The sequence below is a fragment of the Poecilia mexicana genome, unplaced genomic scaffold (genome assembly GCF_051168715.1).
Source record: "Poecilia mexicana isolate PSO_F unplaced genomic scaffold, ASM5116871v1 scaffold_4, whole genome shotgun sequence".
In the NCBI taxonomy this organism is placed as follows: domain Eukaryota; kingdom Metazoa; phylum Chordata; class Actinopteri; order Cyprinodontiformes; family Poeciliidae; genus Poecilia; species Poecilia mexicana.
In genome coordinates, this window is record NW_028263373.1 from 26,460,509 (window position 1) to 26,604,687 (window position 144,179).

Sequence of the window (144,179 nt, forward strand, 5' to 3'; positions counted from 1 at the left end):
CAAAGATATATTTATATTTTAGATATAAACCAGATTGAAATATAGAGGCTTAAGAAAAGTTTTCCAATCATCATCAGCTCTGACTGGACTTACTAAAGGTCATGCTGCGGTCAGTGATCCCTGTTGTTCATCAAGGAGCTTTAGAGGATAAACATGCAATAAACAAGCCATCTGTATTCAAAGTGGCATCACAATGCCAGTCTTCTGGCTTAATGTGAATATCCTACCTCCAACAATTAGAATGTAAACTTCTTTTGAACAGCGAGAATTACAGATGTAAACACAAAATGAATAGAAATCTGCAGAGATCAGCTAAACATAGCAGCATCATTTAGAAGGTTAACTGAAGATTAGATCAACTAATTCCATTACATTTCAAAGTAATAATAACAACAGTAACACATTTTATTTGCATACCACTTTTATAAATACTCAGACATTAAAGCAGGGGTGTCCAAAGTCGGTCCTCCATGGCCGGCGTCCTGCACGTTTTAGTTCTCTCCCTGGTGGTAGTAACAACCTTTTCAGCTTGTCAATGTTCGTCTTAGGGCTTCTAATGAGACATTATTTGATCCAGGTGCGTTAAACCAGGGAGAGAACTAAAACATGCAGGATGCCGGCCCTCAAGGACCGACTTTGGGGACCCCTGCATTAAAGGGGTCAAGTAAGACTGAAAAAGAACATTGAGCACATCAAAAATAATTCAGAAAAAGACAACACTTAATAACATAAAAAAAGAGAAAAAAAAAAAACCTTAAAAAAAAGGTATATTATTATTAAATAAGTAGGAGATCACTTCCTGGGCATTTAGCTAACGTTTTTTTATTCTTCACCTGATGAATAAACTGCGGCATGTTTTCTATCTGCTGCAACCTGCATAAGAAACGTTGAATAAATTGAAGGTAGGTGGCCTTGACATCTAGTCAGCAACATAAACACTTGCCTCATTTTGCTGCTTTCGTTTAACATAATTTTGTGGACTTCAATTGAAATCAAATCAAAATACTTCTGTTAGATCATGGCTTTCCTTTCTCCTTTTCAAAGTCGCAGAAGTGGCATTTAATGAAAAGTAACTTCTGAACATATACATATTTCGATTACTCTTTCTTTTGTGTGGTTTTTTTTATTATTATTTAAAAGCAACATTTACCAAAGTAGCATTTGTTCAGCAACGTTTCAAACTGTGTTTAGCTGCATACAAATCCGGTTGATGAGTCGAGAAATCCTGTTAACTTCTCACCAACCAATGTCGTTGGCATGACAAAATCAAATCCTTTCTGCTGCCGACACACAGCACAGTCTCCCAGAAGTTTGAGAGACTCTCAGAATAACCCAACCTACTGATTTCAGTTCCTTTTTTTGCCATTTTTGTCAGGCATAAGGACATAAAACTACATTTAGGATTACAGTGTAACATAAAATGTAGATGGAAATAGTAACAGCTCGCTTCAATAGGGTGTATCTCACTGCTGGAGAACCATCAGTCACTCTGTGACTCGGAAGGATTAAGCAAGTGTAGAAAATGGATGAATAGATCATTTCCTGTCATTATGTTTGCATCGATAAAGTACGGTATCTCCATTCTTATTTGGTTATAATGTCATTCCCTCATCAAAAACATACCCGTGGCAACCATTCAGCTGGGAACAACTAAAGCTAATGATGTCGTGATGACTTACTGAAGGCCGAGTTTCAGAAAGAGCAGGAGTTTCTTAAAGCGACAGAGGCCCAATTTCAAGTTGTTAAATTACCAAGTCATTGGACTTGGTAATCTTTTAAGTCATATTTGGAAGGTAACATAGTTATTGGATTGTATTATAAAATGGCACCATGTGGCTGGGAAACACATGAAATTGCCCCTTTAAACAACTTTTTTGCAAGTTGCTTTAATGTTTACATTTTCCAAACGGTCACAATACAGATGAAAATCAAAAAAACAGGTTAAATCCTTTTTGAGCACATCTTAAAAGATTACATTTATTCCTATCGTTCCCTAACTAGTCTAACTTTTCTGTCCATAATGTTAAATAGCACAAAGTTTGATTTTGTGGTATTACTGGCTGCCGTCTTCAACCCTCACGCCTTAAAAAATATGCAGTTCCGGCTTTGTAGCAGGCAGTGTAATCCTTGAAAGTAAAGCTAATTATATTCCAAACACCAATTTGTAAGTGCCTGTGCAAGCTGGGGGTTGCATAGTATGGATACAGGAGATTTTGTTGGTAATCTCCATTCTCACTGCTCCCTGAAAGGCTCTTGGTGGCTTTAGTTCACAGTGGATCTGACACTGAAGGGAGGGGAAAAAAAATACTTTTATTTATCTGCCAGGCGCAGGGAGAAGCAGGTGTCAAGGTGTCACTGGCGCCGTGGTGCTCAAAGTGACTCATGACTTCCTGGCATTGCAGCTAAGATGAGTCACAAGTGTGATTAAATTGGACAAGTGGAGTAAAAGACCCTCTAATTTCTAAGTCACTGAAGTGTCTTGCAGTTTTCATGGGAAGATCATTTTCCATAAAATGTAAATCATGTCGGAACCACTAAGATAACCAACCCAGGAAGTCAAAGTTTTGTGGAATGTTTAGTGAACGTTGGATGCTAAGGTTTAACATGCTAAAAGAAAACTACCTATCTAACCCACATTTTAGCGAATGCTTGAATCTCTATAGATGTCACAAGATTTGGAGAGAGCTCCTATTAAGTCTATTGACTTGACCTAATCTGGTGTGCCTTCCAATGAACTACTAATCTCTGCTTGCTATTGAACTGGCAAAACATGCTGATACCGTGCCAAGGCAAAAAAAACTGATCCAGTAGTGATCCCTACCCTCTCTCAGAAGAGAGTGTGCACATTTGTAATGTGCACACTTGTGCTAAAGACCATAGAAAAAAAATGTGATTACAGAAGCGCCATCTGAAGCACTCAAGACCAAATCAATTCAAGAATGGATTCTAATGACTTAACATGCAGGCTTTAAGAACCAGCTGTCTTTCATCAAGAGCAAGTTTAGTCCAACGCTTCTCCGCATTCAGTTCAAGTTATTCTGGGGTCTCATCAGGTTTTCTGGTAATGACCCCTAAGAAAAGATCCCAAGGCAGAGTCAGGTCTAGCTGGAGGGACAGTATCGGTTCCAGTCTTGCCTAAGGGTGTCCAATTGATTCTGTTCGATTGGGGACCAAAACTGCAATATTTGCTACATTTTCAGTTGGTGCAGTTCACTTTCACAACGCACTCAGTCAAACCTACCAAACCCTTTGAAAAGCTTGTTCTCCTTCTCCCCTTGTGGTGGTGCTGCACCAAGAACCGCTGAAAACCAGTTCAGCATCATCATCCACTGCTTAAGACTCAAGTGTTGTGTCAACAGTCATGCTTTAGCTTGTGAGAGGAAGCCGGAGAACCTGGAGAAGACCCACCCATGTATTGGAAGACCAAGCAAACTCGGCGCAGAAAAAGATCTGGCTTGGATTTCAACCTTAAACCTTCTTGCTGCACAGCAATGATGCTAACTATTGTGCAGCCCATTAAAACAGGGATTAATGATCAATCTAATAACAATAGAAATAAAACAATGACTGGTATACATGAAAAGTTCTGTTTTTGGAGCTTATCTAATGAAGTTGCTGTTTAATTAATCAGGAGGTCCAGAGTTTGAGCCCAGCTGATTCTTCTTCTCCTTTCCTCGTCTTGTTAATGTCGGATCAAACAAGTCAACATTTAACAAATGTCTACAATCACAGCAAAAAAGGTTCACTTTCAGACCATGTCTATCCAGTTTTATGGATGATTTAGAGCTTGTTCAGATGTATTCAACAAACCATGGTCTCTGTGATGCTACCAAATTTCCCCATACAGGAAATTTGTATACAGGGATTATGTATTTATTGTTGTTGTATACAGGGATTATGTATTTATTAAGGTAAAGGGTATACATTTAGTAATTATATGCGTCAGGACATTTTACCTTTGCCATGAAGTCACTTTTTTCTTCATTGTTAATGATGCCTTGATCATGACAGTTCAGTCCTCCATACAGTCTATGAGTGTGTGCAAGTGGTCAAATAATTGTTAGCTGAACTGATTATAGAGTTGGTCAAACGGGGGCCCATTCTGAGGTAAACAGATTTTCATCAGTGCAGATAGAATATCTGCATAGTGTAGAATGAGCCATGTTATTACTGGGTCATTGTAAATGTAGTAGCAGCGACTCCTGTGTGCTGGGTGTGAAGTATTGCAGAGTTATGATCAAACATTATGTCACAATAGAAATACAACATTTAAGCTTTCGTCACTCACAGCGACTGGGTGAATTCCCTCCCACATCTGAGTGGTTCACATTTCTAAAAGCTGCTTTCACAAACACAATTTGAAATGGAATTCTGATCTAAGAACAGAAAACGGTCTTTCATTCCTTCTCTGTTACACATGTTGTTGTACAGCCCATAACATGGGATAGCATGGCCAGATTCTATCATTATATCAACAAAATCTCAGAGTCATTTGTTGACTTTTCTCAGCTGTAAATGCAGGAGGAACAGCAGAAGACCTTGATACTCATTGTCTGTCTAACACAGCAGCTTGAAGCCAATCAAACTGAACTGATGACTTCTGACCTTGATAAAGGAACGCCAAACCCCTACGGTCTCAAAAGCTTTGTGTTAATGGGTCAGAGCAAGCGTTTGCTTAGCATATAATTAATGCCTAATAACCCCTGGTTGTTTGTCAACACTTCTCCCACTGTCTTTTTTTTTTTTTTTCTCCACGCCTTATAATCTTCAGAGAACCTGCAGGCACTGCATTCTCTGATAGCATCTTAAGCCTCTTGTTCCAATACCCTGGCCTGGCAGTAACAACACTGGCCAGTCACTCATTTACAAGCAAAGATAAATGCACAGTCCTTAATCTGTCTCCAGTTAGGGCTGTAGTAACACAACGCAGGCCAGACCCACGCCTTCAGCTCCTCCTTAGGCTTAGCTGCTCCATCAGTCGTGCTGCTGCCACATAAAGCCGCCTCCACTTTCACCTCTATCACCTGCCACACAGGTACCTCCTGATAAGCACACACACAGCAGATGTTGTGTGTGTGTGCGTGTGTGTCTGTGTGTGAAAGAGAGAGAGAGAGAGAGAGAGAGAGACAGAGAGCGAGAGTACTTCTTCAGTAATTAGGATGAATTCGAAATTTAGCTCTTTTTCTAGATCTGTGCATTTTTAGTCCAGAAGGTAAAACACTTACGCTATTTAGCTAAATGGTAATTTAAGATAAATACTCATTTAGAAAAATATATTTTGGCTTCCATTCATAAACATTACTTGGATCTTGTTGGGTTTAGTTTCTATATATAGCTTGGAACAAAATTACTGTTTGAGATTTGATGTTCATTTCACCAAAAAGTTTTTGGTTTCTGATTGGGAATGGAACAGGTATCCTCCAAAAAACAAGAATGAAAATTATTTCACACAAGCTGCACTTCCATTACAAATGTGTACAACTCTGTAGATGTTCTGCTGATGTCAAAAACACACAATTTTGCAACTGTGGTGTGTCCGTTGATTAAGAAATTAAATCAAGATCACATGTGAACAAGCTTGTCCAGGCGATAAGTCATTAAAAATCATGGCAGCGACGGATGTAAACAGTTTGTGTTAGTACTCATCATCTATCGGCCATGAGAGGAGACGTCTGTGTCTTATTCAGGCAACAAGCCTCTTATACTTTGTGCAAGTGAAATATTGAGCCTGTACACATAGACGTGCAAATGCGGGGTAGTGACACAACAAGAAAGTTGAGAATTTGCCGTTGCTGCTGCTTCTATTCCCCATGTGTTGGGTCCCCCAGAGTGCCGTACGGTTCCCTTTTCGCCTCAGTCCGATGCTTCCCGTGTGTCGAGCCCACAACTGTCGATGTTTGACAATGGATTTGTTCTAACGACAACAGTTGTTTTTGCTCCTGGAACACTTATTTTTGGCTCCCGCAACTAAGTTGGATTTTTGTTTTCTTCGTTTTTGATTAGGATGGTCTTCGACAATGATTGGAAGATTATGGATTGCTTTTTGTTGCATTTAAAAATGCAACAAATGTGTCAGGACTTGGTGATGTAAGTCCATGACTTAGAAGTGACCTCCAGGAAAAAAAGTACATCTCAGTTTTCTCTCACTAATAATCTGAATTTAGTTTAATATCTTCATAGGCTGGAGGCCAACATTGTTCTAGCTAGAAAACAACCACTGCTACAAAACCTATATAACAGTGGTGAATGTCTGAGTTAAACCTGAAGCACCTCCTATTGCAAGAGATCTCTCTACACATATTTTGATGGTATCCTAAGGACATACAAATTTATTTAATTTCAGCATATATTTTTGATACCCATGAATATAAACACTTTTGTGTAGGTATGGAAAATCTAAAGCAGATTCAATTATCAAAGTGTTATTTCACATGTATACCCTGCAGTGGTCGCCACAAAAGTATGGCTGTTTTTCTCTCCTATCTGGATATATATATATATATATATATATATATATATATATATATATATATATATATATATATTTGTTCAAAAATCATTTCTGAGTCTTGATTGTTAATATTTCTATCACATACTCCTTTGCCCAAGCAAATCACACTGTTATGGAAGCACAACAAAAATCCCTCTCACTGCTGTCTAATTGCATGAGAAGCCAAAGAATTAAGTGAGTCTGTTACACAAGCTCATTAAAGTTCATGCTATCCACTCTATTTCCTTTTGGTCTGAATGAGACAAAGGAAGAACAATATCCCATTAAAGGCTGTTTCCTCGCCCTATTCATTCCTGCCGGTGGTGAAGTGTCGGTGTTTTTTTTCCCGTGGATTAAAGTCTGATAGCGCTCGCGGGAAGAATGACTCCTCCGTTTGAAGACTTGTGAGTACGCCAAGGAGAGAGGCAGAGGGAGAAGAGACGAAAAGCGAGGCAGAAACGAGTGCGAGACATAATGGAAGAGCTCGTCTTATGCACTGTCTTGCAGCGGGTGAATTAGGAGGCAAATAGCGTGATTATTGTGTGATGTGCTGGTGGTAGCGGCGGTGATGGCGGGATCTCGGCCAGCCCCGGGATGCAGATAGAAACCACCAGGGGTGCAGGAGAGGAGGCGAAGCGGCTGTGATTTATGGGTAGCAGCGGGGCAGATAAGGCGGCTCCCTTCATTTAAAGCCTTATCGGCCGCGTTAAAGAAAGGCCACAATTTGCAGCATTCTTAAAAGCCCCAGATGTAACTAATCTCTGCAACCTTCCAGATGATTTGTCTCAGGGAAAAACTATACATCACTCACCTGTCTTACTGATCCCAGACTCTCCTCCTTTTGGTGTACCAACTGAAACTGGTGAAGGAGAATGATTGTAGAAAATGGAAAGTTGGGACGATCCTGTACGCTTTTATTACAGGAGCAATTCCATTTCCTACACTGGAAATTGTTTTCACTCATAATTTCTGTAATTTTTTTTCAGTAAAAAAATCTACATGGCAGTTATCTGCCATGTAGATGGCATCTAGATGGCTGGCTGGCTGGCTGGTTGGATAGATGAATGGACATCTGTGATGCTGTAGAATTTTTTTCAGCCCTTTTTCAGACTGATCCCTTATTATTATTGTTATTGTTTCTCACATTTGTAAGCTGACTGCAAACTTTTGCTATAGCTTAAGGATGCATAAGCAAGGACTGCTAAATTTTATTTACAGCTAATGAAATTGATAATTGACAGCAGGTGTGTATTTAAGAAGACTGAATGCTGGACAACATTTAATGTTTTTGTTGTTTTTACATTTGCCTTTGTTTACATCACAATAACCTGGAGTTCTAATAGGGTTGTGTAGACATTTTACATTCAAAACTGGTTAGTATGCTAATAGTGAATAGTGTAGTGTAGTTAATATAACCTTTGACATAAGACAGGGACATGATGCAATTTCCTGACTTGATAAACTGGATGGAAATGGGTAGAAGAAAAAAAACACTTAGTTTGAATGGATTTAATGTTCAGCTTATCAAAGCCACATGTAAAAGGCACAGACTGAAATTAATTTGTGAACACACACATGGGCCCCATAACGCCCAACAGCCTTCAGAGGGTTAGAGAACATACCAGAGAAGGTTCTCAATAGAACAGCTTAGCAAACACAGTCAGGTGTCTCTGTACTGGTTTATCAATACACTGGGAACTTGACACAGCCACACCACACCACTGATCAATACTAATCACTGGAATAATTACTCACCAAAGCTTAGGTATGCTATTGATTTTATAGGCCAGTTGTTTGCATTACTGTCATATCTGATCGGAATAATCTTAAAGGGTTTTTTTTCTCTGTGTTGAAGTTTAGTCAAGTTCTATAAAATGTACGAATGTCACTGCAAGGTCTAATCAATGCTACTGAGCAGCTCCAGAGCCTTTCATGTTTCTCGGTTAGAGCTGTGCATGATAAGCAGCTCTGAACATTAATACATGAGTCTTGGGAAGAAACATTTAATTTCTAAAATATGGCACTAACTATTGGTCTGCTTAGGGGTCTTTAGAAGATTCATTGGATCTCCGTTTTTGCTGGTCTTAGTCATTTCACCCTGCTCAGGCCGAAAATGTTATCAAAGGAACAAAACATTATGTTACTGTACATTAAGTTTCTACACCTGTACAACAGACCGTTGTTAATTATGTTGCTGTTCTCTCAGCAGTACAGCTGCTGTGTTATTATAGTAAAGTTACCTCGGTGGACGGCAGCAGCTTTATCGGTCCGGCTGAGTGGAGCAAACTTGTGGATTTTGGTTCAGGCTGTCAGCTGTGGCGAGGCGTTAAAGGCGGTACGTTTCTGTGTTTTCCCAGATCTCACAGTTGTTTGAAAGTAATCCCTGCGGACATGAGATGAGCTGATCAATCAGGCGTATCGATGCAACCTGCAGTCCCAAGATGTGGAACTTTAGCCTAACTCAGGGAAACAGAGGAAAAACTCAACAATGGTGTCATGTGAAAGTGTAGACCTGTAATGTCACCTCATATGTTGTCAGTTCTGAGGATTTCTTCCCTTTTCTGCACACAGACTCTCATATAACATCCAGTACTACAGAGAAAAGGGACTGTTGCTGATAATAACTAAATGGGGCCTCACACACAAAATATGTCAGCTATTGTGAAATATTGAAATTCAAAATCGACTTTTTTGGGGGCAAAATGAATGTACGTAGCTGAAAATAGACACCAACATCGGTAGCCCACAAGGTACTTGTTAAGCTTAAGGTTCAGCTAACATTACCTGCATCCAACAGCTTTACTCAACTCGGTCGGTTAGTTTGGAGGGAAAAAACTGTGAAAGGTTCTTTGCGTTTTGCTGGTTTGCTGCCATGATTCTAACACAAACCTACGTAGCTCCGCACAGCAGCAGCAGGTCTCCTTCACAGGTGTAAACCCGAGCGTCGTAGCGCTCATGTTGCGTTTAAAGGCGGCTCGGAAAAACAGGTTACAACATGTTAACAACGGATTAAACAGTTTTAACTGCTGATAAAAGTGACAGAGGACACAAATATGGGAAGTGTGGAAGCCTCTACTGTATCAAATTGACATAGGAATAACAGAGAGTTGGCCATTCTAAGGTAAAAACCCAGCGCATACAGTGTTCATGTTTTGTTTTTTTTTTTCATCCAGACGGCTTCCCGCGCCCCCCCTGCAATGACACGGCGCCCCCCCTAGGGGGCGCGCCCCACAGTTTGGGAACCTCTGGTGTAAGCAATGTGAAATTATAGAATTATATGGTATTTTTTATTTAAGACGGGCCAATCCCCATTATATATTTCACCAATATGATACAAAAGCAGCTGCAGGAAGAAGTGCATTGTAATTTTTTGCATGTGTCTTTGCATCGCTCCTTTCCTGATCAAACTGTGACCTCACTCATTTTTCTGCTCTGTTCTGTTGATAGTTGGGTGGAAATATGTAAAAAGAAGAGCAGAAATGTTCATCTTCAGGTCAATCATCTGCAACGGGCCCCCCGTCTGGTAATCCCTCCTGCTCCGTCATTCACCTCTGTGGTTAGCATGAGTAGCTACAATCCTCCAAAGCTATTGCCATTTTTGAATTTTAAGCGTCTTTTTTTTTTCCTCTTTAAATTGAGCATATATATTCATTTTTATATGCTTTGCTGTGTTCTACAAGTGTAATTAGTCTGGGATACTCAGCAGTTGATATTTCACCCTCCCGCCCCGCTTCCATTCTTAAGTATTCATGAAAGCCAGTGATCTGACAAATGGAATTTTTCAGCACGGTAGCATCTTGCATCTCAGACCTCATTCCGAAGGATAATCCTGTTTAAATATCCCGGCCCAGTTTATGCAGCCCAGGTAGGGAAATCTTAGCATTTAAAATGCTTACACTTACATACCTTCATAAAGTGCATGGAGTGTAAACAATGGTGCATAGTGCACGGGCCAGGATAGGATATTTACATTGTTACAACGTAAAGCAAAAATAAGCGATGTGCCGATATGAAAATTTGGGCCAATATTAATTTTTATGTAAGAGATATATGACAATAATGTAAATTTTTAACTGGCGTTTCAAGGGGAAAAAAACAACAACCAGAAAGAGATGGATAAAAAGAATGGTTGTTCATATTGGTGTCATAGATTTTATACCAAAATGTAGAACCAAGATATGTAATGTGATCTAACTGCCTTATTTACAACACAAAAGCAACAATGTGCATGCTGTGTATCGCATTTATAAAAATATTAAGTAAACAATATCAACTACCATCACTATATTATGGCTATCAAACAATTTCACAAGAAAGCTTTACTCTAGCAACCTGCATGATGCTAAGGCTAAACGTGTTGGCTGGATCAATCTGTCTGATCAGTCATGACCTTCTAAAAGGCCAGCAAGAAAGGAATAAACTTTTAGATTTTGCAACAGCCTCACCTGTGCAACATGCGCCAAGCAGCGTGGTTTAAGGCAGATTGATGATCACCTGCCGTGGTGGACTGATGCACCAGGTACCACATGATGTCAACAGGGACGAGGCAGATGTCAGCTGAAAAAACAGTGACAAACTTAACAGTGTACTTGGAGACATGCAGTGAGCAATGTTTCTCACTGAACATTTTCTCTAAATCCTCTAACACATCCAGTGCTTTCAGGAGTTTTTTCACTTTCCTACAACTTTTGCTGCAATACAACATGTGCCTACTAATTTTAACTTCACAGAAAATCACTTCAAAACTCTGAACTAACCATTTGAGTAAATACCAAAAGTTCAAAATAACAATAAAATAACTGTTTCTCGGTGCAACGCCGGTAAAAACGTTGTTGAAGGGATAACAGAGGAGCCATGTTGTGGTGACTTCCTGAAGGCGGAGTTTCAGAAAGAGCAGGAGCTTCTTAAAGACACAGACATAAAATTTCAAGGCATTAAATATCTTTTATTGCCTTTATGTAAAGGTAACAGTTACTTGACTGCACTACAAAATGGCCCCATGCGCCATTTTAAAACACATAAAACTGCCCCTTCAATGCCTTAGTGTTGCTTAATACTAAATGATGAATATAAATATGTATAGCAAACTGTGTGATTCATTCTCTAAAGAGGAACAAACAGAATATCCCTCTAGTTTTTTTTTTCTTTTCTGTTGCGTTCAGGAAATCAGCCGACCTCCTCGCCCCTTTAATCTGCAACGTCCTCCCGGCTACCAGTATCTGCCTCAGGGCCGCTGCAGCCTTGACTTTGCTGCGCCGGCCTATTCTCAGTTCACCAGGCTAATTCATCACAAGCACTCCACTAACACCAAGGTCACCCACATAATGAGGAGAGGGTTATTGTGATAAAGGGGTAAAAGCTACGATTGGATCTGAGCCAAATGGCCAAAGACGATCGCTTTCCGGGTCTCTTGTTTATCCCGCAACCTCCGTGACTCAAGCGGTCCGCACACACAGCGGTGGCCGCTCCGATGCTGTGTTGGCAGTTTGCTTACTCTCCTCTCTCTTTTGTTGTCGTGGCCCACTGGGGAGCGTCCCTACAAGTCAACTGGCATTTGACGTGGTGTGGGAGGAGGCCAGGGTGTGTTGGGAGTCACCTATTTCCTAGGGAGGCAGGGCCTTTTTGGTCCGTTTGCCCACCACCGGGTGCACCCCATCCTCTCTGCCTCCCCACCAACCCTCCTCTGTCTCTGTCTCCCGTGCGTTCCCCTCACCGCTCCAGCCCGCCTGCACGCCTGACAGACAGACAGATGCTATCTACCGTGCATCTCCAGCTCTGGGCCTCTATCACTCTCCACAAACAGCCCCATTGCTCGCACACAGGCTGCAAATTTCGTCTGCCTCTCTCCCCCGCAGATAAGGGCCGATATCAGTGACAGAACATATTTTATGTATGAAATGTAGCTCACAACAAGCAGTCAAGCATTAGGTTTGTTTAAATAGACGATCCTTATCGCCGTTCTTTCAACGCCGACTTTCGACATTGTTCTCCGTTTATTTCCTCTTTGCCCAACAATTCTTCTCAAGCTATCTGGCCCCCCCATGCCCCCGACAATTGCCTTTTAAAGAGCCTCCTGTCCAGGGGCCGAATTCATTGCTATTTTAATTATAGCCGCCGCTGTGGTGCGAGCGGGACAGAGGAATATTTCCAGTCGCACACTGCCTCCCTCCCGAACCCATCCAGTCGACATTCCGGCGGATTATTTGCCGGGGATTTCTCATGTCAAAGAAGCAACACTTTCCACCCCCCAACCCCCAGCCCCCTACTGTTGGCTGTTGTTAGCATCAGATATTGGATGATTTCCATTTAGTGCTTAGGTTATGCTTGTCAGTTTGTGCCCAGCATTTTTGTAATGATAGAAATAAGATCTCACATATGCCAGGAGTCTGGCTGACATAATAGTTTGGCTTGTGCACGTGTCTGTGTGTGTTCGAGCAACTACAAAAAAATATGCCTTCTCTACTTTTTCAATACAGAAAGTTGCTAGAAATCACATTTTCAGGGATGCTTTTTAAAGGAAACAATGAACATGCTTTACATGTGTATTTGACAGGACGTCTTTTCAGAGTATTTCAAGAGTATTTCAACCCCTTGTTCTGACACAACAAGCCATGGCCTGGTACATTGTGTGTTGGTTGACCCCTCCTACTCTCCTCCACCCCCCCAAAAAGCAAGGCCTCACCCCCACGGCACACGCAGAATGGAGGCGGAGGCGGTGACGGGGGGATATGCAGGTCATTACCATAACAAGCTGGCGTGTTTCTGAAGATACACTTGTTCAAAACAGACAGGGGGCAAGAGTGGAAGGGGGTATGAGGGGGCTAGTCCGGGGTGGCAACGCCAGCCCAGTTTATTTCAATAACAACACCCAAACACATGGCCTATCTGGTGAGACTTTGAATGAAACACTTGGACCCCGATGGAGAGATAAGACACAGATGCTAAAAAGCGAGATGGCTGAACTGGCCTCTTGACCCTCTCTTTGCTTTTTTCATTTGTAGCCAATAAAGTCAATCAGAGTCAACATGGTTAAAGATGCAGGTTAGACTTGATTTTTTTGTTGTTGTTGAATGACTTTCATTAATATTACTTCAAAATATCAATATAACTTGAGGGGTTAAAAATAAAAAAGCAGGCTCTGCTCATATCCATTCACTCTTGTGTAAACCTGTATTGTTAATTAAAGCGCGATCGTTTTCACATGAATGGCTCCGTATTTACCACGGGGCGACTGATGTATCCCTTGGGAAGACGGTGTCAAGTGCTTTAAACATTACCAGATGTGTACTCAGTTGGCAGGAGCCTTTGCCAGTTATCAAACAACAGTATGGTTTTAAAAATTGCTTCGAAACAGCAGAAAGTTTGTACATTTTAAATATCTATTATTAGGACCTTAATATTAAATTAAGGATCAAATTAGCATCACTCATGACTCTTACTTAAGGTAACGCTGCTAACCAGCTTAATTATTAACTGCTGTCATTATCTTCACACAGTTATGCAGCAAACTGTTTCTAAATTTAGAAAGAGTTTGTATTTTTAAGTCTTTGCATGAAAATCAAAATAGCAGTAAATCCTATGGATAATTTTAATTCTCTCTTACAGAATTAACTACATACTAAGCTACAGTTATGAATAGGCATAGATAATGGTATAAAAGTATATAAGAGTTTAAAAAATCTAAAGTTCTTATTTTTATTTTCCATCCCACCATGCCTATGGTTTAAGCTACTGTAAGAAAAAAACGCCAAAAAAAGTGTCAGAGTGACCAGAGATTTTTATGTCTGTGTGAAGTACAGACTAAGACAGCATTGTCCCCCGTTACTGACAGTCAGCTGGCTGAAAGGAGGTTACCTCACTTTTCTTTTGCTTACTAAGAAGACAAATTCTGTTTGAAAGTATTTCTGATTTTCAAAAACACAGACAGTCATTGTGTGGCAACAAAAAGTACAATACTCATAATTGTTCATATAGGTAACAGTCTGAAGCTAAAGCCGATAACCTATCACTGGGATGTAATCATAAACAAAGCTAATAGAATAGAAAAGAAATATCCTTTATTGTCCCACAGAAGTGAAATGCAGGTGTAACAGCATGTAGAGTCACAAAAGGATAAAGTATTTAAAAAAGTATAAAAACCAAAAATACAAACTAGAACTTCAATTATCAACGGTTCCAAGTCCAACCCAGCAAGTCCGCCCCTAAGAATAGCAAACTGTACAGTAAGGACAAAATGACATAAAAATACCATGCAGTTATCAGAAATAGCCATTTGTTCATCATACAAAATTGATGCAAAATTAAGTCGGAAGTTATTCTGTAAGTTTTAGGTCTTTTTATAAAGTCAAATGATAAATATTATCTGTATTGACCTATACCTAATCATTCATTACTAAAGCTCGTTGTGTCAGTTAGTTTAATTGTTAATTTTCCAAAAAACAACTTGTCCAAAAATAGGCAACATGTAAGCTAACAGCTAATTGCTTAAATGATAGTAATTATAGCAAAATGCTATAATTATTCTCAGCTAGCTAGTTAGACCAGTGTTATTTTGTGTCACCAACTAGTTCCTCATAACCTCCGGAGATTTAAGGTGCTTTGCAAACACATAATAGTTGAGCTCCAACATATCAATCACACAGACATACAGATAGCTTGATGCTGTCCCGACCGCTTTAGCAGCAGCGCATATGCTGTGAGAATCTCCCACCAACAACAACACCACTTTTCATAAACACAGGTAATCCTCTGGGGTAAATTGGAGCTAAAAATAATTTTAAAAAAAACTCAGTGAAAAGCAAGCAGCCCTGCGCTTTAATATTTGCGCAGATATAGCACGGCGCTTAGATTCAGGAGGAGATGTCCTAAATCTCAGCTTGATTTACCAACGTTAACCTCGGCTTAGCCGCGGCTGAGGGGTGTCGCGTGCTGGAGAGCCTGTTGAGAGTTGGTGGAGTAGTTGTAAATATGTGGTAACACTTTCAGCGGTAATCCTCCAGCACAAAGAATTGCCAGAGATTATGGACCGGTTGTCTGACAGAGAGAATCCTCCGGCACAATCAAATTCCTATGGCTGCTGAGATTTGGAGAGGGCACAATACCGTACGGCTCGGCTCTCCCGGTAATGTGAGGGCGAGCCGTTCCCTCGATGAAGAGCTAAGAAGCAAATATAGCATGAAGTGCATATTAGGTAAACAGTGGTTTCCTTAGCATTATAGTAGGGAAAAAGTAGTCGTGTCTGGGTGTTTGGCTTTTTTTTTTTTTTTTTCTCCTTCTGTGCCTGTTGATACCGTTGATTCCACGCTGACCTGAGCCATGGAGACGTGAGAACCGGCACACACACACCCACCTCCCCCCGTCGCTCCTCCTCGGGGCACAACGCAGTCGCCCTCGCTGACACGTTTTGAGTGGGGTTTAAGGAAGTGATGTGAAGAGAGAGTGTGAGGGAGCGAGAAAGCCCACCGCAGCCCCGCAGCCCCGAGGATGAATAGAAGATAGAAGCCGTTTTCATTTCAAAAATCGGCCTCTGCACTTGGCTGAACCTACAATAAAAGTTGATAATTGAGAAGTGAAAGAGTGGGATCAATATGACTGTGGAGAGAAAGAGAGAGAGAGAGAGAGAGAGAGAGAGAGAGAGAGAGAGAGAGAAAACGAGGCTTGGGCTTATGTTTAATGCAGTTTAACTGATATTTAATATTTTCCGCTTTCTCTCTCTTCTTCTCCTTTTGTCCACGTTAAAATACTTCAAAAAGAATTCTAATAAAGTGGAAATTAAAAGGAGCGTAGATTGGGGTTGGAAAGAGAGGCCTCTAATCCTGCTATCTCTTAATAATTCAAAGTCTCTTTTATTTTCTGAATAAAAAGTGGAATTAATCTGGCACTGTGAAGCTGTCCTCTCTTCTCACTGTTTAAATAAATCCCCGTTCGTACATTAGACGAGAGGAGGCCGGCTCTGGCTCCTCGCCAAGCTCTGTGTCAATTCCCTCCTGCCTCCTTCCTTTCTCTCCCAGCCCCTCTTTATTCCCTTTCTTTTGCTTTCTGCCAGGGAGGGACCTGAGAGGGAAGCCGTGACACCAGAGAGCTGCTATCTCCAGAACCTGCTCGGCACACAGGCCTATCACAGGCAGCTAAGACCACTCAGCTCAGGCAGCCAAAAAGGCACCCTTATGAAACTTTACCCAGATATTAGGGGCACTGTGAAGCCAACTGATATGTTACAAAGACACTGTGTAGAGGGGGATGACCATTTCTAGTATTTATATGAAGCTTCACCAGCTGGAAGCATAAGTAGTGTTACTATTTTGGCCTTTAGCTGAAATGGAGCAGTAGGGCTTGGGGAGGTTTTATTCTTTTGCAGCGTTTTTGTTTTTTTTAAACATATGATGGCAAAAAGAAATATGTCACTATTGAAAGAGCAAAGCATGTGGAACCATTACTGTGATCATAAGGGACTGTTTTTGTGAAACACCTGATGTTTTATAAGCGCTGCATTTAGTCTCTGCATGTAGGTGTTATTTTTGGCCAGTTGGATAAACTGGAAGTGTCCTTTAAGGTGAAGTTCTTCAAATTAAACAAAAGTGGGGTCAAATGTCAGCGTTGGTTTTTGCCGCAAAATTCTTGCTTTGTGCCGCAATCATCCTAAAGACGTTAAGAAATGTATCCAGAGGTCATCAAAGGTCAGCCTGTCCACCCAGAATTACAAATCAAACGCATTTGGTGTCAATAAATTGTTAAAAAAAAAAGAAAAAAAAAAAGCTTCTCAAACATAGCACAAATTAATTTACATCAAAACCAACACAAACATACAGAGCTCGACTGGGGACATGAGAGAAAAAAATAATCGTGGTCACAACTTAATATTTCGTAGTAATAAGTAGTGATCATGAGGAAATAAGTCATGGCCACCTGTTATCTCATGACCACAACTCAATGACTCGCGGGAACGATTTGATTCTAACTAATGGTGGCCACAAGTTAAGTCGTGGCCATGAGTTGCTTTTTGTTTTCTCCTATGTCTCCAGACGGGCTCCAAACAAATGCAGTAAAGTCATTTGGCGCCAATTTCATGTAATTTGAAGGTTCGTACCTTTACTCAGGTACAAATGCGCTATAGATTTCAATGGCAGGTCAAGGAGCTGAAGCTCACGCTGATAATGGAAGAAGAGTTGAGAGAGAGAAAAAATGTGGATTAATGTGACAGTTCTTTTTTCTGATGTGCAGCCGCAGTGATGTTTCCACCAGCAAACATTTCAGTCAGTGTTCTTACACAATTTCTATAATTTGTGCACAAATGGATGGCATAAACTTTTATCTTTTTTTTTTTTTTTTACAGAACAAAAGGCAAATCTTTGAGACTGACACTATGAAATAAAAGGAGCTTAGGCTCTATGTGTAAATGCAGAGAACTGAGGTTTGGGGGAGGGGTTGGGGTGTAGGAAGAGGCCTGAGCACAAGCACAAGGGGGACTCCGGCTCCCTGATTAGCTCTGCCCTCTCTATCAGGGTCCATGAACTCCCCCTGCAGCTCTGCTGAAGGCTACAGGAAGCTGATACAGTCGGCACGCCACCGCTCCTCATGACAAATCAGCTGGTGATGAACGCCGAGCTTCTGACTAACTTTGTCCTTTATTCTACAGCCTCTCATCTGGTCAGATATTCCATTTTATGGGTGGGCATTTATCGTGTTTATCATGATACATTTCTTGTTATAAGAGTGTTTATTTATCGTTGTCACAATAAATAATTGAAGTGCAATTCCATTTTCAAACCTCCCTAAACAGTCCCTATTATCGGGATAGATAATGTTATTTCCTCCACTGTTTGTTCAGTGAAAGCATCAATACAGTTACTGTGTGCAATTTGGTGACACAAATCTCACATCTGACATTATTTGTGTTTGTGGGGCTGTAATTGCTGTAACACACAGGCACAGTCCTATTGTTACCTAAAAGAGATGTAATAAATAGTTCTTATTTTTATCGTTGTCGCAGTAGTACTATAAAATATTGTGATAGAACTTCAAGTCCACATCGCCAACCCCTATTCTGTTTCATTGATAAGGGTTTAATGTAATTTGAATTCATAGAAAACATGCTGAGAACTCACAGGGTTAAACATGCCACCTTCGCCTTCAATCGCCAACATACACATCTGATTTCACGTGTCAGGAACACCTTGATTTTTTTTCTGCTGGTGAAAATTACACGCTTGGTCCAGGTACCAGTCTTCCTTAAATCTGACACAGTTTTTTTTCCCCATTGTGATATTGCTCTGCACTGAAATCTTGACTTTATATGTTATCAGAGATAAAAATATATAAATATATCAAAGGAAGAAGGAAATAGGAGGAGGCCCTGAGGGGAACGGGGAGGGGAACTGCAAAAAAAAAAAAAAAGAAGAAAAAAAAGGTGTGTCTTTAAGTTGCCTGAAGGCAACAAAAAGTCATTTTCACTGAGGTGTGGTCTATTTTTATTTATATATCTCCTCCGCTCTGTTTCTTCATACATACTGTTTGTGGGGCTATCATTATACCAGAAGCAGAGGTGGGGGTAAAAACCATTTGCATTAGTATCACTGTCTGACTCCAGGCTCTAAGCAATGATACTTTATTCCATACCATTCAGAGTGCCATTATCACTTCACCCCCTCTGTCCCCTCTTCCAGCTGGAAGCTCACACACAGGCACACACACACACACAATTACACGACGCGCCGCTCGCGCTATTCCCATCCGCCGCGATCGGCAGATAGCATCTCGCGCAACACTGGCGCAGAGGTACAGGACGGGCGCGGAGGGGAAGCGGAGGGGAGGGGGACATTTCCGGAGGGGGGGTCCTGGCATGTAATTGTCCTGGTGAGCACTCAATAGCACCTTAAACCAAGCAGGCAATCTACAAAGCTGTGCGGTGAAGGAGGGAAAGGCCCCGTGGCTACGGGGACCCTAATAGGAACTTCTTTCTCACAGAGATAAATGGAGAAAGTTCCCTTTTATTTATCGGTAGCTGCTGTTTGGGACTGGGGCTATCAAAGCGCAGCGGTGCTATTTATCCCTTCCAAAAAGGATTCGTCCAACACAGGGCTGAGGGCGAAAGGAGGAAAGAGAAGGCTGATGGAGGAGGAGGAGGAGGGAGGAGGAAGAGGGGGGCGCTGGAAATTGGCAGAAACAGAAGGTCAAACTGTTTATCGTTTTTATTCCCATGTCTCTCCCTCTCCTTCATTCTTCCACAACTCTCACTTCACCTGTTGTGGTAAGAGACTGAGCGGCAGAGGGGAAAACTCTTTGGCTGGCTGTCACGGTCCAAATCAACAAGGTAACTTAAAAGTGTTGTAGAGGAAGTCAAACAAACAATTCTTCTACTTTTACTAATAAGCTTTATATGGAATGAAACGAATAGAAAGAGACATAGGGAGGAAAACGATTAATGGTTTTCAAGTCTTTACACCAATAAAAATTCTAATCTTGAAGCAGTTACATTTGGTAGTCTTTACTTGGATACTGCTAAATAAAACCAACTAAATAGTAAACAAATTAGTTATTTATGTAGATTAGCTATGTGTGTAATTTAAAGCTGTAGCCTTAGCGCTGTCAATCAATGCTCTTCAATGTGCTAATAGCAGGGAACAACTTGCAATTCCAGGAAAACCGTTTATCAGCCATCATCAAAGGCTATGCTAGCTTTAGAATTCATAGCAGGCTATATGTTGTGGTGAACCAGCTACTAAACTAAAAGGTGACAAAGAAACTAACACTGAAAAACCCAAAACTATTATTCCAACCTTGCAGAACATGGCAACCCAGGACTTTCTTTTCTGCAAGACAACAATCCTATCTACTGCAGCACCTGTTAGTAAAAAGAAAAAAAGGAAACACAAACTTTAACAAATATGTATTTCATACTTTTAATAGAACCTACAAAACAATCTGACATGTCAAGGAAGCGGTCCTTCTACAATTACGGCTCATTCAGCTTATTTTCAATTAATATAATGACCTCTCAGTTTCATCTGCAGCCGTTGCCGTGACAATGGGAGCCCGCTGGACGACTCTCTTTGAAGCCCGATGTGGTTTAGGAGGTGAAGGAGGGCTGAGCAAACCACACACTTGTGATGAATGACTTCGCTGATCCATTACTGTCTATTTCAGTCTGGTAATCCAAATGGGAATGCCCACATCAAAGCCTGGCTCCTTCCTTAGAGGAATTCCCCTCATACTTGGACATGCAAATGAGCAGTGCCTCCTCCAGGCCCCCACACCTGATTGAGGCGTGCAACGCCATTGCCAGCGATGCTCCATGGGAATTACATACCAAGGGATGGCATCCAATTGGACCAAACTTCCCCTAAGTAATTTGCTTTGGCATTATTCGCTGGCATAGTCGGGCGTTGGAAGCACTTCCCTTTATTTCACGGCCATGCCGCGAGATTTCTGGCCGGACCTCGCTTGGAAGCCACATTATGGCTGAGAATGGAGAGAAAGAGGGATTTGGTTTTTACAAAAGAATAGAACACGGATCTGTGTTGAGTGTCTGCGCTCATTCAGGTTTTGGAGGATGTTTTCACTTGTTGCCTGAGCTTATGACTAGATGTTCCCGATTCCTTGGCTCTTCCCGATTCCTGTTTTGAGTCAGACGATTGTCTCCACACCGCCAGACAAGTTTTCACATCCCAGCAACAAAAGACTGTTAATCTAAAGCTACAACTACAACACTAATTCATAGGCGTAATGCAGCGTTTGGAAAGACAAGAAGGAACGTATTAAATGTGCGTGTGTCCTTTGGTGTTGCTGTTTTTACGATGTCTTATGAAACGTTTATATGGAAAATGTCTGGACAAAATAGAAAGGGTATTGGGAAAATAGACAAATTTTATGCTTCCAGACAAAGACTAACTTCTTTTTTAAAAAAATCCATGTTCTCCCCTAGGGATCACAAGTGGAAGACAGGCAAGAGAATTTGTAAATTCAATAAGTATTCATAATTTTTTTTTTTACATTTTTCTAAAAATTCAGCTCAACCTATTGAGATGAAGGGACGAGGGGGCGTGGAAGAGATTAACATAGTTTAAGACTGAAAAGTGTGGTGTGAATTTATATTCACCCCTTCTTAAGTATAATACCCATAAATAAAAGTCAATGCAACTTTTGCTCTTACATAACAGTGGAACCAACCTTTTAAAGAGGGAGAGGGGAATTATGTAAAACCAACATTTGGGCCTTATATCATGTTATTGTTATTCCAAAGATGGAGGGCTGCATTGATTCTTTAATGCTCCCCTGCGTCTCCTCCGCTCAGCTGTGGTGGATCTGTGCATCTGCTGAGCCAATTATAGGAGATACAAAGTGAAACGTTGGTCAAAATGCTGTTAAAGAAATGTTGTGATGACTTCCTCAAGATGGAGTGTTGGAAAGAGCAGGAGCTTCTTAAAGAGACAGAGGCCCAAATTCAAGGCGTTAAATTATGAAGTCAATTGTTTTTAAAGTTATATTTGATTTATACTGCATTTTTATAATAGCTGAAAGTTACATAAATTACTTGCCTGTGCAATAAAATAGCATTATAAATATTTAAATACCGCCCCTTTACTATGTATCACTTTATTTAAACTGAGGTTTTACATCTTAGGCTCATAATCCAAAAGGTTTCCCCGTTTACAACAACATGGCAAGAGCAGTGTGGCAGAGCGCCGTTATGCGACTCCAACACCGCTGTGAGTTCATAGTTTAGCTGGGCCGAGTCCTCGCCTCCTCCACCCCCCACCATAATTAATTTGTCTTAATTGCCCTGCTGCTCTGGTCGCTGTCCCAACATTATTCCTGCGCTCTCGGCAGAGTTAACATTAAAAAAAAAAAATCTGTGGGATCAGTCAGCGGGGGCACCGGAGGAACAGCGAGCCTTTTGTGTCCCGAACAAAGTCGACAAAACAACCACAGCATGGGCCTTTGTGCTGCCATCACAGGAATAGTGTTTATTAGTTTTAGAGAAGAAAGGAGAGCACCATCCAATTAACAGAAAATCAGCGGAACATTTAATAAGTTCGGCTTTCTTTGTTGGTACTGCCATGACATTGCACAGAGAAATGTTGGATTTGTGCTTCACAACTATAAAAACCATACTGTCTCTTTAAAATGTTGATCATATAGCTGCTATATTTTATAATTATTCATTAAAAGAGACTAAAAACCATTTTTATATATTTTTAATCAAAGATAAATTAATGTCTTGTAAAGGTATTCGTAGCACTTGAACCACATTTTGCTCTGTTATAACCTCCAATATTGTGTTTTAATGTGATTTAATGTTGCATAAATGTGAAGTTGAATGAAAGGAGACATGGTACGGTGGACACCTGCATATTCACAGTTCAGTATTCACAAATTCACCTATTTGCTAGTTTTCCTGTGGCTCTTAACTGCAAAATATTCATGGAAAATGTTCTTGTTTGCAGATTTTTTTAATAGAGCATTTCTAAAATATTCAAACTAAAGTGCAAAGTGCAGCTTGGGAATCTGAAATACCCAATACAACGCTGCTTGACACGTTTCTGGTTGGCGCTTGCAAAATAACCAATCCAAGAGGGCCATTCATTTTCTTGTTAGCTTCTGTGGTAATGAGTTGTTGTTTTAGCGCTACATATATACATCATATATGACAAAATAAATTTTACTTTCTGTTGTAACACCTTACAACTGGGCTTCTGTCTCTTTAAAAACGCCTCCTCATTCTGAAACTGTGCCGCCAGGAAGTCATCACAACAACCTGCAGGAGGAGCTTCGTCCTCAGAGGCGGGGATAAGCCCACCCAGGCGTTTTCCACAGCCACATGAATGGTTGCCATGGAGACTCGAGGATTTCTCAAACATGCATGAAAATTCACAGCAACAGTCCCAATATGTTTTTGATGAAGGAATAACATTTTAACATGATGTAAGACATTTTAAATATCAAAAATAAATAAACAAAACAGAAACAACAAACAAAATGAATTATGAACAAAACTGTCCTAAAACACCAAGATGAAGACTTTAGTCCTCCAGTTTTTGGTGGAAAGTGAAAAAAGGAAAAAAAAAAAAAAACAAATTATGCAAATGGAAGTATTGAGTTTATTTTAATTTATCATGCGATTGATTGATTTATTGCTCACTGCGACAGTCCTAACTGCATATCGAGAGGACAAAAATTCCTTTTATAAATATGGTTTAATTAAAAAAAAACTTTTTTTCCCGTCCCATCTGAAGCCAACCTCCACACCTCTCTCAGCAGCAGAACGCCCTGCCTCTATCATCCGCTAGGCCTCAGAAAGCCCCGTTCGCTGGATTTGTGCCTTTCTTGTGTTCCTTTCATAGAGCAGAGAATGAAGCTGAAAGGCAGGGCAGACTTCCTCGCCGCCCCAGGACCGGTCCAAATTGTAATCCTATTCCTCTGTTTATCAAAAAAAGAGGGGGAGTGCAGAGAGAGGGAGGCATTGAGCTGACAGCTTGATTGTGATGCTCCTGTCTGATAACTCAGCTAACCTTATCCATCTATTTCACCTCAACCTTGCAGCCATGCTTCATCCTCTATCCTGAAACACACACAGCCATGCAGGCTTACCTCTCACACACACACTGTCTTTCTATCAATCCCGTAACACACACGCACACACACACGCACACACAAATAATCACTGCACACCTCTGACCCCTTTATCGAGTGTCGGTGTTAATCCTCATCTCCCCGCTCAATGCAGAGCACAATCACAGGGACCCGCAGGACCTGCAGTTAGCGCCGCGGTTAAGTAGCCCACGGTGAAGAAGTCTGTGATAAAGGTGGCACAAAGGGTCAGAAGGCGCCAGGAGCCCACGACCGGCCGCGGCCCAGAGTCGGGACAAGGAGGCGGGGTGAGGAGGAAGTCACGGGCAATGGAGGGACTGAAGAGGAAGTGGAGGACAAAGGAAAGAGCGTCTATAGCCGGGGTGAAGCTAACGCTGGGATAAGATAGGAGAGTGCATGAAAAGCGGCCTTCTGTCTCTCCAGTTATTTACTAACACTCTGAGTCTTTAATGGGTTCCTTATGAAGGAGGAAAAAAAGCGTTTTGAGCGATTATGTTCCGATGCTGGGCACATCAATAAGACTAAAGTAGCTGCGTTTCCACAAACCAGAAAATTGCGCAAACTGAAATTGCAAAAACACAATTCCTTAATGGAAACACAAAAATTAAATAAATAAATAAATAAATAAAACTCTGGTGTTCCAGTAAAACGTTTTTGAGCTAAGTTATGAGGTTTTTCAACTGTTTTGAAATAGGTGCACTTAAAAACTGCAACGGAAACACTTTTTGCGCATTACAGGAGTCATAGGATCAACAGTCGGGAGTTGCTACCGGCAAAAACCAACAAAAAAGTAGACATGAAGTGGTAGGAGGATGTTGATTTGTTTTAGTTTTTTTAGACAATGTGCACCTGGCTCCATCGGAGCTCTCACAGCATCACACAGGTCATAAAAAAGGGTCATGTCAATGTGCTGAATCCGTAACTCTTCTGTAAAATGGTCAACTACAATTTTCCAAAAACACAGCATACGTAGCCGCTACCAGGTATGGTAAAGCTAGCCAAGCTAAATGTACTAATCAGTGGTGAAATGCTAAAAACATAAAACACATAGCCTGATAAAAACTAGCCAATTGTCCTATGTTACTTACTGGAAGCCACAAGTTTATACTTGTTGAAAGTCCACAAAAGTCTGATCTTTGGATCTCCACACTCACACCATAATACATTGCTATTTTACACCAAGAGCAATGTTGCTACTGAAATACAGTAACATAGAGGAAGTTTACCTGAAGAAATATCAGTACGATGTCCAATGAGAGACTAGACTTATTTATCCTTTAGACTTATTTATACAGAAACAGACTCCGTTGAACTGAGCTCGAGTTTATTTTAAATTTCTAAATTTAATGTGACTATGCATCGAATCTGTGACTTGAGATTATTGCATTGAAAAATGGCTCCAATGAAACAATTCTGATGCTAATTGGAGCTCTTGTTTTGTAGGGACTCTTCCATATGAGCCAAGTGCTTCACCTTCTCCCTCCATTCATCATGTCAACAGGCCAGCCAAAAATCAACAGGCCAAGATGCATTAACCAACTTCCACCTCCCTCACTCATCACTTCCAGTCGTCCCTCATTACTGGATGCCTGCACATTAAAGCCCAGAGTCCTTTTTTAGTGAAGTGAAGTTGACCAAGCGCGTACATTACCCGGCCTGGCAGTCATCAGACGTCAGCTCAGCTGAGAAATATTTTGTAATTAATGTTGCCTAATTACTCAGTAATGAAAAATGACATATTTTTCCCATTAAAGCGCACTTCCACAAGATTTTACATAGATGCACTGCGGAGTGTTGATAAGTAACATATTCAAATTGGAGTCATTTGCAGGTTTTACGTTAACATCTGGCCACTGAGGAACAGAAAATCAATCAAGCACAGTGCAGGTAGCTTTAATGATACTGTTCTATGTTCGGAAAACATTCATCAGCTGGTTCTGGAACACATCCTGAGACACAGGAAGTGCTGTGACATGTACAGCGCCGGTCAGAAGCTCACATACACTAATCATTGGGATGGATGTTACGTTATTCTGAGGGGTTTTAATTATGCATTTTAACCATTTCTTTTGGGATTGGACAACAAACTTCAAGGGAGTTTTGGTGTACAAGTTTGAATTTGCTGTGGATTTTTTTTTAAATCAAATCCCAACCAAGGTTATTATAGTTAACTAAAAGTAACGAAATAGAAACTGAAATTGATAAAACTTTATAATTACCTGAAATAAATAAAAATGGTATTTAATGGGGAAAAGCTGCAACTGGAACTACACTGTGCATATACAACTAACTAAAGCATACTGAAATTATATAAATGTCAGTGACGTGCGGTCAGGGGAGGCAGGTGAGGAGCCTCACCTGTCATCATGGAAAAATAATATATAATATATAATAATAAAATCATTTATAAAGATATTTTCACCCTGTGGTTTGTACTATAAAGTACCTATTTTTCATTTAATTTAACCAAATCTGATGATTTTTTTCTTCAAAATCGCTGAATTTTCACATTTTCCCATTCAAATGCTTAGAAGCGAAGCTGGTGAGGCAGCAGGGAGTTGAGCCTCACCTGGGATTGCGCAACCTCTCGCTAACTGCACCGATTGCTATTCTATGAGAGCGTGCTCTTCCTGTCTGTGTGTCGCCAATAAAATAGTTAAAAACATTTAATGTATGAACTCATTTTCCATAATTCAGCTTATGTATTTAATGTACTGTGTTTTTATTGTCACCAACTGTGTGTGTAACGTGTTTCGTGTGCTGAGGAGCGATCAGAAACGGCAGAGAACAGATTCGAGGTGAGGCAGGCAGTTAGTTCTCTTGCCTCATCGCTGGTGGCGCTCATGAACCCAGACATTGTGACTCCACAACTGCAGAGTAAGAGACAGTAACGGCGAGCTAGCCATACAGTAGCTGCGCTGATACGGAGAGCAAAAAAGACATGGTTTTGAGTTGTACTTTAACGGTTTCTCCCTTTGCTGTTAAGCACAGCACGAAATTAATATCTACATGTCTAAGTTTGATTGAGATAATGGAGCTATTCTGCGGCGGCAGCGCGGCTAAACATCACATGTTAAAGAATAGTCTTTTTGCCCTCCAGCGTTGCACGCATGCGCGAAATTTCCTTATGTAAACAATAACATTCAGGGGTCTAGATTTGTAAATCCGATTATAATTAAGTCGGTGCCTCACCAGCTATGAACCTCACCGCACGTCACTGATATATGTATATATGATACTCTTTGTTTTCATGTTTCTGAATGTATTTATTAGAATTTCAAACTGAATTTGAATTTTCCCCCACTCATTTTTTAAAATGAAAACATTTTCAACTTTACCCGATTGATGTACATAATCACAAGACTTTGACCTTTTTGAATTCTGCACCTTAAAATGAACCAAAGTATGAAAAGGCTAAAACTACTACAATAACTAATAAAAACTAAACTAAAACTAAACAATATTTAACAAATAAGAACTAACAAAAGCTAGCAAACACAATCTAAACTATTGAAACTAAATTAATTAGACAAGCAAAAAGTCATAAAGGAATAAAACAACAAACTATAAACTTCCATGTGACCCTGATTCCAACAAAGAAAACATCAAACTATGTCCAAGTTCCAACCATCCAGTTACTGGGTTAAGGTAAAGTTAAACATGTAGGAGACGACCCTCCATACGTTTCTGTTTACCTTTCAAACAGTGTTGTTTTCCTGCAGACAGTGGCACTGATGTTCCAGCATCTTCACTCTGTGATTACCGAATTGCTTTTTGAACAGCCTAACAAAATCATTCATCTGGGCAGGACAGCATAAGTCAGAAGTGTGAAACTTTGAACATCTGAGTGTTCCAAAAGAACAATATCAAAACTTGTAGTCCGATATTAGGACTCTTAAATAAGCCCACATCTGGCTTATTATGTTTTTGGTGCAGCGCCACCACAGGTGAATTGGAGGAGGGCAGGTTTTTCAATGGCTTTGGTTCATCTGACACAGTACAGTGTGAAAACAAACTGCATTAGCTGAAAATGTAACAATTATTGCAATTTTGTTCTCTAATCAAACTGAGTCTACCGTTCACAACAGAATGATTCAAATGCATTAAAATCATTAAAATCCCAAAATAGATATGATTTTTATGCCCACACATACAAAACGCGTGTGTAAATTCACTCACACCCTCTGTCTCTCTCTCTAGACCGCATCCCTGTCAGATATAAATGACGCCTGACACTGTGGCCTGGAGGAGCGGGCTGACAGAGCAGCAGTGAGATGAAGATACTTCTCACAAAGCCAGTAGTGTCCCCGGAAGACCTGGACGCCAGCTTCTGCTGCTCCGGGGCCACGTGTCAGTCAACGCGTCCTCCAAACAGCCACTCTGAAAGCTGACAAACTTTATCACCCGCACACAAACTTGTAGATTGACAACTTAATGCCGGGACATCTTCAGTGTGTGTTCAAAAAAAAAAAAAAAAAAAGAAGAAGAAGAAAAAAATCTGGGATGCCTTTCAAAAACAAATCAGGAATTGTGCATCAATAGAGTCATCACCGCATGTCTCATGAATATTTCTTCGTTTCTAATTGCCAAGGCCGATGGTGGCTTTTGATTCTTCTTGTTGACGGGGACTAATGTGAGTTTCATGGCGACACGGAGGACTTTTGACGTGATGTCTGTCCTTTGTGCCCAGAAACAATGGCGGCTGCGGCTCTGGGGGCTTTTCAGTGTTGAGGAAGCCCCAGACGCAGACAGGAAGAGAAGGCGACGCACAATGTTCGGAGATTTCCTATCCCCTTCAGGACGGTCGGATCAGTCAGTCAAAGGGCCCCTCCATGGGCCCCGGGGTCAGGGGGCCACGCCACTCACACGACACGTTACAGAGGCTCAGTGTCTCTGTTTCATGATTGTGTTAAAAAGGGCAGAAACGGAAAGGAGGAGAGAAAAAAGAAGGAAAGGAAGGAAGGAAGTTTTTACTTTTTTTATATTTATTTTTTTTGGTTTAATACATTTATTTTTTAATGAACATACATTATGACATCAGAATTTTACACCCTGAGAAACATTCATATTAACACAGAGTTAGAAAATCAGCTTTTACTTTGTTTTCAACCATCAAAACAAACCGTGTCTGTTTTCAACTGCAGCATTGTTTATATTGTTTCTTCTACTAGTTTAAATGGAAAAAGTTGCTTTTCCTGTCAGAAAAATTAATTTGAATGTATTTACTTCTTTTTTGTGAATCCTGGAAAGGTACAAGAGAATCTTTAGATTAATTAAATACACATTTTTTAAATTTATTTCAAACAGGTTTTAAAAAAAATAAAAAATCTTCCAACAAAATAAACAATGATGTCGATCGCGTATATTCAAGAAACGCATGAAGAGAAAGAATTTTTTTTTAAACATTTTTACATACCGTAGTTCATTTATTTTCAGTAAATAAGCGATCTATATAGTGTTACATCTGGTCTCACAAGATATAAATCAAAAATACAAAAACATACTATATAATAAATTACATTAACAACCATCCAAAGATGAGTTCCCCTTCTACCGCAATAAAAAATGGTTAAACCAAAAGTCCAGACTTGACAAAATGTATCAAAGTCTGATTTACAGAAATTAAATTCAAAAGAAAGGAAGAAAAGGAGGATCTGTGTAAAACTGCTGCGAGTGCTTTCTTGCTAAAAATATCTACACAGAGGGAGGGTAAAAGAGTGAGAGTGTGAGCAAAAGGAAACAGGCCTTTTACAACTTTGAAGAGAAAGAGGCTGCGGAGGGAGAACGGAGAAAATATTTACTCAGGGAATTAGTTCAGGATCATTGTGTGCGTGCAGGGCTTTAGTTCCCTGGCTCCATTTCAAGGCCCAAGTGGCTCAACTGGAGCTCCCTCCAGGGCAGGCCTAATTATCACAGGGCTAGGGCCATTAAAATGCTTAACTAACCTCGTTTCTCCAAAACGCACAGATTAACGCCAGCCTCCAGCAAAGTGTCGGGAATAACCCCGCTGCCTAATACCCTCTTTGATTTTTTTTTTCCCTCTAATGTGGAGAGGCGAGGCAGAGGACTGGTGTGGTAATAGTTGTGGATGGATAAGAATACAGCAATGTAAGGTCCCACCACACCAGCAACTATACTCCGTAAATAGAGTAGAAATTACAATCGGTGTGTGTGGAACCACAGGTGACGTCCACCAGCAACCGGCTGCTTCTTCCTCAGAGCAATCTGTGGAGATTTCTCTGAACCGCATGTGCATAATTTGATTTCCATAAAAATCCAGATGTTTTTTGAAGGGGTCAGAGGTCTGTGAGCAGACATGAAAAACAAGAAGCATCCTGAAAGCCAAGGAACTCAGCAGAGATATCAGGGAGAAAACTATAGACACGTCACAGGTTGTTGTTTACATTTGGAAAATTTGCGCATGCGCACAGCGATGGAGTGCAAAAAAGACAATTCTTTTATTTGCCATCCATATCCACCATTTAATTCCATTAAAATGAAACCTGGAGATGCAGGTATTATTAATTTAGTGCAGTGTGCCACAACAAAAGAAAAAATAGTGAAAAATAGAAAACCTTTTGGAGAACAACTCAAAATCAGTCATATTCTTCTTTTTTCTCCCTCTCTGAGTTGGTTATGCTACACACACACACACACAGACTCGTTGCCATAGCAACTGACAACAACAGCACTAATGTATCAAGATCCAACACCAAAAACCATGCAAACATTTCACACAAAGAAAATAACATTCAGTCCGTTACAGTTGTATGTTTTCAGGCTGGACGTTTATTCTAAGATTATAAATGCCATTATTAGTAGGTGATCGCTGTGGTAGCTGATTTAGAACAGCTAATCTAAACCCCTGCGCTACCGATGATCTGTCAGTGTTGGTGTTTAGGTCACTTTTTTTCCCCTTTTTTTGTAACAGAACCGAATCACATAGGATTCCACAGCACATTGACATGCTGAGATTGTCAAAGTCAAGCTAGCATAACTGACGTATTTCCCTCTCCCTCGCTATTGTTTTGTTTTGTGTTTTTAATTAAAACCTTTTTCCTGATGAAAGCTTGTTTGATGATTAAAAGTTACAATGAGTCATTTTGGCCATATCAAAGTTGGTTTATTTCGTAATAAATCAGTAGTGCGAAACACGAAGAAGCCGACAACAGGAATTAGTTGGAGAATCACAACGCAGCATGTTTTTTTATGAGCTTATTCATGTGTTATTGTAACTGTGTTTCTTATTTAATGGAAACAAAGCAATTGCAAATTGTGTTTTTTGATATTAGCAGTATATTGACAAAGTTTTGAACACATTTGTAACGCAAACGCAGCTACTGAGCTAAAAACCCACCTTTAAGAACTACTTTTAACTGTTAACTGGAACATTGATAATATATTTCATGTGCATTTAATGATGATTATTCTTTATGATTTTGATGATTTCATTTTACAAAATGTATTATTTAGTACTTGTTTCATGATGGTGAAAAACAAAACCACAGCAGTCCCCTAGTGAACATGCTGAGGTGAGGCCAGTTTATGCCAATTTACAGTATGTAGGCTTACTTGAGTTATCTACAAATATTTCAATTTTGGCTACATCGATGCCTGATAATGATGTGGAATCTGTGATGTGTGGTTTTAGACACTTGAGGTTAGATCTAAATACTTTTAGAACCTGGTAAAAACCCTATCCGTTATGCATTAGAACCTTAGAAAAAGCAGAGAGTGTAATTTTGTATAATCTACCTTAAAATATCAAATGCTTACTCCTGGACGATGATCAGTCAGCCATTTCTTTTGCTTGGTCACAACAAAGCGCATACTACCTTAGAAAAAAAAGTCAAAATTTTATCTTCATTTACTACTCCAGCAGTGGTGATACCAATTTGTTCCAGCATGTGAAGATACTCAAGTCAGGTTTTCCAGATATTTTTCTCGATGTAACGCGGACCTTGACAGGGTATCCACACATTTTATCAGAGATCTTGACCTTTATTTCTTTTCTTGTAACTCTGTCTTTACTTCACAAGGTGTTGATGGCCAGTGCAGGTAGGTCTGTGTGTGCGTTTTTGTGTTATCGAGCATCATAAAAGGAGTACTGAAAACCGCAGGTGAAAACCGCATCTGAACGACAAAATTAATGTTAACTAACACAGCAGAGGTAAAGAAACTCCAAAGGAAAGAAAAAACCTAACATGATCTTTACAACAGAATGAAATGAAAAGCAAGAAGGGCAAATTTAACGAAAAAGAGCCATGATCTGAAAGGAATGGCGACAGAATAGTAATTGAAAGGAATCAGAACCAAACGTGTGAGACTCGATTTCTGAGCAACACTGAAGGAATGTTAATATGGAAGACATGAAAGTAAGTGAACACATAAGAGTTAAACTAAATCAATGATTTAAAAAAAAACCTAAGACAAGCAGACATTAACAAAAACTGAAGAGCAAAATACAAACAGAGAAAAAACCTATTGATGATGTCAGTTTTATGTAGTTTCTGAAATTTTTCTCTGACCTACCAAAAAGGGCTTAATAACTTCAGCTTACAAACTAACAGAAAAACCCATCTTATGTTTGGTTTATGCTTGATGCCTGTACATTGCGCTTACAATCTCCACCCTATTTAAACTCTGTGTCTTTTCCCCACTGTATGTATTCTGCCAGACTCTAGGGAGCTGTAATGGGTACCAATGGCCAGCGTACAACTCTAGCAATGTGTTTAGAAGGGGAAAAAACAGTTGTTGGTAGCAACACAGTGACACCCGTAACGGTCATGGTCTCTGGTTTTTATGGGGCGAATCATTAAAATTTCTGTCTCTGCCAACCTGCGCCACTCTTGCTTGTCCACCATGTTTCCTTCTTACTGAATTGTTGGTGTAGTTACACATTTTCCATGGTGCAGAAGATTTGGTCTGCACGGATGCTGCGCGGAGGTGTGTGATTGCTGACATGACAGAATTTGACTTTGCTTCAGTTTTTGCGGTTTTCACATTGTTTCTGCCAAGATCCAATCACAACATTTCAACCAGGTTGAGTGCTGAAGTCTGACTGATCTTTGAAACATGTTGATACTTTTCTGCATCCATCACTCTGTAGATTTGCTGGTGTTACATTCTAGGGTTAAATGTGTTTCAAGTCCCACAGCGGAAAACTAAACCAAAATCATCAGCCTTCATGCAGGACAGTCTTGTGTGTTTGGTTTGCTCTAAACACTATGATGTGTTGTATTGCCAAACGTTCTTACTTGGTCTCATCTGTCCAAAGTTCAATACAAGGCTTGCAGAAACTGAAATTGTGCCCATGTTAATTTTTTGTTCAAATTGGGGGATTTTATTTCTGATTGCAACCTGACCTTGGGGTCAATTTGCTTGAATATTATGTTTGAAGATTGGCGACTTATTTAAATTGTACTGTATGATGAATTTTAAGTTGTAGAAAGGGACAGTATTATGCTTTTTCCAGCCACATAGTAACATTTTATAGCACAAACAAGCATCTATGTTACCCTCAGTTATAAAATGCGGTATGTATCAAATATGACTTAAAAGAAAATTAACGACTTGAAATTGGGCCTTTTTCTCTTTAAAACTCCTATTTTTTCTGAAAGTCCATCTTAAGGAAGTCATCACAACGCTTCTCTATTAACCCTTTAGCAACCAGCGTTGCACTGAGAAGTAGCTCCTATAATTAGCTCAGCAGATGCACAGGTCAACCAGGTGTTTGCTAATTGCTGCTGGCTAGTCTGAAGGAGTTGAGTGTGGGAGTCACGGGGCAGAGCTGATTAATGAGGCAGAAGCTTGGAGACTCGGAAACTCCAGGAGAAGCTTCATCCTCAAAGGCGGAGCTAGGTCCACCCTGGCGTTTTCTACAGCTGAATGGTTGCCACAGGAGACCAAAAGATTTCTCAAACATGCATAAAAGACTCAAGGCAACACTCTGGGTATTTTTGATGAGAGAATAACATTATAATGTTACGATGTAAAGCTCAAAAACGTTGATTTTACATACGACTTCCCCTTCTAAAAATACCCTCATAAGACTTCCCAGATCGACCAGCATCTTTAATAAACTTCTTTGGGGGCCGTTATCAAAGTTGTTCTACTATGGCATTCTGTTATTATACACCTGTGTGGTCCAAAGCAACCAAACAGCTAAAACTCCTCCTTTAACAGAGAGACTCTGTTAAAGGAGTAATGATGATCAGGTAATGGGCAGCAGGATGTTTTTGTCACCCTCCCTGTTGAACCCAGCAAAGCTCTACTTGGTTTGACACCTGTAATGTAATAACACCAGTAGATTAAGCTTTAAAAATTAAAGGCTGCAATAGTAACACTCACTTTAAGTTTCAGGATTTATGCGCTGAAAAAGAACCAAGGTCATTTGTATGCAGTGCACTGTGTCACGAATATAATTAAAGTTGGCAAAAAAGACCCCACGCCTATACAGATGCCGATCATGTTTTAGCACTGCTCAAAATGAATTTGTTGTGCTACCCACTTTGTCTTTCAGGCATTGAGAAGACATGAATGAAGAGTCTGATAGCAGGATCAGGGTCTTTGTTCACGATAACAACCGGATTCATTGGTTCATTTAAACAAGTGTCTAAAAATCCGTGCGACGCACCATGATTAATTTTCACTCAGTGTTTTTCTTCTCTTTTTTTCCTTTAAGGGGGCGGTTTGTTGATCTTAAGGAAATCATATTAACCTCGTTTCCAATCAAGATGGCAGGAACGATGAGATCTATCCTCACATACCAATTCGAAGCAACAATGTTTCATAGATCTTAACACAGGGTCGTGTTATCTGCAGTTTTATCATTCAACTGTGGTGCGAATACAGGTATGGTCACAAGAATAGCAGTGTGCTACAAAGAAAAAGTCAGTAAAGATCAAAATTCTTATAGCTTGTTTACTTAATATGAAAATCCTTGGCAGTCTCAACCACAGGAGTCCAGACCCTAACCAGTGAGCAAACACAACTATCCCCAAATAAAGATGTTTTTTACTGTTAAATTATGAATTAAGCAAATATATCTCATTAGCTGGTTGTCTGCTAGAAATGCGTGAAAACTGTCAATATTCCTTTAATGTCAAAAACCCACAATTTTGCAAATGCGGTGTTTCCATTAAAAAAGAAACACAATTAAAGTCATGTGTGACTAAGTTCATTCAAGTCATTAAAATACATGCAGTGCCATCATCTTCCTAGTACTTCCTGTCGTCTTGTCCGTGGTTTGTGCCAGTGGCAACATCCTGTTGTTGATCATGTGACTCGTGGTGCAAAAAAACTGTTTCCATCGCAGTTTTGCGCAATAAACCAATTTCAATATGACCTCATCCTAGCGCCAAAACTTTATTAAAAATGTGATATATATATATATTTTTTAATTGTCATATCTTCATTAAGCTTGTTTACTTTAATTATATGGAATGGAAACATAGCTACTGTTCTTTACATGGACCTCTCAGCTCCTTCAGACTAGCCAGCATCAATTAGAGAACATGTGGTGGCGCTACGCATCAGCCGAGCTCATTATAGGAGCTGCTGCTCAGCACAGTGCTGGTAAAAATGTTGCTAAAGGGTTAGTAGAAGAGCCATGTTGTGATGACTTCCTGAAGGCAGAGTTACAGGAAGAGCAGACACTTTTAAAGAGACAGAGGCTCAATTTCACAGTGTTAAATTACAAAATTTCTTTTAAGTCATGTTTGATATATGTAGCACTTGGCCAAAACCTGAAATTAACAGTCACTTGATTGTGCCATAAAGTGGTACTAAATGCCTGGAAAACACTTAATACTGCCTCTGTTAAGTACAAAAATAATTACTATACGTACAGTAAGTATAGTCTCTGATGCGCCTGTTGAAATTGAATTCTTTTAACTTCTGACATTTGTTTATTTCACCCACACATTAACCTAGAAAGTCTGCCGCCTTCTTTTCTGCCCTCTTGTCAGTTCCGTCTTTTGTCCCTTTGTCCTAAAACTACTGTATGCTAATGGTTCTGCAAGGACTCAAAAAAAAAAAAAAAAAAGCTGCTCAGTCTGGCTGAATTAAACAGGCAAGCGAGAGCATTGCTAATTGTTGCAGTCATTCCACATATAATCCTTTTAGCGTTATTTTGCTGCGGAATAGGGGGAAGAAAAATGTGTTAATAAATAAATAAGAAAGCAAATAAATAGGGATTGATTTGAATGCGGTGTCTAGGGAGATGTAGTGCGAGGAGGCGATAATAGCTAAGCTAGCTTATAACATCTTTGTTTTCACCGAGCACTGCGCCGCGCTCTCAGGGCGCCACAAGAGGATTTTTGGCAAAGCCGTTCTTCTCAAGGTCCACACTTTGCAAATCACTCAAGGAGGCTTCTGCGCTATCAGTGAATCAGGATCCATTCGGTCCCTCTTGGTAAAGAAGCTGGAGGAGGCTACTCACAATCAATGGCTTCCCTCCCGTGGATGCGTGTTAGTGTATCTGACACTTGGGGAAGGCTAAACTTAAAGAAAAAAAACAAACAAAAAAAAAAACAACAAAGACGCCAAATAGTAGTCCTTTTGGAGGAGATTAGTTCCACATGTTAAGGCCAAGAATGGAGAGCTGCGTCTGGATATTATTCTGCTCCACAAGCAAACAGCACTTGCTGCTAAGAGGCTGAGAATTTATTGTGATTTCTTACATCCGCAGTGAATTTATTGTTGTTTCTCAGAATTCCTCTCAGCGTCCACTTTGACACAAATAAATGACTTTGGGACCTTGAAGGTTTAATTTGAAAGAGCACATGTCTTGCAGTCGAGGCCCCTGCAGTGAAACAATTGCTTTTTTCGCCTGGTAAGGAAGACTCGGCGTGACACGGCGGAGGAGAAGTGTGGCACAATATTTATCTCCCTGCCCTTGGAGGTGCGGCGCGCACTTCCAATTCATCCGCGTTTCCCCCCACCCTCCAAACCCTCCGTCAGAGCAGAATGAAAGCACGACGACAAGAAAAGAGAGACCTTTTCATTACAGCAACATGGATCATTTATCTTGCTGAGTTTGCTCTGTCGCATGTCATCGATTGCAGGAGTTTTCCGGAAACAGTGAGACAACTGAGTTTAGATCACAGGCAGGAGGGTGGAACACGACAACTCATCATCCAAAAGGAGAAGAAGATTTCACAACTTTAGACAGAGAGAGACAATAATGGAAGGGTAAATAGTTAATGTTGGAAAATTTGATTTGCACACTCTCAAGCCAATCCTTGTAAAAGTACTCCTATCTAATTATTTTCCGCATTTGCTGTCATGACAACGAAAAACTTCAACATATTTTGGGTGGATTTAATGTGATAGACCGACATAAAGTGAGATTAACCGAAGCAGAAGCTATCTGTGAAGGCCTTAGAGGTCTGTTACAGAACATGTGGGAACAAATGTCATCACTAAGACCAATGAACACAGCATACATGTCATGATGAAGCTATGGAGACGGCTCAAAGCATAGCAAGGATTTAAAACAACATTCCAAGGTTTGACCAGCTCACAGAGCTCAGTTCAATCCGTCATCTGAAAATGGAAAGATGAAAGCACAACTACAAACCTACCAAGAAAACAGTTCTCCACCTAATCTGACAGACCAGGCAAGGAGACCATGGGCTACATACTAAATCCTGTGTGGTACAAATCTAACAAGACATCAGAATGAAAACACCCTTCCATCTGTGACATGGGAAGATGGACGGCGCTAAATAATCCTGGAAACTATAGACACATTGAAACGTGACGTGATGCGCGCAAAATCCTTAAAAAAAGACCCCGCTTGCTGACAATGACTATCGCTGGTTTAGGTGTCAAGCTGTCAACATGACGTGCTACATCTTAAATGGATGTGTGATATGTAAAAGACAAAGGGACGCAGTGCTTTGCTACTAATTATCAACACTGCAACTAGAAAATAAGGTCTAAAGGTATCACATTTCACACGTGAGTAAAAAGTTTTAATTAAAAAATTAAGGGAAGTAGGTCAGTTATGCTAGCTTGACTTTGACAACCTCAATATATAGACGTGTTGTGGAATTGGGTGCATTTCAGTTCAGGCAATTTCCGGTAAGCATCATAGTGTTGAACTGCTGCGTTGCATAGGTCATGGACAAACGTTAGCATTTGGGTAAAACTTCAAACTTCAGCAGAGTCTACGCCTCAAGAAGGCAATTGTTTAACATATGGGAGTCCAGACCCTCTGTACGAAATGAGGCGTAGAACAAGGGTCTGGTTTTCACCAGACTATGTTTGCCTTACAGCAGGACAACAACTGTTAATGTGCAGCCTTAGCCCAAAGCATCTTTCTGTGTTAGATTGGCCAATCTGAAGTGTAGTCCTAAAATAATCTGTAAAAAGACTTGAAAACTGTTGCTTAGAGATGCTCTCCATCTGTTGTGATAAGACCGAGTTGCTTTGCAAAGATGACTGGGTATAATTTTCAATCTCTATCTGGTATACCCCATATTCTGGCAACATTTACCATGATACAAAGTTCAGTGAATGTGAAAAAAACTTGAGTAAAATGCTATTTGTACTACTTTGTACAAATGGCATTTTTTTCCATGACAGAAACAGTAAATATCTGTAGATTCAAAAGTGTGATTAAATGAAGTCTTTGCACGCGGTTTAGTGATATAAATCATGTTGACTTGAGAAAATTGCATCTTGTTACTTCAAATAGGCATGTTTTTCAAGAGCGGTAATTTGTGTTTGTAGTTCTAAGAATGCTGCATCATGCAGTCCAGGGTTTCCCCCAGAAAACTTGCTAAGCCCGGTGGTCGGGGCGTCGAGTCGGTCCACCGCTGGTCTACCGTGTTTTTGTATTAAAATATATTAAGTTGACAGGAAATGTAAAAGTATTACTGTGTAATTATATGTTACGGGAAAATATCTCCAGTGAAATGCTATTTAAACCTACAACTAGTATTAAAACAACAAATTTGCACTTCTGTTTAATCCAAATTAAGTCAGGGCTTCAGGGGCCCCATAAACACAAATATTTTAAAACAGACCACAGATATACAAATGATTATCAATGCTGTTAAATTTTATTCAATTGTTTAGGCATAGATAAATGATTTTAAATTGTTTAACATTTAAATACAAGATTTTAAGGAGCTGGCAAGTTTACTTTGTAAAACTTCAAATAACAATATTCATAGTTAGATTGTTTTGTTACCATAGCAACAATCTAATGCTGTGAGCTTAATCTTTGAATTTACAAATACAAATTAATAAACTGCAATTATAACTTATTGCTTTTTAGGCTGGCCAATTAAACTACTCCCTTCTCCCATATTTCACTAAATCTAACACAGAAGCTGTTAGAGGTGCTGATATTTTTAGCAACAAAAGGGGTCCCTAAGTCAGATTCTGCTCAAGGCCTCATGCAGCCTTGGACCGGCCCTGCATGATGAGGTAATCTGCTGCACTACGTAGAGATCCGCAACAAACGGGAGATTTAATTCAATGCTGCTAATGTGGCTTTAGTAACTCTTTCATTTCGTGTCTGTTGAGTTTTTAATAAGCGTCACAGAAACTATTCTGGTTGGTCGAGTTTATGGGACGAGTTTCTCAGATCTCCGTGTGGCCGCGAGTATTAACTCTAAGTAGACAATGTTGATATGGTTTGATGCATCGTGTAACCGGAAAAATAATAATAAAATAGTATAAAATCAGCGTGATGCGTGACTCGAGGAGAGCGCGAAAGCTCCTCACCAGGTTGAACCTGCATGATCAGGTTAGCGCTGCTTGTTATCCACAAACGCTCCGGCCAACCGGGACCACTGACATAAACTTTACAGGGTTTGGCAGACACAGAGCCACACGCTGGGCAGCGTGTTGAGATGTAAACGCCGCATATAATTGTTCATTCACAGAGATAAATCATTCTCACCGCTCCACAACGCGCCTCTGAAGTCACTACAAGTTATTCACATAGAGATGCGCAACCAGAGCTAACGCAGCGGGTTTTAAACTCTTACCCAGAATTTCTCCAAAGGATCATAATTCCTCACAGTAGTTTTACGTAAATATCCATACAGGTCAGCCTTAGTCCAGTTTGAGTGAAAGGAGGCGCGCGCGATGTGATTAGTTCGCGCGATGTCGGCTTTAAATGCATAAACTATAAACCTATCTATTATAAACCTACCCTTTAGGAATAAATCTGCTTTGCTAGTAAAATGCTAAGAGCAAAAGAGACGCTTGCAGCCCGGCTTTTAAAAAAAAAAAAAAAAAAAACATTTTTTTTTTTTTTTTTTTTCTAGAAACGTAAACAAGCGACGCTTAGCCTGGCGGCGGGGCTAGCAAAGCATGGCGGGCCGTCAGGCTTATAATACACTGGGGGAAACCCTGCAGTCACAGCCGTATAGTTACCTAAAAAAAGACTAGATAAATGTTTCTCATGGTCACTTTTATCGTTATCACAATAATACCACGAAATATAGTGAGAAAATTCTAAGTACATGTTGCCCACCCCTAGTACAAGCTGAATGAAACTTACCCCAAAACACTTCTATCAATAAAACCAGAATGAAAAGGTCATTCAACTAATTGAACAAAAAATGCACTCCACACTTTTCTCCACCTTATTTGTAGAACAATCTTCATTCTCTTGATGTTTGTATCTGTAACGTGATAAATTGTGTATAAGGGTGTGGATTCTTTTCACTCAGTGTTCCCAAAATCCCACATTAGAGAAGCAAAAACCATCAGCCGTCCATCTCGCCCTGTTTAGTATTCCGCCCATGAAACAGTTTAAACCACATCCTCCATCAATCTATCTGGCAAAAGATATGAGATAACTTTTTTTCTTCTCAACAGATGATATTAAGTGCCTCCTATTATCTCCGTAGGTCTGTATCGTATTAGAATCTGCAATCGCGGGTCAAAAAGTATACGGCGCTCTTGTCTCGGCCAGTGCAGCAGAATTACTTTCCTGTGCACAATGGCTGAATGGGTTGAGGCTTTGTCATTTAAACTGCATAAAGAGGCCACAAATTGATTTTTATTGTAGATCTTCATATCTAATAAAGCTCTGAGGATCTCCTTTCTTCATTGTCTGAATGGCCGCTGAATGCTTTCAATCTGCCTCTGTTTCATGCATAAAAGTGGAGGCCACGATGATAGGGGCAGAAGGAGGGAGGAGGGCGGGGGGGAAGAGAGGGGCTGCAACGCAAGTCAAAAGCATCCCTTTTCTCTTTTTTCCTCCTCTCCTTGGAAACTAGACTTGGGGAGGGTGGGAGAGGTGAAGGAGCTGGGGGTAATTGAAAAGTGAAATGTTTTTTTTTTTTCTTCCTCTACCTCTTTGGAAAGAATGTGTCTTTTTCAAACAGAAAACACAGCCAGGACTTGCTTCTGCTAAAAGAAATCCCCTTATGTTGCATCCACAGAACACAGCCAACAAAGATATCAGTCCTGTTGCATTTGGAGGGCAGCCTACTTTGTCACTGCTGTTTTACATGCACAAATAATAAATCTTCTCCTATTGTATAGAAAATTTGATTTTCTTTTTTTTTCTTTCCCTTTTTAAATGCGACTCCCTTTGCAAGAGCTCCCTGTTGCAACTCAGAGAACATAAATAAGCTTTATACTGAATTTTCTTGGACAATTACATCCACTCATTGATATCATTTCATGTTAATTATGAGCTTTTAATGATTTATTATTATTTCCAGGTTGCAGAGATAATGCAAACAGATTCAGCAGTCTAAAAAAAGGTTGGTTACTAATTTATTGCAGTTTTTCTGTTATCAACACAAGGTCAAAGCTCGTCCTTGGCATTTTGCACCTTGCCTGCATGCTTTTTGTAGCCATCAACAAAGATTCGGACATGATTTTGGCCACTTATATGACAACTAGCGCTTATTTAAAACTGGGTTGTGTCCTGGGATTGACCCTGCTTTTCAGCAAAGTCCACAAAAAGGTCATCCTATTACTACCATGTCACTTTGGTGTATGATTCCAAAACTTGTTTTGTTTGTCTTTTTTTTTTCAGTCGTGTGTGCCATGTGACAGTTATAAAGGACATTTAAAATGTCAGACAATCAGGCTATGTATGTTGCTAATATATATCTGCAGCTAAATAGAGTCTAACTGCTCTTAAAACTGTAATACGTAACTTAACTTTTATACAAAAAAATGTCCATATTTGTTAGAACTGTCACTAGGTTCTGACAATATACTGCAAGGCAGATAATTGGTGAAAAAATCTCCTGTGCCTTCTTCCAGTTCTATCTAGAAACAACCAATCACAGCCAGGAGGAGGGTCTTAGCGCTGTCAATCATGCCTCCGTGCGTGCGTGTGTGTGTGCGTGTGTGTGCGCGGCTTTGACAACCTTGACTTGTAGATGCACTGCAGCATATGGTGTGCTTCGGTTCAGTTAAAAAAAAGGCAACCCACACAGATCATCAGTAGAGCAGGTGTTTAAATTAACTGCTGAACCACGGCTGTGTTCAGACAATCACTTATTAATAATCGCAAAATAAACAACAAACCTGAAAACATAACACTGAAACAGACTAAATGTTGTGTTCTTTGGAAAATTCTTGTGTGCTTTTTTTTTTTTTTTTTTTTTGGTGTTGAATCCTGATACACTAGCAGACCTGTTATCAGTTTCTATGGCAGCAGGTCTGTGTGTAGCATAGCCCACAGAGAGCGAGAAAAAGGAAGAATATGAGTGGTTTTAAGTTGTTCTTCAATGTTTTTTCTATGTTATTTTTCTCTCTGCTGTGGCACACTGCAGTGAATGAATAATACCGACATCTCCAGGTTTTGTTTTCTTAACGTAATGGTTCTACCGCTACAGTGCAGCTATGGATGGCAAGGAAAAGAAGTATTTTTGTGCAGATGCGCAAAATTTCCAGATTTAAACAATAACATGCAACAATAGAAAATCAATGGATGGATGGACCATCGTATTGTGGGGGTTAAAAATAATATGTCCAGATAGCAACTGTCATTGATAGCTAAGCTCGCTTTGACGAGAAGCATCCTTCTGTGTTAACAGCTCCAGATCTCGTTACACAACCCTTAAAATTACACTTCGCTTGAAAAGTACAACTTATGTTTGAACCAACTCCAAACAACTGACTCCTAAATTATGATTTAGGAGATTACGTTTGCCAACTTTCAGAGGAACACTTCAGAGTTTCTTTTCTACCCGCCCAGTCAGACGACGAGCGAAGCCACTGACGGGAGTTTAGCTCTAATACTTACACGGCCCGTTGTGAGGAACATAAGTGTCAGGAAATGTTCTGATCTGAATGTAATTTGAATGAAAAACGCAAGGAACACATGCCCCCTGTTCCTCTCAGTGGCTCTCCAAACAAATCAGTCTCCGCTTGCTTGTTTCAACTGAATGTTATGCAAATGGCACACCTCACCTAGCCCCTCACAGGGGCTGCGCATCCCTCCCCTCGCTTCCCTCATTTTAGGTGATGGCAAATTTGTAAACAAAATTTGTTTTCATGCATTTGAATATGATTAATTATCGCAGAGTAATCCAGCCGCACTTGTAAAGACTTTTCACGAGAGATTAGAATTTCAAAGTGACAACCATGATAGATGGCAGCATTCTGTAAGTGGCAGATTAAAGGTCACAGCGATGAACTGGGGGAACTCGCACGGCATGGTTTGTTCTTTTTTTTTTTTTCTTTTATAAAGTTGAGGCAGATGCGATCAGAGCCGCGCAGCGAACAGACAGGCGCCTCAAACAGGCAAGAGTGATTATGGAAATGGGTATCTGCTCGCGACGAAACATATGGCAAGCGCCTAATGCCGTGTAACACTAGGGGCTGGGTTTAATCAAACTTCGCCAATTAAAAACACAAATGATATGCAAACATCTGAAAGTCTAAGGAGAAAATACGGAGGATTGTTATTAATGATAGGGAAGGAATCCGTCTCCGCTAATTCTCCGACTGTTTCCTCCACTGCTCTCCTTTCTGCTGATAAGACTGATCATCATCGCAGGCGCTGCCTAAATAAACACGCTATTTGGAAGAGAGAAAAAAAAAACAAGACAGGAAATCCACGAGGAGTTTACAACAGCAGGATTTAGATCAGGGGTCCCCAAACTTTTTCCTGCGAGGGCCACATAGCTGTTCCTTTCTGTGCTCGGGGGCCGGTCTTAGTTTTTGCAGTAAAAAAACTAAGAAATTCTTGTCGACGGGGGGGTTGGTTGTTCTGTATTTGAAACTGTCGAGCGGGGGGGGGGGGGGGACGACGACGACGACACATTCGCGCTTTTAGATAGATTTTTACCCAGAATGCAAATGGAAAAAACCGTGAGTGAAACGGTGACTGACTAGTATATATTCCATTGAGGGAAAGTAAGTTTCACATTTGCTCAAAAGCCCCCTGGTGGTTGAAAAAAAATCCACATATAAACCGGAAAATACAATATATGAAAAAAAACACTGAATGCTCTCTGGTATGAGCAGGCGGGCCGGATCCGGCATTGTTCAGGGGGCCGGACCAAATGACGTGGCGGGCCGGATCCGGCCCGCGGGCCGTAGTTTGGGGACCCCTGATTTAGATCATCCCGGTACTCGCAAAAAAAAAAAAAAAAAAAAAAAACAGAAATGAAGATAGAAGTGAGTATTGTTTTAAAATAAGGTTAGACGATGAGTTGTGTTCATTTCACATCGTGCTTTTAGAAGATTAGCTGAAGTTAAACATGCCCTCATTATTGGCCATCATCATTCTTCTTTTCTAAAACAGTAGTTCCTGCAGTCATGCGAGTAAATCAGGAAACCCTGTTAAATATTCTGAGGGGTAACTTAGTTTACTACCACCAAAATTTAACCTTGTTATGTTTAAGCAAATAGATAACAAAAAGATTAAAAAAAAGGTTAGAATATTCAGAAACCTAATTCCTTATCTGTGGTTGAAATAACTTCAGTATCTGTGTTTCTATTGAACATATATTTGTGCTATCTGGAATTAAGAAAATAAATTTGCTCAATGGAAACATCCATCTGCGGTAGGATGAGGTGCTTTCTCTGCCATATTGAAATTAGGAAACACTTTTTGCATCACGAGTCGTGTGATCAACATGTTACTACTGTTACTTTTTCTGACTTAAAATTATTTAAAAGAACTCAGAATTTCTGCTGTTTTGCAGAAAAAAGAAGATCAGGCTTTGAATATGGTCAGAACTTTCTATTTCCGAGTGTCCCGCCAATCTTTGGTGGATTTACAGGTTAGTTTTTCTACAGTTGTTGCATCCAGTTTATGACAAACATCTTTTCTGCTGTGGTATCAAAATACAAACATTTTAGACTAATTTGTTCAAAAATGCTTGTGATGTTTCTGTGATGTCTGATAGTTATTGGTGTTTTGACAACCTGTGTCTATGTTGAGACTCTTATTTTGAAGTATAAGAATAAGGAAGTCAATCCTCCTTTGAATTTGCACTTTGAATTGCCTTGTTGCTGAAAATGTGCTATGTAAATAAAAGTACCTTTCCTTATGTATTTAGCCAATGTAATAAGGTTGACTAAAATCTGCTTGACAGAATAAGAGTCACAACACTTTTGTTAAAACTTTTATTTACCCAGTAGGAAAAAAAACTGGGCGACAAACTACTTATGATACTTGTTGACACTGTGAGAGGCAAAAACAGGAAATGTCCTTCAGAGCGTCTTAGGGGTGGTACATTAAAGGGCTGTTTCACCGTTTTTAATGACACTGAACTACATCTGATCACCTCTAGTTGGTAATCTGAAATATTTGCACTGATCAAGCTGAACTGGATGTATCTCAGAGAACAAAGATGCCTTAAACTGTATGAGGTTTATGAACTTTTTGTTCTGTTCGTGAATACTTATGACAATTTTTCATATATTTTTTTCTGCTTTAACTTAAAGTTAAAAACAAAACAAACACAAAACACAGACTTAGAACCCTCGACCCAAAGCGATCGCTTTTGATGGAAATCCCTTAAAGAAGGGGTGTTAAAACATTTTGTCAAATGGACCAAAACAGTTCATTCAAAAGTAGTCAAGGACAAAAAGAAAAGGAAAAAGAAAAAGAGAAGCTTTTTTTTAATGGATATTTATTGTAGAAAGGGATGTTTTTATTAGGGCCATTGTAGATAGAAAAAAAATTGGAGTAAATAATCGCCAAATATCTCACACTTTAAGATTAATCTCATGAAAAATTCCAAGCTGAAATGTTCAACATTTTTCTAGAAAATTTCTGAGTTTTAAAGTCAAAATTTTTCAACATTTGAAATGAAGAATTTTCCAAGATTTTTCTATAAAATGTTTAAAACAAACATTTGTTTTTAGTAGCGAAACCAGAAACCAGAAACCAGAGATTTAGTTAAATCAATTGAATAAAAGCTGATTTAGGTGCATCAAAGTCGCCTTTTCAGTAAAAGTCTCTGGATTAAAATGGTTTTACTTTTTTGTTAACGCTTGGTTATAGAAAGACAAATATTTTGTGTTGTACTTTACATTTTCCATTATGAGAAATTTATGTCGGTAATAATTGTACCTTATTACAAATGAAAAGCCTTCATCTTCGGGCCAAATTTGTATCATATTTGCAGTGCAGTTGGGGGCCACACAAAATCGGCCCTAGCTTTACAAAAGGCCTCTGGGAACAGCATTTTGGACACCCCGACCTTAAAGGGATCTTTTAACCAATCAGCTCTTATCTGAACTAACTCTGTAAAAGAAACAAAACAACTTCCCCTTTAAATGATAGACTTCCAGCACGTCTCACACATCTACTGTCCTGCTGATGCGCAGAGCCTTTAGTTTCGCCGCTGCGTGAGACTCCAATGAAAAACTCAAACCCGAGCTGATACTGCTGCTTCCTGTTGCAGCGACAGAGCGTGTCAGCAAGGAGTTATGGGTACTGGTGAAGAATTTGGTTCCCGTAATGACATGCGACTTGATTCAGGTGTCTGCTGCCATATCTGCACTGATGTCAGTATTACTCCAGCAAAAGCACACACACACACGCACGCACGCACGCACGCACGCATGCACACACACACACACACACACACACACACACACACACACACACACACACACACACACACACACACACACACCTACCTTCTCTCGCTCTCACTCACACACACTCACACACAGTGTCAAGCTCAATCATTCCTCCCTGAATAAACAGTGTTATTCCATCAGCTGGTACAGTCTGCACACAAACCAAATCCATTTAGACTGCAGCCATACTTTCACCAAAGCTCTGACTCAAAAATATACCGCTGCATCTGCTTTATGGTCACACAGGTTAAGTGAAATACATATGCTCCTTATTGCATAGGTCTGTGTGTTTTTTTATATATATATAAACTTATGATTAGGACCCCCACCAAATAAAAAAAAGAGGGGTGTTCTGCATAGGAATAGATTTATAATTTAAGGAGTCGAACTGAATAAATGAGATTCATTTGTCAGATTAAAAGTAACTTTTGAAAATAACTTACTTTTTTATAAAGTCTGTATTTCTGTAATTTACAAAAATTGTATTTAAAAAAATATAATCAACAGAAATATGAAAAAAATGATGTAAAGTACACCACAAAAAGCCTTGACACAAAACTCAAAACCTTAAAAAATACAAGGTCTCTTTTCACTGTTAATGGGTTAAAAAACTTGACTTATTTAAGAATAAAGAGTACAACTCTTGCTGTTGAAAACCTGACATGAACTGTGATTATAATGTGATGACTGGATTTTTTATATATATATATATTTGAGAGAGATCACTGAACACCACTTGACCTTGCCCTCCTTCACCTGGGCTGATGCTCAGAACTCTAGTAAAAAAAAAAAAAGCATTTCATAAATACAGCAGAATATTCACTCAAAGTATTGAATTCTGATGTGATCTTCAATGGTTTTTTTAACGGCAGTAGGTGCATTCATGCCAACCCTGTTCAGTCTGTTTTAATCAAACTTTAGTTCATTTGATAAGAAAGTCTGTTTTGTTTGGGAAAGTGTGAATACTTAATCGAACTCTTATGCGGACCACAAACGTGAACTCTGGTCTGCCTAAAAATCTTGATCTCAGCATGTATGGATGGAAGCGGGCTGGAAAACGCTCAAAAGGAAGGAAGTGGATTACAATGCAGGGCATTCTGGGTAAATGCAAGCAAAAAAACCGCGCAATTTTAGCCCTCGAGGAAGAAACGGCTCATTGCTACTCCAACTCTGTTTACGTTTCCTGAAGAAGGAAGTTGCAGTCCGAGACTTCTTCAGAAATTTCTTCTGTGTCATTTTCTTCTGGGGTTGTTGGTGCAGCGCCACCACAGGCAAGGAGGGGAACAGGTTTCTCAATTGGTTTGGATTGTTTGACGCAGCAGTGTGAAAGCAAACCAGAGCAACTTTAACAGTAACAAATGCTGCAACGTTAGTCCCCACTGGAACAGAATCCACTGGACTATCAGCTGTGGAAACACCCTGTGTTTCCATCACATATAGGACTAACAGTTCAGCGATCTCATCTAACCAAGAATCAAACAGAATTGCATTGGAAGGAAACAGCCCTTCTTTAGGCCAGGATCTGACTAAAGAAAAACAATTACAAATCACCAAAGGTTTTAGAAACCATGCATCATTTGTGGCTTTGTGGCTGTTTTTTGTCTAGATGGGGAAAATGTGACAAGTTTGTTTGAATTAGTTAAGTTTGTTCATCATCAGCGACATTTGCCTATTATGGTATTTTACGGCCTCAGAAAATTTCAGGGAAGAAGAAAAAAAAGTACAAAAAAATGTAATCTCAAATTCTTTTATTGGAACTTTTTCATCATAATTTCAGTTGTTCTCTTATCAATCATTTAAAAAAAAGACAAGTTAAAATAATTGATGTATATGCTATTTCTGATGCTTATTTTCTGATTGGCTGCCAGTCAAATTCATCAAACTGCTTTGCTCCACAAGCTAACATAGCTAGCAAGAAACAGAAAAGCTTGACAAGACAAAGACCAAAGGAACCATTCATAAGAACTGTGGGAATAAAATAAAATTTGATGTCAATATAAAATATTACATATGTTCTTGTAATCAAAAGAGGGGATTGTGATGACAAATTATCTCACATTAAAGCTATAATATATTATCTGAGAATAACATTGCCATGTCCATCTAAAATCAGGTGACATGAGGCAGCATTTATGCTAAATGAATGCAATAATTATAGAACAGTGAATAAAAATCATTCTAAAAGTTGATGTTTCCTTACATATTTTGTAGTAATGTCTGTGGGTGTTCAAAAGAGGGTCAGAGGTTAATGCCAGTTGGGGGGCCTTGGTACCCTTCCTCCACCCCCTCATAAGCATCCTGGCCTCCGTCACCCAGCAGAAGGTAAGGAGGATGTAGGGTGTGGAGGCGGGTGGTGGTGGGGGGGCTTGGAGACGATTCTTTATGCAGCTCTGTGTGTTGCTTTCATGTTGTCCAGCCGGTAACTAAGTTGGGTTGCCGGGGGCGATGGCTAATTCACACCCTTAGATCACGAGCATGAAATGAGAGAGCAGGGAGCGCTAAAGCCCTGAGGTTAATGATAGCTCCATGGCAGCACCACCACACACACATACACACACACACCACACACACATACACGCACACACACCACACACACACACACCACACACACACACTGCTCCATACAAATCTGGTCAAATGGTTTCATTTTAGATGATCCCCAGAATCTCCTAGCAGTGGGGGTGGAGGTGGTGGAGGTGGAGGGCTTGAGCAATGAACACCTGAGATAGTTGGCCTGATTTTAGAGACAGGAAAAGAAAACAAGAGTGTTCACTCTGTCCAGTTTTTTTTCTCCACCCTACTCTTTAAATTTTACCCTTTTGTAAACAAGCATCTGTGCCTTTGTGTGTGTGTGTGTGTGTGTGCGTGTGTGTGTGCGTGTGTGTGCGTGTGTGTGTGTGTGTGTGTGTGTGTGCGTGTGTGTGTGTGTGTGTGTGTGTGAGTGGACACAGCAGGGGAGTCCACACACACAATCTATTTCGTCATGATAGAGGTTGTTTTTTTTTTTCCACAGAGATCAGCAAAAATGAAAAACATATTTAAAAAAAGGAAGAATACAAGTGTGAAGGACTTAAAAAAATCTTTTACTCCCCTACTGAACAAGCATGTTGATGAAGACTCCCTCCTTTCCCCGCTTCCTTCTCTTTTTTTTTCATACCCCCCACCCCTTTATTTTTTTTTTTCAAAGTTATTTCAAATACCCCAGCATGGCTTTGTGAAATCTGTTTGTTTGAGGGCAGCATTAGATGTGACCAGCGTTTTATTGTGACATAAAAACCGCATTTCTTCCTTGGCAGATTAAAAATAAAATCGGTTAATAAGAAAAGCTGTCAGCAGCAGAAAATGGCTGACATAATCCGTTTATCCTCCAAGCAATAAAGATACTGGTCCTCGGGAGTCTATCTTTCCTCTTATGTTATTTCGCCCAAAACATTATCTTCTGTGCATTCAGATGGATTAAGAAGTCATAAGGGAGATAGAAAGAAAAATGACGGGATACAAAAAAAAATATATATATATATATGTATATATATATATTTTATATCCCCTTTCATTCTGCATCAAACACGTTCACAGGAGGGAATGCGCATGATCCTTAAGTTAATGAATAAACAAGCAAAAAGAAAGGAGGGAAGAAAAGAAAAGAGAATAAGCTTTCAGAAAATACGATGAAAAGAGATTAAAAAAAAACTAGAGGGGTCATCAGAGCCAGGAAGTGGAGCAGATTGACCCCAACTCACAATAAGATGGCACTATCTTTACCTAACCCTCTGCTGTGATGTGATGTGCTGATAGAAATTAAATGTCTACTTTCAGCACACAGTAGATTACATGAATACAGCCGTGAAAGGAGGAAACACTAAAACTGCCTTCACACAGTTTCCTTCCCTGGCATTTTGAAAAATACGGGTTACCTGGGTTTAAATGTGAAAAAAGTAAAGGGGATTTTGTGTAGCCTAATGCTCTGCTGGGACTTTGATGTGTGTGTCACTTCTGATGCGCTTCAGTTCCTGAAAAGTGCATGTATGTTAGGATCAATGTTGTGGGGTTCACAGCTCCATGATGGCAACAAACTTTACCTTTTGAGTGAAATCACTGACTGACTTCATTGTTTTTTGGGGGGAGAGGGGGTATTAAAACTTAAATTGCTCATATTGAAATGAAATTACAATGTCCTTTAAAAGGGCAGTTTTATGTAAAATCCTTGTTGAGCTTTACATCATGTTAAGATGTTATTCCTTTATCAAAAGCATTCCTGGAGTATTGCCTTGATTCTATCATGCATGATTGAGAGATAATTTAATCTCCCATGGCAACCATTCAGCTGTGCAAAATGCTTGGGTGGACCTAGCTCCACCTTCGAGGAACAGCTCCTCCTCAGAGTTGAAGCTTCTGAGCTTCCGCCTCACAGAGCAGAAGCCTCTACTCAGCTGCTTCAGACTAGCCACCAGCAATTAGCAAACACCTGGAACTGCACATCTGCTGAGTTCATGATAGGAGCTACTTCTCAGTTAATAGAGGAGTTATGTTGTGATGACTTCCTGATGGAGTTTCAGAAAGAGCAGGAACTTCTTAAAGAGACAGAAGCCCAATTTCAAGGTGTTAAATTTATTTTAAGTCAAATTTGATATATACAAGATTTTTATAACTGAAGCTAACAATTACTTGACTGCTACAAAAAGTCACTATGTGGCTGGAAATCACATACTGTCCCTTTAAATCTAATCAAGCTAAATTGTTTTGTAAAGTGGAATTAAGATATTATTTCAGCGATTTTGCCACATCCTTACCAACGGTCCTGATAAAACGTGGTCGGTACTGTAACGTTACATCAGTGTGTGAGAGTCATGATCCACCACTGTCTCTTTATCCGGCCTGAGAGAAAGCGGGAGTCCACTGAGGTTCACTCAGAGATGAACCGCTCCTCCGGGATCCACATGACTGACAGATAAAGGCGCCTGCAGAGCCGGCGTGCGGTCAGAGACGGCGGGCCGGCGGTGAAACGCTGATCTGGATCGGTTTGTGAATGATTAAAGGGGCGGAGTCGCCTGTGAGTGGCAGCCAGCGTGTGCCGCAGTGCCGGGGCTCTGAACCCAGCCCGTGTTCCGTTTAATCACGTCTCCTCAGCTGGTAATGAAATTTGATTACGCCTCTAAAGGCAGCAACGTCGGGTCGGAGGCCGGGTCGGAGGGGGGTGGGGTGAAATATTAATATCTTCCCAGATTATGCATGGAACCTGTGTGTGTAATTCTCCCCTCCTATATCCTCTTGTCCGCCAGCAAATTGTTAGTAGTTCATCATTAGTGGGGAACTTTTTGCATTTCCATTTGTCTTTTCCGTGAAAGCCGTGCTGTGATTAATGCGGGCCTTGAATCATTAGTTCATCATCAGTGTGGTTTTAACTGATCGCTGCAGATACATCAGCGCTCTCCGCCGCAGTGGAGATAAACAGTCGGCGGGCTCCCGAGGTCTATCTGATGATCTATTTAGCTTGGCTCTTATGGGGGGGCGGAAGCCACATAACTCACGATGCTAAGCGCCCCAACCCACCGCACTCAATGAACAGCTTTTGTCCGTATCCGTCTGAGAACACCCGGCTATTAAACTGCCATCACATTTATTTGTAAAGAAGAGGGGAAAAAAGAATCATGCAGCTATCTCTCCCTTCTCAAAAATGTGTTTGCATAGAAAAAAAAAAGAGTGGGCATAATTAAGTAGTTATGATCCAAAGAAGTAAAGCCCTTCTGCAGGGCTTCATAGGAATAATTGGGACACTATAAGAATTGCAAGCATCAGCTCAGGGCTACTTGAGCTCCTCAGAAGGGAAGGAAACACAAAACCGAGACAGACTTTGCTCGAGTAATAAATACTTAGGAGTGACAGCCTTTCTGAGACTGACATCGCGGTGGCTCCGGCTTTGGAGCGGTGATGTCAGCACATGTTGTTCGACCCTGCAAACAGGCCATTCAACAAGGCAGCGGTGTTAATGCGCCGAGCTGACGTTAGCAATCAACAAAACATCTTCGTTACCAAGTCAAAGTGGAACAACTAAAGTTTCTGTCAGCATGTGAGCTGATGGAGTCAGTTTAAGGTATTATGAACTGCGGATATGAAGGAGAGTGCCTGGAGTATGTAACTTTTCTAAATATGTTTTTCTACATATTTGTTAAAGGGTTACCATATCGTGACAGTTTGAGACGTAATCTGGAAAAAGATCAATTTCCTCCACATCAGAGCCAGGAGGACGGTCTGGCTCTGATCAATCAGCCTCTAAATGCTCTAATGGAGGAGAAACAACTCCCTTACAGCAGAACTGTTTATCTGCCGGCAACTATGCTAGCTAGCCTTAGCATTCATGACAGGCTCTTTACGGGGAGAAGCTGTAGGCAGCAGAGAGTAACGGGCGACGAGCAGCGCCACACGAGATTGTGATTAGCAGCGCTAATCACAGCAACTTTCCAGAAGTTGGGACACTAGAAGAATTGCAAGCACATCATCCAACAACCAGAGGGAATTATTATTCAGACCTCAGCAACAATAGTCCATGAAAAATACAAATCAGAACTAGCATACCAGAGCTATGTGCTGCCACCATGTACAGTCACATTTTTTCTCATTTAAACCAATACAAAAATGTAAATAAAAAAAAGGAACATTTAAGAAGCTGAAATAACAAACATTAATCACCAAACTTCAGAGAAATTCTCTGTAGTTTAAAAGGATCACAATAAAAATGAATTCATGACCTGAATGCATTTTGAGAGGTAAATCACATACCGAAAGGCGACATGTGTCGTGAAAGAGCATCAAAGAATTCAGATCTATTTGTATGTATAGAAAGAATTATACAACCAAGAGAAAACCACGCAGAGCGAAAACGTCAAGAGGCTAATGGTCAGCTGCCGATCACATTCAGATCAGTTATGATCAAAAGTATAATTAAAGGCTTCTACTAAAAGGTCAGAGTTCAAATATAAGCAGTTAAAGCCAGATCCTTTCAGAGTGTTTTGAAACCCGCTCACAGGATAAAAGAAAACCTTCAACAGTGCCGACTGTCCTGAGGAGAAATGATTTCATTGTATGGGGAATTTTACGGAATGCATTAAAGTCGCTGTCTGTAGATTTGCTTTTAAAGGAAGAATCAAGGGGCAAACAAAACAGGATTAATGGACTAATTTACCTCTAGCCTCACCTTTAAAACCAAGAAAAATAGGAGAAATTCAGCGGAGCTAATTTAATTGGCCATTATAGGGAGACCTTGGGTAATTTGTTTGAAAAGCTCACCACATGAATGTGGAGCCTTGAATTAAGGGGCCAGTCTGGTTCATGTCACCCAATTGATTTTAGAAGCCAGTTTTTTCAGATGATTTTCTATACAAACAAAATGCGACTTGCAAAAGTGATCATGCCCTTTGAACTTTTCATGCTTTGTCAGGATAAAATGTGTTTAATTGCGATTTTTTGGGACTGACCAATGCAAAGTAGCAAATAACTTTTGAAGATTGGAAAATATAAGAACCCACATTACAAAAAGACAATCTTACCAAGTATTTTTGGTTTAAATCAAATATCTCAGTACACTTAAAATAAGAGAAAACCAACTTACAAATGACTTTTCAGCAGCTTCTTTTAAATCAATAATTCCTTATTATTGCTTTCTCAAAAGCGGTGGAAAAGCTGCAAAAAGAAAGCCCGTACAAATCATATTAACAGTTGGCACAATCCGTTTAGGGGAAACGGCAAACATAGAAGAATAATGTTCAGGTAATTTTTAAATTCAAAAGTTTGCTCTATATGCCGAGTTTTCCTACTCAGGAAATATTTCACATAATTGCAGGGCAATACTGAAAACAAAACTTCTTAGACGTGTCAAAAGACTTGCGATCAGGACAGAGCTCCAACCCAAATTTCAATGAATTGATTCTATGGTTTTGGTAACAAGTCTCAGTTTAGTAAATGCCAGATTCTCTGAGTACCACCATCGGCAACGGCTAATGGGGATATTAATAAACAATTTATCCTCCAGCTTCTACTTTACTAAACCAAAATAAAATACTGTGTACGTCATGTGACAATAGCGTCTGAGGCCCTGCAGTGAGAATGGCATGTTGACAGGTTCATGGGGAAAACTGGAAAGGTAAATCGACACAAAGGCAAACAGCTGACCATGTTCGGTGCTTTCACCACAGCTTGTGCGTCTGCAGAGGGGGGAAAAAAAAAAGTGTCTTATCGAGTGAAAACGTTCCACATGAAAACACAGGCAGGCAGGGAGGGCTTAATGTGAAATTCAAATACCGTCAATCGGTTCACAGCGGTGGCGACGTCAGCGCCGGGCGCCGCATTAACCGGCAAGCTCTGATAAAACGGGTCTAAGTCCAGTGCAAATCCACCCCGGCTCGCTCACTGTGGCCTAGCGGCGCGTATCAGCCCGGACCGGAGCAGACACACTCTCAGAGCATCAGAAACTTAATAAGCACTTGGTCCCACTTAACACTAAGTGCTACCAGATATGTGTTTAATATCCGCTAGTCCAGGTAGTCGGGAGTTTAAGCTATAAAAATGTCATTTCACGTCCGTAATCCTGTCTATTACTCAGAGGTTTTAGGGGTCTGGTTTTCAGGAGAACGCTGTCACATTAAGCGGGCAGAGAAAACCTTTCACTATGGCTCTTCATGGATACATCTTTTTATTTCACAACTAAAAGGATGCTTGAAAGCAGTGTGCTGAAAAGCAAAAGAAGGCGTGCTTTCCTCTGTGCATCTTGCCCCGGCCGCTCAGTGTTAGCCACGGACTATGACAGGAATGTATCTTTAAATTTAAAAAGGTAAAGCTTGAAGCAGTGATTATGATTTTGTTTTACAGCGATGTACAACATGCAGCATATTTAAGATGATGGGCAATTTGGGGAAGTCAGACAAAAGAGAAGTACATGAATGTGTCCAAAAATGTGGAAAGAACTCATTAAAAGTCATTCTTCACCATATATTACATTTATTCTATTGATTCTATTAATTCTTTAAAGTTGGACAAGGACAAAAGTTGTTGCACCAAGGACAGGATGCCTGAAAAACACATGAGAAGCTAAGTGATAAATAAGCTCAAAGTCAGTCATTTACAGCAGGCTAGTTTTAGCCCAACACCTCAGCAAACATTTTCTGTGCAAAGATCCTCAGCAGAGTGAGATGTGCCATGCTGAAGACTTTTTATGGCCATACCGAATGTGTCGAATCAGAACATCTCATTAATTTTCCATGGCGAATATTGTTTTTTGTGGCAAAAGCAACTCATTTTTTGCTTGAGTTGTTTTGCCTCAACTTTTCCTGACTGTTTTTATTTACACTTCAAATATATGCTTGTGAAGTTAACACCTTGAAGAAAATACTAAACAGTATGAAAGAAGACAGGAGCTTCAACATTTTAGAATCTTTAGCTAGTGCTGCTTTATCCATCTTTAGGATGAGGAAAAAGTTACCTTAGATTTTTGAAAGTGAGGTTCTGTGAATTCATTGAAGAAAATTGTTCCTTTCCCCAGTAGTAAAAAGACATCGTCATCTATATGAGATATTTGGTAAGTAAATATGTCGTTGAAGTGGTGGACAATGACAAGCTAGTCATCAGCACACCATCTGTATTAGCTAACATTAGAGTTTTAGGATTGAAGCTGAAAATGTTAAAATGAGAGTAATATAACAGTTTGTTAGAGGATATTGCAAGTCAAATATAATATACCAAGTGACCATTTTTATGTTTGGTGGTGTTTTGTCAAACTGAATAACGTTCCCATTTCTCCACAGAGCTACTTTGCTTTAGCCTGCCTGCTGTTTCAATCTGCCAAAATTGCTAAATAAATAAATAAATAAATAAATAAATAAATAAATAAATAAATAAAAATTTAAAAAAGATGTAAACTTGTGAATTTTGCATCAGTCTTACTGTGCTTAGCATCGTTGAAGATTATGAGTTCTTGTGCTTTTTTCCAGGTTTCAAGGTAGACTATCCTGGTGTATATCTGACTAGCTTGCTAGCTTTCAGCACTCTTTGGATGTACTTACTTTTCTGACGAGCCCTGTGACATTTTTCTATAACGTATACATATATATATAAAGTGTGTGTGTGTGCACAGAACCTCACTTCAAAAAATGCGAACAAACATTTTAATGTTGAAGTGATCACCGCCTGCTGGCAAGGGATAGGCGTTGAAACGCTTTTATTTGAGATCCCGTGGATCAGACCGGTCAGTGGGAGTGGATGATACCTTTTTCTCCAGCGATCATTGGGCAAGAGACAGGGTACACCTTGAAGAGGTGACCAGTCCATCACAGGGCAACACAAAGAATGAAAAAACAAAATGTTTAAAAATATTAGTAGTAGTGCAGGCCCTTGGGTGTCCTTGACCCTCAGAAAAAGGAACCAGTCTTGAACAGGATTAGGTAGGTTCAGAAAATTAATGGATTTTTTTTTTTACACTTTTTGCATTAATAAGACAACGCAGTAAAAAAAACAGCAACAATTTTCCACAATTTTTCCACTCACAGAAGCAATTAGTAATTATATAAATCTCAACCTCAGAGCATCAGCATTAAATTCTACTTCCCACCCCACCAGAATAATAGGGAGAGTAATAATAGAGTGTCGGCTGATGAAGCTGTAAATCTAATCAGGATCTCTTATTAATAGTTTGTGGCTCAAATATGGCTGATAATCTAGCTCAGATATTAAAAATGAAGCCATCTGCTTTCTGAACAAATTGGGCTGACATTGTCTTACACAAAAACTCCCCGCTTTCCCTTTGGTTTCCGACAGATAGAGGGGCTGAAAATCCCTTTTTCCTCTCAGCCGAGACAGACACAAACGGCGCCTCTCTCCTCTTCTCCGAGCATGCCTCTAATGCGTCCTAATCCCGGCTGAAGACAGACGCCGGTTGTGTGTGTAAGAAATATCTCTTTGCTTTTTCTGCCTCAGTTCATTATTTTTCTTTCTTGTCACTTAGTGTGATAGGTTGGACAGAGGCGCACAGATGAGCACTGAAGACACAGTCACAAGGCCTTAATCTAGTCTTTAATGCGTGACTTCAGAGATGTCATTTATCTTGTGACTGCAGCAGGCGTCCACAAAACTTTATCTCTAATAATATATTGATGGATTAAAGGGGTCAGGCAGGAGACCAGGCAAGAAAAATTGCTTATTGACATCAAAATACAGTGCCCCAAAACCTGATAAACATAGGGACAGGAGAGTGGAAGTCAGAGAGAGAAGGAAAAGAGAGAGATGAGGGAGGGCGGGTGCGTAGAGGGAGGGGGGGATTGAGTTGGGGTATTGTGAATGTTTGCACCCGGTAATTTCCTTCCTTCACAAGAGCCTCTGGTGGTCTGAGCCCTCGGCTTGATAAAAAAGCCCCCAGCCTCTCCTGCTCTCGAGCGAGGCACTGTGCAGTTGCCGAAAGGGAAAAAGCCGGCGACTGCTAGGTCATTTCCACGTTTATCTTGACATAAACTCCCCCCGCCATACCGCCACCTCAACACCAACCCTCCTACACACACACACACGGTGCACGTGGCACACACAACTCCGCACCTTATTAATCACACTTAAGTGCCGTGTGAGACTGGAGCACTCGTGCGAAGGCGACTGAAAGCGGGAACCCTGAATGTGTGGCATTATCAGGAATAGCACCGCTGTACAAACTTGGGAGGCTACCGGTTTGTCTCCTCCATTTTGCCATTTCCTCACAGCTTAGAGAGGAGTGCATGGTGTCCCTTTATCTGAGCAAATAGGACACTCTTTAGTCGGCTTGATGTTAGAATCCACATAAAACCTCTCCAAATATCTATTTATAGGTAGAGCACGGACAAATGCGGTCAACTTTGATAAACAAGTTATGGATTAAATCCGTTGTGAAGGTGTGCTTTTTTTTTTTTTGATAGCCGCACATAATTCTGGAGAAAGAAAGTAAATAATTTTGGCGGGCCTGTTTATTGGTTCGTTCTGTTCGTTCAAAATGCCGCTCACAGAGAGTGCTGAGGTGTAAATTACCAAAAGAATTAATGTGGCATGTGATTATTCCCGTTTTGTCACGTTGCCGTAACAAACTTGAATGTATTTTATTGGGATAATATGTGGTGGACAATCAGAAAGTCTTGTATAATTGCTGCATGGTTTTCAAGTGGCATGCATTTCTATCCACCTAAACTACTGTTTTGTGACCTCATTTGACTTTCTTTAAACACAGATTGTCTTTTTGCCACTCTTCCATAAAGACCAGATTAATTTAGATTAATTCTTACCCTGTTAGATTTTCCACCTGAGCTTTGGAACTCTGCAGCTCCTCCAGAGTTACCCTGGATCTACTTTGGAAAATGACGACTGTTTATTCCTCACAAAATACCTCAAGCTCACATTGGATGGAGAGCATCTGTGAACACAGCAGCACTGGCTGAAGAAAAAGCATCCCCCACAGCATGACACCGTCATCACCATGTTTGAGAGTGGGGATGGTGTGTTCCAGGTAGAAAACCAGGTTCTTGTTCTACGCTTTGCTTCATGGGGCGGGTTTGGAAAAGCCAAAGCAAACTCAACGGCTTTATTCACTTCCTCTGCTGCTTTTGCCAAATTACAGGCAAACTGTAATTCTAAAATAGCGCTGTTCGCTGATTGGCCAATAGAAATTTATTGAGAATGGATGCCGGACAGAGAATTGAAGGGAAATTAGAATCCACTGGAACTGTGTAGCAAGGCAATTGCCAGGCTAGAGTCTTCCCAATCATGTGCTGTTTTATATTTTCTGCCATACAAAACATCTGGGATGTTGGCCCAAAAGTTCAGTTTTGGTATCATATGTAAATATATTTCCATATTGTGGCATATTGCTCATGAGAGTTCTTATTGCTTTCTTTCAACAACAGTCTAAGCCAGTCCTCCATGAAGGATAAATTTGTTGATTACTACTACTAATGCTTGAGACCGCTCTCGGTGCCAAAGTCTGTCTTAAGTTCACATTTTCAAACATGTTGCACTCAGGAGTTTTTCTTGAGGTAAGTCGAGACCAGAGCTGCAACATCCGTTTTTATTGCAGTGTAACTCCTGACTGGATCAAATTATGAACAATTAAGTGTTTTACTTCCAGTACTTACTTGGTTTCAATCTTACCTAAAGAACAGGTGTCTGTAGCTTAGCGCTGTCAGTCATCGGTAACATGTAGAAGTCACATTTCGAGAAAACTGAAAAGACACTGAAACACCAAGTTCCTTTCCATCAAAGGTAAAAGCCCACCTCTTTAGAGCTGCCTTTGATTCATAACTGGAAAATTGATCAATGTATTTAATGGTAAGTGCTTAATGGTTTTGATGATGGCATTTGACAATGTTTATTGTTTGTTTCATAATTGGTTACTGAATTGTGTTTTTAAGGTGTAAAGCACTTTGAACTGCCTCGTTACTGAAATATCCTATAATAAACTTGACCATTTCAATGGTGCCACATATGAACCTATGAGGAGATGAAAAGAATAAGGAAACCTCTTCTGATGCAGAAATAAAAATAATTTTCTGTTCATACAACACAGAAAAAAATGCTGAGTTAGGTTTTCAGCACTCACTCTACTTGCAGCTAAAGCTAAAGTCAGTTAACATTCAGCTCCATGGTCATCAGAATAAATGTTTAACTTGTTAGCATTTATTTAATAAGTGAAACGTAGCTAAGGGTCTGTTAACATGACTTTTTGGTCACATAAATGCAGTCTGCTAAACTTGCAGTTTGTAACTTTTACAAAAAAAATATTTTTTTGCATATTTGTTGGCCGACAGTTAATCTGTGAAAAAAAACTAGCTCCTTTATCCTCTCCCTGTGGTCCTGCTGACATCTGCAGAAATACACAGATCAGTCAGAAATAACCAAACAGAGCAGGAGGACGACCTTGCTCTCTGCTATGCTACAGCTTCTTCTCAAAAGCAGAGTCATGAATGCTAAGGCTAGTTAGCATAGCCTCCAATGATGTTTCGCACACAACAAAACATTAGCATATTCAACACCATGTTGCTTCGTCATAATGATTTTAAAAATACATATATTTTAAATACAAAAGATTTTGTTTTATCCCTCTAGAAAGATTGTTCCAGAAACTGACAACTTTAATTGAAACAAATCTTTCCACTGTCACCGTTCTGAGTCTGAAATTTTTGAAAATCTCAGTTTACATGGAAAGCATGAATGTAAAAAAAAAGAAAGTACTCCAGGAAACCTCCGAGGCCTCCACAAAACGGCTGGAGATTAAATTCCACACAAAATGATTTTTTTTTCTCATTTTGTGTCTTCTGAAGGCAACTAGTTGCAATGGAGAATATATTTATGGGAATTAGAGTAAATAGGGGGTGGTCATGGCATGGTTCACTTTTTGTGGTCTTATTTTTTATTTTTAATCTGACAACTTCAACAATTACAAATAACATAGTATTAGTCTGTCACACAGAATCCTACAAAATGCACCTCTATTTGTGGTCGTACTGTGACAAGTCGGCAGTATGAACTTTTTTTTTTTTTTTTGAAAAGGCACTGTAACGAACACGCTGACCTACTGAATGCCTCACAGCCTCCCCTCACTGTGCTGTAAATTAGGATGAAGCTCCACTTCTGAGGTGACCATGCTAAGTGGAGTTTGAATTCCAATTCCGAGAATGCCACTCTCGGAAAACTCTGTAATTACCGACTCGCCACTCCTCGCGATGGATTGTGATAAACCGGTGGGGCTTACTCAAGAAATCCACCGACTGAAAGCACTTCTTTTTTTCTTTTTTTGTTGCCTCCCCACCACCTGGTTCATCTTCCGCTGCGTGAAAGCCATGTTTGGAGCGCGTGGCAAGTCACTGCAATCCCCAAAATAGAGTCGATTCTTCCCCATTCACGCGCACCCCTTCCAGTCCGGGAAAAATTAATACACTTTACTATTACAAGATAAAGCTATAGGGACATATTACACCGGGCATATCTGCAAGCCTGTAATACTAGAGTCAGCATTCAATAAAAGACATTTGCAACCAGGCATTTCTCACAACAACACTTGCGACAGATTTAAAAGCTTCTAAATTAGGTGCAGCTCTCGCACGAAAGGTGCCTGGTAAGCAGGGTGATGCTTACTTAAAATGACAGAGTTGTTTATGGGGAGGAGGGTTGTGGGTGAAGAAGAGGTGGTGGTGGGGTTTCCCTCCCTCGCTTCGAGGGCGGCGCGCGGGAAGCACGGTTTACGATTCCCACACCGGCCGGGTTATTTAGCCTCAAACTGTGTGCATAATGTCGGGTAACAATCAGAGCGCGTAACTCACAGAGATCCCCCACTTCATAACATCACCGGCAGAATACTGATCCCCATCTCACCACAGCATTTATAGCTCTGTGAAAAAAAAAATTAAAAAAAGGATTTGCCCTCTTATAGATTTCCTCTTTTGTTTTTTTTTAAAGCACAAATGTTTTAAAAATTTCAAATAAACGTCAAGATCAGACAAAGATATTTGTAGTTTTCAAATGATGCCCGCATTTTATTAAAGAAACAAGTCTATGCAAACTAACCGGGCCCAAAGTGAGCAAGTAAAACACCCTGTGCTGCAGCTCTGGTTAGCCACCAAAGTAGTAAAATAACTGGTAATGAGTTTTTATGATCAATGTTTGACCTGTTCTTGTTTGTAGGATTGATTTAAAGAGGGAGTATTAGGTATTTTCCAGGCAAATTGTGTTATAAAATTGGATTATCAAGTAACTGTTACCTTCAATTGTTATAAAAATGCTGTATGTCAAATATGACTTAAAAGGCATTTTACTTTACAACTTCCGCTGTCTCAGAAGTTCCTGTTGCTTCTGAAACTCCGCCTTCAGTAAGTCATCACAACATGGCTCCTCTATTAACCCTTTAACGTTTTTACCAGCATTTCACTGAGCAGTAGCTCCTATAATGAGCTCAGCAGATGCACAGTTCCACCAGGTGTTTGCTAGCTGCTGCCGGCTAGTCTGAAGGAGCAGAGTGGGGGAGTCACAGGCCGACCTCCGAGAAGCAGCTTTGTGGAAGGCGGCGCTCGGCTCCACCAAATGTTTCCCGTACCCAGAATGGCAATTCAAGGATTTCTCAGACGTGAATGAAAGAATCAAGGCAACACTCTAGGTTTATTTTTAATGAGGGAATAACTTTATAACATGATGTAAAGCTTGAAAAAGTCAGTTTTACTTAATACTGCCCCTTTAATTCAGATACACTGAAGGCTTTTCAAGCACGAACATCCTGTGTAAGGTTCCTGTACAGCTTCTCAATGGAATGGTTACAGAGGAGGAGTTGCTGGTTTTCTTATCACTGTCCTCCTGCATAACTCAAACAAACCTAAGGGCATTAAGGTTATGCAGCAGGACAATGTGGAAATGCACTGAAGGTCAAAACTGTACCGCCATGTTTGATTGTAGTGGTTATTTTCTGAAATTATGTTCCTGTTGTGAATGTTTTGTCAGAAACAAAGTGATGCCCACCTTCAAAAAACTTCCAAGTCTCAGTTCCATGGAATATTTTCCCAAAAGTCTTTTGGATCATCACGATGTTTTTGATAAAAGTGAAGCAGGCTTTAGGAACTTAGCACTCTCTCCCAGGGATGCCATTTTCACCCCGTCTCTTTCTTATAGTTGAATCACGAAAACTGACCTCAACTGCCATAACTGAGGCCTACATAGCTTTAGATGTTCTGTGTTGTATTATGACCTTCAGAATATATCACTGGTGCATTTGAAGTAATTTCGGTGGGCGGCCCATTCCTGGAAAATTAATGTTCATGAGGTTGATTGACATAGTGACAATTTAAACGAATATGGAACCTTTTTTTTCCCCCATAAAAGTTATGTACTGCACATTTAAGGGTGACAAAAAAAAAGCAAAAACAGAAAAGTTACATTTTCACAGGTCATCTGTTGCCAAATCTGCTCTCTAATTTTCAGCTGTGTTGGAAAGTTGGGTCAACTACAGTGGCAAAAGGCTGCTTAATAATCCTATGTGTATTGCCACTGCCCTATTTTATTGTTTTTTTTTTATTTATAAAACAGCCAGGACTGCCCTCACAGCCATTAAAAAATTTAATCCAGCCAGCATGTGCACGTGTAACATATCACCCATTGTAATGGCCGCCATCCTTGCCAGACAGGAGCGCTGGCAAAAAGCGAAAAGGGGAAAAAAAGCAAACAAACAGAGAGAAAGTGGCCATTTTTCATCTGGTAGCAAATCCCAAAGCATGGTGGCTTCTCATTGTTCGGATACTTTTAAGAGAATGCCAGTGTTTGTGTTTCAGATTGAAATCACCTTTTTTTTAATGCTCCGATGAGAGAAAACCTCATCAGTCTCCCTTGTATTTGCTGACAGAAAAGCTATAAAATGGGATATTAGTTTGGACGGAGCAGCGTGTGAGACCTGAAGGACAGGCAAAGCTCATCTGTTAATCCCCAACCCTTCTCCGCCCTGACACAAAAAAAAAAGAAAAAAAAAAAAGGGGAGGCTGTAAAAAGAAAGGTTTACAAGCAAACTAAAATCGCCCGCATTAGACCTGGTAAATCTGTCACCTGCTGCACACAATGGCAATAAAACAGTAGAGTTTACAGAACAGCCTGAAGGTTGCGCCACGCCGGGTGTACTCCATATTCAACGACGACAATAACGGCGAAGAAGCCCGAGCTCCTGGAGTTGCACGGTCATTGTGAGATGATTACATTTCTGACTGGAAAATCACACGGCTCTGCGTCTTTACTGCAATCATCTCCCGCTTTCCAAGGTGCGCCGCCGCCGAAAACTCCCGCGTAGAGTTACCCGAAGTGAAATGCGTCAAAAAATGAGATCGTAAAAGCCAAAAAATAAAACGGCGTAATATATCTTAAATAAATTCCACAAGGCAAAATGGGAGGAAAAGACAGGCAAGCGGGGTGGAAACGGTCACCAAAGTGTAATCTAGCTTTGGGCGTTGGAATATTAATTCTATTTTTATGCGTTCACACCCCCCACAACCCTCCCTTAGCTAAACAAACCCCCTCAGCGCTTCAACAGCCAGCGAGTGGGAGGCCCAGGCTAGACCGGGGCCCAGGTATACCCCAGAGTCCGGACGCTGGTGCCACATAATTCTACCTTGCCTCATTATTTAGCATGTCACCGCTATTTTACATGTTAAAGCCCCCTGCGTTGCTACCTAATTTATTATAAGAATACAGAATAGGCTCGTCTCAAATGGGGTCACTTGCTTTCACGCGGCACAGGAAATAAATTCCTAATATAAAGTCAGGCGAGTCAAGGTGAAAACCTGTGTCAGTGAGACGCGTTCTGGCATTCTTTGGGTTTCTCTGCCGTCTGAGAGCAGTGAGACCTTTTCCTCGGCCCGCTCGTCGCCGCCCCCCGTGTTTCCTCCTTGGTGTTCAACTACTTTAATCTTTACTTTCATACAGGGGAAAAACTCAGGTTCCTCACTGAGAGGGGAGACAAATAAATAAAAAAATAGAGAGAGAAAACAGAGCCAAGCCCTGCCAAGAGTTGAATTGGCTTTGATGAGATTCAGCTGTAATTATTTCTCAGCAATAACAATAAGGACAACAACAACAGAAGACTTAATCCGCCAGTGAGAGGGCCTGATTCTGCTTCCTGGTGACAGTGATTAGGCCTAATCTAGGGCTTTTGGTGTGTTCATTGGAGAAATGCGATTTTAAATAGCTGTGTGTTTTGTTTTCACAGAGTTTTGTTTGCACTGAATATGTACAGTCAGAGTGTGGTGAAGTGAAAGTGCAATCCATCTTTTGTGGCACTGGCATTGAATGAGGGGGACAGCAGAGCTGAATGCCAGAGTTACTTCACCGACCTTAGCATGTTGATTACTTTCTCCAATGAACAGATTTTTACATAAAACCATGTGAGGACGTCAGAGAACTTGCCTTGTTTTGTTTATTAAATTATACGCAACACCAGGTTCATTAGTGAGACTTTTCAATTACATTTTTTGCAAAACCTAAAAGTATTATAGCTTGTGTTCACAAATACAGTGACAGTTTCATCAGTCTAATCAAGGCGATATATTTCAGTCTAGGATTGATTGCTCTATTTATTGCTATTCTTATATTTTCCGAAAGTGGTCCAGATGCTAAAACACATTGAAAATACTCTCTTTTGTGTGTGTTAGTACAAATAATATAAAGATTTCATAAATATCTGTTTAAGAGGAATTTTTGTTCAGGTTTGATCAGATACGTAGTTTACATTTCAAGCTAAACTGGCGTTAAATAGTCTTTAGCATGATTAGCAGCTAACGGTTAGCCAGTCATGGGACTCTTACAGGGCTCACCAGTTATTCTAATCTTTTCCTCTTTTATGCCCAAAATGTTGCCCAACAAACTGTTTAACTGCCAGAGCTAAGAAATAATCCAGAAGCAGAGTGTCATTATAAGGCATGAGTCGTTTTAACAAGTTTTACAATCATGAGTTTTATGCCTTGTGATAACGAGTTTGATATGTCATTACAATATGCTCCTTATGTTTAAATGAAAAAGGTTCTACTTAAACGGCAAAACCTGGTTGGATGTTTGAAAGCAAGAAGTTGATCCGTCAGAAGTACGCGTTTTTGTATCTTGCTGAAACAACAAACTGTCTTGTTTGTTTTCCAACTCATTATAATGAGAAAATATATTTTAAAGTGATGCTTCCCAAATTATTTTTTAGCTCTGGCAGCTAAATGCTTTCATAGCTAAGAGGTTAAAGACGTTAACGCGCTTATCCTTATTTTCAAAGGGAGTAATGATAGCGTATGCTAAATTTACCAGATGTCAGGCGTCTCCTTGATGTGACATATTGTGTCGTTTTAATACCGTGAGAGGTCATGGAACAAAATCTTGAGATACTACGATTATTATCCATCATAAAAACAAGAACCACTTTAGTGTTTTTGAAATCAACAACATTCTAGGAAATTGGATAAAATAATGAAATGATCAATATCTTTTAAATAGGAAAAAAATATTCACATTTAAGATGTTTAAAATATTTTTGAGAATTTTGTTTTCAGTTTCTATGAGTTACTCCTTATTTTGTTCTTTTCTCTGCTGATAAATGCATTGTCAGGTGTTTTGCTAACATACTTTCTGAGCACGATTCTATGACCAATTTTTTTTCTCCTGTAAATTTTAATTGATTTCTGATGAAATATCACTTTTCTTTCTGGATTATTTCGCTGCCAACAGAGAAAAATCAATCAGTGCGCTAATTACTAGCCAAGTAACTGGAGGTCTGCTGCTCTGATTTCTTTTGTTTATGCTTCACAGTATATGGGAAATCATTAGCTGATCAGCTGATTGGCAAGAAAATAATCTGCTGGCGTTTTTATTATTATAAGTATTATTATTATTTGAGTCTCTTTTGAAGCAAACCCACTGAACGCTTCAGCTGAAATGTTCTGTTTTCTTTGTCTTCTGGCTCCCTTCGGTCCAGTTCGTCAGACAAAACTAATGGACTCACCTTTTCTAACGGCTAAACGAGCAAAATAATCTACTGAATATTCAAACAGGAGATGTAATTGAGCACTTTCTTTTTAATGCTGTGACAGAAGCGAAGGAGCGGCGATAATTTGGCCCCCTCCTCCGGTGCCTCAGGTAGCCGCCGCCGTCGCCGGTTCCCCCACAGAAGGAGCGCCAGGCACAGAGGATGGAGTGGAAGTGGGAGAAGGGGAGAAGGAGAAAGGCCAGATGTCAGGGCGCTCCAGGAAGAGGATTGCTAAGCGGTGTGAACATTTTTCAAAAACGATGTTTTGTGCCTCAAACATCTTGCTTACAGCAGCAGGGTCTGATCCAAGCATTATGTGCGAATACATCAGTAGCCTTGGACCCCTCCGCTCCCTCTCCCCCCCAACTCTTCAGAGGGATACACACACGCACACACACACGCACGTATGCACGTAAACACACACATTTCCTGGTAAGTGAAGCTCAGTGCCCTGCTCCCATCCTCCCGCCTGCCTCCTCCTCCTCCTTCTTCTTCTACAGAAGTAAATTATCAAAACTGTGTTTGAAAGTGAATGAAGGGTGACTCGCTCTCTCTCTCCCTTTCTCTCGCTCTCTCTCCCCTTCCCGCTTTGACATCTCAGTTTTTTTTCTTCTTTTTTTTTTTCCCTTACTTGCCACCGTTTCTGGGCTAGGTGATAACTGCCGGTAATAGGATTAACATTGATTTCTTTTTGCAAGAACAGAGATGTGCCAGTTCCAGCTATTTATTGAACTGCCAGCTTTGAACTATGAAAACTGACTGCAGGAAAAGACCTAATGCAGCATTTTAAAGAAAAGAAAAGCCTCTGTGCAATTCTTTCTCTCTCTCTCTCTTTTTTGTTATTTCTCCCTCTGTCGTCTTCTTTTTGTTGTAGCAGGATAAAAGAGCAAATCGGGTGCCTCTGTTCTAAGCTCTGGTAATGACTTTATTTATTTACTTTGTTGTTGCTTCTTTATATATATATATACATAAAAATCCCTGCTCCAGTCAAAATGGTTATGATTTGATCTATAAATCCTCAAAGTGTTTGACTTGCCTTTTACTTTGAAATAAAGATCAATCCATGCATTTTCTTTGTCAAAGTACTATCCCAGGAAAGGGTTTTTCTTTCCTACCGGTGTATGAAAAATAAAACTAAATCTAGCCGTTTTATTTTAAGTGAGAAATGATGAACTAATTGTGTTTATTTTTATTCTCCGGAGGCTTATGTTGCGATAACTCCACTCATTTCTGAGGAATGTTTCTAATTGAGTGTGGCTCTCTTCGTTAGCTCTGAATGGGCTCATTGATTACTAATCCATGTGTATTGATGACACCACTTAAGCAGTCAACAGCTGACGGTTCTGCTGTCTCATTAAAACAGAAAGTATGCTTTTTCCGCCAGAAGTCAACTACAGCAGTAACATCTCGGGTTAATGTAGTGGTGTCATTTCACGTTTCTGAATGTAAAATAGACCAACACATACATGCTCTAGTAGAGTGGGCTCTGAAATCATTTATGAGAATTATGAATGAGTTACTGAAAGATTTAGGAAACATTGGCACTTTAATCAGAGTAAACTGTAATTAAACAACGACTGAATGCAGAATCTGTTATAATTAGATGTTCAAACACAAAAGAATAAGAAACACAAAAATATTTAGGAAGAAAGTCCTAAATATTCAAGTTAGCAAAAAGCAAAAGCAGAAACTGAAACAAAATATATATGTATTTATTTTACCATCAAGCTAATTAATGCTAAACAGTTCAGATGATAATTTAGTGACCTCACTGCGTGGAAGATCAGAAGACATCAGGAAGGGATTTGAAAGTTCATTTAGTGGCATTGTTGGTAGGAGGTCATCTGTGTTTAGAAGAGAGCAGGCAGAACATGGCACTACTGGCGTTTCCATTACGAATGTCAGATGATCTGTCAATATTCCTCTAATGGTAAAAAAAAAAAAAATCACAATTGTGGTGGTTTGATTAAGAACAGAAACTCACTCCGTAAATAAGTTTCTTTATGCGCACTACCACTTCCTGTCTTCTTCTATGGTTTGATCCAGCAGCAACATCTGGTTATTGATCAAGGCTCATGATATTCACCGTTTCAACTGCAGCGTTATGAAATATACCAATTTCAATACTGCCATAAAAAAACACCTCATTCTAGCGTCAAAACTAGTAAGCAAATTTAATGTCAAATTGCGTAATGAGATGGTCAATGGAAACAAAACTCGTGATTGACTTGAGTAAGGTGTCGTGGTCATGGCAACAGCTCTTGAACGCAGACTCTGGTGACTGCATTATAATCAGTGATGCCGGTAAAAACTCTGCATATATTGAACTAAGGAGATCAAAGAGACTGAACTCACACGCTGACATTACAGTCAACTTCGCCTTTTTCCACCACTGTACCATCTTAATAGATTAACATTAATATGAAGAACAAATAACTGAATGTTGATTTGGTGGAATTGAGTAAATTAGGAGAAGTATATGATGTTATGATGTACAGAACTAGAAAGAGTCATCTGGTGTTGATTGGACCGATGATGTCATGCCACAGTAAGGCTGGGCATTTATTAATTAATTAGTGTATTAATTAATAAATGCCCATTAAATTTATTCATTTTCATTTATTGTTGTCACAGTAAATTCCTATTAATAATGCTTACAACCCCCCAAAATTGTCCACATGTCGGGATAATTCGTTTTTCCCCACTGTTTGCTCAAATGAAAGTATAAATAAATTTGAAAATGTGATTAAATGCAGCTGTGAGCAGCTTAGTGATACAGATTACACTTCTTCATGTGACTTGTGTCCTACAAAAGCGTATTTGTGCCTTGCAGCCACAGCCATACCTAAAAAAGAAGTAATTAATAATGATTAATCACTTCTATCATTATCGCAATACAAAATATAGTGATAAAATTTTAAATCCACATCACCCACAGCAAACCCCACCTTCTCCCCGTCATCGTAGAGTCTTGGAAACGTAGCATTAAAATGCTAAAGAGTGCAAAGATTACACAATGTTAGTCTAAGAAACTTGTTGGCATGCAGTCATCCTCTGTGTTTACGTTGAGGAGAGCGTAGACGTGGAGGACATGAAAGAGATTGAGTGAGGTTTGGCAGCAGCCACGCCGCACACGTCTCCCGCTATCAGCTCAGCTGAAACATGAAACAACTACCACTGTCACTACAAATGCACCCCCCGTCCAAACCAGACGCTTGTCAGCCGCCTAATGTCCCCTGACGAAACTCTGCGAATTAGAATAGCCACAAACAGTGTGTGTGTGCGTGTGTGTGTGAGAGAGAGAGACAAACAGAGGGAGGTGAGGGAAGGAACTCATCTGTGTCACAGTTTATCCCCTTGGGCAATCAAGAGAGGTGGAGGGAAAAAAAACACAGTCATTAGCAACTGGTGGTGCTTGCTCCAGCAAATCGCCGTTTGAGTGAAGATTTATGCAGGCTTCTGCCTGGAAATGATTTATTTATTTTAGCGGGGGCTGAGAGATCATTAACCTCCGCTGTGTCTCTGGGGAATGGCATCTGCGGCCCCCCACACTGCACACACAAAAGTCCCCCAACCCGCACGCGTCCCCTTGCTTCAATGCTCAAGAGGAGGAGGAGGCGGCGGCGCGGGTAACTGTGGGGCTGGACACAGACCTGACCGCTAGCATGCTAACCACTTCTTTTAGAAAGACTCACTGTCACTTGTTGAAACTGTTAAGGAAGAAATTCCTAAAAATAGGTTAACTTTAGAAAAAGTCTGGCTCTCTCTTCCTTTAGATCCCAGGTCCTCTCGGCGGGCCACGTGTAGGCACAAGGAAACAACAATGCGTGTTGACGTCACAGAATTACAGAGTTTAATCCAATATAAGACAATGCATAAACTTAGAAGTAAGACAATGCACAAACTTACACCAGAAACTGCAGAACAACGGAGACATACATTCATTTACCTAACATAAATGGAAAGAAAGACGTCCAAAGACATCTTTGGAGAATTGCAAGAGCAAATCTGATTTGTTACTTCTGTGTAGAAAGTTTTATCCTCTTGTATTTAATTTATTCAAATAAGGCGTACCTTTGCTCCTCCAACCAGGAGCTGTCTCTGACCCTCTCTCTGAAGCCTAAACCCCTGCTGTGTTTACGGCTTTTCACAGATGAGTGTGAAAAGCTACAACTTCCACTGTATTGTTTTCTCACAGACAAAAGGCAGTTCAAATGATCCTAGCAAACCATCTGCTGTAACTACAGGTAAAATAAAGGTCAATAGGCCAGAATAAGTTACTGATTTAAAACCACAATTTAGGCCATTTGAATCAAGACATGTTAGGTTTTAAAACTAGCTTATTTCAAATTTATTTTCTCAACAAAACCCACATGAAACATATGTACATATAGGCATAGACATGAATACGTAGACGCCTCATGGAGCGGGTCGGCCCGTTGCTGCGATACGCAACAGCGTCCGCCATATTGAATGTGAAATATGTGCCAGTAAGCTAATACAAGAGAATGGACCGAACTTCACAAAGTGCCGTTCTACAAAGTATTTCAAGTTAATACCTGTCATTGACACATTTTCTCACATACACTAATATATTTGGTAATCAAAGAAGTGACTAAAGACAGAGTTTCTAACTTTTAATGTGATTTAATTGTTTTGGTGTATTTTTGAATAAAGAGCACAATGTTTTTATTTGATAGAAATAATTATTATAATTTTTATATTGACATTGATGAACAGACATACTTTTACATTGTTTAATTAAAGAACATATTTACATAATTCCATAATTTAATGTACATTTAACGTTTCAAGACAAGAAACTAATTTTTTTCTTGTATTTATTTTTATACATTATTGAGAAATGACTTTTGATTTATAAATCAGTCTGTCAAACATTAAACTACATATTTTTCTTACATTTTTCCAGAGAAAAAATATTTATTAGAGTCAACAGTAGTATGCCAACTCTGCTATTGATAGTGAAAATAATTCTAATAGAGTAAATTATTTTTATTTCATTACATAAGCTGTATTAATACACTAATACTTCAGATTGAGATATTTAAAAATACACAAAAAGTGAAAGAATAAAACATTTATTTATTATACTGGGAACACTGGCCACAGGCAGGGCTTCAGTCTGCTGGTCACACTGGGAGAACTCAATGACTTCTGAGACGTCCTGGTTCACAGACTAAAGCCAAGGATAAAAGAGAAATTATCCAAAAGTATAATAGAAAATACATAAGTTTCCTTCACATTCAGAAAAAAAGACATTTTCAGCATGTTGGGCTCTGACTCGTAGCATCTTTATAGCTAAATACCGACATGGTGAAGCTGAGCTGGGAAACAGACTGAAGAACAGCAGCTCCAGCTCTGATCCTCACTGATCTTTCCTCACCAAATCCTCTGGTTTTTAATGAACTTCTCCTCTAACAGCGGTTTCTCATCAGCTCTGTCATTAGAACACAGTGTGAAAACGTTAGCTGCTACGCTAACAATCAGCGGTTACTTCGGGCCAATTTAGCTACATAGGAAATATTTTTCAGTTGATTAGAAGCTAATTTCTGGCTGCAAAGTCAAGTAATTCTGATCTTTCATCCTTACCTGTTAAAGGTAATGCCAATGAATCCAGTTTGTTTCGTAAAACGGTTGAAATAAGTCCACACAGCACAGGACTTAAGGAGCTCCGATCGCCCTGCTGCCACATAGAAGATGGCCGACGCTGTTACGTAGGACTCAACGCTCCATGAGGCGTCTACGTATTGATGTCTATGCCTATAGGGATGAAACTGTTAGTTAACATGCTAACATTACTGTCCCAGCTCGTGACGGAGGAGCCGTCACGAGCTGGGACTTAATTAAAAGTGAGTGTCAACTTGTGAGCACACCCGCACACACATACACACAATCGCTAACTAACTTCTGTTGCAGCTTAAACTGACGCGGTTCATCGTGGGTGCACACGCGGTGTTCCTGCTTCAGTTAGCATATCCATCCTAACCTGTTTTCACTTCCAAACATTTTCCCGGTTTTGTTTTCAAGCAGGGTTATTTCCGGATTGTGGCGCCCCAGGAGGGAGTCATGTGATGACGTAATGATGTCCTGAGTACTGAGTGTTTTCTATTAAATTAAGTATGGTATTTTTGATTACAAGTTTATTTTTTTCTCTTTATTATTATTATTATTATTATTATTATTATTATTATTATTATTATTTTGTATCCTTTAAGAGTTTACTTGAGTTAGAAGTAATTGTTTTTTGTTTGCTTGTTTGGGCTTTCTGTGGGCGGAGCCTGTGGCTTTAAAAGCAGGGCTCTGCGCCACAGGGAGGCAGTCTGTGGCTAGACTCCTGAGAAGTCACATGGAAGGTGATGGACTCTTACACTGAAGGTACTGCTCTTTGTCTGATTTTAACCTGCCTGGGACATCTTTGTTCACCTGAAGAAAAACTAAATAAATTTCACTAAAGTGATCTCTGGCCTTGGGCAGTCATTTTTTTTGTTTGTCCAAGTCATAAGAGAACCCTGTCACAAAGCACAAAAAAAAGTGAGCAAATTTGACAGTAAACTGTCAGCAATGCCGTTTAGTCATTTACTTTGATTTGAAAATAATCTTTCAGTCATTAAAGTTTTAAAAATAGCTGCACTTGGTGAAATTACAACTGGCAAAGAGAGGTTTTTTTTTTGAAAATGTTTGAGTCCTGCCTAGATTCAGTAAGAAACAGGACAGGAATTCCCCCATGTCCAGCTACCTAGCAAAGTAAGCTAAGAAAGCTAACTTTTAGCCAGGTGGCTGTTGTGTGTTCAGAGCTTCTTAGGTATTAACGTTCACCACTACGATTTTAGTACAGTTTTGTCCAAGCATTTTGTCATATGGGCCAAAAGTATAAAGTGGAAAGTGCTCTGATGCACAAAGTAATTTAAAATATTTTGTGCATCAGAACTCCTACTTTATATAGTTATTAAAAAGCAGAATTTATTTGATTTTTTTAAATCCAGGTCCAGTTTTTTGGTTTTACATCTACACCCTGGGAGGCCACACATACACACCTAACACACACAAGTAAAACGTTTCAATTTCTCTTTAACGCATATCAAGCAGAGCTCTGCTGAAAACGGCTGAACGAGACATCTCTCTTACATTAAGTGTAAGCGTAGATGGGCCAATGCATATTTTAACGCGACAATTTACACAAGTTAGACTGTGTGATTTCTTAACAGTCGCGGCGCTATTGATGTGTTGGTCTCTTGATGACGTCACGGTCCCGGCGCTGAAGCCACACACTCTTAATGGCATGTACCTCTATATTCGTGTCCATCCAATTAGAAAATTTGAGGACTTGTGCAACATCAAACCTATTCCTGGTGGCAGTGGAAATTAGAAGGCTGAAGCGCGACAGTATAGATCGGAAATTAATCATTACCTAAATCAAACCGGAGAGGCAATGGTGCTGCCTGTTTAACTGAGTGTAATTGAACACTAATGGCAATCTAAAGCTGCAGCATTGAAGATTTGCATTAACCCCACTGCACCTGGAATAGAGAAGGTCAAATTATATGTATGTAATATATTTTTTTCTGCCCCTCTCCACAGTCATCCCCATTCTCTGGTCGTTTAATTCCATTTAATTTTTATCAGCTTGGACTATTAAAACTGAGCTTTCTTTGGAAGACAAGTAGAGAAACGGCCATGGGGGACCAGAGGGAGGCGGGGTGGGAGGTGCAGGTCCCGAAAGTGATGATTGTGCTGCAGCCTTATCAAGCAAACACTCGAGCGCACAACAAATCAGGAGTTTTATTAGGGGTTATAAACTCCAGCATCCAATTGGAGATGAAGGGGATAAATTTATGAGAAATGTTAACGGTGGCATAATTTCTCTCCCATATGGCAGGATTTTCTTTTTTTTTCTTTTAAAAGGTTATTTTACTGTTTAAATATGAGCTTCTCTTTAATCATTTACAACATCATTGTCCATACATGTTTTTTGAAGTTATATATTAAACATTTTTTTAAAATGTGTGTGTGTGATTTGTATTTTCCTTTGTTACATAATACACAACAAAAAAAGAACATGTATGTTTATAATGTGAATACAGATATTCGAATCTTATGGTTTTTAGTTCTTGTAAAAGTTTCTCAGTCTATTTTCCATCACAGTTCTTCATCTTTGGACATATTAGAATGCATATGAATCTCTCCATGTTGTGAAAACCTAAAATTCTATCTTCATAAGCAGAATCATGCTCTTTATGTCATAAAATCAAACTTGCCAAATACAAATTAAAACGAAAAATAGAAGCTTTTGTCCCTTTTTCCCTGTGAGTATTAATACTTTTTATTTGCCTAAATTTGCTTTGTTGTTCGGCGGGACAAACACGGAAATAATGGAAACAAAGTGGATGCATGTTTCGAATTCAAACAGTTTTCTAATTTAACATGTGAAGTTGGAAAATGTGTGGAATAAGTTAGAATAAAGAGAACAGGGGGGCAGAATAATTTGGCATGGTCTGAAACAATATTGTTAGCTGTGAGTGGGTGGGGGGGGATGGCGGGGTTCTGGAGGGGGGGTCACGGATAAACAAACAAACCTCGACAAGGGCAGCGGTGGGAGCGACGCGGTCTGCGGTCGGGTGCAGACAGCCCCCCGCCCCGTTTGAGAGGGGGGCTTGCCAAGTAGCGACCCTGAACTGCAGCGCTCGGTTGCTGCCTGGCTGCACTAAGCGGCGGCTGCCAGCGACGCGCTGATTTATCAAGGGGGCAACGCCAGCCGCCACCTCGCTCTCCCCCGTGCCCTCCCTTTATAAAGAACCTCCCTGACGGCTCTGATAGCGCAATCAGGGCTACGGCAGAGCCAAGGCAATTTCTCCTTCACTCTTTGATAACCCTGTGCCTTATTGAAAGCCAATAGCAATGGCAGCAACAACAGCTCAATTGGAAAGAGTTGCTGCATTTTGAAGGGGGCGACCGGGGGGGAGGAGGGGGGGTTGCGGGGGGAAAGGTTACGCCTTGACAAAATGAGGAGGGAGCAGGGGAGGACTGTCTCACTTTTATGTAAAAGCCACATTGTCCTCCAACAGGTGGCGTGATTCCTCGGCGGCTGCCGTCCCTCAGCTAGCTCTGCCTTGTTTGTTTTTTTTTTGTTTTTTTTATTTAACGCTGGAATTCTGACAAAACGGTTGGAGTGCAACTTTGACTTTTATCCACAATGAGCTTCGACAGTCGCGCAGGCTGCTTTGTTGGGTCACAATAAGAGTTGAACAGTGCTCTCGTCTTTGTGCTAGTCCTAGCTTGCTAATGTTTCTTTACAAAAACAATGGTAAAGTTTGACATCTGAGTAAAATTTGTGCTTCACATTAAGTTGGAAAATATGTGGAATAAGTTAGAAAACAATGCGGGGGGATGTAGAATTATTAGGCATGAGCTGAAACAATATTGTTTACTGCGACAATACTAGAATAATGTTAGCCTGCTAGTTTTTCAGAATTACTAAATGAGGCAAATAGATGAATTTTTGCATCATACACTTTCAATGTTTTGCTGCATAAGTTAACACTTTCCCCACTCATGCTAAGGCCACATGAGAACCTGAATCAAATGAGTTGTTTTCTCTAAAACAACTCATCTTGGCTCAACATGAGTTGATTGTGCTCTAAATGAGAGCAGATAAATCTAGCTGGAATTCAACTGGGAAATACGTTGTCAGTCTAGTTATGAACTCAGAGGCTGTCCTGGACTTTTTTGTTCACAGTCATTAAGACTGACTGGGTCAAAAAAAAAAAAAAATCCATCATAATCTACTTTTATTTTTATCATCCGTTTTTAAAAAGATGACATTCAGTTGCATTAAATTTTCAATCAATTTAAAAAATATTCAACAAGCTGAACAGAGGATCTACAAAGAACGATCACACATCAACCAGATGAATGTGTGGATGTTTTTTTCTGCAGTGACAAATACTGTTGGCCCAGGAATTAAATGTGAACAATTAAACTAAGTAGTTAAATTATACATTGTCTGAATGCGTACTGCTTTGCTATTTCCTGTTGGTTAGCATGGACCTGAATTGTGGGTAATCAAATATCTCACGGTTTCAATGTTGATCTGGTGGATGAATCTGTGCTCCACTGCCACAATGTAGACTGGAATTACAAGCACCATTTTAGCCAAAGTTTTGAAATCAGGGAACATTTCTCCAATTGACGTGTTCTCTGAACACAAACACTTGATTTAGTTGAACTAGACGCTCTCCAAAACCGCCTGTCCGTAACTTTTCAACATGCCAGCTACCAGATTTGTGAGACGTAGATACCTCCAAGACATACTCTGTTTGTAAAATTGAAAATGTCTGCACCAATAGGTCAGGGGTGTGAATTGTAATCTGTCAAAATAATCAACTACAATTCAGAGTTGTCACCATTAAAAAACTGTCTACCAGAAAATACTCTGTTAAATGCCTGATAGATTAACTATTTCTGTGAACGGTCTAAACACAAGGATGTAAAACAAATTTAACTAACATGATTATAATTAATTTTTATATTGAAGCAATTACCCTGACTGTTGTCAAAAAATATGATTATTACAATGGTGTGCTCTACAGGTATAAGATTAATGTGCTTAGTGTGAAGAATGTTCCGTTTTATTATTTTAAACCATTACTTATATAGGACTAACAAAGTCTTCTTTATTTGAAACACAACGTCCTTGTCTGTTTGCAGTGAACAGAACCTGTCTAAAAAGTGATGAATTTTTCTTTGTAAGCAAAGGAAAAATTATATTAGGCTGCTTTCAGCAAACTGTTGGAAAAAAATGAAAAAGAAAAACATCAACTGCATCAGGACAAACATGATGTGAGCCGCGCTGAAGGATGACCTGTGTCATCGTGTTTCATCCTTTCAGTTGATTCAGTTCTTCTCATATTATACAGTTTCAATGGTTGAATGACGCTGCAAGCAATGTTAATTCAAGACCCTGTAATACATTATTTTGGTCCTTGGGCTGAATTGAGTCTTGATGAAAGAAACAAAGGCCGCATTCACAGAACAGAAATATATTGATTTTGATTTCTTAACACTTTGAGACACAATATAAAATTCATTGCTACAAAATCTATTTCAGTCCAGTGAGGTACAAGTTTGCATTCACCTTGCCAATGAGTAAATGAGTAGGTATGTAAGACGGTATTTGTATAGCATCTTTCAAGACATGGATCTGAAACGCTGCTCAAAAGAAAAACTAAAATCCTTGAATTTTAGTACATCCATATATCTAAGCAAAAAATATTTTATATAAATTGGTATTATGTGCCTGGAAAACATATAATACCACCCCTTTAGCAAATATGGCATGATATTTGGCACAGGATCAGGTTGACTTTGAAGGCTTTTCCAACGGAGGAATGAGAATTATTTGAAAACTGCATTTTATGCATGCTTTGGATGTCTGATATTAAAATTTGTTTAAAGATCTCAAACATTAAAGTGTAACCAAAAAAACAAACAAAAGACACCTTTAAGGAGGAGAAGGCGGTTAAAGCCTTTTGACTCCATTGTACGAAGGCACAAAATGACAACGGACTGAGGAGAAAAGCCATACTTCCCTTGAATGAATGTAGAATTACATTCAAGTGCAATGCAAAAAATAAAAAATAAAAAAATAAACGTAAAGGCAAAAGTACATTTCAGCAAGGCTGTTTTTTGTGGTCTAAAGTAAAAGATTTCTAAAAGGGTAAAACAGACTGAAGAGATGCGAACACCAAGGGGCAAGGGTTGCACAGCATCAAGTGGATGTAGGAAGAGGCTGCAGCGTGTCAAAGATGTGAAATGATGAGGGAATTACATATTTCTGAGATGCTGTGGAGGTGACGGGTTCAAAGCCAGCTGCCATTACCAGGTTGCAACGGTTCAGAAAAGGTTTCGATGTGAAGATATTTTAAAAGATCATTTATATAAGAGGACTGGTGGAGGGTGAAGGATTGAATGAATGGTTCTGACCCACAGTGCTGATGTCTGACCTTATCATCAAGAGTCAAGTTAGGTGTTACGCTCTTACAATCGCTGGATGCCACTTTTATACGAAAAATGTAGAGTTCCTTTAAAATATAGATGACCCCCATATTCCTCCTTATTATACGGGTTTGGTAAAAAAAAATTAAAAAATAAAAATGTTTACTCTTAAATAAGCTTGGGCAGTCATGTAAACATGACCGTATATATGAGAAAGGCTTCAGAACTTTGTGGGATTCTGTCCCTGACGTGGTTGACGGTGCGAAGCGTGAGACGAGTTCAGGAAGTCAGTTCAAAGAGCCTTACATCGTGAAAACGTTAACAAACACCATACAGTCAACAGATATGAAAATAGACATTAGATTTTGTCAAGTGCCATCATTAACATCATCAACATGTAAATATATGGGTTAGTGTTGCAGTCACTATGGCTCAAAAGCAAAAGAAATAGGTGGGGTTTTAGTCTTCATCTAAAGGAACTCAGTGTTTCAGCTGTTTGGTCGTTTTTCTGGAAGTTTATTCCAGGTTTTTACTTTTTCTTTGGTTCAACTGAACAAATGTATTCTCAGTATAAGAGCAGGGTTTGCATCACTTTCTTTCAAAACATCCGATTAATTTAGTCAAGTTCAATAAATTTGAAAAAGTTGATTTGGGTGCAACAATCAGTGAAAACATTATAAAAGCTTGGTTTAAAAAGATGAATACTTTGTATTGTACTCAATTTTTGCAGGTGATAATTTTACCCTGATTACAAATAAAGTTTCCATCTGCATTTTTACAAATACAATTCTGAAAAGTGTGGCATGTGTTGGCATTCACTTTCCAGAACCACTTTTGACTGCAGCTAAAGCACATCTAAAAAAAGGAGGTACTTTCTTTTTTCTTATTATTTGCCTGTTATCTTCTTTTGGAAAATGATTTATGAGTTATATCTAAATGTACTACAATTTTTTTATTTTCTGTTTTTTACTTAAGAGTGTGTGTGTGAACAGCAATTTTCCAAAGTCTCAGTTGGGCCAAAATTTGGACTTTGACTATGCCATTTTCACACGAATGCGCTTCGATCCAAACAATTTAAATCTGGTTTAATATGACAGGAGAACCTTCTTCCATATCATCACCTTACTAATATAATGACCCAAGTCATTTTTTGTCAAGGGTGATTTTTTTTTTTTTTACGTTTTATTTTTTAGCCTTAATTATCTTTTGGGGGGTGGGGGGGAAATGACTTAATCATTATTTTAGGAAGGTGATAAAATGCTTTCTGTACGCCTCCATGATGATGCACCATTTTTCTTTCCCTTTATGCAGTTGTGTTAACACATAAAATCCGAATGAAATTAGCTGTAATGTCTCAAAATGCTAAATACCTTTGCGCAGCAAAACTGTTCCACCATCTTTACTTCTACAGAAGGTGTGTTTGCCTCCAACACACCTTATTGTATTTATTGGACACAGGTGTTTTGGAACAGGTGGTTGGTTGGCTGGTTGTGGTTTAGAGACTGAGTGCAGGTGGAGGGACAGTTATCAAAAATAAATAGCAGACGATTCTGGTATTGCTAGTCACAACAATGACATTGAGAAGTGAAGTTAAACTTTCAGAACAAGACCAAATTTCTCTGTGTGGCATGAGAGGAATATTTTTGATATATAAAGACGGGCGGCAGAAAATCAATACCCTTCAACAAACCATGAAGGATGAGAGAAGAAGACATTTTGCAGAATTAGATAAAAAAAAAAACTTTAGAAATCCATCTGCAATAGAGTTAAAGACATGGCTCTACGTTACCAGGGCCTGATTTAAAAGGATGTCGGCCCCTGGGCTGGAGCCAGTTTTGGCTCCCTCTCCACTAAGGAAAAATTATTTTACTGATGCAAATTACAACCGGAAATTTTGCCCATCCACACAAGCTTACAGAGCAAAAAGCTTATTCTTTTACTTGCCATCCATTGCAGTATTGCCAAGGCAAAATGATTCTGCTAACATGAACTGAAATAAATTTTTTTTGTCTCTCTCTGTGTCAGCTATTTTACAGATTTGTTGCTGTAGCAACTGACTGACTACAGCTCCACAAGTCTATCAGGATTCAACACCATAAAACACCCACACATTTCCCACACAAAAAAGCAGGATGTTGTCTGTCGCAGCAGTATGTTTTCAGGCTTGATGTTTATTTTTCGATTATTAATAAGTGATCATCTGGAAGCAGAGGCGGTTGATTAGCTGATTTAAAAACCGTCTCTCCTGATGATTTGTCATAGAGTGGGTGTGTTGGTTGCCTTTTTCTCGCAGCATATTTACATGTTAAAGATGTCAAAGTCAAGCTAGCATAACTGACCTACTGCCCTCTCCCTCGCTATTTCTTTTTAATTCAGACTTTTTCCTGACCTGTGAAATGTGATAACCTTGGACCTTGTTATCTAGTTGTTGTAGTGTTTACAATTAACAGCAAAGCCCTGCATCCCATTTTCATCACATGCACATTTAAAATTTACGACTTTTTTGGGGGCAAAATGAATGTATGTAGCTGAAAATAGACACCAACATCGGTAGCCTATAAGGTACTTGTTAAGCTTAAGGTTCTGTATTGATATTGGCTAGTCATCTTTTAGCTAACATTACCTGCATCCAACAGCTTTACTCAACTCAGTCGGTTAGTTTGGAGGGAAAAACTGTGAAAGGTTCTTTGCGTTTTGCTGGTTTGCTGCCATGATTCTAACACACAAGTAGCTCCACACAGCAGCAGCAGGTCACCTTCACAGGTGTAAACCCAGCGCCGTAGCGCTCATGTTGCGTTTAAAGGCGGCTCGGAAAAACAGGTTACAACATGTTAACAACGGATTAAACAGTTTTAACTGCTGATAAAAGTGACAGAGGACACAGATATGGGAAGTGTGGAAGCCTCTACTGTATCAAATTGACATAGGAATAACAGAGTTGGTCATTCTAAGGTAAAAACCCAGCGCATACAGTGTTCATGTTTTGTTTTTTTTTTCATCCAGACGGCTTCCCGCCCCCCCCCCCCACCCCCCCACCCCTTCAATGACACCCTAGGGGGCGCGCCCCACAGTTTGGGAACCTCTGCTCTAGGCCATTGTTTTCCAACCCTGGTCCTCAAAGCACAGTGACCTGCATGTTTTAGATGTTCCCCTGCTTTGATACATTCCACTGAGACAATTGCAATTCAGCAAAACCCTCTTAATCAGCCATTGACTGAAATCATGTGTGCTGAAGCAGGGGAATGCCTAAAACGTGCAGGGCAGTGTGCTTTGACTGCATGTTGTTCCCAAAGAATTTGACTTTAATTTCATAATTTTCCAATACTTCAATATTGCTTATATGAAGATATTAAAACATGTCACCTAATTTGGGCCTGAGTTTTAGTTGAACTACAATGTTTGCAAAACATGCAGATATATGAAATTCCCCTACCCTCCTCAAAACTCGGGGTCCTGGGCTACTGCCTTTTTAAGCTCCATCTAAAGTCTAGACCAGCATATTACAAATGATTTAACCTCACAGAAGAAAATAAAGTGTGTTTATGGTCTGTGTGAAGCTGCCTGCTTGACTGAGAGATTCCTGGAGGACCCTAATCCTAAAATGGAAATTTAAAAAAATAACTTTGAGGCTCCTTGTGAAAAACATGAAGTGAGACATGCATCACTTTAGTGAACCTAATCTAATTGCAGCAACATCTGAACTTGTGCAATAAATCAAACTCCTCTGACAGAGTTCTTCTCCACTTGTATTTCTCATTCTCCCATCCCTATTAGTCTTTCCTAAACGATCATGACACGCAACGCGTTTCTGTGATGAGGAGCGGCTTCTTCAAATGTGAAAGAAAGATCATTAAGAATGGCGAACAGATGTGACGCTATTGTTGCAAGGTACTAGTTATCAGCCTCATCTCTGCCTGAAATCACAGGAAGTAGGAAGCACGGTGAACCGTGCGAACACTTACTAGAAACAACGGAGGAACGAGACCTCAATTTGCAAATCGGATTTAAATTCCGGGGGGTTTATCTCCTATTCATCCTATAAATAGTTTCAAATCGATCTTCACAAAGCTATTGATGAATCCATTTATTTTTGTGTTCCATGGCAGATTGAATTTGTAGAGAGAAAATTGTGGCAGTTTGTATTTATTTCGTCACACATTATCTCACAGGAATCACTGACGTAGCTTTAACAGACCTGCTAATTACAAATTAACCAGGGATATTTCAGTATTTGGTGCATGTACAGTACCATCCTAATACACTATCATACTTTAATGAGAAAAAAAAAACAAAAAAAACAGGACATCTCATTTTAATAGCCGTTTCTGTCAAAATGGAATGTTCACAAACTGATGGCATAAAAGAGAAAGTGTTTTAATTAATTAGTGTCAAAAATTAAAACTATTTAAACAAATGTGAGTACTATAGGAGAAAAAAGAACACCCTACCTAGCCTAGCAACTACAGTATAATAATTGAATAACATGAGACACTTGTTGTAGCTATAGGTATGACTAGTTTGCTCTGCTCCAGGGTCGTGATAGTTCTAGGTTTGTCATTACAGCTTAGTTTTATTTAGTTGTGACTCTTTGTTTGTCTAAGTTTAAATTAGTTGTTAAAGTGTATTTGACAGTTTTTATTAGTTGTTATTAGCTAAATATTGTTTAGCCTTAGTTCTAGAAGTAGTTTTACTTTTTAATACTTTGATCAAGTTTTAGGTGCAGAATTCTAAAAGGTCAAAGTATTGTATTGTGATTATGTATTCATCGATTGGGTAGTCAACACTCAAAAGAACATATCATTTTCAGAAAATGGATTCAATGACTGTTGATCAACCAACTGATTTCCCTGCATTTGAAATTTTTTCTTCATTTAGCCGGATATACACACCTATAAATCATTTGTATTTATGCTCTTGTTACATCATGTTTGTATGGATATGGATGAGATTTTAAGAGGATAACTGTGAAAATTCCATGATTTCACATTATGGCATTACATGCTCTAACAATTCATTTAATTAAGTTCACCTTATTTATACAGCAACAAAATAAATTTGATCTCAGTGCACTTTACATAAATCCATACAATTCATTCAAAGTCTGGTTTTTGCAGCAATTCCACCTGAGTAAGCATGGGGCGACAGCAGAAAGGAACAACTCAGACTAAACAGGAGGAAACATCCAGAAAAACAAGGCTCAGTATATGAGACAACCTACTGTGACCAACTAAGGGTTGTTCATTACATCAAATATATTTAGTCATTTGTTGCACCAGCAAACTCCAATTAGGAGTTCTACGGTCTGGATCTCAGGTGGGATATGAAAATGGAATATAAAAATATGTGTTTACAGTTAAAAAAAATTCATTTCTAATATAAACCCTTTAATTTCAAAGTATTTACTTAAATTTATTTAAAATTGCATTTCGAATAAACAGAGATGTCTATGTTGTAAGCAAGGTAAAAGTGTTTGAAGCCGTTTTTAGCTAGCTGACTGGCTAGCTAACTTTATTCTTAGCAAAAAGTTAGAGAGGTGCAGCAGAGAGCTATGCTACCCTCCATACACCAGAAAAATGAAACTTCTGCCACTAGTATTAGCACTAGCATTGTGTTACGTTAACCTGTTCAGTTTAATACCATTTCTGATAAGATAAGATGTATGTTGCACAAACACTTTGTTCATGGGAGATTTAGAAGGGTTACTGTTTACAACCAGGTGGATTCCAGACGCCTCGGCGGTGCCATTTCTGCCATCATTTCTGCTTAGTCTGCGCATTTTCCATACAGTTGTCTGTTTATCCATGTTGGATTGGGGTTTGTAATAGTTTGTGTCTGTTTGTTTCTATTGATCTGTACAGCACTTTGAGCTGCTTTTAGTATGAAGGGTGCTTAATAAATAAAATTGATTGGTTGATTGATCTAAACAAGGAATTTCACAATCAATATTCTGAAAATAAGGGCAGTTTCCAGTTAGCGGTCACATGTAAATATAGCCTAAAACAACTTTGAATCATAGGAACACTATGATTGAATGTTTTGAACTTTTGAATGTATAGCTTTTTAAAGCCTTGGTGCACCTTGGACACCAGGAGTCACACCAATGTCATTTGCTGACAATTGTACGACACAATTTTTGAAGAACCTAATGTATATTTGTTTTATGTCTAATAAAGGTTGTTAACCAAATTATAAAATAGAAACTTAAATGAAAAGCACATAAGAGGCCAGTGAGATGTTTGGACATGGCATCAGAACGATATTGCACAAAGTTACAGGGGCAGCCAGTCTTCTTTTTGTGGCTGTCCGACCTAAATAATTCCCCATGTTGTCTGGCTTCGCCTCACCAGGTTCCAGCCTAAGCACTGATCCTTCCTTATTCCCCATCTCTCTGAACCTGGCTGTCCTGTGGTGGAGCAGCTGTTATACCGGTTTGATCGACTACGGGGGGGGTCTGAAGGTCGGCGCACAATGCAATCCGAAGGTAGAAATCCTCAGCCTTATCAGTCTGACCTTCAGGACCGCTGATACCACTGATGACACAAATACTACAATCCGTCGCTTCTAATGTGCCGCCGCAGCGCATTATTCTGTAGGACTCTTGATAAACAACACTGCTGCGATAGATGTAATTAGCCTTTTCTTTTGTGTTAAGTTTAGTTGTGTTGTAGTGTATCTGTGAGGCAAGTGTTTACCATAAATTTCCAAAAAAAGAAACATTTTGATACATCTCCATAAATCAATGCTTCTACATGAAAGGAAACCTCCCCCCCTTCTGACAATATTAAATGGAATCTGCAATAGTGGTTGAATAAATCTGATAACTTACAAATACCATGCCTTACACTTCACAGTACTGACATTTATATTCATCAGCAATAATATTGGTGACAGTGGTAGCTGTATTCTGGTATGAGCCTCATTCATGCTCAAGGTTCGATGTGTTGAAAAGAGGACGTCAACCAGTGTCGCCGTCCTTCAGTCGCGATAGATGCTTTGCCTCGAATTTATATCACGCAACTTTGTGTTTATGTGACAGTGTTGGCTTGTCATTAAAAAAGGGGAAAAATGTCCTTTCGGTGTTGATGTGGGATATCTATCGGTGTGAATAAATCCCTCTGTAAACATTTCAAAGGCTTCCACAACATTAACACAAACTCAAGCGGAGGATAAGAACACTTCCTGGGGTTGGCACTTCATCTCCACTGAGAATGCTGTGCCACCTCTACAGGTGGTTGGCTAGATTAGCCGAGTTCCCACAGTTCAACACAAGAAACATGTGATGGATGCACACAGCAGACACCCTCTCTGTTTATGTGAGAGATTAGCTTCAAGGAACGAGCGGGTAAAAAAAAACAAAAAAAAACAAACTAGTGTTTCTTTTGGTTTCACTGACCTGAGATGGAAAGAAATATGGCTTTGAGTTTTTCTTTAATTTCATATGTCTGATATAACGTCAGACCTACAACAGAATCTACAACAGAATGCTTTGAATCAAAGCAGATTCAGACTCAAATGTGCTAAAAAAGTGTGAGGCACCAACTTGAAAACTGAGGGTTAAAGAAAAGGGAATGAAAAAAACCCCAAAAACAGGAAATTGATGTTCACAGATACTCTTCATACAATTTGAGCTTAAGATAATCTGCGGGGAAGAATAGACAGAAATTTCAGTGAACACATGTGCAAACCTGGCCAAAATGATATTTAAAAAGATTTTCTGCTTTAATAGAAGCAAAGGGTGATTCTAAAAAGTATTGCCTGAAATCAAACCTTCAGACCTTTGAAAACATCTTTCCATCCACATTGCAATCATCTGCTTCTTTCTGCTCATCTATTACACAAAAACTCAAATACAGTACAGCAAAGGGGCAGTATTATGTGTTTTCCAGGCACATAGTGCCATTTTATAGCAGTCAAGTGACTATGTTACTTTCAGTTGTTATAAAAATGCGGTATACATCAAATATGACTTAAAAGAAATTTGACTTTGTAATTTAACACATTGAAATTGGACCTTTGTCTCTTTAAGAAGTTGCTCTTTATGAAACTCTGCCTTCAAGAAGTCATCACAACATGGCTCCTCTATTAACCGTTTTGTGTTTTACCAGCATTGCACTCTGTTTACATGGGAGCTCAGCAGATGTGCAGTTCCACCAGGTGTTTGCTAATTGCGTCTGGCTGAGTGGGGGAGTCGCGCTGTGTAATGCAGATGCTCAGAAGTTTGGAAACTGCAGTCCAGACTAGGAACTGCATCTCGAAGGCGGAGATAAGTCAACCCAGGTGTTTTGCCCAGCTGAATGGTTTCCAAGGAGATTAAAGGATTTCTCAAACATGCATTAAAGAATTAAGGCAACACTGCAGGTATGTTTTTATGAGGAAATATAACATGACAAAAAGCTCAAAAAAGTCTATTTTACATAATATTTCCGCTTTAGAGATGCATTTGTGAGGTAGCAGCATTTTATGACGTTTACAGGGTGTGACTACTTTAGCAGAACACTTTACATTATTGTCTGAAGCACCAGCTAGTTCCCATCACAGCAGTACATGTGCTGTGTATGTTTGCGGGTTGCATGTTGTAAAGTCCAACGGTCATAAAGCTCCATAAATATTCATGGAGTTAAACATTCCCCCAAAATCATCTGCTAAGTGTTCAAGTAGGTACCAAGAAAACAAGCAAAAAAGTATTTCGAGCGTCATTGAACTTCCTCGAAAATTTCCAATAATTGATGAAGCCTCTTAAAAAGTAATTAGGGTATTCACAGCACCGCGTACGGGAGCGGACAGGCCTTGATGACTGCGGAGCCGACCTAATCCAGGGCGGCAGTTTGGCTGTTGATTTGCAGACTGTGGGCCTTGCATTGTGAGGACTTTATGGTCCCTTTATGGTACGCCAGGAGACACCTGCATGGGCGATATGTTGCCTGAGACATTTTTCTCTCTCCTTCTGTGTGGCTCCTTTGCTTTTGTATCATTAGCGGAGCAAAGGGGCCGTGAATCACTCGTCTCGACCCCCCTCCATCTCCCCTTTCCTTCCATCTTTTTCAACCTCTCTCTTCTCCCCCCGAACAGCCCGACCACAGCGGCCTCCCTCCCCTCTCCTCGGGTGCTAAACGGCTTGACAGAAGGGTGCCCAGACCGTTGGCAGTAGCCATCGACTGGAAGGGGAGAAGCTGCCAGGAGTCCTTGATGGATAGGCTCATTTTCCAGCCGGCAGCAAGTCTCGGCGAAGCATCCATGTCATTTGTAATGTCAGCCAACAAAATGTAATCAAACATTCCAGCGGTTTAATCACAGAGGGCTGCTCAAGAGATGATTGTAGTGTCAATATAATGCTATTTCATTATCTGTTTGTATTTTATATTGACAGTGTCAGATAAACAGTGTGGAAAATTAAGATTAAAAATATGGTAATTTCATTTCAATCACCCCGGCTACAGTTGCTGGCCCATTATGCGATTGATTACTTCTGAATTAAATTTGGGGCTGAATGTAAAGTTTAATCTTCTTTCTTCTCTGCAATTCAGCTCCCCAAAGGCCTCTTAGTAAGTAAGTACCCATTTCATTTGATCTTTAATGAAAAGTAATGGCCCAAATGAATTGTATAAATCAGCTGTCGCGTGTACCTAGTAGACGTTCCATTTCTTTTTCCTTTCATTTTTAATTCCCCTCTTTCAGCGTCATGACCCAAACTTAAGGCCGCAGTCCTTAAAAATAAAAAAAGAAAAAAAGAAAAAAGAACTACAGTGCCGTGACAAAGTGATTTCTTCTGTGTTTGCTTTTTGTCACATTTAAAAGCAAAGAGATTTTAATGTCAGACAAAATATACACTGTGTAAATAGAAAATATAGTTTTCAAATGAAAATTTAATTTATAAGAGGTAATAGCTGTCCAAACTGATATGTTTTAGTGTGGAAATTTTTTTTTTCTCTAAACTGAAAATAATAAAATCATTATTTTTGCAGTGATTTAGTCACTGATTAATGGAATCAAGAAATCACTTGAATAGAACCTATTTGACAACATGAAGTAGGCCAAAGGATCAGAAAAAGCCACACATTATGCCGCATTCTACAAAAATTCAGGAACAGATTAGAAACCAAATCGTTACCTTTTATATACAAATATCAATCTGGAATTCGGTTGAAAAGCAATTTCAAAGGCTGTGGGACTCAAGTGTGGCATACATTGAAAAAAGAAAATGACCTTCCAACTTAGTAGATACAGTATTAATTTGTCACATGGATTCAAATTAAGTTATTTATGTTTGTCTAACATGACAAACTTAATACATTTATTTGGAGAAACTTAATCTGATTTCTTGTGACCCATTACCATAATATATTTAAGTTGGAGCACCTGTTTTCTTTTTTCAGTGTAGAGAGAGAGCTGTGACACAAAAATGAAAATAAATAAATAAATAAATAAATAAATACATGGAACAGCTCTGCTGTTTTGCAGGAGGGCCCTGCCAACCAAAACTACTCCATAAGCTCGTTGATGACTCATCCAGGAGGTCTAGTTCAGACTGCAGAACGAAATCTAAAGCACTGCAAACCTCACTTGCCTCAGTTGTGGTCAAAGTTAATCAATGAACCAAAAAACCAAAATTTTCCCACGTATTTTTGGTCTAATTTCTAGAGAAAATATTTTAACACACTTTGAAACTAACAAACGTCTCAACTAGACATAGTTATAAGCTTACATAGTTTTAGGTCAATAATTCCTTAATATTGAAGAGAAAGTATTACCTCCATTGGCTGGAAAAACACTTATAAGAAGAACATTTTCTATAAGTGAAATAATCTGCCTAAGTACTTTTACATTGATTTATTGATTTTAAACAAGCTTCTGTATCTTGCTGAGAAGTTACTTATAAGTTGGTTTGTCTTATTTCAAGAGTACCAAGATATTTGCACTAGAAACTAGACCAAAAATCCTTGATAAATTTAGATTTTGTTCTTCTTTTCCTTTTGTGTCTGTGGCAGTGAAAGAAACTGGTTAAAAATTGCATTTACAGAGAGTTGAAAAGGCAAAAACCACTGCTTATCAATGGCAACCAAAAAATCGGTTTCACATTAAAAACTTGATGATCGCCATAAATTTTGGGAAAATATTCTATGAACTTACAAGATCAAAGATGAACTTCCTAGAGAGATCATCATCACCATCCTTTGATCAAACATGGAGGTGGTAAGGTGACAATCCGGGGCGGTCAGGTCAAGTCGTCATTATTGATAGATCCATGAATTCAGCTCTCCTGCTGTTTGGCCATCAGTTCATGACCTTAAACTCAAGTAGTGGGTTTTTTTGTTTGTGTTTTTTTGGGAGAAGGACATTGATCTGATTCTACTCTTCGTGGCTTAAAACAAACAAAACGGAGGTTTTGGAGTGGCCCGGTCAAAGTTTATCCTTAAATCCGAGTGAGATGCTTGCTGCTGTTGACGCCCCAACGCCCTCCGACCAGGCTGACATAAACTATTTCTGGGCCAGAAGTTCCTCCACAGTGATGTCGAAGACTTATCGGTTTTTACAAACACTTCGCAAAGGGAGGGGACACAACCAGTTATTAGGTTAAAGGGCCGATTACTTCCTCACAATTACTTCCCAGGTGCGCCGCGTTAATGAGGTCATTGTTTTTATTAAGGGCATTTTTTTCTGTTATTTGAAAATGTTTAACATAACAAAAGAAGAAGCAAAAATAAAAGAAATCTATAACTTTTTGTGCCTTTTTCTTAAGTAAAGAAAATAGATTTGTGTAGCTGCGGCAGATGAGATATTTATGAGAGCTGAAAATAAGGTCAAACATATGTACCCTGCAAGGTGCTTAGCAAAGTAATTAAGAGGGAATACTTCTCAGCCTGGAGTGCCACTTTTAGGAGAAACTCCAACCTCTAAACCCGCCGACGGGTGACAGACATTTTAATTACATGGTAAATTTTGATTTTTTTTCTCTCTCTCTCTTTCTCTCTCTCTCTCTCTGTGTGTCTGGGCCTGAACTCTTAAGCGCTGCCATGTAGTCAAGATTTAGCTGCAAAAATCCCCCCCCCCTCCGTTTTCGGCGGCCGTGTGTGAAGTGACACGACCGTTAACGAGAGCTCGGCGGAAGAAGGAGACGGGGGTTGAAGAAAGGAGCGCTTCTTTGTGAGTTCCCATTCAGCGCGATTTGTCCCCCTTTGTAGTCCTAATTATGTGCCAAAGTAGGATAACAGAAGTTCTCAACTCGGCCATTATGCCTGCACAAAAAAAGAGACGCATACAAGGAGCTGATCACTTTGGAATTAGCAAACATGATACTATATGAGGAGGGAGAGAGAGAAGAAAAAAAAAACATTAATACCGTCAGGGATTAGAGGTTCTGATTAAAGTGTAGCTTCTACCATATGCAAATTAGTGATAGGCATTTATCAGCGCCTGGGCAAGCTGTCTTAGCTGCAAAGCCACATATGTTTTTTAGCTGATTAAAAAACTGCTTGAAGTTGCAGGCTTTTTAATGGCAGAGAGAGAGAGAGACACAGAGAAAGAGAGAGAGAGAAAGAGAGGTTGTGAGGCAACTCATTTCCTTTTGGCCAATTTCCCACAATCGCTCAGAGCGTTTGCCTTAATTCCCTCCTTTATTAGCTGCATTCTTTTGTATATAATTAAAACATTTCTCAAGTGAGCATGTGTGTGCTTGTGTTATTTTATTTTTTTGTCCTTTATTTTTCATCAGTGAACATATTGTATTCTTTCTTCTTTTTTTTTTTTTTTAACTATATCGCTGTAGCCTGGACGCCCCTCCTGAAAAGGAGCCAAAGTTTGGGCACGGCGACCGTAAAGGCAGAATTAGGTGAGAATTTGTCAGCGGTCTGCCATTGTGCGAGGGTCTTGGCGTTATTATATTTCCCTTTTCACATGGAGGTGACCCCCTTTGTGTTAACAAAGAACATGAGGATGAAACTGAGCTCTGTGTGCTCCTCACCCAGCACTGATAATGCCTCGGTAACCCAGCAGCACCCCCCCACACCCCCCTCTCCTCCTCCTCTCCTTGAGGGAGCACTTTAATTTATGCTTTTTCATCTCCCTGGGCGCAACACTGTTAACCTGCTCTGTGCACTACTGATTCTGGGAAGGGAAACCTCTTATCCACACCAGACTGCTGCATCAAGTCTCTCCTCTCACTACTCCGCCGGTGGAAAGTTAGTTCTTGATGCAAACGGCAAACATCCCGGCAAAATGTACGGCCAGGGAATAAAGAGATTTACACAAGCTCAAATAGGTAACCTGCTTACTGTCAGCTCGTTTTTCCTGCTTACTACGTTAATGTGATTTTTTTTTTTAAACATCCCTTATTAGGACTGTACTTATTTTCTTAGGACAGTTTTAATTCGAGAAAAACTTAACTACAGTGTAATTTACTGTAATTCTCTGGTATAGTGTGGTACTGTAAACTGAACTATTGTACAATGCACTACAGACTATAATATACAAGGCTGAGTATTGCAACTATGCAGGATATGTTATTCTATGGTATAACAGAACATTGAATAATATACTATAATATACTCTGCTCTACTAAGGTAGATTATACTATGCAAGAGTTTACTATACGCTGCTATCAGGGTTAAGCAGCTGCTTAGGGCCCCCACACCACCAGGGGTCCCCCAAGAGCACCAAGCTAGCATGATTAAAAAAATATACATAAATATTTAAAACAACATTTAAAAAATACACACTAAATAATATTACACATGGAAGAGTGTTTTCTATATTGCTGCTATTGTCACTGGTGGGAAAATATAAGATATCAAACTTAACTTGTTTACTGTAAATTTAGTGTTCATCAGCTGATGTTACTTTCAAATAGTTCAAGTAATATGGCACACATACATTTTTTCAGTTTGTTATTCCTCTATAAGGTCAAAATTAACAGCCATAATAACACCGGTTGATGTAAACTAATTACAAATTATGCTACACTATACCCTGCATGCTGGGTATAGTGACAGTATGCCGTTACACAACACCAGACTATGTTACAGTACATTACTGATCCTCACACTTTACATAACAACCTGTGCACTCCTAATGTTAGCCTAATATTGCTTTTATTTAGTTAATTTCACTTTAAAAATAATCATAGTTAATTTGCTGAGCGGTCGGCTGCACAAACAGACAGGGACTCAAACCAAACTTGTCATTGAACTTTGTAACTTTTACTGAGGTTATACAGTACAATACAATATAAGTACAGTGATGGGTAGCACCTGTCAGTTGTAAGGACTCTTACATGTTCCATGTTACTCTTTACATCTGTAAATTTTGCACATTAACAACTTTAATATTTTTAACATATTTTCCCAACAGTCCATATTATAAATTTGGATGTTTAGTTAAAAAGATAGACATGGTGTATGTGCAGAATTGTATTGTTTTTTATCACAAACAATGTTAGTGATTTAAAAAAAAATGGAGTTATTGAACCATAGAAAAATATCAGCTTCATTTCCTTCCATGGAAAAAAAAACAACAAAAAAAACAGCAGTTTCTGTGCTCAGCGAAACCTTCCCAGAAACATAGCAGACCAATAATACTCCGCAAACCAGTGATTCAATAAATTACATTGTGGCAAAGAAGCCATGTAATTGAAATATCTAGATAAGAATGAGAGTGACTCTAAATGATATAAAATGATGGAGACAATAAAAGGAGCGGTCCGGAGATGGGCTCGTGGTTGCCTTGAACAGTCTGGAAGGGGCGGCCTAAGTAGCAAAGCCATAGAAACATGTTGAAAAGAGCTATTGTTGCTTTTGAAGGCAACCTCTATCTCTCAAGGACATCTAATTAACAGACAACAGCTGAGTCCATTTCAAATGGTAATATATTTTCCATTAAATGCATCATTTTCAATGCTTTATTGCTTACTTCAACAAACCTTTCTTTTTTTCTTATTATTTTGCAGGGAGGTATTTAATGCTTTATTTACTACACTCAATACATTGTTTGCACTTGTGCAGGCATTTCTCTTTGACCTCTTCAACGTATAATAGTGAATTGGTGGTAAATGAAAGGTACGCATTTTAAAATGTTTTTCATCTCTGATTCAATATGTCATTTCAATGAACCACTTTCGCACTGTTTCAATCACATCTAATTTAATAATGAAGTAAACGACCACAAAGGTCCCGGTTCATGAAATGAAGATCGCAGAGATACGTTAAGGTTTATACAAACCTCTCTGACCGGAGCACAACCAGAACCGCAACGACGGGAAATTCTAAGAAGACGTTCTCTTTCCAAACATTTCTCAAAGCACAAAACCTTCATTCTATGTTTCCATATGCTAGTGACACACTTGCAGCAATTCAGACTAGATTGTTTTGTGAGTCTGAACTGAGTGAGAATTTTGATGCTGGACCTGAAAAAGGCCGATCCTCGACAACCTGACAGAACAGTTCTGCAAAGAATTAGGGTAAAATTGCAGCATCCAGATGTGGAAGTCTTACTGAGACCTATCCACACAAAGCCTATATAATGCAGTAATTTAAGTTATGATAAATCATTTTATGTAATTTTCATTATTTTGTAGAAACCAGTTTCCACTTTGATCTTGAAGGGTTTTTATGGTAATTGTATTGTCAAGAAAGTTGCATTTTGTTCGTGTTAGAAGGTAAGGTAATTTTATTTATATAGCACATTTTCAGCAACAAGGCAATTCAAAGTGCAAGAAGGGGATGAATACTTTATATAGGCACTGTAAATACACACTAAGGTTTATTAAGAAATTAAGTTTTTGTTTTGTTCAGAAAAAAACTGAAAGCAAGGTTGGTGGAAATATTTTGGCAAGAAAATCAGAGCTTTGTTAGCTTAGCTTAGCATGTTTTTTCCCTTTGTTTATGGTTCTATGCCATGTTTCTCCACAAAATCTATTCTGTTTCTGCAACTATTCTGTTACTAAAAGAACATCAACAAACTAACATCACTGTATGTGAATTAATATGTTTATTTGATGATTACTAACTCATCTGTAGCTCTTCATTTTATGCACTTGATGCTACTGCGTACGCAACAAAATAAAATATGTGCAATGGGTGAAGCAATTATCCAATACTCCTTTTCACTGTTGGGTATCTGCATTACTTTTCCAAGTTGTATAAAAACATCTTTAAGTAATGCATGTAGAGTTTTCTGTGACACAATGCATGGTGTGATCTCTGGCTAAATCTGGATGTCATGGATTTTTTTTTTTTAACAAAAAACATCAGTAGTTTAAATGTCACAGCTCAGAAACAGCACATACATTTTTCATAATGAATCACTTGCATATTTACACAAGTGCCAAGTCTGAAAGAAATGACTAGATTACAGCTTTTCCTAATGTCACACTATGCATACACTCTGTCTGCAATGACAAAGACTCGCTCACCTTTAAAAGATGAGGGCTTGGAGTTGCAGCATTCACAGACTGTGTATAGATTCTTGATCATTCATTCAGAGGAGTTAAGGTGATCCTTAAGAATTAAAAACAGAAGAAAATGAGATAATAAAACATAATGTATTTTATGGATCCACAGCAGCACAATGTCATTTTGACACATTTTTATCAGAATACACAGTCAAAACACTTTTACACAAAAATCAAGAAAATTACAGACAACCTTGAGCATCCTCATCATGAGACTATCTTAGTGTCTTTAGTCAGAGGCTTTTTCAAATTTGTTGTAATACAGGCTGCTACAGGAGATCTTTCCTCCCAAAAGTCATCACTATCTACATTGATTCTGAAGAATTTGAATTAATACGAGTTGGAACATTTAATTTGCCTTTGGGATCAATAAAGTATTTTTGAATAAAATGTTTAATGGATGTCCATTATTAACAGCAATATGAAAAAAAACATGGTACAAAATGTTAAGATTAGATCAGTGTTTTCTTACTACATAATTTTCCTGGAAAAAGCATGGTTCTTTTTCTAAAAAACTAATCTTTAACCTATTCTGACAATAATGCAATCAAAATTGCAGATAAGAACATCTTCTTGAAATCTCATTTTATTTATTGGGAGAATTTCATTGTCTGAATTAATAACCTGCAGCATTGTTTTGAATAGGGCAGGTTGTTCACCTGATGCACCCAAAGCGTTACTGACTGTTACCCTCACACACTCATGCAGAGTAGCTAACTGTGTCTCCCGTGGGGGAAAAGGAGAGGGGGATCTAAAATCAATAGCCGCCAAGTTAAAGATGCAGCTTGCCATTTGACCTGTCCTCCTCTTGTCTTCATCACAGTCTTTTCAGCTTTCTCCTCTCACCACCCATCACCCCTCCTCGTTTACTACCGTAAATGACACGCCGACACGCTCCTAACAAGACACAAATTGTTTAAGTCAGTCTAGGTGGAAGCGAGTCCCGCGTCGGCGGGGCCGCTGGCGATTATCTGCAGAGGAACAGTAGGTCAGAGGTTCGGACAAAAGACTCGATGCAACCTCTTTGGCTGGCGAGGAGGAGGACCGAGTGCGCTTAAATGTCCTGGGAGTCATTTGCCTCTTGATTTTGGAATCAATGAAGGGGATAAAAAGAGGAGGGGCGGAAGGTTTCTCTCCAGCAGAAAATGGCATTAGAGTTAATGACCAAGTTGGTCCCAGAGGGGTAGTCCATATTAAAGCTATTTCAGCAGCGACAGCTTTCACCACATGACCTGGCTGATTAATGACAAAGTGGTTCTAAAATAGGAGTAACAATAACTGTCAGTCAGTATGAAAGAAAAATAATTATTCAGAAGCAGTCTGCTGTTTGTTTTGCCCTTTTCCTGGATTTCATTGCCTTAAAAAGGCACAGAGACTCTGCTTTTTGGTATAACGATGCGTCCATCTTTTTCCAGTTATATGTGACAAATGTCACATATAAGAAACATATAAGATAAAAAACTGATAAGATCAACAGAGTGGAGGCTAGCTTTAAGTGTGTGTGTGTGTGTGTGTGTGTGCATATACTTGCTTTTGTTACATTATTAGGACCTTTCACAACACACTTGCTTACCATATGAAGACTGGTCCAAAGTCTGAGTGTGGTGTGCTAAAAAGTTATTTTTGGGTTGGATTACGCCTTGAGAATGGTGATGGTTTGGGTCAGGCTGCTTGAAAGAGAGGAAACCTGTAAGGATGGAAATGAAAAAAAAGATAAATAAATAAATTACTTCACCATCCAAAATAAACCCATGATAAAATTTTTTACAAACATTTAGAACAAAGAGAGATTAATGTTGTGTTCTACAACAAAGTACATTCTTTTTTTTAACAGTCACAAGAAGTTGGATTTTGAGAAATTATGAAGCTCAACTTGTGATACTTTCATATGTTGCACAACCACTTTTCCATGTGCAAGGCTTGAAAGTTATTTTCATCTATGCACATTATCTTTGAATAAAGTTGGCTTTACCCTGACATTTAAATAAAAATTTTTATGCTATTTACAATGACATTCAAAGTTATGATTTGTATAAAATGGCAAAGACTTTAACATGTTGATTTTGATATGTTAAACTTTAAATGACATGCAGTTTATTTATTTAATTTAATGTAAAAATGTTCTGGCCAGAACCTTGTATTCTCATGTTTCTGTAACACCTGTAAATCTGACGCACAAGCTACATCCGCAAAACAACAACGATGGACGACAAATCTGCTTCTCTTGTCCACTGGGTGTTAATTTTTGTTTCAAAAAAATTACCTGGTGGGAGTCTGATAGGAAAAGACTATTGTGTGCAAGTTATGAAAGGAGTTAGCCTATTAGCCTAAAATAGCATCCCAATGCTAACCATGTAGCAGTACCACAGACGTCCCCAACACTAAAGTCAGCGTCCACATTTCTAAAAAAGTTCCATGAAACAGGAGTTCCTGGACCCCTGGAAAGCACTTGGCACCAATCAGATAGTTGAATAATTTAAGTAACATATTTAAAATATATTTGTTAATGAGTTTATATATCTAATAATTTAGCAGCAAAAGGGTTTTGAATTGAACATGTTGCTTATTGAGTCAATATATAGTTTGACTAAAATGTGATTTAACAGATTAATTAAAAGACCCTGCCATTAACTCAATTAAAAATTTGAATCAAGTCCTGTCACTAAAATTTACCAGTAAAAAATCTAAGATTCCATCCTTTCTGATATTCTTCAAAATGCAAAGAAGACTGACAAAGTGTTTTATGAATATTTAAAATTCTCTTCAAGAATTTGAAAATGAAACTAATGTGAAAAAAATTAAATACATAGAATTTTTTTTTAATCCAACTTGAATGTTTAGCAGAAGTTTAGTCAATATATTCCAATGCATATATGAAATCAACAGATTTCTTTTGCCCTATAATTCATTGGGTAAGAATGGCCCTTCAGTCCACTTTAGGACTGCAGACACCAGTTGAAAAACTCTTATTGTGCTTGGGAATTGTTCTGAATGCTGATTGTATCGAGCCTGAGCGGACGGCAGGGGCCCCATCTGATATTTATCGCCTCGAGTCTACCAGGGGTGACCGGGGGGCAAGGCCGCATCCCACGTGTCCGGCTGGAGAGCAGATTAAAGCGTTCTGAAAAGCTGCACACTGCTGGCCGCAATGAGAAAAATAATAATGTGGACATGGCCTTCCCTTTATGACAGTAACAACACATTCTCCGGGGACCAATCTTTTTTTATCAATACCGAAGAGTGACAAACAAGCGCACACCCAAAGCCAGAATTGTGTGAGACGATGTATGGAGTATTTATGATGCTTGTGTATCTTGAAGGTGGGGATGACAAAAGCAGTCAAACAAACTTTTATTGCCATCTGCCATATATTTTTAACCAAAAAGGTACATTGTATCTCATTATTTCTTTCAGACTGAAAGAGACACTAACTTTACTTACACCCCCCACCAAAAAGTCCTTGAACGGGCAGAACACTGAAGAGCAAAAAAAAAAAGAAGAAGAAGAAGGATGGGAGGGGAGGGGAGATGCATCAAAATGAAAAAGCGTGTTTGTTATTTGGAGTTAGGAAATCGTTGACATTCACTTAGATAAAAAGAACAAACTTGAATGTACTTTTGGAATTATAACCAGAATTAAGAATATCCTTTAAGAGACAGTCTTTCAACTAAACACTAAGTAACAGTTTTGTACTTAACTATTTGATCAATTAAATCAGTTTTATTCAAATGCCCGAACCAAAATGCACTTAAAAAGTCCTAGTTTTAACTTAGGCCAACTTCCTGAAATCCTCTACTGGCTCCAAATGAAAGAAACCCACATTTTTGTAGATTGTTTTTCTAGTATATTCTAAAGAAAATGCAGCTTTTGGAGCTAAGACACCTAGCGACAATGCTACTTGACATGCTGTTGGCTAGCATTTGCAAAGCAGCCAATCTGTGACTGGTGCTGATTGGCTGCACCCTAAAACTAGAAATAACAAAGACAGCAGATATTAGCTTATGTGATAGTGGTAAGACTGTCTCCACTCTTCATCCATATTAATGTATATTTGGTAGTGGAACTATTAAAATAGGCAGTTATTAGTCGTTTTAGAAGGGGACTCAAATATCAAATATCTGCAGATTTTAACCATTCACAGGGGGAAATGTTCCCTGACCTTAGCGAATACTTAATATACCACAAATATGCATCTTTGCTATAATAATGACTCAAATGTTACGGCAATGGCTCAATAATAAACTTAGTTACAGTCATTCTATGCACTGCAGCTTCTCTATGTACACTGAGAATAATTCACTCAACTCAGCATTCCAAGTGCTTGACTCTAGCTGGATGACCTACTTTCCAATTGAGATAGATTGATTATTTGACCATTTTCTATTAAACTCTCAATCCCACATGGTCAGTTGATCCTTAAAACTTAAATGTCGCAAAGCAAAATGAATGAACTCTGTGCTGGTTACTTCAATTCTACACATTATCATAATACTCAGAATTTAGAAACGATGGTGCAGCACAAGCCCATGAAGTATACTAGGAAACTGTCAGCAGCTTAAATGTTAAACTAGTTAAAATGAAAAAAAAAAAAAAAATCAGCATCCAAACTCAGCTGAAGCAAGTCCATGTTCTAAAATCAAACATTTCTATTTTCACTAAAGAATGCTGAAGGTCTGATGAGCGCGCACCATCTTATTGTAGATCCCAAAACAATAAGGAAAAAAGCTTTTGATCCGTGTAAGATCTCTATGCTCATAACACAGCACTTCATCCATTTTCTCAGATCTCATAGAACTCCACAAAAAGAACAGAGAAAAGAGGAAAAGCTAACAAAAAAGGAGGTATAAATAGACGCTGTTATTCTGAACAATCTAATGAAACAACATTTCTCCCGACAATGCTTCACAGCTCTTTCTAAACCAAACACATACAAGCTTTTGTTTTCCTCCGACTCGCCGCGCTATTATGGTCGAGAATTATTTCCGTACATCTACAGAGGAACTCACATGATCGAGATTAAACCGGTCACCGTAATCAGGCTGCAGATTTTAATTGTGAGCGCCTCGGCTGGCACTGTTTTCTCCCCTATTCTGTCCCGGTTGACAAAAATCTGACAGTGGCTTTGCATGGCAAACCTGTTTAATGAACGACTAATCCAGGAAGAGCGCATTATGGCAAACTGTCACACACACATTGTACCAATATTAACTTGAATTTACATTATCATCCTCTGGTAATGCTGGAATATTTGGATTTCCATTAATGCATGGCCTTTCTGTGTGAAAAGCAAACAGCAGTGAACTAAATCTGTTTCTCCCACCACCGCCACCTCTTTTGACTGGGTGTTGGTCTTAACACAGTGCAGAGGAGCTTTCTTTATTGGGATGACAGCTCCAAGGCTTCTTCACTCCTCACAATCAGGCTCGCAAACAAAAGACTTGCAAACCTCTTCTGGAGCAGCCGAGCCAAACTCCTATTACACCATTGTAGCGGCCCTGTAAATCAACAAGAACAATGATGGGAAGAACAATGATGGGGAGCACAATGGCGCGGGGCCGGCACCAGCGCTCTTAGAAAAATATGAACCCAACGAACAATAAGTCAGTCACTCGTGTGAAATGCGTTTTACTTCTCAAGTTATTTGTTATGTTTGTGCTTCCTCTCCCATTGTTCATTCGATATGTTCAAATTGTAATATTTCTGACGCTTGATTTCAATCCAGAAGGAAATCCAAACTGCACTATTTTTTCTTCTTCAGGTGGTGATGTCTTGATCACACAGATGGTTGACATTAAAGTACCAAAACATCCATTTCACACATCAAATCTGTGACAAGACTTGATTGATATTCACAGTCTGGTTTTAGCTTGACCTGATTAGAGGGATTTGGGGAGGTTAGAAGTTAGCGGATGAATCCAAAATAACAATATCAAAACAAAGTATCAGATCGATACTAGAGTGGTAAGATAAATACATTTGTTTCAGATTTTGAAGTTTCATTCTGGTTCTCAATGTTATCTCTAAAAACATTGTTTCAATTTGCTCTCAAATTGCAATTTTTCCCAACTTTATTTAAGAAACTATGCACATAAAATTATTTTTTCCTGTTCAAAACATTGATATATCAAAGTATTTTTGTAGAGACCTATAAACGTTGTCCAAAATGTATCCAAGCTTTTAATAAACTAATTGAATGAAAAACCACAAAAATACCGTATGAAGTATCGTCAGAAGTTTGATAATCACGTATTAACCCTCTCCAAGGAGAAGTAGAGAAGAGAAAAGGAGGTAGGAGAATCTGTGCAGCAACAATATCAAACTTAAAAAAAATAAAAAGGTATTAAAGAATTGGTATTGATATTATGATGCCTGCCCTGTATTTGCTTGGTAGCAATCCGATACCAATGCTTATACTGCACACCTGCAAGACAGATGTGCACAGCTGGTTGGGAATTCACTGAAAAGACTTTCAGTTGTAATTCCATTGATAGGTTGTTCACAAGTACAAGTCCAGATTTTTATTTGTAAAAAAAAAAATCATAATAATCATGTAATCTTTTTGTTTTACTTCACATCTATGCACTCCTTTCTACTCTATGACAAAACATGGGAAGTCCAAGGCACTTCAAATGAGATACAAGCATTTTATTACCTACAGTTAAAGGTATGCTGTGTGTAGAAACAGTTTGTATCATAGCCAGTGGTAGCACTAAATTATAAATACAAATATTTGTCACCCTCAGCTTGGACTACTTGGTTAATAATGTTTACACTTAGTTAAGTATAGTGGCAGTTTTTCCATCAGTCGTGCATAATGGCCGACGGACCAGGTTGGGAAAGGACATCTATTAGGCCGAGACAAGCAGAGTTGTGCCGGGAAGATGGAAGAGCAAAGCAGCAAATTTTGAATATTACTGACCCAGCACTTGGGAAAAGGCAGTGCACAACAAGACGAAAAATGAATGCTTTTTAGTCTGGAAATCCTTTCACCCTCTCACATTCAGCAGATCAGATTAAGAGAGAGGTTTAAGAAGATTTTGACACGCACAAAAAAAAAAACTTCTGAGCCTCGGTAGGGGGTGGGTTGGGGAAGGTGGTAGGGAGCAGTTTGTAATTCACTGGCTTCAGGCAATTCATCACAGAAATTGAGTTTCTAATGCAGCATCTTGTGAATCCCTTTTGCCCTGTCAACGTTTTAATACATTACATTGGGAATGTAAATCGTGTTTGAATTTTTGGCACAAACTACACGGCTTCCACCGAACCCACTGTACCTGCACCACCTTACTGTACGGCATGCGGAAAGTGACATGTGCTCCAATGTATGCATCATATACAATCATATGCTACATTCATCTTAACGCTGGGGGTGAACAGAGGCAGGACTGGGAATATATTCCTCAGACATAAAATCAAAGAATGAAAGTATATCATTTTTAACAGAAAACAGAGAAAATGTCTGGTTCCTTTAATTATTACTGAGGGAAAATAAAAGTAATTCAGCATTTGTAATATGACCTGATACCAGAAAACAATGCAATAACTAATTAAATGAGTTAAAACATTTAATTTCCTGTGGGATCAACAAAGTATTTCTGTTAAGAACAAGTTTATGCCATTGCTAATATGCTATTACAAGAACATCCAAATTAAATATTATTTCCTTGCCTTCAATATTTTACATCTGATATATTTCAGATATTTCATTTTTAAGTCTGTTCATTTCCTTCTGCTGTAAACCAGATCACAAACTGAAGCCAAACCCCAGTCGCACTGATGTTTCACTATGCTATTAGCACATATCATAATTAAAGGGAAAGTTCTGGGTTTTTGAAGCAAGGTTCTGTTTAAAAAGATATTTTTAAAAAAATAGTAATTTTACTTGCAGTGGATAACTCCTTCAGCATAAATCCAGACAAGCTAGTTTCAGCGGCTAATGCTGACAGCTAGTCCAAGATGAACAGGCTCAAAGTTTAAGCAAATACTACTTTGTTAGCCTTTAAATTATCATCATTTTTGCACAGAGTAGTTATTTAAATGGGAAACAGATTATTTATTTACACAGAAAGTGGAGGCAAGACATGATTAAGGATTTAAGTGTTAAACATTCAGAGAATTTTGGCTAGCTGGATTAGCTAGTAGTTCTAATAGTTAGCATCCAGGCTCTTATTGACTGTGTTGTACCATTTCACCCTCATCAAAAATAATATTTATGATGAAGGTTAAAACTGAAATAATTGATGTTCATCAATCACCACCTAAAAAATCTAAACTGACATCAGAGTCTCAATATGAGTTCTAAATCATTTAGCAATCTTTTCTTGGGAAAAAAAAAAAAAAAGATCTTAATATTTCAATAATGACATTTGTCAGCTTTTTTTTTACAGTTGTATCATTTTCTATTTTGTTTACTGAACAAGAGTTATGTGTAGAACTAATCTCAAAAGAAAAACTGTTAACTATTTAACTAATACAACTATTATACAACTATAACCTGCCACAGTTAATTTCCATTTGCAGTCCCATTGCAGATCCATTTGCATAAAAAAAACACACGCTACACTAATACCAGAAAACGGTGCATAGCACACATCCAGGTACAAAAACTGTGCATGACATGGTAAAAGTTCCAGTGAAAAATCAAATATAAGACAGCCATAATTCTTGGTTTCTCTCTGTTATGCTTCCTGTATCCACTAAGACTACATTTTCAAATACCAATGGAAACATGCAAGCAGCTGGTGAGCAATTATAAGAGTTTGATTGCTGTAATGATTATGAGAAAGAAATTAATTTTTGTCATTCCATTTTTTTTAAAATATATATCAAAATAGTTTTCCTATTCGATGCTACTTTTAAATTATTTTTATTACATTTTGGGATTTGTCATTTAGCATTTGCACATCTGCTGTACACTGTTGAAAAAAGGGATGCTAGATGTTACAGCTGTACATCCACAGTCATATTCAGGTTAGATTATTGAAAATTTAACTGTATGGGTCATTTTTAAAGAGAAACATCGCTTAAATAATCAAGGCTCATTCTAATAGTTTTGACAAAAATTAATCAGGTCAACAGTCACAGTGTACGTTTCAAATGGATGTCTGACACTGGTCATTGATGTTAGTGGGGTTCAAGTTCTCATTTTCAGCAGGACATGGTGTACAGACACCGTAATCACCTGATCTAATGTTTCTTAAACACAAGTGCATCGTTTTGTCCCTTGTTTTTGTAAGCACTCCACTTAAGATATTAGTTGTTCCTCATGTAATCCCCCCAGCTATGGCTGTGGAATATCATATAGACAAGAAGGTATCCAGTTAATGAAGTCAGTAGATCTGCGCCAAAGATGGATTAACCAGTAGTTGTTGCTGTGTGTGCTTGCCATATTTTGTCCTCCAGATACCTAACACTGCAGTCTTTCAATTTAGAAAACAATTTAGAAAAAAAGAGAGAGAAACTCTATGAAGACTCAGAAACACGATATGTAGGTCAATTTAAAGCAGGATGAGGTTCTAGAACAATGTCTCCAATTTTGGAAATCTGATGAAGCGGTGTAAAATGTATCATCTGACAATGGAAAAAGGAGTATGACACAACTGCAAACTCTTAAACATAAAGCCATCCACCTAAATTAGTGGGCTGTGCAAGGGAAGTTGATCAGTGAAGCAGCCAAGGGGCCCATGGTGGGCTAGGCAGGAGAGTCCAACTACTCATCCAGAAATCTGGCCTTTACAGAACTGTGGCAGGAAGAAAGCCACAAGAAGCGAATTAAAGCTGGGATTATGTTACTTTTACTTAAAAAAGTAAATAAAATGTTTTTTTCATATTTGTTCAAACTGCCACCGTGCTGTGACAGCACAATATCTGAAAGGTAACCTGTGAAAAGCTCAATCTCCTCCACCTGGACGGTTAGACTCAACTGGAACCGGGAGAAAACTGCATTGCGTTTAGAGTTACTGACAGAAGCACAATTATTTGAATTAAACGCTGTTTCAAATGCTGGTTCTTGTGAAATAAATTCCAAAAATAAGATTCCCTTTCACTAGTTTTGGAATATACACTTCTGAAAAGCAGCAAAAATAAATAAATAAATAAATAAAATAAATAGAAACCATACTGGTTAAACAAAAGATTACTCCTTTTGAGTATCTAATTCATTTTTTCAAACGAATATAAACCCATTAACATTTGTTTGCAATTTATGTCTTAAAAGTCTGAACACACCCTCACACAACCTGCGTGCTGCCGCTGCACGGTAGAAAACGCGGCTAAGCCAGCTACTAAAAGCTAATCTAAAACATCCTAAAACAGAAATATATCTTCCACCAAATACTTCAGCAGTCAGTCGGCGAACGCAAAATAAACCGCCTCACATTTTCAGAGAGCTTCGGAGCAAATATCACACTGTTTCATACCTGAAAATGAAGATGGTCGGAAAACCAGACACGATGTTTCTTCTGCTGCAGCTCCAGCAAAACTGAAGCACGCGCGTAGAGCTCCCCCTGCTGGCCCCTACAGGCACGACCAGTCAGACCGGAATCATTCGTCAAACGTAACTAACAGACCAATGATCGCTTTAACCTCCAGGAAAATTACACGCGCTGCATTGCTCTTAATGTATGTTACATAAGCAAATGTAACGCTGAATTCATACTGTGGTCAAGCTACCAGTGGCAGGAACATAAAGCTGCGCCAACAACTAAGCTAACAGAAACACTGGAGAGAAGAAGAGTTACAACTAATATAGTTGCAGTTCTAGACATGTCTTAATGTTGCAGAGCACAGTTTTTTTTACAAGCAGTTCAAAGATAAATAATTTCCAACTCTATGGAGCGACGTGTACAACAGAAGGTTTATTATCCTCATTTCTAAGTCGGTAATTAAAAACCTTGTCTTGTTAAATCAAGGTCTCTAGCTTTAAATGGTTAATAAAAAAAAGAGACATAACATAAAGAGCTGGAATATTTTAACAGAAAAGGAGAAAGAACATGGTATTCACAACTTCATATGGGTCAACAAGGGGTCGTTAAGCTTTTCTTTAAGTAAGCGACTAGAGGAATTTTAGAAAAGCCTGAATGTTCAATAAGTTCGAGCAGAAGGAAGAGTCAACAACTTCTCACAGATGAAAGCTGGCCTCGGAGGACCCTCCTGCTCAACAACGATCAATACCTAAAATAGGTTTCTTCCTCACATACTTGATTAAAGCCACAAAAATGCATTGTGTTTCTTTTTCCTGTCAGGAGTTTTGTCTAAAAGCTTTATCCCCTTTGCAATACTACTTAATTAAGTAAAGAAATGTAAATACAAAAAGGGATAGACAGAATTAGGAGGGGGAAAAATTACTTTTTTTCCTCATAATTCACTTAGATAAAATGCTTAAATCTAAAATGTTTCTCCAGAAAGTTAGTTCTCCTCCTTCACATCTGTCATTAAAGTTGGTTGCTCCCATCTGCACCAAAGTCAGAATTCTGAGATCAAAGTAAGATTTTTTTTCCCCAGCGGCCCTGATCCTATTCTGCATGTAAAATATTTACTTAAAAATATATCAAAATGTGTTTTGTTGCTTTTACGTGAACCCAATATCTCATCACATCTCCTGATTTGAATATATCATCAGACAAAGTTGAAACACTTAGTGTAAAAATCCAGAAAGTACATTCTGGAGTTTTTATTAGATCACCAAACAAATTAAAGCAGTTCATGCTCTCTTTAGACCCTGAACTCATCAGAACACTGTCTCCCCACTTGGAGGGAAAACACTGGAAGGTATGGATTGACCTGTTGTTGGTGTGAAACATCCCAGGTCAAAATGTGTCATTTTGTACCCAAACAAGTAAAACCACAATGGTTGAACTTAGAAAAGAAGCAAAAAGACTGGTCATTTAAAAACTTCATATTGCAAAGACACAAGGAACATTGCACTGTGACATCAGAGTATGAGACAGTGACTTAACAGAGGCACTCTGACATCATAGAGGCACTGTGACATCATAGAGGCACTGTGACATCATAGAGGCACTGTGACATCATAGATGCACTGTGACATCATATAGGTACTGTGACATCATAGAGGTACTGTGACATCATAGAGGCACTGTGACATCATATAGGTACTGTGACATCATAGAAGCACTGTGACATCATAGAGGCACTGACATCACAGATGGACTGTGACATCACAAAGGGACTGCGACATCATAGAGGTACTGTGACATCACAGACGCACTGTGACATCACAAAAGGACTGTGACATCATATAGGCACTGTGACATCACAGAGGCACAGTGACATCATAGAGGGACTGTGACATCATAGAGGGACTGTGACATCATAGAGGCACTGTGACATCATAGAGGGAATGTGACATCATAGAGGGACTGTGACATCATAGAGGCACTGTGACATCATAGAGGGAATGTGACATCATAGAGGGACTGTGACATCAAAGATGGACTGTGACATCACAGGGCTGTTGTAAATTCTTGGTTTAACTCAGAATTCTGTACAGCATGGAACAAAAAGTGAAATCTCACTTGTGATTGGAAGTGATCAAAATATGTTTTTATCGATTATCTTTGGCCTGAATGCTAAACTCATCACATTTTATGAGTGTATTTCTGAGACTCTGACATATTCCACTAACTCTTTGTATCCAATCCTCTGCCTGTCATCTGGCCAGCAGCAGCACACAAGTGTTAAAGAGTCCAAGATGGCCGCACAAAACAGCAGTTTAAGCAATAGAAAATCCTTTTTAGTACTAACTGGTCAATATTTTTATTGACCAGTAATGGTCAGTGATCAGCACTGCAGTTCTTCTATGAAAAGTTTTATAATAAATTTCAGTGAAACAAAAATAATTACAATAGTTATTTGTTTATTTTTTCTTATTAACAGAAATAAAGCTCCTTAATCTAAATCAAGACATTGAACTGTTATGATAACTCAAGATAACTCATCGAAATATATTTTATGTGGGTCTAAATGTGAAGAAGCAAAGCACCAACTTCTGCTCATCGTTTATGACGAGTCCTACTGTCATCATTACATCTTATTTTTTGACATCTAATGTTCACCAACTGTGTTGGGAGTAAAGTTTGATGCTATAAACTCAGGTCTGATTTGGTGCGTCCAATGACTGCAATTCAAGAATGACAGAAATATGCCAGCCCCTCGCATGCAGATGGAGACGTTTTAGTTTTAATCAGTAAACTTTAACATTTTACAATAGAAAATGTCAGCTACAACAAAGCATTCAAAACCCAGGCTTTTTATATGCTCTTGTGAGAACCACGTATTTCCTGTAGGCTTTGATCCACCAAGATCAGTGTTTGATGAATTTATTAAACTTGGCTATGTACTTTTCAATAAAAGTGATCTAAATTAAGTTTTTATTGCTCAGAATTGATATAAAAAGAAATTCTATTATTTGCAGTCAAGTCCTTTCAAAATGTCATTCTTCAAACCTGCAAAACCTTTTTTTTTTACATTTTGGATCTTCAATGTACACATCTTTCCAATATGGAGTTAGAGGCAATGTAACTCTTAAATATATATATATTCTTTCAGATGTAAAATGTAAAACTAAGCTGGTAGGTCACAGGCCAAAGGAGGATATTCACATAATTTCTGTATTTTTTATTATTTGGTGTGTATGTGTCTTGTACTTAGTTTTATTCCAAATTAAATGTAATATGCCTTTTGCTGTGTTATGATATTAAATTAAATTGGTGTTCTCCTAATTCCCCATTTTAGTACGACCAGCAGAGTGCAGCTGAAGCAGGACAGGCTTGTAGGTCTTACTGATTCCTCCAGCTGCTAGAGATGATCAGATAGTGAGGATGGAGAGACCAGCAAGTGTTGAGTCAGAGAAGGCCAGGAAGGGAAGTAAGTGCTGCTTTTAGGGGCCAGGTGTGTTTGGCTAAATATATTTCTCCTTATATATTTAAGAGTTACATTGCCTCCCCTCATCGACAACACTAATTATGTGCTTGGTAAATAAATAATCTGCACAGTCACTTGACGTGTGGTGCAGATTAACGTGGACCTAATAACATTGGTGCAACGATACGCTGTTTTCCCATTTTAGCTTCAATGCTAGTTAATACACACACACACACACACACACACACACACACACACACAGACAGGATTACACAACAGTTTTTAACACATATTTCCTCCAGATATAGTTGGTATTTTCCACGCATAATGCCACTCGACAGAGGTGCACTGGTTAACGAATTCAACATAAAGACAGGCGAATATTACACAAGCCTAGTTTATGAACTTTACCTAGTGCTAACATTAGCTAGAACAATATGCTACCGGGGATCACGGCAGACAAAATATGTGACTGTCATCATAAGTTGTGTAAGATTTCTTCTTTGAAACAGGTTGGACACTTTAGTAACTGCTAAACGGTGTAATTTTGTGAAGATTACTTACCATTCACATTCTGTGTCCCGTCACCGAAGCCCTGCAGTTCGGGACAGAGTTCTGAGATCTCAGGGAGTCATCCGCTTTAGTCAGCACTAACCAATCGGAACACGTCTTACATTGCTCGTCCTTAAGCCCCGCCCAGAATGTTCATGTAAGCTTCACCAAAGCAAATAAAGTTGTATAAGCAAGAAAACGAGTTCAACCAAAAAACAGGAGCTTCAACCAAAAAAAAAAAAAACGTTGCAACAAAAAAAAAGTTTCAAACAAAAATTAGTGACTTCAATTAAAAAAAATCTTTAAAAATTTTTTTGTTTCGTAAAAAATTATTTTTGATTAAAAAGTTAAGATTTTTTTTGTTTCACATGATTTTTTTTGATTGAATAATTGTGAAACAAATCTAACTCAATATTCCAACAAAAAATTACTTTACTCGTTTAATGCAACAAACTATGCAGCTTAGTTTATTTTTGACTAGGCTTTTGTTGGGGTTTTTTTACCCCACGAACCTTATTGACTTGACGATTTTGGCCCATGTGATAAAACGTTTGGACATCCCTGGCATACATGGCTCTCATTAACTTTCCAACCACGGTTCTGGTTGAGAAACTGGGACCTGAAGCCTGCCTTGCTACTCTAAAGATTACCACAACCTCTTTTAAACTCACGTTTAACATTAGCGTCTCCAACACTGAATTTCTCAGAAGAGTCCTAGTTCATAATCTTTTTTATGTTTAGTTTTTTTTCCCCAGGAGTAGTTGTGAAAATAACCACAGTGCAAAGCGTGTCTTCTGCGGTGCAGTGTGACACTCAGACTGGTCCGGAAGGTAAAGTGCACAACGAGCACATTTGCTTCAAATGCAGCGCTATCATTTTCAGAGTGGTGGTGGAGGGTGGGGGTGAGAGGAAGGGGGGTGGGATCATAATATTCAAATCCGTATTTAACCTTTCAAGGCAGGAGGATTATGCAGCAAAGTCTCCATTCCGAGTGGTTTCCTCGCCCCCTACTCCCCTACCATAATAATGATCATTATCATCATTGTGTGGAAAGAGGATTATCGTATAATAATATAAACCCAGGAACACCCTTACTATTATGAAGTAATTTAACTCTCATCAGTGGACCAGCACTTTGTGTGACAGTCAGCTGAGCTGTCATAGGTGACCCTGGCTGCCTTCCGTCACTCCTGGAGCCGGCAGCGTGCTGAGGAGGAGGAGGAAGAGAAGGAGGAAGAGGAGGTCGCTGAAGCTGAGTCTCATCTGAACCACAAAGCAAATGGACATACAAAGCATCTCATGGAAGTCCTGTGACTCCTGACCTTCCTATTGGTTTAAATTTAGCAGACAAAAGAAACCTGCGCAATAGTAGACTGTCATGTACTACTGTTCTTGTTATGATGCGTTGCATTATTAATAACTGGGTTATCATCCATTTCACTACTACAGCATGGGTCGTTTGAATATGTGGTCAGTTAAGGCTGCAGTATGCAACTTATTAAAATATGTTTACATATTAAGATTATTATGTGACAGGTTTTACATGCATTTACACCTTCATCAACTTCTGGTAAACCCTCATACTGTACTTAAATACGACTTATCTCAAATAACTAACTCCACAACCCTGCCTCTAACTCTAAGGTCTAGTTCTGTGTTTCTATATAAACTTCTCTTGCCCAGTTTTCCACCATGACTCTAAGATCTTTCAGCAACATTGCTGCTCCGTTCTGGAAAGCCCCTCTGGACAGTTTCATCACTGACCACACTTAAGACTCATAACGCACATGTTTGGACTGGCCCATCCCATCTGATCGTTACACCCTACTGGGAGTCATGCAGCATGTCAGCATTACCTAAAGAGCTTAGATTATCTTAACACACACATTTAACAAGTGCAGGTTAACAAGCAGCCGTCAAATCAGCTGAGTTAGTGTCTCAATGTCTCTCCTTATATTGCCACACACACTTACATTTCACAGTACAATATACGTAATGAATGTTAAGTTTTTCTCTCAACAAAGTTCTCTATTGAAAAAGTTGGAGTCTTAAAAATAAAAGCAACTGAGGACCATTTTTACCACAGAGTGATGCAGATGTTCATGTTCATGAAGAGGTGCAGAGAAAAAAATATAAAATAAAAAGATCATTATGATTTTTAGTAACAAAAAGAAATTGTATGAAATGTTCTTATTTTTCTTGCTATTTTCTTGTTATTTATCACACAGAACTGGTTAAAGCATAATTAAAGACTTTAAAACAACTACATGTTTCAATTAAATTAAAGGTCAAAGTAAAAATGAGCTTCTGGTTTGGGTTTTATATATTTCTACATCCGACTGCAGAGGAGTCAGAGCCTCGCTGCGTCTCATTGAAGTGAATGTCTTGGACAAGAACAACCAATCAACTTACCACACTAAAAATACACACATTCCAAAAATACTTCATATACAGAAAGTCTAAAATAAAAAATAAAAAAATCTAATAAGGGTAAAATGTATTTGTGTAAGTTTATGTCTGGCAAACAGGAGGTTTGTTGCAGCTATCCTCTCTGTTATTTCATCATAAAACACTGTGAGATTCACATTTTGATTGTAAATTTATATATTTTTTTGTTTCACATTTAGTTTCTACACATAGAGGACCTGATAAATATGACACAGGCTACAATGTTTCTTGTCAACATAAATCCCATCCGGTTGCTGTCAGGATGTGACTCTGGAAGCATGACAGGAAGTAGTTTTTGAGTTGTCCTGTTACGTTGACAGCGTCACTTAATAAAGACTCTCTGCTGGCAGGCTGACAACACTCACTCACTAACGCACTGAACAAGCATCTGCCACATTATGAACTATTTCTGTGGCGGCATTTAGCATACCCGGCAGAGAAACATAGGGAGGAAGACGAGATCCAAGTAATTGTGAGAATATCTAATGGATTTAAAGTTATATAGGAGCAAAACTAAAAAGCATTGCCTTTTTTATCCCGTTTGGGAGCAGAAATATGATACTCTGTGGAAAAAATGGACCATTTACCATGTTTTTGGGGGCATTAGGATCCCATTAGATATACAGAAGTATAAAAATGGCAACATTATGGCCTAGTCAAACTATGATTGGATAATTCTGGACGGATTCTAAACTCTATAAAACACAGAGCGTGGTTTCTGGAACATTTATTTGTGGAGAATAGAAATGATAATAGTTGATATTTAGGGATGCACCAATCCACTTTTGTTCACTTCCAGTACCAATACCGATATCTGAAGTTTAGTATCGGATGATACCGATATGATACAGAGGAACAGCTGGATAGATGTTTCTTTTTTTTTCTAACAGAGACATAAATGTATTGAATTATACATTCAGTTGTTAACTGCACCAGTACAGAACATTTAAGTACACCAAAAGCTTCACAAGCTTGGTCAAACAGGCAAAAACAACTTTAATTTGTTCAGTAAATTAGGAGCATAAGAAGGTGAAATAATTAATAAAACTGATAAACACAATAGGTTGGTCAAATATGTAAAACATAAAATGCAACAAACCTTCTTTCAAATGGTTCAGAAAGTGCAATTAGGAATTTAAAAATAATATAAAACAAAGCATAGAATTAGACTAATTAGATCTGCCCTTATGGATCGGGCTCGATGTCACCGATACTTTTTGGCAATATTTTGTTAATATCTGATCGGTGCATCTCTATTGATTTTCCTAAGAATATTCCTGAAATCTTATCACCTTATTTCCGCTGTCCGTAGTGTCGAAATCTGAAACGTTCCAAAACGTTTGGAGGAATTTATTTTCTTTAGCCTCTGAAACCTAAACTCCTGGCAGCTTCCTCTACCGCACCTGGTTTGCATATAAAAGCAGTGTCTTCCCTTAAAGGGACACTAGCACCATATTGTGGATGAAGTCAGCATTACTGGACACTGATTACAACCACCCAAGTGAAGAAAAGAAAAGAAGAAAAAAAACACACACACACACACCTTATTCAAAGACTGCTTTTCTTTTACTTCTCTCAGCTAATTATTTACTCTGTGGCTCATGCTGTCATTTTGACACTCAATAGCAAGGTCAGTCCTGTCGCTGCCAACAACCCCAATGTTTCCACATCTCCGCGGGAACAGTCTTAAACATATGGACTCTTAATTAAATCATACTTTGACTCAGTCCTCCTCAGTCTTACTGACAGCAAGGTCATTAAACTATTAAAGGGAGTCACAGGCAAAATTGTTGTGAGCAGATTGAAGCGGGAAAGGTTAATTAAATGACCATTGCTTCTCCTTACCTCAAGCGAAGCGGCATTCTTCCAGCCGAGACGGGAGGCCAATACGTGAGACTGTAGCTTTTTTTTTTTTTTCCTTCATTCTGTTCAAGATGTGTGAGCATGCACACTTTCTCTCTCTCTCTCTCTCCCTGCCTCTCTCTCTCGCTATGATGAAAAGCAGAAAAAAAAGGTTTATCTTTCAAATAATATTTTTTCTCCTTCAATAAAACTGATACAAAAGTGTGACCTCTCCCTGTGAACTGTGCAATGCAGTAAAACTAAGAAAACAAAAGGCAGCGACGGACCCCTGTGTTTGGCTCGGTTAAGGACAAGTCATCTGAAAAGTGCTCTGGAGATAATGGCTAAACATTCAAATAATGTACTGCTGTGTGTGTGTGTGTATGCGTGTGTGTGTGTGTGTGGGGGTGTGTGTGTGTGTGTGTGTGTGTGTGTGTGTGTGTGTGTGTGTGTGTGTGTGTGCGTGCGTGCGTGCATGCGTGTGTGGGAGGAGGGGGGTCACGTCTTGCCATCATCAGACTCATTTCAGATAATTAACTTTCTGTTTAGCAGCAGACTGTACGTTATGTTGAGGACCTTATTCTCACTTTGGCGTGTCCTTGCGAAAACTACAAAAACATGCACACCAAACAGCTTTCCTGTGTAAAATGTAGAGTTAAAACAAGCTTATTGTCGTGTAGTTTTGTCCAAAGATTTGCATGGAATGTCGAACTTAATATACATTCAAGCAGGAGATAACATATATTACTGTACAACTTGGACGCTGTCTTTGTTTTCCTTAAACAGAGAGAGGAGATTAAGAAAGAAAAAAAAAAGTCATCTTTGCCTTTTTCTTCATCCTGCTTCTTCAAGCCCCTCAGGTAGCGTTAAAAGGTTTCGCGGTAGATTACAGACGAGATGGAATCTGTATTGTGGCTACAGTCACCGGCCTCCATTATAACCTGCTCTGCATCAGACAATACTGCGATTTGACCGCAGACGGCTCTGATGGGTTTAGCAACAGCTGCAAGTGATACTTTTAAGATCGCGGGAATTTTATCTTCCAAAAGACGTGGGCCCGTGTTTTGTCTGGGAGTGGGCTTCAAAAGCTAGCCACTCTCCATGAGGAATCTAAAAACGTGCCAGAGATGTTTTCTATAAATAGATAGACCGGTAGGGTCGCAACAGGCGAATGAGTTTAACGGTCCAGAACACGTCAAACAAGCCGTCAATAAAATGTTAGATATTTAAACCAAAAAAGTATTTGTACCACAATCAGAAGTGATATTTTCACTTGAATCTGACAGAGAATCTGTGGAAGGAGCTAAAGATTAGGGTGAAGAAAAGGAGAATTTCCAAACAAAACCCGGAGCTCCTCCCCACAATAGTCATAAAAATATGAGAAAAAAAAAAGCTGGTTATAAGTTATAATGAGACTCTGATTATATCAAAAGTAATACTCCTTTTATATTGCTTGAGTATCTGTCATTTCATTTCAGGAACAAGCTTCTTAAAAACATCAACTACAGATATTCTCAAGTGTATCTCGTCATTTTTTATATTATTTATGTTTTTTGGAACCATTGATATGTCCTTCAAGTCACCAACAAAAAAAGAATTAACCTTTTGTATTGATATAAAACACTGTTCATACTCTCTTACTTATGTATTTTATTCTGTGACCGTGACACAAAATATTGGTTGAGTTAAAAAAAATAAAAGAAAATTACATTGTGCGCAAATGCCTTAATATTATTTTTTTTCAATAAAATCTGAAAATGTTCAAAAGGGATAAATTTACCATTAATAATAAATCACTCATGCATAGTTTTCTGTGTGTGGTGGTAAGAAAGCCACCAACAGACATAATGGCTTTTTTTTATTACATTATATGTTTGTTTAAACTGGGAAAAAAATAACCCCTATATCTCCAAAAATATTTTCTTTTTTCAGTAAAACTTACAACTTTTATTATTCTTTTTAACAATTCCAGAAGCTGCTTTACTCAGCTTCAGCTTTCTTTATACACGATTAAAACTTATTGTGAAGGCTTGAAGAAAGCTGCAGGTACAGCTCTGGTGACACTCTACACTAGTTGGTGTCCAAACCTTTGGACCAAAATCATATGGAAAGTACTTTTTTAATACAAAAACACAAAACTTTTATGGTGAACAAATTTACTGGCCCAGCAATATTATGCAATGCTTTAATTAAACCAATAACAATAATAATAATAATAATAATAATAATAATAATAATAATAATAACAACAATAAAATGTCGCTGTTTTGGTTTAACAGCGACATTTTATTTGTCGCTGTTTTTTCTGCAGGTGTAGAAGCAGACTAAAAAAAGAAAAAGAAAACAGGAAAATGCTGGAGCGAGTCGTGAAGTGCAGATCAGTGTGACAGTCTGCCAGAGCCACATTCACCAGATGAAGTTAGCGTGGACTCATCCTTTGTGTTCACGTGGCAACATGCAGTCATGACCAGTAATTTGCATCTTCAGGTGGAGGTGCCAAGTGAGCGAAGAGCTGGAGTCTAGTTTTGTTATTCCTCATGCATTGAGGCAACACTTTATTTTTATCCACCTTTCAAGAAATTCAGGCAGGAAAAAAAATGACGGTTGCAAAAAGATTTTTTTTTAACAAAAACACATTTAATGTCAATGTGGAAAATGATTTCTACAACATAATCATAAATAAAAAAAATGTGACCTAATTTAACAGAGGTCTAGCCCATTGGAGCTGGTAGTCTGAGTGGAACAGAGATGGGAAAGACTCTGAATGCAATGACTGTTCAACAATCCGGGTTCTTCAAATGGGAGACTAGCAATGAAAAAGAACAAAAGAAAAAAAAAACACTTTAAGAAAACTCATATCAAGGCTCAGCCAGAGTTTGCCAAAACACACGTGGAAGACTCATCGGCCAAGTGGAAAAAAGTTCCTTCATCTGATGAGACCAAAATGGAGCCTTTTGGCCATCAGGCAAGAGCGGCCCAGTTAAAGACTTCAAGAGAATTTGTGGAAGGATTTACTTGCTGGAGTTTTTTGTTCCCCTTCTCCTGACTAATACCTTCGTACAATGAGCTCCTTGATCCCTTCTCACCTCTCTGCAAACTATGGTTTTAGCTACAAATTATAAATGAGCAAAGAATCAAATGAAGTTGTAACGGTACAAAGATATGCAGTTTTAAATGTTTTCCCGTGTTTATTACATCAAAGGCAATCAAACTTTGGACATTACTTACTGTGATCTTATTTCGTAGAAAATCAGACCTTCAGTAGGGCTGTGCAGACTTTTCAGAGGGATTGCGTAGCTTTATTTAATCATTTCTAACACCGATCTAGATCACCCTATCCCTCAACAAAATGACCTTTACAGTTTTGAATTGCAACAGACTCTTTGTGTGTGCTCTCCCCGTAATGCGTTAACACTTTGATTACTAAGAGCATTTGCAGCATTTCCCTTTGTGGCCCTGGCAGGCGTTTAAAAGATCTAAAAACAGTGAGCATACAAAAACCAGCAAAGCTCAGCACAAGCTGCCAGTAAGGCAAGAATTAAAGCCTGAAACTTCGCCGCGCTTTGCCGCTCATAATTATACACAATAAAAACCTGCCACCCACCTCTTTCTTTACCGAGGGGACAGCGGTCAGATGGAGGAAGCCGGGTTAACTGTGAAGAAGCAAAATTGCTTTCATTGCTGCCCTGGCATTACCCATGCAGATCTTTATCAGAAAGGCCACGGACTCCATTGTGGCTATTTTGCTAGCCTTACAATGGTTTTCCGTGCATCCATGCTACCGGGAGATTGGCTGAAATTATATTCTCTTCATGCTTGGCTAGGTTGCAGCTTAGAAACAAGCTGCTTATGGAAGCTAAGGGAAGATTGCTGATAATAGGAGCTTCACATCCAGCTGACCTTTTTCTTACTTTTTTTCCCCCCACACCTCCTTTGCAATAGCTCAATTGCATTGACAGGAGGAAAGGAAATCTTTTTTATTAGTTTTTTTTTCCCCGTTAAGGACACATAAAACGCATCATCTAAGGTGTGGAGCAGGGATGGAAAATGACAAGGTCTTCACTCCTCACATGTAACTCTAAGGTTTTACTCAAGTTTTCCTGATTATTCAGATCCATCAGGTTCCACATGCATGTGCTTCTTATGGCCTTACAGAGAGGATTCCAAACAGCTGGCTGGAAGAGTCTCAGAGTTTCAGGACTTTCTGGATAATTTCAAGGAAACAAAAATCACCGTATGAGTCACAAGGTATGATGGAGTATTAGGGAATATTAATGAAATAACACAATAAAAGTAGGAGAATAAAGTCATAAAAGTACAAGAATAAAGCTGTAGCATTAGAAGAGTAAAGTCATAAAATTATGACAATAGTTGACGTATTATGACAGTAGAGTCATAATATGAGAATAAAGTCACAACATTACATGAATAAAGTCTTCATGTTACAAGGATGAAGTTATAATATAGGTGAATAAAGTCGTGTGACAATAAAGTCGAAATAATACAAGATTAAAGTCAGAGTATTACGAGAGTAAAGTCATAAAATTAAGAGAATAATGTAAAATGTAAATGAATGAAGTCACAGTTACAAGAATGATATCAGATTACAAGAATATTATCAAATTACTAGGAAAAAGCTGTAACATTAAGAAATTAACAATAAAATTATGAGAATAACTTCACAATAATGAGTGTATTGTATTTTTTTTTACTTTCTTCTTGTACAACTTTCTTGTATTCTCATAATTTATTATTTTTTAGATTTTCTTGTCGTGACTATAATACTCCATTCCAAAAGTATTGTTAAATAAGACGGACTTTAAGACCAAACAAATCCTAAACAGAACAACTGCCCTTCAGTTATTATTATTATTATTATTTTATATATTTTGTCCCATTACATTTTGTTGATATTGAGCAAGAGAGAGAGAAAGAGAAACAAGAAGTAAAAGCTATAGATGACTTGTTAAAGTTTTTCAGAAACACAAATCTAAAAATCACCACACAATCCCAGTTGAATTCAATCAGGACTTTGACTAGGCCATTGTAACATATGGTGTGTGGATCTGAAACCCTTCGCCTGTAGCTCTGGGTGTATGTGGCCACTTATTGACAAAACTACAAATAGACTTCTAGAGCCTTTCTTCATTCCAGTGATTCATAAACGACATGTTTGTCAAGTTCAAAGCTAAAATCTGTCCAGTCATCAGATTCTTCCAGATCAAAACATCTAAAGCCTTTACAGAACAGCTGTTCAGTAAAGAGATCAAATTACACATAAAATATATTGAAGTTAAAATGGTTCAAGGTGTTAAATCTTTTGGCATGTAGAGTTTCATAGTGCAGCTGTAAGCTTTTGGTAATTAAATAGATCAGTGTTCTCTCCTTTTACATTTTTCTTTAGTTTGTTTTTCTTATGTTCGTTTGGCAGAAGGAGCTGTTTTTGTTGTTCAGAATGAAAACACTCTTCTTCTTTTTTGTGTGACCATGAATCTATCCCTTTTTTTTTTGAAAGCATGATGTGTTCATAGCAGACTTTCATTCTGTTTGGCCACAAATGTTCAATTGTCCCTCAAAGAATAAGCTCCTTTTATGCCGCTTGGTCAGAGGTGAATGATCTCACGAGCTGCAGCTTCTGGCCGCAACCCGACACTTTTCACTCTTATAACAAGAAATTTCCACAGCGTCTCTAACAGCAAGTGCTGATGTAAAAAATCTGGGTAAAGTGTCATCATGGGCTGCGACATAAAGGACGTTTTAGTCCAGCAAAAAGTTTTTTTTTTTCTGTTTTTTTTTTGAAAATCCTAAATCGGCGGAGCCTGAGCAGAGGCAGACAGAGTCAACGTGAGCAGGAGCACGAGACGCCACCGTTACTCGTCACACTTTGTCCTGCAGCTGGCAACAGGATGCTGGCTTCTGACATTTTTCAAAGAGAGCGCGTCTTTTGTTTTGCTCCTTACCTGTGTAACTCTTTCAGAATCAAAGCTAAATAATTAAGACACTGCAGACATTCGCTGACCCCCCTGACGCCCTCAGGAAGTGTACAGAGGATGGACGGATGAATGTTGAGAGTCATGGATGACCATAACATGACCTTGACCTTTGAGGTTCCAGTGAAGGCGGTCTGAGTCGAGCATTTACTAGAACTGGAACCGGAATCAAATTTAAGTCATCAGATTCAAAGTCATGACCAGTTAAATCCATCTCTGACTAAAAGTCCAGTGATGGAACGTTTGCGTTGTGTTGCGCTGCGTTACGTTGCGTTACGTTGCGCTGAGTTACGTTGCGTTACGTTGCGCTGAGTTACGTTGCGTTACGTTGCGTTAAGTTGCGTTACGTTTCTGGTACACCCATAAATTTGACGCATCGCAACAACAGCAATGGACGACAAATCTGGTTCTCTTGGCCCACCAGTGGTATATTTTTGCTTTAAAAAAAAACAAAAAACAATCTGATTGGATGTTGGAAAAACTATTGTTGTGTGCAAGTTGTGCTAGAAGGCGTTAGCCTGTCAGCCTAAAATAACATGAGTGCTAAAGATGTAGCAGCAGCACAGACGTCCCCAATGACATCAATCTGATGGTTGACTGATCAGAATAACAGATTAAAAACAACAAATGTGTTTGTTGTTAAGCTCATGTGTCTTGTACTTGTTCAGTAATTTGGCAACAAAAAAGGCCTTTTTAACTGAAAATGTTGCTTATTTTGTCAATATATGTTTTTTGATTAATCACATTAATTACAGACCCTGCAATTAATTCGAGACCCACCACTACTTTATACATGTTGTAGCTGTCAAACCTTGGGAAAACTCATTGCATGACACTTTACTTATTATATTGTTAAATATTATATATTTACAAGGGGATTGTTTAGAAATATTTATTTTTATTTGTATTTCCTGTTTAACATTGTAGAATTTCCCTGAAACTTCTTCTCCAACATATCTTTCTCTAACTGTAGGGAGAGTGCACAGATTCCTAAAAGAGTTAAACTGAAGTCTCACATATTTTCACCTTTGCAGATAAAAAAAAGAAGAAGAAGAAGAAGAAGAAAAAAACCAAGAATAAAGGTGATCCAAAAGATAGATCTTGCCCTCATGTGGGGGGCAGTGGTTGCAGGGGATATGTATATCTGCAGATAAAGCCTTCTGTTCCGAAACAGTATTTACCAGGCCTTTTTAGATACACATCAGCTGTGAAGCCATGGGTCCAGCCTTCATTATGCTGTGTGAATCTTCCCTCATTTAGTCCGGATAGCATCTCCTTTCTTCCACCTCCAAATACCCCTATCCACATTCCCATTCGCTCTGCACAGCTAACAAGCAAGATGCTACTGTTGATGGTGGCAATGTAGCTGGAAACAAATGTCTTTGTTCACTCTTTGTCTGAGACCCCCGTGGTTGTGTGTGTGTGTGTGTGTGTTTTTCTTTTGATCCTTCTTTTAGCAAACCTCGAAAGAGCCCCCCCCCCAAAAAAAAAAAAAAAAATCAAAAGGTGTTCCAATAGACGATACAAAACCCGATGAGAAGAAGTGGTGCAAAGACCACCAGCAGATATGACGTCGAGATAACCTTCAGGACTTTTAGAAAAGAAGAAAAAACAAACACGCGCACGCGCACACACACACACACAATAGGTGGTAGAATATTCTGAATTATTTTAAAGTATACTGTCTTCTAAGTTTAAATTTTACTTTAGAATGTCTGATCCTTAAATAACCCCGTGTTTCTGGGATGTGAATGCAGATGATGTATAACATTTCATTTAAGCCAGTGTTTCTCAAACTTTTTCAGGGGAGTAACACTTAACACATTTAACAAACACTCACGGACCACCTCACTTGAAATTGCCCCCTGAATAATACAACATCTTAATATATATGCAACCTGAGATGAAAATATTAGTCTCTTAATGAACTTACTGTTAATGAGAAGTGTGGTGCTGTTTTGTAAATGTGACAAGACTGTGAACAAGTCTACTGAAACTGTGGAGTCTAACTTTGTTAGGCGCAAAGAAGGATTTTATTGTAGGTGTAATATATGCAGTTAGTCAGCAGGGGGCGCGCAGCAGAACACAATATTTTGGTAAGCTACTTGAACGTGTTATACTTTGAGCTCACGTCATGGCAAATATGCGGTTGTCTACATACAATACCTTCCAGACCACTAGGGGGCGCTGCGGAGGTTGATTTAAACCAATAAAACTGGTAACAATTTGCAAAATTAGCTCAACGTCTAAGTGACTTAAATAGGTCAAATTCCAAGCAATGTTTAGATTACACTTGCTCAAAAAAAATATTGCTGAATTTTAGGACAGGTTCACTCAAATTAAATTGTTTACTTTAACAACTTAGGTTCAAGTTGTTTAGTAAGTTAAACTAACAGTACATCTGGACTGGTTGTCCTATTAAATTAAGTGTATATCCACTTTTACGTAGACATTTCAGAACCGACGGGGAAATGGCTTGTACTTTCATAACTCAGAATGATCTTCTTTATTGTGCATTTGAAATCTCTAAACTCTGGCTGATGAATGTCATACACATTTTAGGATACGGTTTGACAGCTGCAGTCATTACAGCATTCAAACAAGATTTATGGAGACTGAGGATCCCCTCTGTCATCTTTGCTGAGACCTTCTTGGCTGCATAATCAGGACTGTAACGGGCCGTAAACTAGTATTAATGTTTAAAAAGTTACAGTTTCAAAAGCACTCCTCCATCCAGCCATTTCATCTTTTTAAAGTTGTATTACTGAGATGCCAGAGAAAGCAGCGGATTGATGAGAGTTGTCTCTACATGTAATAAATATGGAGTACAGTGGAAAACTGTAGTCCATATTGGTCCATTTGGTCAGTAATTCGCAGGAGTTACTGACTGTGACAGTGATGAAACAAAAAGATACTGAAATAGTAACAAACATTTAATATGTATTTTAACAAGGTGTCATATAATGCTTTACCCCATAAGTAAAATTTATCTTCTGTCAGCAACAACAGAGTGAAGAAGCTCAATTTGCTAGCATGTTTATCTTTAGCGTTAGCGCTGTCGCCACACTAGCTAATGCTCGTTAAAGGCTCAAATTTGTTGCTCCCACAAAGAAATTTTCTCAACAAGTCTTATGAAATTTATTGACTTTTTCCAAGTTGATAAATTCAGTCACTATTAAGCTACTAGCCTTATCATTTTCTGCTAGACACTGCACTTTCAAAAAAATAATTCTTAAAAGTTCTGTAAGTTTGACTTCTGCATTAGCTTTTAATAAAATGGTTACAGCTGGATACAAACTTATATTCTTCCTCCATCACACACTTTGTAAGCCATAAATCTTTTGACAGATCTTAACTTTTACTACGTTTAAAGATTGATTTATAGTACAACCCATATACAGTATCAGCCATAGCATTTCTGCTGAAAACCACACGACAGATCTAAAATAACAAGCATAGCAGCTGCTGTTGCCAACTCCTCAGGAAGAAAAGCATCTACTGGTTGTCTCAAAGTTTTCTAAAAGTCACTCAATAAAGCCACTCTAATTTATAAAGTCATCCATGTGTATGTGACTGTAATGGATGATGTACAAGACATAAGAATAAGTGAGAAAAAACACTAAATATGCTTAGAACCAAAAATCTACTTTTAGAAGGTTTTTAAAAATAGTTTCTCATTTTTATTTGATTATATTTACTTTTTATCAAAGTGGCCCATTTATAAACATATCACAAGTCACAGTTAATTATTACGAAACTTATTGTTTTGAATATTTTTCGGGGAATACAAGCTCCAGTGACCAACGTACCAAAAGGAGACAACAGAAATCCAGAGGTTATTTTTAGGCAGTCATTTATAATAGTCAAAGAATATTTGTACATTTTAATTCCCACCCTACCTGTAAGGGAATCGGCTCATTGCCGTGTCGCATACATACGTGATTTATTAGCAGTCCTCGTGCCGAGGGAGCTAGTCTGGCTCCTTGGAGGGACTGCTGTTTAAATCTCCTAAAGTCTCTGATAATATCAGAAAAAAATTACTACGTGTATACTTTTGAAAAAGGAGTTGCTAAAGGGGCCTGAAAACCCGCTAATTACTATAAACGCAGCTCAGTCGGCTACAGCTGTCATGGTTCAAGTACATTTACAAACTATCATGCTTTTTTCAAAATTCCTTTTTACAGTGGAAGGAAGGTTTTACTTCAGAACGTCTTATCTTGAAATCCTCCTGTTTTTGTGAAGTAAATGCATGAGATGTTACACATTCCTGCAAGCTGACCCCCATCATATCTCCATCAGAAACAATAAATAGAGAAAAATACGTTTTCTTTTTTTATTTTTATTTTTCTGCATTCAAAAACAGACTCAGCTTCCTAACAAATGATCAAATCCGGGCCTTTTTCAAGCATAGTTTACATAATCAAACAAGGGTTAGGCTTAAATCTACCTCCAGCAACAATTTCCTCCTTTTTTTTAAGGGTAAGCACCGATTACGTGATGCTCTGCAAACATATAAAACCGCTGCAAAGGTAAGGAGATGAAGAAAAACCTCCTCTCATTGGCAAGATGTTCCGTTTGACACTATTGACATTTTTGCCTTGAGAACATAAGGCCGGGGAAGCATAAACATTGGCTTGCTAGGCGTGCTCTCGCGCTGATGTTAAGATGGGACCGTACCCACATCAGATTTCCGTCATATTTCACCGGCTGACTAGACTAAGCACAAGTCAGAGGTATGAGCCGATAAAGGGTGTCTTTCACACAGCAACAACACGTACCAGTGTGCTTATCGCCTCAGTCCCTAACATGCAATCACAAGGAGGACAGGAGGAAGATTGTTACATTTGTTGATTTGTTTTTTTTCCCCTTCTTCTTCTTCTTTCTTGGGCTGATAAAGAATGTGGAATCTGAGCAAAAAAATGCCGTTTTTTTTTATTTTTTTTTTTTTTTTTTGCAGGCATGACATGAGCCAGCGCTGAGGCAGGTCTAGATTTGCTCCCACGTGTCTTAATGTGAATAAATAGTTTTAGTTGGATGTGCAAATTTATCTTTAAGAAAGGATTTTAATTCTATTTTTCAATTGCATGCTTTTACAAGGAATATGAAGTAAAATATTTATAGTATCACATTTTATTTACATAAAAATGACTACATTCTGTGCGGGTTTCATCCCAGACATCCATTTATTCCCTCACTTGTAATGTCAGCAATTAAAAAAAAAAGAAAGAAAAAAAATCTAAGTTCAACTTTTAAAACCCCTTTTCTCCGGCGTGAAAAACTCCCAAGTTGTAAGGCGCTAATAACGTATTCATCCGTAGGTAAACATCCCTGCCATGTCCTTTATAAACAACGGCGACGAACAAAATGAAAGTGATAATTTCTCTGCCTTTGAGAATTCTCTTCTTTAATTCTGACAGTAAACTCGTGGCTGTTACGGGGTGTTAAGTAGGATTTAAAACTTGTCAGACAAGACATGTTTGAAATTGCTTTAAATAAGTGCACTGTGTTGCCGTCAACCACGGGCTTAGAGGAAAATATCCCCACAATTGAAGCACTCATCTGAGCTCAGAGAGCTGTGCCCCGGCAACCAGCTGTCAGAGCCTTCCTCCTGCTCTCACACTCCACAGCCCTTCTTGGACCCTCAGCACCCCCTGCTGGGCAAACGAGTTCCTTTCTCACTACTCTTATTTGAGCGTTTAACTGTAATTTTCTGTGTCATACATTTAAAAGCAGCAATGACACGTGTAACGATTGGGGAAAGAAGCGGCTCTTGTTGATTGACACTTAGAGTCACGTCTTTCCATTTGATGACTCCTGCATAAATTGAGTGGAGAAACAAAGGAAAAATAAAGGCTCTGTTCTCGGAGGCAACGAAGTAACCTTGATTCAACTTCCTTCTTTCACTTTTCCCTCGTAGTAAACGTTCAAAATATTGTCTTATGTGTTTCCAGAGGAGCTGATCGGGTTTTTATGCCAGTGATTTGAAATTAACAGGAGTGACCGAGCAGAAGCTGTTGAACCAAACCAATGTATGAATGAATTTGTATTTATTAATATATAGAGAGTACTTACTTTTCCTTGGAGTGCCTATAATGCTCAAACGTTTCCACATTACAGCCATACACTTGTGATAAACCAACACAAAGTAGTAGGGGAAAGAGTTTCAATACAAGGTTTTCAGAATTTTGTTACAAACAATATTGTAACAATATTGTTGCAATATTGTAACAATGCAATATTGTATTGTAAGATCAGATCATTACCATCAGAAGGTAATTCTTTCCTTTTCAGTTAACTGGTTGTGTCTTGATTTTATTTAGGGGCATTCGAAAAAAAAAGGCTTAACACAAAGTGAATGTCACACTTTTTGTATTTGTATTTGCAGAAGATGATTAGTAAGACATATGGAATAAAGGGGTCAGGATTAAAATAAGTTCACTCTTCTGCCTACCTCCCTTTTATACAAAGTTAGTAAAGGTTTTTATAAAATAAAATAAAATAAAAGCATGCCTTACCTATTTTATTCTACTTTACTGGCCTATTTCAAAGAATCCCCCCAAAAAAAGTTAGTGAAAGTTTGTGTTTGCACGTGAGAAAAATGTGAATGTTACTAGAATTAATTACTGACAGAAGGCTTTGGCCTGAATATGTTTATGAATGCATCTGAATGTACAGTTCTAATACCAAAGCCATCTTGACCCCCAGAGTTTTCTTACATTCTGTCACACTGCAAGCAGAAACTTCGCAGTATGGAGTTTTGTATGATCAAACAGAACAGGACAGAAAGTAACACATAGACATGAAGGGGAAAAAACAACAGAGAAAAACTGTAGCTTGTGAGGGATAACCAGTTAGTTGTCCTGGATTTTATTAGAGTGTCAGAGGAAAGTGGGTTGAAGGCTAATGCACACCAGAGTTTACAAATTTTAGTTTTAGTTTTACTAAAAAAGTTGAAAGCTACTTCGCTTCGTGCTGTACTGCCACATAAATCCCAGCAAAGTAGACGAAAATTTGTGGAAAGTGACAAACTGGTAAAAAAAAAAAAAATCTACTTATATCAATCTCTAATAATAAAGAAACATCGTAGCATTTTGATAACGTGCCTGTAATACCAACTAGAGTTGCGTTGTAGATTATGACCACTTTCCTTTGGTTTATTTCATGCACAGTTCTACAAAGGACAAAAAAAAGAACCTGCAGTAAAATCATTTGAAGAAAAACAACTCTTACAATTCAACAGCTTGAGCCTTTATCGCTGATTCTGCATTGAACCTGCCGAGCAGTAATGTTGGTCAGATTTTGGTTCATGCATTACTTTTCTCTGTGTACTACTGATTTGAGAGCTTATTTTACAGTTTTATCTGCTTTGCCTAAAGAAAATACTTTTTTTTTTTCTGTGTGTTGATAAGGTAACAAACAGACCTTAAATGAAGATCCAAGCATTTTTTTTTCTAACAGATGAATGAAGATGCCAAATGTTTTGGGTTTTTCTTTTTAGGTTCTTTAAAATAAAAGAAAATCCTATAATTCTCCCTTATTTATTCATGTACCATTGTGTAATCTTCTATGCCAGCGTTAGGCGGCCCCAGACTAATGTCACCTTTTCTCTCCAGACCAGAGGGAAAGGGCTGAAACCAGCTGTTGTGTTCTTCACACAACTTCGTGCGTCGGTGCCGGATCTCGCTCTGTCTCCGAGAAAAGACGAGAGAGAGGAAGAGCCTAGTCGTGATTTAGGGGGCTAAACCTCGGCGGCACCTTGTCCTGTGATCTGCCGCACTCTCCTGCCAAGATGAGTCTTTATCATACAAAGGGATTAGATTGCCCAGTGTAAGTGCCTTCAAGTTATTAGCACCTTCTTATACAAAGTATAACAGCAAACCCAAAGACATTGATTGCAGGGAACAGTTCAAATATGATTTCCTTATAGCTATTAATATGTATGCCTTAAATAGAAGCACACCGCTAAGCAGCTTATGATATTATGAAAAGAATGTTCCCTCAGGGGCATAATATGCCAGCAGTGACAGCAAGGAGAGATTCGTATTTACCCAGATTGGCTGTACTTACGTCAAGCATTCTCAGAAGCTTGTGGGAGGGAAGATGGGGCAGTGGCAACAGCTCGCTCTCGATAAGCACTTACCGTGAATAAAAGACAAGCATGAAAGTGAGGTTTAGCCTCTTTAAAGATTCCCGACCAAATGTAGAGGCAGATAGGGCAGGTGCCTTTGGTTCCGGACGTGATTAGCTGTCTGCGCCGCACTGTTCCCACAGAAATGAGACACAGCGGAGACATTGTCCAAGCTTGTCCAGGTGGGGGACCTGTCATCCCGAACCAGAGCTTAGCACGGCAGCGCTCGGAGCGAAAGATTAGGACCCAGAAATTCAGATTTTTTTTTTCTATGAATGCTTAAGTCAAAAGTGCTTTTTTTTTTCTCCCCTCCCTTTGCTCCTTCCTCTTGCCTAACATCAGCTTTCATTTTATTTGCTCTCATATTATATTGAACATAAAGACGGGGTTTTTTGTGTGCCTTGTGATTGCTTTATAAGCCCTATTTTTTTTTATTTTATTTTAGATCCAAATGTTGGAAGGCATCACCAAACGAACTGAGGGGAAATCTGCTTACTTTGCTTAAAAATATGCAATGTGTTCAAAATTAACACTGATCTACTAGAAGTCAATACAACAAGGAAATAATCTGCTGAGGGGCATTAAAAACAGATCCGATAATTACTGATGCGCTGTGTGATTGCAGAAACAACCGGCACACGTTAATTGAAACATATATACATCTATATATATTGATATAAAGAGAAAATAGGGCAGCAGAATTTGATATAGGGCTGTTTTTCTGTGCTCAGTTAAGGTGGTCTCTGAAACGCTCCATGGACCAGGTGAGCAGCCAAGCATGAAGGGCAATACATAAGTCAGGGGCTTGTATGGTTCAATGTGTGAAAATAAACTAGATATCAGCTTTAAAAAAAAATAAAATAGATAAATGCAATTTTGGTTTAAAATTTAACACCATAAACTCAAAAGATTTAAATATTTTCAAAAAGCTAAAAAGTAGAAGTTTTTGTTTTTTCTAAAAAAGTGTATTTCTGTAAAATGATCCCTTTGAGGGGCTTTGAGGGTCAATAAGTCAGATTTACTGCTCCAGTGAGAAGATATCTGTGATGGATTGGTGGGATTATTGGTCAGTGCCAAAGACTCAAAGACTGTGTTGTGTTTTTCTTTTTTGCCCCCTCCTTCAAACTCGCTCTCCAGCACATACAAGGGGAAATAAAAACAAGTCGGTCTGCCAGAATACTGTATTTGTTTTTTTGTTTGTTTTTAACAAAGAATGTGAAAATCCCATTTTTAAACTGAGTAATCTATATTTCCTTTCATTTATAGTTATTGTAAAGCACATTTCTACTGTGAGTACGGTGTAGTCACTGCATTACTCAGAAGATTCATAATGCATCATAACATTAATGACAGCAGTGGTGTTAAAAAACAAAAAACCATCACATTAACAGTCCTTGCTGGTAGCATCATATAAACTGATATGTTTGCAGCACTGAGCTAAGTGGGTCAGTGCAAATCTAAATAAGAAATTCTGCTCTCTGCTGTAATCTTAAATACAATAAATAAATAATTGCATAAAAGCAACATATTTCAATGTAATTGGACATTTGGATTCAGTTAAATTACTGGTGTAAATGTAGTAAATATGTCAACAGCATTTAAAATGAAAAACAGGTTACATTAGACTATCTATTACTTCCAGAAGATATTCCTGTCTAACTGAGAATTACATATTTAATTTGACTTAGTTGTCTTCAAAATAACATTTAAAACACTCACTACCTCCCAAGAAATAACAGCATCAAATCCAGAGAGTGAGTGGTGTGTTGGATTTTGAAGACTATTATGGTTAGAAATAAGCATGTCTGTAACATTTTTGTTTATTTTATTTGCTTATTTTGTTTGAACAGTACTGTTCATCTTGCCATGGAGGCTGAAATTTTGAAAAAAAAAAAAAAAAAAAAGTGTTACGTGGGCCTAAACGTGAGGAAATGAAGAGAATTTGTAGAAAATCAAGTCCTGTCACCTCTTTGAAATATGTGTGTTGCTTTTAACATTTTCCTGTTGTTAATAGTACATGTATGCTGAGATATATACAATGGAGTTCACCAGGTTAGCCGTCTACTTTTATTTATTTTTCCATTATTAAAGTTCGTCTGACCACCTCAGAATGAAATTTAAATCCTCAATGCGTTCAACTATGGGGTTGCATTCGTAAAATTACACAGTTGAAAATTAACAGCAATGATTTGGGTTATTTAGGTTAGTACTCATTTTTTCTGTCATAACAGGAAAAAAAGTAGGGGCGTTCATTTTTCATCATGTTATTTATTCATTTATAAATATCACAATTTCAAACTAAACATTAGAAAGCTAAGTATTTAGCTTATAAGCTAAATACTTAGAAGCTAAGTATTTAGCTTCTAAGTATTTAGCTTAGAAGCTAAATATCTAGCTAAGCTAAGATACTTAGCTAAGTATCTTGACTTATGTATTGCCCTTAGAGCTAAATATTTAGCTTTAAGCTAAATATTTAGGTCTGAGGTACATTTTAGCCAATATCCAAATTCACTTGCTAATAGCTGGAAGTGGACTATAAAAATAAGAGTTAGGTTTAGCAAACTTCTAAATAAACGTCTGCTGGTGAGAGTGGTTGGCTTCAATTTTCCTCTCAACATGTGCAACATTTCAGTTTCATAGAATGAGCCGTTTTAGCGACAATAGAGATGTTTACCAGTGGATCCACAGCAACAGTGACTGTAGCAGTGATCCAGTCTCACCAGCAGGAGCTTATATAGAGGTATGAAAGACCCGGTTTTTATTTTGGTAGTCCACTTCCAGTTATTGGCAAGTGAATTTGCATATTAGCTAAATATTTAGCTCTAAGCTAAACATTTAGCTTGCTAACCTCAGATTTACTCACCTCAGCATGCTGAGTTCTTTTAAGTGACTCCAAACAGGAAGTTAGTCAGAATCCATTTTTTGACGTGTTAGTTAACTGACACACCAAATGTTTGTGTGGCTGTATGAAACAGAGCTCATCATAAAGGACACCCATACTTTACAGACATGACAGGACTTCATGTTTCACAAAATGCGATTCCTTTCTTCACATTTACACCTACGTGAAACTGTTTTTAGACAGGCCAATGTGCATCATAAGAAACACTGACAGCAGCTTAACCGCTTTACTTACTGATGTCCTTCGTTCTAATGTGCTTTATCAAAATCTCACAACAGCATAGGTGCAGAAAGTGAGAACTTTTATAAGACTTGTGTGGGCAGAAAGTGCTGGTCCCAACCAGCACTGTTAATGGGAGTGAGCAGTTGCAACTGTATTTGAACAAAGCAACATAATTATTCTGTGATTTTTATGGTGCTGAAGATTATAGTGTGCAAGTTTTTGGTTAAAATAGCACAAATTTGTCTTAAGTTTTCATCCGTTTAAGGTAAAAATGCATATGAGGTTTCAATCTAATAGAACAAGCTAGATAGCTTGACAAGGTAGCAATGTTGGAAATATAAATGAATCAAGAATAAAATATCTTATAGCACAGGAAGAGGCAGAAGAATAATTTTGCAGGGACAATTCTCTTGTATGGGTAGCAAAACTAATGAGAAGGTTATCAGATAGAAAGGTGACAATTTTAGGCAGTCTGAATGTAAAATAATGGTAAACAGTTTTGGAAATGTATTTCCAAAACTTGTCCAATTTAAGTTGCACAAGTTAAATTTTGTCCAACTTAAAAATGCAAACTATCATCGGAAATGTTATCAAGTTCACAATAATATATTAATGCAGAAAAGATACTTATTTAGAAGTTTCTGAGTGATGTAATGATTGTCAATTAAGAGTATTCATTTTATTTCATAAATTATTTCATCCACATTAAATTTATGTGAAGCTAAATAGAATCAGTAACATTTGAATACTCTATACAAGTAAAATAAAATTAAGTAGTTAGATAAAGAGGATGTTGATATGTAAGAAAACACTTTGAGGTGGATAAATAAGTATTTAGTGGATAGCTTACAACAGGCACAAAGTGCTTCAATGCTGGTGTTACTCAGAATTACAACACTGTTGGAGACAAGTTGAAAAATCCCACCATTTGCTCATATTATTGAAAAGTCAAAAACTATACTGTGTTTACTGAAGAAACATATAACATTAGGATAGTCAAGAAGCCGATAGTATAATGCTTCCACAACTTTCTAGCAAGGTGTGGAAATGGCAGCTAACATGTTAGCAACTACGGCTATATGCTATACTGTCATCATAGGTTCAGCAGAGCATCAGCTTAAAGTCATTTTTAGTACTTAAAACTAAAGCTAAGTACCACAAGCTGGCAAAAATGTAATGCATAAATATGAAGAAGGACCTCTGTAACACTAATCCTTTTATTCCAAAACAACATGTGAGAATATTTACCTGATGCTGCCTTTGACTGAATTCAGTTCTGGCTAGCTAACACGACACACATTCCAGGTAGAAACAGCAGCAACAGCACTGATAACGCTAACAAAGCCGACACAAAAACAACCATGTTAATCAAAGCAGAAATGTACCATGGGTATAAAAAATTAACTAACCCCCCTGTTAATAATATATCATTAGCAAACTATATTTAAAGAATCAGCATGGAAATGCTGTTATGCTTACAGTTATTGTCTTTATCGTTAGCCCAGGTAAGAACCCTGCTTATTCTTCACAATACTGCAGATATTGGGTATATATAACAAATATTTAACGCATTATCAGATGATTCCATTGAATGTGGTGGAGGGGGGGATTTTCTACCTGTCTTAGCCTCGGTACAAGGTTCAGTAATGAAGCGTGTTCCATGAAAGATTGTAATTTTGAGCTCCATTTAAATGAAGACCACATTATTCTTAGGTTATCAGACTAGTGAGCTAAACTTCAGTCAACAAATCCTGAAAAATACCTGCAATGTTTAAACATATTTAATGACAACTTGCGTCCAAATCGAGTTGAGCTACAGTGAACGCTTGATGTATGATGTAAGTAAATGAATACAATTTTGAGTAGAAACTACTTTTAATATCAAGAGTTTGTTCTTTTACAAACTATGTAGACTCACGTTGAGCCCTTCTGACCATGGAACTCCAAGAGTTTACAACAAATTTGCCACTTGGACTTGACTGATATCACTTTTAGAAGTAAGTTCAATTTTCATGTAGAGATCATTTCTAATTTAAGTAAACATGCTGAAGGGGTAGAAATTAGATTTCATTACATACTAATGATATGATAGCATGACATTTTTGCATGTCTCGCTCAAAACCCACAGCTACTCAATCAACATGGAGGACATGGCTGTTGAGAGAGCATCTGCCGAGGGTTCTGTTGCCATATATTTCTAAAAAAAAAAGAGAGAGAGAGAGAGAGAGAGAGAGAAAAAAAAATCACACACACACTTCCAGGACATGAAACAGCAATTAGCATGTCACTGTCACCCATCCACACACGCCCACTTCAATTTGGACAATTTATTCATGCATTTATCGTACCGAAGCGTGTAAAAGAACACTTCGTAGTTACAGTATGTTCGCTGTTTAACCTTTCATTTTGGGGAGGGGAAGAAGGGGGCAAACTGTGGAACAATTTCTCTGTCAGCACTATCGCTCAAGTGTTTTGCATATACTGTCATGGCTGCCTGCCGAGCGCGGGTGACCAACAGCAAAGAGCTCCGGGGCGTTCAGGCTGATGTGCGTGCTTGCATCCAATCACATCTGTCACAGTCGCAGCATTCTCTGGGGGTCAGATCGAGACGCACTGATATTTCACGCGGCCCATTTCTACTGAGCATGTTGCAAATTATAGAAATTTTCACGTCATAAATGTAGTCTATGGCAGAATTAGAGCAGTCATATTTCTTCAATTTCTCATCTCAGATATCAAAATAAATTGCGCCGTGGCCGGACGACGCATTATAAACGCGGCGATACAGAAAATGCTACAGTGGGCCAGGCAGCCACAGAGAGAGGCCCGGTCTGTGCTGTTAGCTATCCACACAATCACAGTTTTGCAAAGTAGCCCTCGCTGGGTCAATTTGCTCTGTTGTGGCAAATAACAAAAATATGGTAATATGCGTATTGGTATTGCACTAAAGACCTCCTGAACAGGCTCCAACAATGATCACACCATGACCCTAATATTTATTGACTCAATTATCCTTCTATCTCCACATTTTGACCGTACACTTGGACTACTTATTTGTCCTGTGTAAAAGATGAAAGCAGGTGAAAAGTGCAGTGTGGAGCAAAAAAAAAAAGAAAAAGAGAAAATGAGAGAAAGAGAGAGTGTCAAAGAGTTTCATTTAGAGGAGGTGGGGGTATTATGAGCACATTTATCCAAAATTGGAAAATAATGAAGAAAGATTAAAGCCCTCCCAGTATTTTTCGCTCTTCCCAAATGGACAACCAGTCCTGTAGTTGACAATGGGCCGCGGAGAGTTCCAGACACTATTATGTGCCACAAATGAGAGAGTGACAATGTAAAAGCCTCTTTTGGAGAGATAGAGGGAAGGAAAGTTGAATGTGGCGTACTCGTGCACATCTCCTTTTGTAGTTTTTCCATGTATTTTTTCTGTTGTGGTACGACAAGACGGGAGATAAGCACTCACACTGTCTTAAATGAAGCAAAAAAAAGGATAGAGGTTTTTTTTTTTTTTTACATCCTCCATTATGGCTGTTATTAGACTACGGATTTGCAAGTGTGTTAGCTCCACCTAGACTTGCCATTCTGACCTCAACTTTTCTATTTCGCCCAAAAGAGAAAAAAAAAAGTGCCGCTAACACAAACAAACACATGCACCTGCTCATTCAGTATCCGCTGGCCCCTGATTGGCTTATCAAAAGCCTGAAAAATATTCTTTATTAACTGTTTTTATTACATTTTTCCGGAATAAATCAATTCATTTGAACTGTGGGCGCAGTTTAAGGTGCACATGACAGCTTAAGCATTATGTTCAGATGGGGTAGGAGGGGAGTGAGATGAGAACTACAGCCCCCCATCACCTCAACCTTAAGCTGAGAAAATACAGACAACCAGGTCACAGAAATTCTGTCACAAGTTATTGGGCACCTAAGAGTGTGGGAAATCCTGTGGTGCAATATTATTCTCTGTAAATCTCAGACTGTGAATAACACAAGCCAAGCAATTTAAGCAGGAAGGTCATAGCAAAGTAAAGCAGGAAAATTGCCAGAAGAAGAAGAGAAAAAAAAAACAGGCTTTCTGAGAGAGTGAAATAGACGAGAGATGAAGGGAGATGAAAAGTTGACGAGCTACCCGGGCAGGTCTACAAAAAGTAATGAATATCCCTCGGTGTGGAGCGATTTTGAGGAACTGTCATTCTGAATGAAGTGAGATAAAAATTATATTTCTCCCAGATAAAAAAAAAAAAAAATCTCAAACCATTACAAAAGTAGAAAGGACACATGTCTGCCTGATGCTGCCCTTAATCCAAGACAAGGCCTGACAGCCGGCACCATCAAATGTCAGAGCGGCTGAAGCATCAAAACACAGTGATTATACAACACATATGAGAGAAATAAAAATAGACTATTCAGTGGGGGCGGGCAGGGGGGAGCCCCTCTATTTTGGAATATAATATAAATATGAACTTTGTATTTAAAATAAATCTCCATTAAATGTTAATAATCTTACCAGTTCCATAATTTTTTCTTAAAAATAAGAAAAAAATTGTGATTAATTCATAATAGTTCAGTGGATGTCAGAACTTTATATGGGGTGTATTCTCAGTAAACGGCTGCACTGAAACACTTGGACTTTTCCTGACAGTGAGTGTAAACGGAGCGGCGCGGCATTGAATGGAGTGTTATTATGTGCTCCAGTTTTTTAATCAAAAGTGGAAATTTCCTGTTTTTAAGATGGAAAATTTCACAGGAAGATCTCTAGAACCGGGTTCTGAGTCTGTGACCTGGTCTTTGGGTGGACCACCCACTTTCCCCAATGACCGCTGGAGACGCCAGTCACCAACTAATATGCATAAAAGTAAACTAATGATGGAGCAACTAGGAGATTATGTGTTATCTTCCTTTAATAAATGCTAAAAGGTAACAATTTCCTCTGTGTTTTCAATAACCAATTCAAAACACAGTGAACTGACCCACAACTATGCACTGATGTAAATATTTGGACCAATACAAACATCTGATATTAGTACTGCGAAAACCAATATTTATTGATATTGTATATATCAATCAATCAAGTTTATTTGTTTAGCAAATTTCAGCAACACAGCAGTTCAAAGTGCTTTGTATCATGAAAGCATAAACACATCGTGAACACATCATACAGTCAACAGTCGTGAAAACCAATAACAGACATTACATTTTGACAAGAGCCATCATTAAAATCATCAACACCTCCAATATGTTGGTCAATGTTACATTTTTCACTTATTAAAAGCAACTCTAAGAGCAGCTGGCTTTTTATTCTGGATTTAAAGGAACTCTGTTTCAGCTGTTTTGCAGTTTTCTGAAAGTTTGTTGCAGACAACTATACCGCTACCCTTTTGAAACCATGAAAAAAAATAAAAAAACATATCATATCAGTTTTACTCATAACCCCGATACCGGTATGTTAAAAAGTGATTGGCATTGCCTAATACCGATGCTGATGACATGTCGTGCTTCCCTCCTCAAAAACCATGAAAAAAGAGATAGTTCTCTGTCACTTGTGAACCAAAGACGTTTTCTGTTGTCAGAGAGAACTTCACATGTTCTCTCTGACATGTACAGTTTGAACCTGTGGGGAAATGAAGCTGTACACCATATGGTCAATGAAGTGATTCAAGATTCCCATTTGATACTTATTTAAATCCAGACAGTGTTTGATCAGCTCTAGTTAAAAGTCAAAGTTACTTCAGACTCATCAAACCAGAATTGAATCATTTTACAGCAAACAGATTCTTTAAAAAACCTTTCGAGATTTATGGAACTATTATTCAGTTCATGAAATTATAAAGTCTGCATTTTCTTTGCTTTTTTGCCATCAAGACAACATTAATATGCGATAAAATTGAAAACGCATTTTATGTACTGTTAAAATGCTAATTTTACTATTTTTTATTTTTACTGATTACAAATGCTATGAAACAAAGTTTGAATTTAGGAAAAAGATGCATAAAAATGCAGATCTGGACTTTTCTCAGAAATAGAGGTACATTGTACACTTTAGATATTTGGAGACAGAGAGAGAGAAATACATACCCCAAGAATCTTGAAATGTGTTCTCTTTACCCAGGTTGCGAGAAAAGTGTGACCTCATTCTTCCCATGTAGTTCTGATCAATTATTTCAACAGTCACTGGGTGATTGGTCTCCAGGGAGAACTTTCTTCTTGAAAGATTTTTCTTATTGATTTTTTTCAGTATTCTAGCCAGAACAAAATTTTCTCTTGTTCTTCCAGCTTTGAGTAGACAAAACAAATTTCTTGGTGCATGCGCAGTATGTCAGTACAGGTCTCAGAACTGCAGTTTCCCCCACGACTCACCCACTAAGCCCCTTCAGACTAGCTAGCAGCAATTAGCAAACAGCTGGTGGAACTGAACATCTGCTGAGCTCATAATGTGAGCTACTTCGCAGTGAAACGCTGGTAAAAACGTTGTTAAAGGGTTAATAGAGGAGCCATGTTGTGCTGACTTCCTGAAGGCGGAGTTTCGGGAAGAGTAGGAGTTTTTTTTAAAGAGACAGAGACCCAATTTCAAGGCATTAAATTGCAAAGTCAAATTTTTAACTCTTAAGTCATATATGACATATAGCATTTTCATAACAACTTAAGTTAGCAAAGTTTCTTAATTGTGCTATAAAATGACACTATGTGCTTGGAAAGTACTTAATACTGGCCCTTTAAAACAGTGGTCTCAATCTCCAGTCCTTGAGAGCCAGAGTCCTTCAACTTTTAGATGTGTCCCTTTTCATACACACTGGAATTAAATGGTGACACTGTTTCACTAGCATGCCGCCAAGCTCTGCTAATGAGTTAATACTGGAGGCCGGTGTGCTGATGCAGAGAGACATCTAAAAGTTGCAGTACACCAGCTCTCGAGAACTGGAGTTTGAGAGCCCTGACAAATATTTACGACGACCAACGGCACCCAAAGTACCACCAGTGGCGAACAATTGAACTAGTTCTTTTGTCCAGCATGCCATTGTGTTCATCGCACAAAAAATACCTTGAAGAATATCTGAGTCAGAGTCGACACTATGAAGCTATAAGCTCTACGGTCTGCATTACGTCCGCAACCAACCAAACATGGGAGTGGGGGAGGCTAACTTTTTTCTCCCACCCTTATATATATATTTATATATATATTTATCAGTTCAATCTCTTTTATGCAGTGGCGAATGAATTGAGCAGCCATAGATTTCGCCTTGTGTCGCACAAAACAAGGTGTCCTTCGTGGGAGAATACAGTCATGCTTCTCATTCCAAAGTCTTAGTGCTTTTTCCTTGAATAAATCATCCACCTCTATTGAATCCTTTTCATTCTCCTACACAGGCCCCACCATTCAGATTGAAAAGAAAAGGACTCTGAATTACTTCAAGCTGGAGAGTTACCTTGCATAGAGGGGAATTAAGGACCATTTGCCAATATTGTGGATCAACTATGCGGGGAAGAAAAGCGGCATTCTTGTGTTACCTGGCTGGGGAATAAAGCCACAATGGACTTCAAACAAGAAACCAGTGCACAATCTGCCGACTGATTTTTTACCTGAGGGACCTTGGACTTTTTTTTTTTTTTTTTTTCCACAACAAACAGTTTCCAGCAATGACGAGCATAAAAGAGAGCGTCTGAATAGTTGTATTACCCTCCTGGCCTTTGTCGGGAAGAATGCGGGCCATTCATTGTGCGTCAATGGGTGACCCCCAGCTTTATAATTCGTCGGCGTGGAGCCGCGGAGTAAACAGCTGCCTTCGGAGGCTGTTGTTTTTTGAGAGCTGTTTAGGCAAGGTTTATAATTCGGAAAGTTTTCCCACATATTTTGGGAGCTATAAGCTCCTTCATGCGCCCTTGTCTGTTGAACACTGGTTGAACCCACTGAAACAATGCTGAGAATCGCAGAAATCAACACGCACGCACATCTTCCTGTTGAGGCGACAGAAAATCAGAGGTGGCAATACAAAACATCCACCCAGTAAAATCAAATAATCTTTCAGAAGAGGCTTCAAAGTGAATATGCAGGTGTGATGTTTGAGTCGGCTGACTAACCCCGGCTTGCTCTTCTAGGTGCCCGCACTCCCCCCCACCTGAGTGACACTCTCTTGAGCTCTGCTCCAGTTTCCAGGCCCTCTAACAGCGAGATAAGACTCTTATCACCGCCAGGAGTGAAGATTTGGCCTCAATCCAAGGGGAACCAACGGAGCAGCAAAACCACTGTCTAGACACTTAAAGTGAACTAAAAGCAACAATGCTCCGTTTGACAGGAAACACTAAAGGGCTGTCGCTGCGGCACGGCAAGTCGTGGAGGCTGTAGTTCAGACAATGTCATTGTGCGAGAGCGCCTCAGCAGATCCCTTCCTTTTTCCCTGGACTACCCCTCTTTTTTCTTTCCCCCCCCCTCATCGCCAGCTAGCATGAAACCTCTGCAGTTCCAGAGGAAGAGACGCTAGAGAAATCTGATAAAGTACAGAACCAATACCTGGTTTATGACACACATGGAGTTATATGAAGATATATATATAGGTTTTTTTTTTTTTTCCATTTCTCAGCAGTTGGGCTCGCTTGAATGGAACACTTTCAATACGTCGACATACAGGTGCTGGTCATAAAATTAGAATATTGTGATAAAGTTCATTATTTTCCATAATGTCATGATAAAAATTAAATTGTCATATATTTTAGATTCATTGCACACCAACTGAAATATTTCAGGTCTTTTATTGTTTTAATTTTGATGATTTTGGCAAACAGCTCATGAAAACCCAAAATCCCTGTCTCAAAAAATTAGAATATTATGAAAAGGTTCTCTGAACGAGCAATAAAAATAATCATCTGAATCAACAAAGTAACTCTAAACACTTGAAAAAGATTCCTGAGGCCTTTAAAAACTCCCAGCCTGGTTCATTACTCAAAACCGCAATCATGGGTCAGACTGCTGACCTGACTGCTGTCCAGAAGGCCATCACTGACATCCTCAAGCAAGAGGGTGAGAAACAGAAAGAAATTTCTGAACGAATCGGCTGTTTGCAGAGTGTTATATCAAGGCACCTCAGTGGGAAGTCAGTAGGAAGGAAAAAGTGTGGCAGAAAACGCTGCACAACGAGAAGAGGTGACCGGACCCTGAGGAAGATTGTGGAGAAGGGCCGATTCCAGACCAAATTAAATTTTCATCTCCATAAAACTTTTCAGCAGATGGAAGCATGAAGTGCTCCAAAATCTTCTGATGGCTGCTGCATTGATCCTGCCCTTGATAAAACACAGTGGACCAACACCAGCAGCTGACATGGCAGCCCAGACCATCACTGACTGTGGGTACTTGACACTGGACTTCTGGCATTTTGGCATTTCCTTCTCCCCAGTCTTCCTCCAGAGTCTGGCACTTTGATTTCCGAATGACATGCAAAGTTTGCTTTCATCCGAAAAAAGTACTTTGGACCACTGAACAACAGTGGTCCAAAGTGCTGCTTCTCTGTAGCCCAGGTCAGGCGCTTCTGCCGCTGTTTCTGGTTCAAAAGTGGCTTGACCTTTGACCTGGGGAATGCGGCACCTGTAGCCCATTTCCTGCACACGCCTGTGCACAGTGGCTCTGGATGTTTCTACTCCAGACTCAGTCCACTGCTTCCCCCAAGGTCTGGAATTGGCCCTTCTCCACAATCTTCCTCAGGGTCCGGTCACCTCTTCTCGTTGTGTAGCTTTTTCTGCCACACTTTTTCCTTCCTACTGACTTCCCACTGAGGTGCCTTGATATAACACTCTGCAAACAGCCGATTCGTTCAGAAATTTCTTTCTGTTTCTCACCCTCTTGCTTGAGGATGTCAGTGATGGCCTTCTGGACAGCAGTCAGGTCAGCAATCTGACCCATGATTGAAGTTTTGAGTAATGAACCAGGCTGGGAGTTTTTAAAGGCCTCAGGAATCTTTTTCAAGTGTTTAGAGTTACTTTGTTGATTCAGATGATTATTTTTATTGCTCGTTCAGAGAACCTTTTCATAATATTCTAATTTTTTGAGACAGGGATTTTGGGTTTTCATGAGCTGTTTGCCAAAATCATCAAAATTAAAACAATAAAAGACCTGAAATATTTCAGTTGGTGTGCAATGAATCTAAAATATATGACAATTTAATTTTTATCATGACATTATGGAAAATAATGAACTTTATCACAATATTCTAATTTTATGACCAGCACCTGTACAAAGTAATAATTCCACTCAAGCTAATTGTGTTCACGCAACAAACGCAGGATGTTTAGATTAAAAAGTTTCAAGTGAAAACCACAGGTGGTGTCTGTACGTCAGATTGCAGAGGTGAAGATCTGCCTTAGAAACAAAGCTAAACGACGAGAGATAGCAGCTAGCTAGCTAGTTAGCTAGCAGGCGGTGGCCAGAGCGTGCAGGAACACGAGGCTCTGCGTGTCATCTAACTCAGGAACTCAAGTGGAGGTTTTCCCACATTTGTGGTGTTAAGAGGTAAAACAAAAACCCAGATGTGTTCGAGATCTAGAGATTGCTTTAGATGATGACACAAAAATGCAGCAGCCAGAAGCAAAATTCTGCCTTCAACCCTGTGGTCCCGATGCTTCAAGTACTGATCTGCAGGGCTGGTTGTTTCGAACTCGTGTTGCATCTCTTAAGGGAGAAAATATCACAGGGACTGATTAGTGGATGTGATTGCAATCTGGTCTGCATGCTCCACAGAAACTGAATGATAATGTAGAGAAACCGTCAAAATAACAGTGAGCTAAGCATGAGGAATTTTGATTGAGTCGATGGGAAACTTTTTGTTGACATTTTTCTTGTAAGAATGAACCATAAGAAGGGGAATGGAGTAATTTTTTTTGGCCGCATGTGACCCCTGCTGGTCACTCGGCTGGATTTCTCTGCTCCTTTTTAACCACTCAAGTGCTGACAAAGTGAAAAGATAACTACAGCAATGTGGGAGTGAAGATTCTCCCTTTGGTGCAGGAAACCTGGGTAACTGGCATTTTACTCTGAGTATTTTACTCTGTAACATCTCAAGTGTTGTAATTTTGGCAGTAATTAGAGGTGAATTGTGTCATCAGCCCATTGTGCTGTGATTAAAGGCATGACTTTACTGTAATAATGATGCTTAAGAGGCTGTGGAAATGTGTGAGTGTGCTACATCACTGATTAAATTAGATCTAAAAGTGGAAAACAAGGCTGCCGAGTGGTTCAGGAAAAATGTTCACAGCAGCCTTTTATTATTAAATAGTATCTTAACACACAGTCTAATTATGTTTATGAGGGATTGTTAACATCACTGGCAACAAGCATACAATGATCACAGTCACTAATGATATCAGTTACAGCTGATGTAAAGGCAGCAGTAAAGCAGATTCACTGAATGTGAACACATCTTCATTAAGATAAAGAGATTTTACACTGTAAAAACACAAAATCTTACCAAGTAATTTTGGTCTAGTTTCTAGAGGAAGTATTTCAATACACTTTCAAACAAGACAAAGCTAACTTATAAGTAACTTTTCAGCAACAAACAAGAGCTTCTTTTAAGTCAATAAGTCCTTAGTATTGATGAAAAATTACTGGTTCCATACACTTATAATATTTTTTTACAGGTCAAATAATAATTGTTGACTTAAAAGAAGATCCTGTATCTTGCTGAAAAGTTACTTATAAGTTAGCTTTGTCTTGTTTGAAGTGTACTAAGATACTTGCACCAGAAACTAGACCAAAATTACTTGCTAAGAGTTTGTGTTTATGATTTTTTTTCTGCATTTGCATCCTTTTGTTAAAGCTACTGTTGGAAGGCAGGTTTAAAATGATTGAAAGGAAGTTATTATACAAAGGTATCAGTCAGTAGAAACCAATGTGAACACAAGACAGAAACCAGTTAGGGAGGCTGCCAAGAGCCTGACAGAAGATTCAGCAATTGCCAATAAGTACTAGTTATGGGTAGAACAATCTGGTGAATCCTTCAAATGTCTCAGCTAAGAACTAGAGTTCCAAGATGGATGCATTTTCTTCAAGGAATGAAATCTCAAAATGAAATTCAACTAAAGTCTTTGAGCAACAATTTATTAAGGTATGTTTGTGACAGAACCAACAAACAATGAAA

The 144,179-nt window shown here is 38.9% G+C and overlaps 1 long non-coding RNA gene across 3 annotated transcripts; it reads right to left on the reverse strand.

The window, feature by feature from the left end:
* Positions 1–8,736: 8,736 nt before the first annotated feature.
* On the reverse strand, positions 8,737–115,522 carry LOC106926409 (uncharacterized). Of its 3 annotated transcripts, none has more exons than XR_015762775.1 (5): positions 114,820–115,522; positions 97,664–97,777; positions 96,052–96,136; positions 10,936–11,047; positions 8,737–8,873 (listed from the first exon to the last, which is right to left on the reverse strand). It is a non-coding gene; the product is annotated as an uncharacterized LOC106926409 (long non-coding RNA). The 3 variants fall into 3 exon arrangements; XR_015762776.1 differs by lacking the exon at positions 114,820–115,522 and adding an exon at positions 106,509–106,763; XR_015762777.1 differs by lacking the exons at positions 8,737–8,873; positions 10,936–11,047 and adding an exon at positions 93,820–94,387 and having other exon boundaries at positions 114,820–115,511.
* Between the last annotated feature and the right edge of the window lie 28,657 nt (positions 115,523–144,179).